The sequence below is a fragment of the Ochotona princeps genome, chromosome 26, assembly GCF_030435755.1.
Source record: "Ochotona princeps isolate mOchPri1 chromosome 26, mOchPri1.hap1, whole genome shotgun sequence".
NCBI lineage: Eukaryota > Metazoa > Chordata > Mammalia > Lagomorpha > Ochotonidae > Ochotona > Ochotona princeps.
In genome coordinates, this window is record NC_080857.1 from 21,466,986 (window position 1) to 21,610,478 (window position 143,493).

The following is a 143,493-nucleotide window of genomic DNA, read 5'->3' on the forward strand; positions in this document are numbered from 1 at the left end:
TTCGTTTAAGTTGAGCCTCCTATAAATCAAGAGAGATAGGTGAATTGCATTTTCCCCAAATGTCATGATGACAGAGAGGGTGCCTGTGGGCTAGACTGCCAGACCGTGGATGGGAAAACTCATCGCTCTCCTGTCAACAGGCCTCGCTTCTCAGCCTGAGCAGAAAGATGCTCGGTGTGGAAGCCAGAAGGAATGAGCCAGCAGAAACGAGGAGCCTGGGAAGGTGACACTGGTAGCATTGAGTTTCCTTATTCCTAGTTGTCTTGAGTCTCCTGTTCCCTATGGGTTGTCTTTTTCAAAAAGCTCATGAGACTTCCCTGTCAGTTGCAGGGCTTTATGCACGACAAAGGTGAGGTCGGCTTTTACTTAGAACAAATGGACCAATCCGTTGCTTTTGTGTCATCAGATCCCCCTTCCTTCTGAGGCTCCAGTTAGGGGCAGCAGCCCAGTAGGAGGGGCTCTAGAGAAAGAATCTGAACTCTGCTCACTGTAGATGAGGTTGGTTTCTGTTCAGTAGCAGCACAGAGCCTGCCAGCCATGGTGAAAGCAGCCCTGGAGTTTCTTGTTCAATTCAATGATGTGAAAGCCCAAATCCTTTCTCCCAGCCTAATGACTGGACGGCCAACCAGGAATCATATGACTGTGGTTCTTCTTTCCACTCTCCCTCCTTCTCTCTCTTTTCTTTTTCTTTACTTCTTTCCTTCCTTCCTTCCATCTTTTCTTTCTTCCTCTCTCCTCCTCCATTCTTCTCTTTCTCTTTCCTTCCTTTCTGTCAATTAAAAGGCAGAGAAACACAGAAGAGAGACACACTCAGCAATCTTCCATCTGTTGGTTTATTCCCCAAATGCCCTCAACCCCTGGTGCCGGACCAGGCCACAGCCATAAACCAGGAACTCAGTCCAGGTTTCCTGGCACAGAAGTATTTGAGCCACCATCTACTAGCTGGTGACAAGACATGCATTAAAAGGAAGCTGAATAAGAAGCAAAGCCAGTACTTACTACTCCAATATGGGCTGCAGATTTCCCAAGTCATATCTTAACCTCGGTTCCCAAAGCACAGCCCAAGACCCTTTTGTTGATTCCCAAGGGAATGGCACTGATACACTGTTCATTCTGTATGGGGTTGTTGCAGCAGGAGTCGATATGCTTTCATTGTGTTTTCTCAAGTGAGACTTGGACGAACTGTGGTTGGAACTGTAGCTTCCTAATGAATTTTTTGCTTCTGGGTGCAAGAGCTGTGATACTTAGGCAATAACGAGATGGGTGAAGTCCAAAGAGAGCAGTGGAGGCTGAGGATAATGTTAGGTCTATCCTCTGCTTAGGCTTTGTACAATCCTGACAATGAGATTCCTCTCTGTTCAGTTTTCTTTTCTTGACCTTGATCCTTGTTGTACAAGATTTCCCTTGGCTACTGATTGTAAAGAGACTAGTGGATTATGAACATATGGCATTGCAATTACTAGCGGCATAAAGTAAGCAAGACACATGACCTTTACTCCTAGGGAACTTCGACGTAAAGCGGGGGGGAGGGGGGTGAATATAAAGGACCCGTGCTCAGCACTTCACTGAAGAGCCAGAGTATTTCACACTGTTTTTAGGGTAAACTTGGTATTATCCAGATTTTTGCTATAACAGGTTGTGGATGAAAACTTTTCTTGTTTTTCTAGCGAGATGTTAGGGTGATTAAATGGCCTTGTTTAAACACATCTCATATTGTTATCCCATACCTGGCCATGTAAAAGAATTTTACTTTTGAATGCCCATGCTAACTGCTTCATCTTATTCTTTTTTCTTTCTTTAAAAATCATTGATTTTGGGGCCTGGCATGGTGGCCTAGCAGCTAAAGTCCTCACCTTGCGTGTGTCGGGATTCCATATGGGTGCCGGTTCTAATACTGGAAGCTCCACTTCCCATCCAGCTCCTTGCTTGTGGCTAATCCGAAGCCAGGAGCCTGGAACTTCTTCTAGGTCTCCCACGCAGGTGCAGAGTCCCAAGGCTTTGGGCTGGCCTTCTACTACTTTCTCAGGCCATAAGCAGGGAACCGTGAGAAGTGGAGCAGCCGGGCCCTGGCCAGTGGCCTAGTGACTAAAGTCCTCGTTTTGGACCCACTGGGATCCCATATGGGTGCCAGTTCTAATCCAGGCAGCTCCACTTCCCATCTAGCTCCCTGCTTGTGGCCTGGGAAAGCAATCGAGGACACCCAAAGCTTTGGGACCCTGTACCCGCGTGGAATACCTGAAAGAAGTTCCTAGCTTCTGGCTTTGGATTGGTGTAGCATCAGCTGTTGCACTCACTTGGGGAGTGAATCATCGGAGGGAAGATCTTCCTCTCTGTCTCTCCTCCTCTCTGTGTATCTGACTTTGCAATAAAAATAAATCAAAATCTTAAAAAAAAAAGAAGTGGAGCAGCTGGGACATGAAATGATGCCCATACAAGATCCATAGCTAGAGGCTTAGCCTCAAGCCCCAGTCTTTGTTCGTACAAGTAGTCCTAACCAATCAAGTGGCCTTGGTGCTCATCTCAAGCAAAACTGGGATGCTTAGAAGATGATAAGGAATTAACTATTTGTTTGGACCCTTAGTCTTTGTAAAATGGTCACAGTTTCCCAGTACATCCAAGTTCCCATTCTCACCTATTCTATTCTTCTATTCTATTCTATTCTATTCTATTCTATTCTATTCTATTCTATTCTATTCTATTCTATTCTATTCTATTCTATTCTCCTGTCCTATCCTGTCCTATGCTATCCTATGCTATCCTACCCTATACAAGCTCATTTCATTCTGTTCCTTTTCAGAGATACAAAAGCATGAGCTAATTTTAGACACTGCAAGTCACCTGAAATTTACCCCAAAGATCATTTTGCTACTGACCTCTTTCTTGTTGCTCCCTGGAAGATAATCCACAGCTCCCTATGACTCAGACAAATGAAGGGGTTGGAGACTGAAACTAGACAAATGAGCCACACAAAGAGAAGAGGTGGATCTGCAGGGTCACACGCCAGGTCACCATGTGCCTTCCCATTAAAACCTCCAGGTTCTGGTTCCTATTCTTCACTGGCTCCAGACCACAATGACTTTGCAAGAATCCTGTAAGGAGAAACCGTATATCCCCGAATAGCTGCATGCACCAGCGGGAGAGGAAAGAAGAAACTCCGGTGTATTCTCTTAGAACAAGTGCCTTCTGCCCAGAAGTCACAGATTTCCTCTTTCTTCATTGGTACCTGGTACACTGATGACTTTCACTTTGATGATATCCAATTAAAGGGAGAAAAAAGCTGTCTTTCCAGGAGAGGAGGAAGGACATTCTATATTAAGCATTTTTAAGACTCCAGTTCTCTTCCTGTTGTATAAAAGGCAGGAAGAGAGCTTAGGTATTTTGCAGGAAGTTTCTTGTGTTAGCCTCCAGTGGACCCAAGTATTCTCCTTTTCTTCTTGCACTAAGTATTTAGTAACAACTGTATGCAAGAATAGGTCGTCCTTGAAATGTGTTTCTTTTCTACTTTTCCTTTCTATTCTGGTTTGACCAATAGCCATTTATCATTCATACCAACACCTCAGATCTCGGAGGCTTTTGTCCCATGATTTAATGCTAAGGCTCATCACGGGAACACACATAATAGTGTTTTCCTCTCTTTTCTAGAAAGCCACTTTTGATGTAGAAGGGGAGGAGGTTGAGAATAGAGGGAACCACAGGCTCTTGATAGGAGTAGGAGAGGGTAATCCAGCAAGATGGACAGGACGGGGAGGCTAGGGGCCCCAGAATCTGGCTGGCCAACTTGTAAAATCTGGATGGTGTTCAAAGTTTACACCAGGCTTTTATCTGGATATGCTGGATGTTCTCATTGCAGGCTAAGGCGAGGTGAAAGTAACTGGTCCAGGCTGCATGCACCTAACGCCAAGAGGACGTGAGCGTCCTTGAGATACAGGGGATACAGGATTCCTCACCATTTGCTCTGCTTTGGAGGTGGTCTGTGTCCACGAAAACCCACATTGGAATTTAATTCCCAGGCCCAGCACGATGGCTGAGTGGCTAAATTCTTGCTTTGCACGCACCAGGATCTCATATGGGTGCTGGTTTGTGTCCCAGCTGCTCCACTTCCCATCTAGCTCCCTGCCTGTGGCCTGGGAAAGCAGTGGAAGATGGCCCAAGGCCTTGGGACCCTGCACCCACGTGGCAAACTCAGAAGAAGCTCCTGGTTCCTGGCTTCAGATTGGCTCAGCTCCAGCCAATGCGTGGCCACTTTGGGAATGAACTAGCGGATGGAAGATCTTTTTCTCTGTATCTTGTTCTCTCTATAAATCTGCCTTTCCATTTAAAAAATCCTAAAAAGAAAAAAAAATGTAATTCCTAATGTGGTAGTATTGGAATGTGCTGAGGGCGTCAGAGGTGACTGGGTCACAAGGAGTCCACGCTATGCAGGGAGTAATGTTGATCCCATGAGAATAGATTGATTACAAGGAAAGTAAGTTACAGAGCAAGGCCGGAACTTTCCCCCACACTCCTGTGCCAGTGCTCCTGTTCTGTTGCAGCCTCTTCTGCTTATCTACCACACAGAAGCACAGAGTCTAGGAGATGCAGGTCCCTTGCACTTGAACTTCTAGAACAGTGAGGTAAGCAAACCTCGTTCATATGTAAATGAACCAGCCTTAGGTACTTTGCATTTCAGCAGCCAAGACCAAGGACAGCATGCAAGGACACAACTTCCCATACAGTGTGCCAAGAACTTGGACTTCAATATGATAGTCTTGGTTCTTGTCTTAGTAGTTCCACTTGCTAGTTACACGGCTTTGGCCGTCAGTTTGACTCCACTGAGTCTCAGATTCGTCATCAGTTACGTGAAGGTTAAAATAATAACTATCACATTAGATAACATTTATAAACCCAGTCAGGATAGCAAAACACAACTTTGGCAAATAATAGTGAACGGAACTTTCCCATTGCAGGATAAGATTATTCTAGAGAGAGAAAAATGTGAAATTGTGTGGCAGCGCTGAAGGTGTGGATTAGAAGGGAGAGACTGAGGTTGCACAAAGAAGTGACAGGAGGAGATGGGGTGGTGGTGGTGGTTTCCAGTGAGGTCCTTGTCCTGGGTCCCAAGATGTTGGAAATGATAAAATATCCACCTGTCTCTTGGGACACGTAGAAACACTGAAGTTCATTTATAAACAACATAACTAGATAAAAAATGCAGAAAGTGTCTCTGGACACAGGGTGGGGGGTTAGCTGACTGCAGGCTGCCTGCCTCTGCTTAGGGGCCCAGTAATTCCATACCCTCTTGCTTGGTGTGTGGTCCACAGGCCAGCTGCGTAGCCTTATCTGGAACCTTGTTAGAATCTTGGGCCTTGCTCCAGATCCCCTGAATCCCAGTTTAACAAGACCCCTAGGTGATTGATGAGTGTTTGAAAGCTCAGGGGAATGTGTGAGCTGCTGGGATTGTTGAACTCCATGTGTTGCAGACACAGAAAGGGGCCATCCGCTTGGGTATCCCATAATAATCAGCCTGAAGTGGGAGTAGCTCAAAGGGAAGATTTGTTTATTTGTGACAAAAGGAGACAGTGAGGAAGGAAGGTGGAATTTCCTAAAGAAAGTGCTTCCCTTTACCAGGGCATTTACAACATAGGCTGGAGAGGGTGGGGGTGATGTGTCCAGAATGTAGAAATTGGGGAGTGAGGGTTTTTTCCTGCTGAAACAACAGGCATCTGCATGGGTTGTTGTTCAGCACTCTGATTGTGGCTGGTTTCTTGCAACTTTCTTTGGATTATTGGTGGATTCTCCTCCTCTGAGTGCAACATTTCAAAATAAACCTTCCTGGGATACCATCTGAAACACAAACTCAACAGTGTCAGATTCTCCACCACACTTCCCGTGCCCCCTCTTTTGCCTAAATCCTATACTCTTGGTTTTATACCAGGACCAAATCCCAGTAGGATATGTTAAGAACCTGTTTACGTTCTAATTTTCTGAAAGATATAATTATTATTTCCCTTGAAAGAGAGAGATGGGGAAGGGGACAACAGATACAGTGTGTTGCGGGGTGCACAAGATCTCATGCAGCAGTCATGTTCAGGGCCTACCTGTCCTGTCTGCGGGAAGCCAAGAGTCGGAGTACCAGAGTAATGGAAGCATCCAGCGAAGAGAGGGAACCCCTCCCTATTATGAGCCTTTATGGGGACTTGCCAGGGGCGTGATTACATAACAAAGCAATACTGCCTCCTCTCAGGTTCTAGGTGATGATAGGTGACTATCACAGATGGGCAGAAAGGCTTATGTGGGTGAGGAAAGGCATGGCTTCCAAGCTCATAACCCTGAACTAGCTGCCTAAGACCCACAAGAGATCTTCCATCAGCTGGTTCACTCCCAAAATGGTTGCACTGGCCAGAGTTGAGCCAATCTGAAGCCAAGAGCCAAGAGCTTCTTCTGGGTCTCCCACATGGGTGCAGGGGTCCAAGCTCTTGAGCCATCCTCCTCTGCTTTCTCAGGCACGTTAGCAGGGAGCCAGATTGGAAGTAGAGTAGCCGGCGAACAAGCTATTGCCCATTTGGGAGGCTGGCATTGCAGGAAGTAGCTCTACCTGCTTCCCCAATCTAGTGGGGGACAGTGAACCCTATAATTTTAGTTTTTAAAGTAGCTCCATTCTTCACTGGGTGTTTCTTTTTAAGACAGATTTATTGTATTTTTTATTGGAAAGTCAGATATACTGAGAGAAGAAGAGAGAGAAGAAGACCTTCCGTCCAATGATTCACTCCCCAAGTGAAGGCTGGTGTTGTGTCCATCTGAAGCCATGAGCCAGGAACTTCCTACAGGTCTCCCACGTGGGTGCAGTGTCCCAGTGCATTGGGCCGTCTTCGACTGCTTTCCCAGGCCACAAGCAGGGAGCTGGATGGGAAGTGGAGCAGTCGGGATTAGAACTGGTGCCCATATGGGATCCCGGTGCATTCAAGGTGAGGACTTTAGCCACTAGGCCATGGCACCGTGAGCCCTCAGCTTTTGTTTAAGTAGTTGTTATGCATAAACCACATCACCAACAACTTTGACATTTCAAAATGCCTGCCCTTGAACACACCACACACATTCTTTTTTTCCAAAAGCTTATAAAAAATGCATTTTATTGGAAAATTACACATGGATTTAAGAAAAGTTTGGCATCAAAATAATCTTTTACTTCTAATTTCCCCTAACTTTTGGGAGTGTGTGTGTGTGTGTATTGTGTGTGTGTGAGTGTGGGTGCATCTGTGGGTATAGCACCAGTAATAGCACGAATTTTGATCAGCAAATTCCTCTACTAGTGGCTTTTCTAGATAACTCCTAATGCATACTTTGTATTAATAATGTTATTAAAATTTTCCCTATTGTCACTTGTCAGGGAATGAGGAAATCAATTCAAGCAAACTCCAGCATCCTGCAGGGAGACTTCAGATCTGTTTGTATGAACCTGGGAGGACTGAAGGCCAGGGGAGAGAAGGCTTCCTCCGTGTCCATGTCCTTCTCTGGATACATTGCTGCTCTCTGCCTAAGTTCCTCACCTACAAAGCAAGCAAATGATGCCCAAACAGGGTCTTCTTAGCTCCTTTTGCTTCTCCGGTTTCTCTGAGTTCTAAAGAGATTCTGTGCATTGGACTACTGTGGTGACATAACAGGCTAATCCTCCATCTAAGACTATGATATCCCAAATAGGTTCTGGGTTCATGTTCTAGTTACACTACTTCCAATATAGCTCCCTACATACGGCCTGGGAAAGCACAGGAGGATGGCTCAAGTCCCTGGGCCGCTGCACCCACAAGAGAGACCCAAAAGAAACTGCTGGCTGCTGACTTTGTATTGGCTCAGGTCCAGCCATTGTGGCCATCTGGAGAGTGAATCAGCAGATGCAAGATGTCTCTCTCTATCTCTCTCTGTGTGTAATCCTGCCTTTCAAATAAAAGTAAATAAATTTTAAAGAAAGAAGCTTGTGCAAACCTGGACAAGCGTAGGATTAGACCCAAGCTGGGACAGTGAAGCTAAGTGGCTCAAAAGGTATCTGTGGTTTCAAGGAGTAGACTCAAGTGTGGAAGGGGAACAATTCAGCCCTTCTACAAGCTCAAAGTCAGCCCCAATGGACCTGACTTCACTCAGTTACCTCATGCTCGAAGGTTACAGTTTGACCCACACCAGATGAGGTGTCGGCACTTTGCTTACATGGAATTATGTACTAAAAAGGCCATTGGCATGCCTTTTAAAATCTCTGTTTCCTTTAAGATAGCTCCATCCAGTCTTTCATGTACCTGTAATTATGCCTGATAGTTAGATAATCCACCCCCACTGCCATTCTCCCATCTTCTCACAAAACTGAAAGAAGGGGCCCCGGCGGCGTAGCCTAGCGGCTAAAGTCCTCGCCTTGAACGCCCTGGGATCCCATATGGGCGCCGGTTCTAATCCCGGCAGCTCCACGTCCCATCCAGCTCCCTGCTTGTGGCCTGGGAAAGCAGACGAGGACGGCCCAATGCACTGGGACCCTGCACCTGCATGGGAGACCCGGAAGAGGTTCCTGGTTCCTGGCATTGGATCGGCGTGCACCAGCCCGTTGCGGTTCATTTGGGGAGTGAATCATCGGACGGAAGATCTTCCTCTCTGTCTCTCCTCCTCTCTGTATATCTGACTTTGTAATAAAAAAATAATAAAAAAAATCTTTCAAAACTGAAAGAAGAACCTTTTCCCACTTTTGACCCAAGTCAAAATCCTTATGCGCATTAATCCACATGAACAGGTGCATAGGACAGGGAGGACCAATTCTGTCTTTGGGTAGCTAGGACAGCTTACTATGTGATTTTAGGTTATTAGAACTGTGAGAGGCCATATAATCTTTCAGTGATTCTCAAGTATCAGTGTATGAACCAGGATCAGAATTTTAGCTCCTGAAAAAATAGGTTTTCAGATTTCGCCATCTGTGTTTTTTTTTTTTAATGCTTGCTGGGTGATTCTAATACTCTGAACGTATTTCTGACAAGTTCTGAGTCCTGCAGCTAAAGATGGCAAATCCAGCTGCAGGAGTCTTTGGTTACACATTGTACACATACCTGCATTTCTTTGCGTCTTCTCTCCCTTCCCCTCACTTCCCTTCCTCTTTTCATTTCCTTTTTTTCCTCCCATCCACTTTTCTTTTTCCTTTCATCCTATCTCTTCTCTCCCCCTTTCCTTTTCTTGTATTTATTCTAACTGAAAGAGAGACAAACAAAGATGAAGGCAGGCTGTGGGGTGAAATTTCTCACCTGCTGGTTCACTCCCTGAATGGCCACAACGGCCAGGCCTGGGCCAAGTTGAAGCCCAGGGGTCTGGAACTCAGTCTGCATCTTCTGTGTGAGTGGCAGGGGTGTGAGTATCTGAGCCTTTACTTGCTGCCTGCTAACATGTGCATTGGTGGGAAGCTGGATCAGAAGTGGAGACAGGACTTTCCTAGGGCCCGTTATCTGGGATGGGGGTGTCTGAAGCAGCGACAGTGTGGTACGCTGTTGTAGCACGCCACCTGTGCTCAGAGTGGCATCTTAACAGTCGTGCCAGATGCCTGTCCCCTTCTCTGCATTCCTAAGCTCACATGTGTCAAAGAAAGAAACCCTTGAAACTCAACCAAAAGTAACCCAAAAGTTAGAATCCACAAGGCTCGAGTCCAGGCGGAGATGTAGATCTCCTAGGCACTGTCAGAACTGCTGTGCCAAATGCCTGCTTAGCCGCTTTGCCTATTTTTCAAAAAAAAGATTATTTGGAAAGCAGCACAACAGAGAGAGACGGAGACAGAGAGAGAGAGAGATCTTCTGTCCACTATTTCACTTCCTAAATGGCCACAACAGCCAGGTGTGTGCTAGGCTGAAACTAGAAGTCAGAAGCAGCTTCATCCTGCTCTTCCACATGTCAGAAGCCCCCAAACCTAGGCCATCTTTGGCTGTCTTCTAGGAGCATTAGCGGGGAGCTGGATTGCAAGTGGAGCAGTTGGAAATTGATCTGGCACTGATATGGGATCCTACTGTGCCGTGATGCTGGGCCCTGTCTGTTTTAAAAATTTGTTATTGAAGCTGGTAGCATGTTTAAGCCTGTGGCTGCACAGCTCCTGATGCAGCTCCTACTGATGTACCTGGGAAGCAGATAAGCCAAGTGCTTGGGCCCATGGGTACTCATGTGGAAGATAAGCTTGGAGTTCTTGGCTCATGGCTTTGGCCTGCACCACGCCTGGACGTTACAGCCATTTGGGGAGCGAAGCAGCAGATGAAAGGACTATCTCTCTGCCTCTCTCTACTCTCTGTATCATTTTGCCTTTCAAATAAATCTTTCTTTTTAAAACTGAGATGTCATTTCATTATGAAGTTATAATCATTCTTTACATAGTCTAGAGGCAAGTCCCTTATTAGATACATAACTGAAAAAAACTTTTTCCATTATCTGAGTTGTCATTTCTTGAAGATGTCCTTTGAAACACACATATTTTAATGAAGTCCATTTAGCTATTGTTTTCCTCTGTCGCTTGTACTTTTGCTGTCATATCTTTAAAAGTTCACCCAATCCATCACCATTAAGATTTACATCTATGTTTTTATCTAAATATTTTATAATTTCAGCTTTTACATTTTGATCTTTACCCATTTTGAATAAATTCTTGTATATGGTGTGAGGAAGGGGGTCTCCCTTCATTCTTTGACACATGACTATCCAGTTGTAGAAATCAGTTCACAGGGCCCAGTGCGATAGCATAGGGGTGGAATCCTTGCTTAGCATGTGCCACCATCCCATATGGGTGATGATTCGGGTCCTGGCTGCTCTACTTCCCATCCAGCTCCCTGCTTGTGGCCTGGGAAAGCAGTAGAGGACGGCCCAAAGCCCTGGGACCCTGCACCTGCATGGGAAACCTGGAAGAAACTCCTGGCTTCTAGCTTTGGATCAGCTCAGCTCAGCTGTTGCAGCTATTTGGGGAGTGAACCGGCAGATGAAAGATATTTTTCTCTGTCTCTCCTTCTCTCTGTAAATCTGCCTTTCCAATAAAAATAATTCTTTAAACAGTATAAAAATTCAAATTAATTTTATTTGATGGATAGACACACATTTTCTCTCTTTCTCTCTCTCTCTCTCTCTCTCTCTCTCTCTCTCTCTCACACACACACACACACACACAAAGGGAGGAAGAAGAATCTTCCCCAAATGCCCACAACTGGAGAGGGATCAAAACTAGGAGATGAGCGCTTAGTCTGGCTCTGCCATGTAGATGGTAGGGACCCAAGAACGCGAGCCATCACCTGCTGCTTCCCAAGTTGTGCACTGGTGGGAAGCTGCAAGTGGGAGTTGAGTGAGGACTAAGGCAGGGAGTATGGGGCATGAGCTTCTCAAGCAGCATCTGAACTAGTATACCAAATTCCAGCTTCGTATCACAAATCTTGATGAACTTCTGATTATACTCAGGGAAAACACATGCAACCGTTCATTTGCATTCTCTATAAGGGAATCAGATGGAATGTAGGCTGCAGGATCTTATGTGATTTTTAAAATTCTTAGCCCTACAGAGTTGTAAAGGTGCCATCTGGGCAAAAAGACGCAGGAAAAAAGCAACACTTACTCCTGATGACTGCCTCAGATATTTTCACACCACATACAGGAAAAGGAGTGGCAGGGCATCCCGTGGACCCTTGTCGGAAGTTCACTCATTTCTCATCACTCCTGCTCCACTCTGTTGGCATCCCTTAATCAGGAAAATCCTTCTGGACCTTCCAGGATTGGTATAGATGCTCCTTTGTGTGTGTGTGTATGTGTGTGTGTGTGTGTGTGTGTGAGACTAGAAGGTAATGAAGGCATTTCCTTGTTTCTTATTTCTTAGGAAATACATCTGATTTTACAGTATATGTATTTATCTATAACTATACACACAGACCTTAGAGATGATGCTTTTATGTTTTGGTTCAGTGGAAGGAGTATCAAATTTATTCCTAGGAACTGACCTCAGTTCTAGTGCTGGCTTTGCTACCTTTAAGTTATGTGACTTTGAATAAGTTATTTAGCCTTTTTTTTTTTTTTTTTTGCTTCATCTCTTATCTGTAAGACAAGAGGGTTGAACCATTGGGCTTTAAGATTCCTTCCAGCTCCAGGGTCCTTTAAAACTTTATAAAGAAAACTTATAAAGAATTTTAAAACTTGAAGACTGAGGCAAGTTTAGGTTTTAATGCAGGATCCCTAGACAGCCTCCTATTCTGCGTGAGTATTAATAGCCTAGAATGGGACTTTTCATGCCTCCCCTGCCTCCCCTGTCCTGGGCTAGTGGGAAGAGAGTGGGTGGATTTTGGGAATAAGGGAGTGGAGCACCTCAACCAAAGCAGCTGCAGGAGGATAATGAGACCTCCCAATAAGTCTCATCTTCCTAGCCCTGGGGCATAGGATGTGGACACCAAGAACCTGGAAGGAGACTGGGCAATGCCCGTTCTAGTTCCTGATACAAGCTTTTCCTCGTTGGCCTCTGGGTAGATTCTCCAGGAGAAAATTGTGCTGATCTTGGGATGTAAGTAGAGGACACTTAGACCGACAACCATTAGAATTATGGCAGGTGGTTTCTGGAGAGGGTACGGGGTAAGGAATGAGGCTTCCTGCACCTCCTGACCAACTCCCCTCATTCCCATCAAGCACTCCCCTATTGATTAGAGTAACCTAAGAGTCTGCTGGAAGTTCTCCTCCATCTAAAGGGCTGTGTGTGTGAGTGGAAGGTGAACGTACAAGTGTGAGTGGCTACGTTACAAATGAGAAAACTGGGGCCACAGAGGGTGAGGGAAGTGGATGTCCATTATGGCCCTAAGTGGGGAGAGAGCTGTTTCTTAATGTTTTCAATACCTTCTTAAGGGAAATAATATTGTCTCCATGAATAGACAAGGAAAATCAGGGTCAGGAATATTAAGCAACTGTCCTACAGAGATAAACCTAATAGAAAGATGGTGCTCAAACAAAGCTGCATGTATCCACTCCAAAGGTCACGTGCTTTGAAGTTGGCCTGGGTCAGCAGAGGCCCTTGACTTGGCTGGTCAATAGAAGCTCTTCAGCACAGCCAAAAACTCGTGTTATCTTGAACTTTATGCCTGTGAATTTGATTCAGTGAGCCTAAGGCATAGCCTGAGAGTTGTACTTTCAAGAAGCAATTGCAGGTGGCTCTGAAGTTTGGAACATACCAGGCAGGCTTGTCTGTGGCTTCCTTTCTGACTCGCCTTCCTCCCAAAGTAGGGATCTAGTTAAATTCTGTACTTACCTCCAGTCATTTTTGCTGCTGAATCTATTATTCAATGGTGCTAGGCATCTGACTGCAAAGATGAACAGACCACAGTGCCTGCCTTTAGAAATATCCATGCACTGAGAGACATGAGATCAAATACCCAACATGATGTAGCAAATGCTAGGCAGAGGTAGGCTTGCGTTGCTTCAAGTGTGCAAACTAAGGAAGGCCTGCTACTAGCTGACTCTAGGTCAAGACGCAAAGGAGTTAACAAGGCAAAGAGACAGTTGGAGATGAGGAGTGGCTGATTAGACAGACGGAGGAGCATGGACAGGCCCAGATGGCTCAGGGAAGCACCCAGAGTTGTGTGCCAGAGGGCCAATGGGGAACCTGGAAGTCAATGGGAGGAAGTGCAGGGCTGGCCTGTGTGGACTTTGCCTCTGGTCCGACAGGTGCTGAAGTACTACTAAAAACTGGTAAGCCAGGAAGTGACAGGATCAGAGTTTGCCTTAGCATGATCACCCTGATAGAAATGAGAGCATGAACTGTAGGCAGAAGCTGGCAAAAGAGGAACAAATTAATTGCAGAATTAAGAATTTATGTATATCGAAGAGCACCATAAACAGAATATGAAAGCAAAGCACTTGAAAAGCATATTTGCAGCATTTCTTGACAAAAATAATATTCTTCATAAAATTACAAATTGATAATTAAGCATACCAATATCAAAGAAATAGAAAATTCACAAAGAAAGAATACAAATGGTCAATAAGCATACGAAAATGTTATTCACTTCTATCAAAGAAAGTTAAAATAACAAGCTGAAATATCATGGAGATACTATAATTTTTGCCTGTGAAATTGTAAGAATTTGTTAAGTGACTACTACCGAGAGTTAAGACACAGGGGACAGTCCCAAGGTTGCAAATACAGAGTGTTTGGGTACAAACTTTCCAGAGGAAGGGCAGATGGTAATGTGTATCAAAAATTCTTAAAAATAGTCTAGCAATTTCCTTCTTGGATTCTATCCTAAGGAAATAGGCATGTGTGTAAAATTCAGTTACAAGAATGCCAGTTGCAACATTATTTATACTCCGCATTGGGACTAAGTGACATAATCACTATTTGAGGATTGATGACAAAATGAGGGCCTGTCCATAGAATGAAATGTTTTTGGAAAAGTTTGACAGAAAGTGTTCATGACCTATGAAGTGACATGAGCAAAACATGTGCCTAATGTGCTACCATTAAAAGAACATACTATGTATATATATATAAATGAATGAAACTACATCCTGGCATTTAGGGCAGAGAAATGATTACCTTTTGACCAGATAGATTTTTGTATTTTTGGATTTTGTTTCTATGCACATATAACATGTTGTAAAATATAAATACACTTTGAAAAGTTATTCAAGAGCATATATAATATGGCTGGGTTTATTTTTAGAATAACAACAAATGTGCATGTATATTTTTGTGCTCATACCAAAATGAACTAAAAGATGTATCTGAATAGATAAAAATACTTGCCTCAGGTGGCAGGATTATGGTGGAATTTTGTACTTTTTTTTCTCTTAGTCTCCGCCCCCCGCCCCTAGAAGTTCTACAATACACACATGACAGTTTCACAATAACTCAACAGATGTACATGTTTCCTCCCAGTTCATTACAAAAGTCCAGGCTGAAGGTGACAGGGCAGGCCAGACCCGTGAACAGTGTTCTGTCTCTACAGAAGTGCTCTCTGCAAACAAAGTGTGGAATGAGATCCCAGGCCCAGTGTTTGGGAGGGGCAGGGAGAGGCAAGTGTGAGGTTTGGGGAGGTGAATGCATTTGAATTTACTTAGTGGCTCGCTGAAGTTTCTGTTGGACAAATGCACAGGAAATTCAGCCCTCTCACTCCCAATACCACCCACTACCCCAGGCAGTTCTTTTCTTTGGGTTTGTTTAAGCTCAGGTCACAGTGAATGGAATCCCAATAAGCATGTCTCTCTAAATCACTAAGCAAGCAGACGGCCTCTACTCTTGTCCCATGAGGTTCTGAGAGGCTGTTCTCATCTAGCTGTGTTTTTTTTCCGGCTCTTCTTGGGATGGCAACAGTTTCATTTCTAACTGTCCAGCCCTGTTCCAACACTCACTGGAACAAGACCTCTCTCCAGCCTCCCTTGGGAAAGTCAGCCTGTGCCCTTGCTGATGCTTGAGGACAAAGGAAGAATCTGCCCATTGGAATGGATGCTTTAAGCCACTCTAAGCTCATCTCCACTCTTCCAATCCAAATAAACTTTCTAGGCAGGAGGCTTGGTGATGGGACAGTTACATCTCCTTGATGATGCTAGACCTCAGAGAAGTTTGGGGTTGGGAGCCTGTGAAGCCATTTGAAGGAAGAGAGCAGAGAGAATGTGGAAATTGAAATAATGTATCCCCTGCAACTGCAGGTCTCTGGCTGCTGCTAGTGGAGCCTGCTGGGGGAGGTTGTGCACATGCAACCTGTGCTGCTGGCTCCTGGGTCCCTCAGCAGCAACTGAACCCTGCAGCCCTGGAGCTCTGCTGAAGAACCGTCTGTAATTCACTTCCACTTGCTGAGGTTTCCTTGCAGTTTCTACTTGTAACTGGGATGAGGAATGCTAGGTGGGCTGTTAGCATGTTTCCTGCCCCCATGAGCCCAGAGACTGAGCAATGCACAGTACTGGGTCTCCGCATTTTTCCCCTGGCCTGTCACTGCTCTGACCAATGGATTCCAGTCTGTTGTCTTTTTTCCTACCTTGGGTGAATACTGAGGAAGCCTGAGTGCTGCTATTGGTATGGAGAACACTGCCCAACCTCGTCCATACTGTGCACAGTAGTCACTGCCCCACAGAACAGGTATGGAGAGGCAATTAAATATGATGTAGCTGTCCGGGCTCTAAAGTTAGAGACCTAGTTCAAATCCCAGCCGCGCCATTTCAAGGGCACACATCCTCTTGGTAGCTCATCTTTGTTCTCTTGTCCATCAAAAGGGCAGAATATCCCACAGAGCAACTGCATGAAAGAAATGAGATTGTACATGTAAAGGTCTGAAGATAGTGCATTTAATAAATCCTAACTATGAACATTATTGCATCTGTATATAGTTTAGTTTTGTACAATATTGTCTCTTTCACTAATCACACGAAAAATACATGAAAGTGCTTTGAAAAATCTTAAGCATCATATAAATCAAAGGTGTCATTGGTAATAATCTCATGTTAGTATTTCTCAACTTTTCCATTTCCTTGAAGACTGGGACTCACATCCTATGTCCCACAGCAAATTGCACAATCACGGGCAAACAAAAAGCCCTCAGTAAATGTTGCTTGTTTAACTGAAGCAATATGGCATAGCATAAAGAGCATAGATTTCAGGAGACTAGGCTGGGATAACATTAGTTTAAGGCAGGACAGCCAGTCTGCAGTCACAATTTATTCAACAAATATTTGTTGAACGCTTTCTACATGCATGATAATGAGTCCAGATAACTTCATTTAAAAGAGGCTGTGCAGGTTTCCACAAAACCAAGCCTCTGGGCAGTCTCCATGATCCCAGCCTGCTCTTGAAAGCACAAAGGCTGCAGTCAACACTGGACGAGGGGCCAGATGCTTTGGGGGGACGCCCCATCCTGCCTGGCTATACGTAGTTCTAATTGAGACTTGGAGGAGGGACTGAAAGTGAGTTGTGGGCTGCCTCCAACAGACCAGACAGGGACTACTGTGTGTGGTTTTATTTCTATTTACACCTAGTTAGTCCACAGCTCAATCCTCTTGCCTAAACAATGCACTTCTCCCAGCAGCACACCCCTTCCTTCATCTTCATGGTTCACCCTGCTCCAACCCTTGGCCCACTTCACCCTGCCCATCTGCTGTCAGCTGCCTGTTGGCAGGGCGTCATGGGAATGGTATGTATGGTCACCAGAGGGCACCGAGAGTGGGCTTGGTGGCATGTGACTCCTGGCAGTCTTGGATCCCCGAGACGGGGAGAAGAACGCATGAGCCAAGACAACAAGGGAGGGAGGGTGGCAGGGGCTGAAGTGACTAGGGGCGTGGGGGAATTCCAGTGCACAAATTCTTGGACTTTATGTTGGCTTAGCCAGCACTTCTGGTTTTGTCCCAACCCTGACTACTTCAGTTGCCTTGAGATGCTCTGGTCTGTCAGGAAGCTGTAGAAGCGTCCAGGCCATGGGCTCTGTGCCTGCTGCCTTTGGAACGATGCACCTGCCAGGCTCCTCCTCTGTCAGATGTATTGGCCAAGGTCAGAGCCTCAGTGGGCATTCCCAGCCTGTGAGGTTCCTCTCTAGCTGTCCCGGCAGAAGTTGGGCCCCTGTTGGTCACTGGCTGAACTACTAGAGAAAAGGGTGTCTCCATTTCCTGGGGCACCCCACCAGATCCCACATGTGCTTTTCTTCACACTGAGTGTCGACGAAGAGTCGGGTGAGAAGTGAGCTGGAAGAAGTGAGGACAGGAGGAGCTCTCCACAAATGGTGCCTGGATGTCCCTGGTCACACGTGGGCACAGCTCTGGAGAAGGCTCCTGGTTACATGGCTTCTTTCTCTCTCTGGGAGCACCTGCTGAGCTTCATCTCCGTCAGCTGGATATACCGAATCACATTGGTGTCTGTGAGGAGAGAAACATAGCTTAGGGAACAGCTAGTAAGGAACTATTGCCTTTGCAGAGGATGATTCAAGCTGGACCTGCAGATCACAAACTGGCCAGCCTCCCTCAGTCGAGGGCCCTTCTGCCAACCTGCTGTGGGGCTGAGAGGCATCAGCTCTGGCCTTCTTCCTACCTGCCCTTAGCCAATGTGGACGGGCCACAGTGACCCAGGGGACAGACAAGAGGGAGGGGAGGAGAGAATTACTCCCTTATTTCCATGTAGCAGTAAGCCCAGTGGTTTCTGAGTCAGCAGTCAGTTGAGACCACACTTGGAGTTGAACCTCAGGCAGGTTACCCACTTCTCTGAACCTAATTTTTCACCTGCAAGAAGTAACCTCCAGGGATTGGTGGTCTGGTGGTAGAATTCTTGCTGCTCACAAGAAACAACCACCACTTTCCAAGGCCTATTCTGAATCAGGGTTTGAACCTTTATCTCATGTACTACTCACTGTAATCCTGCAGGGGAGGCGGATCACCCTTGCTTTGGAAAAGAGTTGACTGGGACTCGGAGAGATGAAATTAGTTGCCCAAGGAATCACACAACCAATGATGTGTCTGACCCAAACCTGCTTCTCCTAGAGACAAGAATGCATTCCTCAAACAATTGCTATGAGGCCCAAAACAGGTAGGTCTGAAAATGCTTAACACAATAGTTCATATTCGTTAGTTGGAGGTATTATTTTTTATTATGAAAAGTTGAAAATGACTTTGCTTACTTTAGTCTTTATAAGCAGGGTCAGAAAACCCTCTGTCTGCAAAATGGGCCAATTCCATTGCTGAAATTAGGGAGCAGCTAAATTAGAATTTAGCATGGTGATCAAGATGCCAGTTAATACAGTGGCATCCCTTATCGGAGCATCTGGATTCGATTCCTGGCTCTGGCTCCTGAATCCAGTTTCCCGCCAATGTAGACCCTGGAGTCGGGGGCAGCAGTAATGATTCAAGCAGTTGAGTTTCTGCCATCCACACAGGAGATCCAGACTGAGTTCCCAATTCCTGGCTGAGGCCTGAATGATACCTGATCTTGGCTATTTTTGGGCATTCAGGGATGAACCTGCAGATAGAAGATTCTCTCCTTTTCAAATTAAATAAAAAAACATATTTGTATATTCTGTTTCACTAACCAGTTGTGAGCTTCATAGGTAGAGACTGTCTTCCCATATTTATCCTTGGTGTCAGACAGTGATCTTGGAATATGGTGCAAATTCAACATGCATTTATTAAATGAGACAGCTGGAAAGACAACACATCTGTCCCTTCTTTGAAAAGAACAGCTACCCAAGCTCTCTGGTGCCCAGATCCAGGTGATGGCAAGGACTGTGTGCTTGCCTCATTCTAGGACCTGGCACACCCTAATTTGACCCTGTGTTTGTCTCCACCCAGCCCAGCCAGCCACAAAAGGTGTCTGCCTCATGACGGTGCTCCAACAGCTCCAGAGGGAGGTGGCAGGAAGCAAAGGGCCTTTGCTGCCTTACCTGTTGGCTGTCTGGTCCTCGCTTCTCTCAGGTAGTAGAGTGCTTTGTCATAATCTCCAAGGTGGTAGAACGCCACACCAGACCGGTACAGGGCCTTGAAGTTCTCGCCTTCCTTCTTCAGGACCTTGAGGCAATACTCCTTGACTCGCTCATAGTTTACCAGTTCAGCCTGGAGCAGGCAGGCTATGGGAGAAGGGAGGAAAAAGCAAATGCCAACCACACAAAAGCAACAGGCTCTGAACATCTCACCGGAGAAGGCTGAGTGATGTCAGGCTCCCACTGGCGTTTCTGCCATGGGGTTTTCATCTAATAACTCTAGGCTCCAGGACTAGTTGATGTGACCTTGAGCCAGTTATTAACCTTGTGCTGTGGGTTATTTCCCCCCCAACAAAAATTATGCCAAAGTTTTAAGCCCCCAGGTCCTGAGAATACGAACTGACTTGAAGGAAGGGTCTCAACGATGATTTTTTCCCAGAGTCCTCAACACCCACCAATGCCTTGGTCTTGCCATTCCCAGCCTATAGAACTGTGAGCCCAGGCTTTTAAGCCACCCAGCTTGTGGCACATGGTTAAAGCAACCCTGGGTATCAGCTACCAGAGGCAAAATAACAATGCCACTTGATTATTTATTGAGTGTTTACCTTCTATTGATGCTTATCCTGTGTATTACTTAAAGGAATTCCCAGAACACTTTGATGGAGGTACTGTTATTCTTCCCATCTCACACACGAGGGAGCTGACACCCACAGAGTTTTCAAAATTTCTCACAGTCATGCAACATGAAAAAGGTAAGGATAAAACGGAAACCAAAATTGTCCAGCTCTGAATCCAGATACTTCCTTATGAAGTTGCTGGGGGAATTATACAACCATGGCCATAAAGTACATAACAGAGAGCTTGGCACACAGACAGCACAAAGCTAGTTCACATTCTTATCATTCCTTTCAGTCCTGTCCCAGTGGTACCTGCCTTGGGCCACTGGCAACCTCCTTTTCATGCATCTCTGGCTTCTGGTGGGGGAGTGGGCCGCTTGCACAGGCATGCCTCTACACAGACACTGCATCTGGAGCAAGAGGACGTGGAGGCACAGGGTGCCCATGGCGTGGACCTCTCCCCAGTCCATGAATAGCCATCCTTGAGTGAGCCATCTCCCTCCCTCCCTCTCTCCCCCTCTCTTTGTTTCAGCAGCTCTGAGCCACAGGTGAAGGGCCACAGTTGACAATGGCCTTGGAGGGTTGTTGAACCATTAGAAAGTGACCGGAATTGTGTGCCATGGGCACCTTACACGATCCCAACCCTGCCAAACGACCTGTTTTCCATTCAGTCACTCAACTATTTGCTTTTAAAAGTATTTACTTTTGGGGGCTGGCATCATGGTGTAGTATGCTAAACCTCAACCTGTAGTACCAGCATTCTATATAGGCACTGGTTTGAGTCCTGGCAGCTCCACTTCTGATCTAGCCCTGCAAATGGCCTGGGAAAGTTAGAGGAGGGATCAGGTCCTTGATCCCCTGTACCCATGTAGGAGACTGGGAAGAAGCGCTTAGCTCCTGGTTTCAGACCTGTTCAGTTCTGGCCATTGTGGCCGTTAGGGAGTGAACTAGTGAATGAAAGCTGTATCTCTCTCATCATCCATCTACTAGTTCATCTCCTAGATACCCACAAGCCAAAGCCCGGAGCCAGGACTCCAGCCACCAGGAGCCAGGACTCCAGCCACCTCTTGTGTGGATAGTAAGAACTCAAGCATTTGAGCCATTATTTGTAGACATCCAGTGTTTGTATTCACAGGAAGCTAGAACCAGGCATAGAGCTGGGACTGGAATTCAGGCATTCTGATGTGGGAGGTAGTCACCCCAGCTGCACCAAACACATTCTCTAGTCACCAACATGTTTAGTTGTTGACAGGGGCTGTGAGGTATGCAATACTCTTTAGGGGGGATTATTATTATCTTCTAAAAGATACCATGTCTACTTTTTATTAAGATTTATTTATTTTTATTGGAAAGTCAAATTTACAGAGAGAAGGAGAGACAGAAAAATCTTCCATCTGCTGATTCACTCCCCAAGTAGTCACAATGCCCAAAGCTGAACTGATCAGAAGCCAGGAGCCAAGAGCTTCTTTCGGGTCTCCATGCGGGTGCAGGGTTCCAAGGGTTTGGGCTGTCCTCTACTCCTTTCGCAGGCTACAAGTAGAGGGATGGAAAGGAAGTGCAGCCCAGGAGATGAACCGGTGCCCATATGGGATCCCGGCACATGCAAGGTGAGAACTTTAGCCACTAGGCTACTGTGCTGGGCCCTGCCTACTTTTTCAAAGTTGATCAAAACAGAGACTTCGGTAAAACTGCTGCTTCTCACAAAGACAGTGCTGAGTAGGGAGAAAGCTGACACTCCTTCTAGCCCCGAATTTTCTTACCAATGAAGAGTTCCCTTGGGATAAAGTCACTACTTTTTAAAATTTAACAAAAAATTAAATTTGAGAGGCACAGGGGTAGAGAGAGAGAGAAAGAGAGAATGTTCCTATTTGCTGGTTCACTCTCCAAATGTCTGCAACGGCCCAGACTGATGCTCACGAGCTAGGAACTCAGTTCAGGTTTCCCATATGGGTAGCAGGAACTGCTGTTTCCTATAGTCAACATTGGCAGGAGCTGGTGCTAGGAGTCAAACCCAACCCCTCAGATGGGGGATGTGGGCATTTTAATCATAGGCTAAATACCTGCCCTCAAACTGATTTGAATTTAAGAGGTCTACGTTCAGTTCTCATCTCTTTAATAACTTCATAAGCAGCACACCTGCCAAGCTGCTTTAAGGGAGACCAGGCCTTTCCTTGTGTACATCGGGCAAGAATCTCATCTTTCTGCAAGCCGAGGAGGAGGTAAACATAGACTCTCAAGCTTACAGGTATGAGAAGCAGGAAGTGAAAGAGAATCAGCCCAGAGCTAGAAACTGACCTGTCAGGTTTCACCAGCTGTAGAGCAGAAGGCAAACCAGTCGACAGAAGCCATGGGCTGTCTGCTCAGGACCACAGTTGGACTGTGCACCGGGGGTCCTTCCCATGAACTGATGCCCCAAGCATCAGCTTCCCACTTCTCCCTCAGCTGTGGAGTCTCAGGCCCTTGCCCACCTGCCCACCCCAGGCTGTTGGAGCCGGTGCCTTTTCAGTTTTGTGTACGTGGTTGCTGGACATTCTGGCTGCTGCCTGTGTGGGACTCTGCTCTGATGTCTGCTCCCAGAGTGAAAAGATTTCCTGTTTGTGGCCTCCACATGCCCTAGATGACATCCTTCCTAAACAGGCAGCCCCTCTTCCCCACCCTATTCCGCACCCTCCACCTCCCAACAGACATCTCTGTTGGCTGACCCTGGCCGGCCAGGAAATGGATCTTTCCCAAGCAGCTTTTGAATGCTTCTAGTAGGGGAAGAGGAGGCAAAGAGGCTTGGAGATGGGGAAGCCTTGCTTCCTACCACCTTACCACTGCGGCCCCCTAGAGGGTAGAAGGAGCTTTAGTATTCATCAACTTCTAATTCCCTGCACCTCCCAGAAGGCCAGAGCTCCTACCTGTAGGGTGCTGCAACCAGGCTGCTTCCACCTGCTGACACCACAGGCAGGGTACAGGGAGGCTGGGAAATGGGCTGCCATTCCAAGCAAGGCTGGCTCCAAGAGGTGGAATCCAGATAAGAAGTTGGGTGCCAGGGCTCTGGGAGTGGCAGGAGTGAGTGGAGGCTGCTCTCACCTACAGGTGTGCTTTAGACACCTCTCTGCTGTGGACGGGAAGCTATTAGGATATACAGTAAGCCCAGGACAGAAGTAAAATGGAATGTTTGCAGGTGCATTCTAGAGCTGCAGAAGTTAAGAAGAGAATGAGGGGCAAGCACTTGACCTATCTGTTAAAATATCCACATCCTGTATTGAAGTGTGTGGGTTCGAATCCCAAGTCTGACCCCAGTTCCTGCTTCTTCCTACACTGTGACGGCAGCAATGATGGCTCAGGTGGTTGGGTCACTGCCATCCACACAGAGACCTGTACTGAGCTCCAAGCTTTGGCTTTGGCTTGGTGCCTCCCAGCTGTTACAGACATCTGAGGGAAGGAACCAGTGGATGGAAGCTCTGCCTTTCTCTCTGCATGCCAAAATAAATAAATAAAAATAATTTTTAAAGGGGGGCATTGTCTAGCTGCCTCCCTAAGGCTGCATTTCTGTCCCTGTGGTCGTTCACCAGGGCCTGGTGCCACGTGGCCCCTTGGAACAAGTGTCATGGCTCTGCAGTGTTCCCTTCTTACAGTTACTGATCCACTACCCAGAGACAGAGCTGGCACTAAGCATTTCACATCCTCTGTCTTTTCATCTTCACAACAAGACTAGGAAACAAGTTCTATTTTTATGCTTCTTTCATGGATGATGAAACTGAATTGCGATGAAACTGAATTGCAAAGAAACTAAGCAACTTGATGAAGGTCACTCAAGTAGAACATGGTGGAATTAGGCTATGACTCCCCTTCTTTAATATTTACTTATTTATCTGGAAGTTCAGAAGGACAGAGAGATGGAAAGAAAGAGATCTCTCAGCTGCTGGTTCACTTTCCACATGCCTGCCATGTCAGGGCTGGGCTAGGCTGAAGCCAGTAGCCTAGAACCCAATCCAGGGCCCCAAGTGAGTGGCAGGAACTCAAGTACTTGAGCCACCACTGCTGCCTCCCAGGGTGTGCATTCACAGGAAGGTGAAGTTGGAAGCAGAGAAGGGCACGGACGCAAGGGGAGACAGGAGGAGAGCTCAGATCTCGCCTGAGCTATCACAGGGAGCCTCCTCTGAGAAGGGGGTACTTAGCTGAGATCTGAAGACCACGTGTTTCTTGGCCTGAACACCCACACTCTGGGCTGGACAGGTTTCACTGTGGGAGGATGTTCTGGCAATGCAGATGTTCTCACCTCCCTAGATGCCAGTGCAGTCAGCCAAAGCCCTTCTGGACATTGCCAAGTGTCTGCTGGGGGAAGAGCTGAGATCAGCCCTGTCTGAGAGCCCCTGTTCCAGTGAATCAGAGAAAAAGCTTTCTAGGCAGATCTGAGAGACAAAGGGTGAGCGGGCAGGCATGGCTTATCAGGGGAACCCTGAGCCATGCTGGAGCAAAGGGAGCTGGAGGGGAATGGTGAAAGAAGGAGAAAGCTGGAGAGGCAAGAAACCAGGGCACACAGTGCCTTCTGGTCTGAGACAAGGATGGACTGGCAGGGAGGGGGCGGCAATGACAAGTGGCTCCGAATGGAGCTGATATTCAGGAGCGAAGTGGCATCCAGCAGGTGGAACTGACCAGGCTTAGAGGACCTCGAAATCTTTCCCTCTGCTTGGCACAGTCCTGAGGTCACAGCCCTTTCTTTGTCCATTACCAAAACTGAGTTCCCTTTCTGGGCCTCCATTTTGCATCAGGGAAATAAAAGGACCTTGCAGCCCACCAAATAATCACCATTACGTCAGCTCTGACAGTTCCGGATACAAACGCTAGTCACTTAACAGGAAGGCAGCATAGTGGAGCCAGCGTTTGGCACAGTGGTGGAGATGTCCCTTCGGAATGTCTACAACCCATGATCAGAGTGCCCAGGTTGGAGTCACAGCTCAATTCTGGCTTCCTGCTAATGTGCATCCTTGTCAGGCATCACTGAAGGCTCAAGGAGCTGGGAACCTGTTACCCTATTAATCTGTTGTGGATGACATCAGAATGGGAAGAGGGGGATTTTTGGTGCGGGCGGATATAGCTTACATGGGGTTGTGGTCTTCCCATGATAAGGCACAGGAATAGACTCTTCCCTGAAGTCAACAGGCTTTCCCACCCATCAGCCATCCTCAGCAGGAGCTATAGAGTCAGGAAGGCAGGCAATGGATGGGCTGGAGAGGGGGTTTGGCCCAGACTCTGAACCTACATAGTTCTGAATCCTGCGGGCCAGTAGCTACCAAAATCTGTGAATGTCCAAATTCATCCCATAAAAGGGCAGAGTATTTACATATAACCTACACCCACCTTCCTGTGCATTTTAAAACCAGGAGGTGGAGTGGGGGGAGCAAGCATTTTTTTCTGCCAAAGGCCATTTGGATATTTACAGCATCATGTGCAGGCCATACAAAATTATCAACTTAAAAATTAGCTTGCTGGACCTGGCGCGATAGCCTAGTAGCTAAAAGTCCTACACTTGCATGTGCTAGGATCCCACTTGGGTGCCGGTTCATGTCCCAGCAGCTCCACTTACCTTCCAGCTCCCTGCTTGTGGCCTGGGAAAGCAATTGAGGATGGCTCAAAGCCTTGGGACCCTGCATCTGTGTGGGAGACCCAGAAGAAGCTCCTGGTTCTTGGCTTCGGATTGGCTTTGTTGCAGCCACTTGGGGAGTGAATCAGTGAACAGATCTTTCTGTCTAAGTGGCATTGGTGGTATAGTGGTGAGCATAGCTGCCTTCCAGATCTTTGTCTCCTTCTCTCTGTAAATCTACCTTTCCAATAATAATAAATAAAAAATTTTAATTAGCCTGCTGTAGATTTATTGAAAATTGATTTATTGAGTCTCACTTGTGGTTGCCTTGGCAGCGACATACCAAATGATTTCACTGGCTTTATACGGCCTGGAGACTGGACATTCCCTATGCTTGGCTTTAAATCATCTCTAGATGATTAATAAATACAAGTAGTAGTTTACAATACAAGTTTAGGGAAATAATGACAAATAACAATATCTCTCTGTATTCAGTGCAGAGACCGCCATCTCAGGTCTAATTATGTTTCCTTTAAAAAATTAAAAATTTTTTTGTTTTAATATTGTTTACTTAATTGAGAAGAATTCATCCCCACCTGGGCCTCTGATTAGGGTGGGGAGGGTTAGGTGTGGATGGAGGAAGGTGGGTGAAACAAACGTTTCATTTTATTTTTCTCCTGTGGCCTAACTACATCTTTCACACGCAGCTGGTTGAATCCCTGGATGCGGAATCCATGTATATGGTGAGACAACTGCCGTGGAGTCAAAGGAACAGTCTCATGACGGGAGAGACGCATCCTCAGTGAACTCCTAATGGTGAGGCTGGGACCCCAGATAACTGTCTCTAGAAACCTTTGCAAGAAAACTCACAAATCTTCATATGTGGGGGCATCTGAAATGTCCGAATAAACACTGCAGTGAAGAATTAAAATAAACTCCCTCCCTGCATGGGAGGGAGTCCTGGAAGAGAGGCAGTATTCCTTCGGCAGTATACAGTGATGGCCATAGTGGCCAGTGCAATTTCTACAAGAAAGGCAAGTGTTAAGGGTAAGAACTGGGGCTGTCAATCTCCACTCACCTCTCCCACGTGGAGAGTCCTCCAGCACTGCGTATCTCGGGTGGCTGCACTGTGACCTTGTGAAAAGAGCAGTTAGACTTTCCTAGCTCCACAAAGGGGTCAGAAAAAAGACTCAGCAACTTCAAGGGCTCCTAGCACATTCACACGCACTGAGAAGATCCTAGACATGAAGTTTCCCAAAGCAACCACGCTGAAACCTCAGGCCAAGGCCCGTCTGGCTCTCCCAGCCCTGGCACCTGCTTTGTTTTTATTTTTACTGGTGCACGCAGGGCATAGTGACTGCCTGGGCAAAATGCCACTGCTGGCATGAGAGGAATGGAAACCGGGTGAGAGGGAGAACGAGTTGATGTAGTCATTGCCTTCTTCTTGTGGCTGACTCACGCCGTTTGCCGTGGTCAGCTAAACAGAAGGAGAGCAGAAGCTAGACAGGAAGCAAGGAAAGGCTCATCGAGGGCTGGCACTGAGAGGGAATCCTCCTGACGAGGCTGCTTTGCCCTTCTGAATTGGAATGTGTCCTTGGGTCTTTTCCCCAAGATTTATGTATTTCACATGAAAGACAGGTTTTACGGAGAGAAGCAGAGACGTAGAGGGAAAGTCTTCCATCTGCTGGTTCGCTCCTCAAATGTCTTCAATGAACAGAACTGAGATGATCCAAAACTGGGAATCAGGAGCTTTCTCCAGGTCTCCCACTTGGGTTCAGGGTCCCAAGGTTCTGTGCCACCCTCTGCTGCTTTCCTAAGCCATTAGTAGGAGGTTGGATTGGAAGTGGAGCAGCTGGGACACAAACTGACACCCACATAGGATGCCAGCAATTGTAGGCAGAGAATTGATTAGTTTGCTACAGCACTGTGCCAGCCCCTGCTCTCAAATTTATTTCAAGGAGCGATGGCCTAAGAGTAAAGGAACATCACAATTGGAAAGAGGGATAGTGACCAGTATGGATCATAGCCAAACCAACTGAGCAAAACCTGTGCCCGCCTGCCACTGTCCTGGCTGAAGACCAATGCTGTGCCTGGAGATACAACCCTGAGTTGGAACCCAAGCTCTCCTACTTTTTAGTACAAGCCCTATGGCATGTTACTTTATCTGCCTGGGTCTTGTTCTTCTGGAGCTGAATGAGGTAATAGGAAGTGGCCAGCCAGTTCAGGTGTTCCCGAGTTAGGCGACGAAACAAAAGGTCCCCAGTGTGGATTTGCATGCCGCTGCCTGAAAACACTTCACTTTTCAGTATTGAAAATAGTAAAAATGAAGGGCATTATGGTTGCTACTGCCTATTCCCAGAAAAAGTCAGTGTTTTCTGGCACCAGAACCTGGCAAAGGAGATTGCCACAGATGGGTGTTTTCTCTAACATCACCCATGGGAGCTTACTGAACACAGAGATTCTTGGACCCAGTTCCATGATGGATGCCCAAGAGCTGGGGTGGAGTCCTGCAGTAAGTTTCTGGTGGGTTCCATTGAGAAGGCACCTTATGGACTAGTGGTGGAGGTATGCATTTAAGAATCCCTCGGTTGGTTAGACCATGAGAGCCTGGGATAGCCTTAGGAGCTCCCAGGAACACCTACAACAGCAGCCAAGTGTCAGCAGGCCCCATTCCAGGGCCAGAGAGGGTGTGGACAAGCAATTGTCCTCAATCAACTTGAGCCACTTGGGATATTTCTTTTCTTACTGATCTCAGATTTCTTACTGCACAACAGGTGTCCAGTCCACGGAGATGGGAAAAGGCCAGTGGGAAGAGGAGGTTGTTACAGGAAGAGCTCAGGAGATTCTGTGGGTCATTTACATCCATCCTCCCTGAGAGTCAGGGCAAGCAACCTTAGGAAGCACAAGTGAACTGTGACTTAATGTTCTCAGCATTAATCTTGAAACCACCTAGATGGTAGACTCTAGAATTTTGCCATTTTTTCAGATGGGCAGAGGCCCAAGGAAACGGGGTCATTTGTTCAAGGTCACAAAGCTACTAGGTGTCAGAACTAGGATTTTGAGTCTAGGCCATCGGGCAACTGAGACTATTCTAACCACTGCACATCCTAAGATGCTCACATGCCTCTAGTGATATTTTATTGTTTAGATCTGGAGAAGAGAGAGGGATGGAAGTGGGGAGAGAGGGAGTTGTCACTGTCCAAATATCTGTACCAGCCAGGGCTGGGCCAGGCGGAACATGAGAGCCTTGAACTCAACCCAGGTCTCCCAAGTGGGTGGCAGGGACCCAGTTACTGAGCCATCATGACTGCTTCCCAGGGTGCACATAGCAGGAAGCTGGAATCAGGAGCCAGAGCTAAGACTTGAACCTAGGCAATCCAAAGTGAGACCTGAGTACCTTCACTGCCAGGCCACATGCCTGGTCCATATTTCTAATGATGTTTTAACCCTGTTCTTGTATAAGACACAACTGAAGTACAAGTTCTACTTCTTGTGTAGCTTAAATGTGAGATCTTAATGTTGTCAAACTGTACTCACTTTCTTTGTAAACATTTTTTATCTGGAAGTTTCCTATATAACTCTCTGGAACTTTCCATCCAACTTGTTCATTTGTTTTGCAGAGAGAAAAAAAAAACAAGTAAACAAAATCTAGTGCAGTTTCCACTGCTACTGCTACTCTTTTTAAAGTTTTAAAACCACTCACTCATTCATGTCACCAAGATTTATAGTCACCCCTCTAGGGTTGATATGACACATTGTTGGTTTCTTCTGGAAATAACCTCTGCTTTAGCTGGTATTTGCTAAACTACCTCCCAGTTTTTTAGTTGAAATTTTAATTGAAGTGATTGTAGATTCTCAAGCAGTTTTTAAAATAAGGGCTTAGTTATTTTACTTGAAGGACAGAGTTAGAGAGAGAGAGATTCCATCTGCTCGTTCACTCCCCAAATGGCAATAATAGCCAGAACTGGGCTTGTCTGAAGCTGGAGGCGGGCGCTTCCTCTGTGTCTCCCATGTGAATGCAGGAGCCCAAGGCCCTGGGCCCTTCTTACACTGCTTTCCCAGCAGAGAGCTGGATTGGAAGTAGAGCAGCCAGGACTTGAATTGGCGTCCATATGGGATGCCAACACTGCAGGCAGAGGATTAGTGTACTATGCCATTGTGCTGCCTCTCTCATGCAGTTTTAACAAATAATGCAAAGAGATTCCCTGGACCCTTGTAAGACTATAGTACAACCAATTGACCGAGATCTTGACACTGAAACAACCCAGAAAGCTTATTCCACAAGCTCCTTTAGATTCCCCTAGCTCGCTTGCACTCCTGTGTATTTATAGACCATGCTATCACGTATCAAGTTGCAGAGTAGTTCCATAACCATAAGAATCCTTCCTGCTGCTTTTTGTAACTATATTCGCCTCTTTCCTGTGCCTCCATTTCCTCTTTCACCACAGAAGGCTGCTAATATGTTCTCCACTTCCCAAATTCTGTTATCTCAAAAATAGTCTGTCCATGGCATCATATAGTAGAAATATGTTTCTTGGAGCTTTAAGAAAAAAGACTCATCTTAATTCCCTTGAGATGTATTCAAGTTGTTACACACATCATAGCTCATTCCTCTTTACTACTGAGTGGCATTCCATGGTATCCATGTACATAGTTTGTTTCACCATTTATTTATGGAAGGGCATTTAGACTACTTCCAGTTTTGTGCTAATGCGGTTAAAGGGGACAGGACTATTCTCTACAGCTTTAATTTCTCTAGGATAAAGGCCCAAGAGTGCAATTCCTGAGTCCCAGGGGCAAACAACAACCAAGCACAACATTGTCTTTCATTAATTTTGTAAGTATCCTTTATTAAGAGAAGGTCAATTCCCCGTATTTGTAGCTTGTTAAGAAATGATTGCTTTTAATCATCTGAATGCTATACATCCTTGTCTACCTGTATTGCTTACACAGAATGCATGGAGGAGTCTCTTTCTAATGAAGTCAGAGCTACAGGGACAACCATCAAGTGAAACCTTTCACTTTATGAAGATTAAGCTGTTTCTCATAGGCACATTCCCAAGTCGGAGGTGCCTCTCACAGCCGTTACGAATGAAGTGCACTTTTCCGCCTCCCAGACCTGCATCTCTAGGTTATCCTCAAATCCTCACCTGTCAGATCAGCTATGCTCAACAAAGGAGCAATAACTAGCTTATGTGTGTGGTATTTTGTAACTTACCTTATCTTCACAAGGACTCTGGGAAAGATGGTATTAATATTTCTGCTTCTAGAAGCTGACTTGCCAGGCCCACTTAACTTGTAAAGAAAGAGCTAGTCCTATTGAACCTGAAGTATGATGTTGGCTGCATTCCAGCAGAGCTGGTGGTAAAGTGTGGAAACTTGGGCCTCCTGATCTCTCAGTCTTTGCCAGGTCTAAGGGTGGCAGGATGGCTGGTGCAAGGAGCTAGTTACTCTACAGGTGCCTGTGCTTTTATTGTACATCTGTTCGTGTCAGCACAGGAGTTTGGCACCTGTCATCCGGAGTTCTCCTGTAACTGCCTCAGGAGTCATTTGAATTTATCTAGTGAGCTAAATTTTGTCTAATTCCATTCATATTAACTGCTGACTTTCACGTTTCCAGTCTTGCACACGCTTGGACTAGATTCAAGCAAACATGGTCAAGGGGTCCTTTTGGTTTTTTGGTTTTAGTAGCACTGTCTTTGGACATGTTTACTTTTCAAACTTCCCAAGCTTCTCGTTATTTTCCTAGCTTCTGAATTCTTTCATGTGCATGTTTCCAGATTTGGGGCTTCTACCAGAGCTGTTGTTTCCCACTCACCATTACTGTGTGGACTCTAGAAGGATAATCTTGGTAAACTCACTTAGATTCACTCATCATAAGGAGTAAGTGGGAAGCATTAAGAAATGTTGATATCCTCTAGGACCTCACACTTGTATTCACCCTCTGTTGGCAACTAAGTCTCTGTATCCAAGGTTTCCTCAGCCATGGATTCTACCAACCATAGACTGGAAGCATTTGTTTAAATTGTGCCTGTTCTGAGTATGGTATAGGCTTTGACTCTAGCTATCAGTCCCTAAACAATATGGTACAACAACCATGTACATGGAATTTACATTGTGTTAGTATTGTAAGCAATCGAGAGATGATTCACAGTATAAGGGGCGTATGTGTAGGTTCTATGTAAATACTGCGGCATTTTATGTAAGAGACGAGAGCATCTGTGGACTTTGGCATCTTCCATGGACACTGAGGGATGACAGAGCTGAGGTGGAAAGCCAGTCTAAAATCCTAAAACCTAAAGGCTTACACCGACAGTCCTCAAAAGAATGCTGGGATCTATCCATGAGATTTGTAATGCCAAAGCCTGCGGTTGAATCGGCTCTTTTATGCCCATCACATGCCACTGTTCATGGGAAAATGCACCAATCCAATGCTATGGTGCACACCTTCATGGCATCGCCTCCTTAACCTCCAGCTTTCATTCTTGACTTGTCATGTTAGACACAGAGGAAGAAGGCAGTAGTGAGAAGTGAGTGGGAAAGGACTCTGGAGTTTGCTAGCATCTTCGTTAACACTCTTTCCATAGTTTGGAAGTGGGACTTGGAGGGACCAATCTGGCTATTTGGAATGTGATGATGAGTGTAACTCCATTCAGGAAAAAAAGCCACTGCCTGATACTATCTTTTCCTTGTCACTTCTGGCTAGGTACACATTGTTGCCCACAGAAAGGAACCCTGAGTCTCCCAGGGATGCAGGGGTAGAGGGACCTGAGCCCCGCAGGGCTGGAGGAACTCATGAGCCAGAGTTCTAACCTGCTCCATTCTGGACTTACAAGAAGGTCTCCTCCATTTCAGTCACCTCTTGACATATCCCTCTGCAATCCCAGGGACATCTCCCCGGATCCTATTACATTTCATATCATCCTTCCATTGCATCATCAGATCATCAGATATGTCTGAGGATGAGTTAGTAACAGACATGTGGAGCACTTCCCTGGCCTGTGTGTGGGAGCACTGTGTGTCACAGCAAGGTATTAGAAGTAACCTAAATATCCAACAGTAGGAGATTGGTAAACAAATGTGATATTGATGCAGAGAAAGGTATACAATCGTAATCACCACATTGTACAAAAGGACCCAATAATACCCATAATGGTCTTTAGTGTAATTTTATAAGTTATTTTCATCTAGTTGAAAGAAGAGAAAGAGGGAGAGAGTGTGTGTTTTCATTTGCTGGTTCATTCCCCAAGTACTAGCAACAGTCAAGGCTGGGCCAAGCCAAAGCTGAGAGCCTAGAACTGGGTCTCCCGTGTGGATGGCGGGGCCTAGGCACTTGGGCTACCATCCACTGTCTTCCAAATTACACTGTCAGGAAGCAGGAATGGAACAGGAAGGACTTGGACTTGAACCAGTGCTCTGATATGCAGGCATTACAAGCAGTAGCCTAACTGGTCACAATAATGTTTCAATGGAAAATATTGTCAGAAAGAATGAAGGCTGCAGAAGTTAGTGTACTATCACTTGAATGTTGTGCAAAATGTGTGTGTGTGTGTGTGTGTGTGTGTTTGCGCGTGCGCGCGTGCCAGAGTGAAGCATTTGGAATAGCTGGTGTTATGGGTTGTATATGGTTCAAATATGGATGCAATAGTTGTATATTGGAAGCTTGGTCCTCAGTATGGCAATAGATGTTTGGAGGAGGGGGACCTATAAGAGTTGAACCTATTGAGAGAACATTGGGTGTGCTGTCCTCAGAAGGGATTAAGGTAGTTCTCTACCTATTAATAGGGGCACTGTCTTGGGGAGGGAGATTGGGGTTGTGAAAAGACCAGGGCAGTTTAGTGGTGGAGCACCTGCTAGGGAGGTGGCTGCGGGAGGTCCATGGTACGTCTCCTGGTGCTCTCACTCCCAGGATCCAGCCAGAGGTTTTCTTCCCGTGTTAAGAAGCAATTGCAGTGAACTGGCAATGGCGTGATGCACAAGGTGACAGAGTAGGTACCAGGCAGCCAGACTCACAGCTTCTCCTCCTATGAAGTCTCCTCCCCGCCAGTCAGCTTGTGTCTTTGTTCAGCTCTCCAGGGATCCCCAGGAATCACCGTGTGAGTCTTCTTTTCCTGTCTACTCTTCAACCCCTGCAGATCTGCCGTCTGACTCTGAGCTCGTCCGAGCAGTGGGGGAGTCTGTCCGATGTTCCTTTCTCTTATAGTTCAGTTCAAAGAAAGGATCAGGGGAATTGTGGAGCAGAGTAGAACAAGCAGCTGAAATAGGTGACATCTGAGCCTTATTTGCTGGCACAGCCAAAGGCTGGAGAAGGTGACTGGCTGGAACTCAGCATTCTCTAAGTGTTTCTGCACTAATCTGACTCCTGAGCAGCTGGAAGGGGACAGGGGTCCTGACCCAAGGATCCCTGGTCCTTACAGAGCCCGAGTGCCCTGCAGGGGAAGCCTCCTGGGCTACCTGTTCACTTAGCCTCCCTTGGCCTTTAGAATGTGCTAGGTAGGACATACCCACTCCAAAGGCTGTGGGTTGATCCCTTGTTCACCTCCCCTGATCTGTGGCCGCTCAAGGGGAATAAAACGCCTCTGAATCTTCTTTCGTCCTCCTCTGTTTGCTCCTCAGGTTCCTCCAACAGCTTCTTTGTGACCTTTCCCCTTCCTTCCTATCCTTCCTTCTGCCTATGCCTACATTGGACTATCAGTTGGATTTGCACCTCACCATCTTTCAGTGAGCACCTGCTTCATGCCAGGCACTGTGCTGGGCTTGGGTGCACAGATCATTTGGTCTAGTCCCCATCCCACTTCTGTGTGGTACCTGTCATTTCTCCCACCCTGTCACCAACAGAGAGGCTCCCCACCGAGGTTCATGGAGGAGTGTAAGAGGAAGTCAGGACTCAAACCAAACTCACGCACACTGAGCACAGATCTCTATGTTTTGCCATCCTGCTCCCTGGGTTTTCTGGGGTTGTCTTGTCTTTCGTGTTCGCCCTCATCCCAGCATCCTGTGTGGCACACAGTGGGGCAATGCAGCTCTTCCCGTGTAAGTAGCAGAGAAGAGGCTGTTCCAGTTCTCAAGGGTCCTGTGAGCCTCATGACATAAGGGTGCATGCCATTTGGGAGTGGAGTTCAGTACCAACTCAGCATGATTGATATACCCAGAATCATCTATTCAAGTACTTAGAGCTGGCCCAGACATCCCAAACCAGGCCTTGGGCCAAGGGCAGCAACTTCCAGAGATGCTGTAACTTGGTCAGCAGCTGTTCCTTGAACCTCTTGCCTTTGTCGGTCTATTTCTGAAAAGCCTATTTTCCCCCTTACCCCTTTGCCATCAATGCTTCCTGGCCTAATGGAGCCAGAATTGCCAGGTTCTCATGGTGGATGACTACTTTGCCAGAATCACTCGATTTTGAAACAATGGGCAAGATACAGCAACAACAGGAAAGCTTTCATAGCATCCATCCAATCTCAGGGTCCAGAGAAGATACTCATATTGGCTTCAACCCTTACAAATATTTCTTTACAATTTATTTATTTATTTATATTGGAAAAGCAGATGTACAGAGAGAAGGAGAGACAAAGAGAAAGATCTTCTATCTGCTAGTTCACTCCCCAAGTGGCCACAATAGCCGAGCTAAGCAAATCCAAAGCTAGAGCTTCTGGTCTCCCTCATGGGTGCAGGGTCCCAAGGCTTTTTGGGTCATCCTCTACCGCTTTCCCAGGCTGCAAGCAGGGAGCTGGATGGGAAGTGCAGCAGCTGGGATATGAACCGCAGTGATATGAACCGTGGGTGCATATGTGGTAAGGATTTAGTCACTAGGCTATTGTGCCAGGGTCCCCCTACAAACATTTCTCTCTCTCATGTTGGACTCCAGTATCCCAGGAGGCTATGAGCTTTGATTTTCCCCTTTCACTTGCAAAAGTCTTAATACTTAGTTGCCAGTACCTACAAGGGTACTTCAAACATTTTGTGAAAAATGGAATTGGAACGTGTGTCTAGAGTGGGTGTCTGCCATAGTTAAGTGCTCCTTGGGTTCTAATTCTTTTTTTTTTTTTTTACTTTTTTTTATTAATTATTATGCATTATGTGACAGTTTCATAGGCTCTGGGAATCCCCCCACCCCTCCCCACGCCCCTCCCCCCTGGTGGATTCCTCCACCTTGGTGCAGTATTACAGTTCAAATTCAATCAAGATTCTTTCCTTGCAAACATATACCAAACATAGAGTCCAGCTACTTATTGTCCAGATGGGTTGAACAGTTTCTTGGGGAGACCATTTCTGGTCCAAAGTTAGAGCTGGTAGAATATCATCCCAGTCAATTAAGAGTCCCAATATAACATTAACAGCAATTTGCAACATTATGGAATTGACATGGTTTTGCATAACCAGTATGTTAAAAAAAAAAAACAAGAAACAAGTTCTTACTTGGGTTCTAATTCTAGCTCCTGTTCCAACTCTTGCTTCCTACTCATGTGCACCCTGAGAGGCAACAGGTGATGGCCTAAGTGACTGGCTCCTTGCCATGCATTAGGGAGCTCTGCACTGAGTTTTCAGCTCCTGGCTTTGGCTTCACCCAACCCCAGCCATAGTGGGTATCTGAGAAGTGCGTTAATAGATGCGGTTCTGGAGGGAACTACAGATCTCTGTCTCTCTGCCTTCAAACAGATCACATAAATATCTTGAAATGTTAAATAATGTTAAAATTATTCTTTAAAAAAAACAGATATGTGTTTTGGTACCAAAAAAAAAAAGTACAATTCATCCATAGAGGTCTCCACAAAGTTCATGGAAAATGCACATCATTGAAAAACTAAGCAGGATGCAAAATGTTTTCACCAAAATCGACTAAGTTTTGAAATCCATTTTCTATGAGCTTTTGGAAGTACCCTCGTACCACTGAGCTGGAGTAAAAGAGGGCTTGTCTCCTGTTTCCTTGTTTCAGTCTGGCTGTTCCCAGAGAGAGGTGTGAAGGCACAGAGCAGGGCTGCAGCTCCACACTTCTGAAAGCAGGTTTGCAGGACATCTGAGTTAGTGTGCCATGTTTACATTTGGGAAAACTGAGGCTCAGAGTCTTGCTCCAGATCCCAGGGCAAGTTAGCACCAGAACCTGGACTCATGTTCTGGTCCCCACGACCCCTAAGCCGTGGCTGAAGAGAGTGGGTTCAAGATTTCCTAGACCCAGAGCCACAAGAATTCCAGACACTGTGCACTCTACTGTCCAAGTCCTCAACATGAGGAACACGTGGCTGAAGTCTAGCTCCATTTTCTAGGACAAGTTGTGACCCACTCTCTCCCTTGCCTCATCACAGAGTCACACAGTTGCTAAGTGTGACAGCATCCACAGGTCCTTCCCGAGGAGGGGCTCACAAAGCCAGGATCTAGCTCTGTATGGACACTGTGTAGGTGACACAGTCTGAAATCCTAGAAACTAAAAATACCCACTGCACTCTTTAAGGAATACTGAAGGAGTGGCGCCACGGCTCAACAGTCTAGTATTCCTCCTTCAAGCACCAGCATCCCATACAGGAGCCAGTTCATATCCTGACTGCTCCATTTCCCATCCAGCTCCCTGCTTGTAGCCTGGGAAAGCAGTAGAGGATAGTCAAAGCTTTGGGACCCTGCACCCACGTGGGAGACCTGGAATAAGCTCCCGGCTTTGGATTCACTCAGGTATGGCTGTTGTGATTATTTGGAGAGTAAACCAGTGGATGGAGGATCTTTCTCCCTCTACTTCTCTCTGTAAATCTGCCTTTCAAATAAAATAAAATTAAAAAAAAGTTTGACGGAATTCTGGACTCTGCTCCAAAGAGTTATAACGTTAAAGCCTGGGAAAGTCACGAAACGGGGACAGTTGTCTCATGAAACACCAAGAGAAAAAGTGTGGTTTGGTGTCACTTCGCTTGACATCTTGGGTCTCACTATTTGGTAACAACAGAGAAGGCAGAGGGCATACCCAGCATGACATGAAAAAGTGTGCTTTTACTAGGAGGTCAAATTTTCTCCAGGAAAATAAAAAGAAAGCAAAATGTATCCGTAATTCCTTCACACAGATAACCAATGCCATCATTTTGTTCTCAAGAACAGAAGAAATCTACAGTTAAAAAGTCCAAGGTTGCAGAAAGATGTGCTCCCTTTCCCCAATTCCTTGCCCAACCTTTTTCTTTTTCCTTCCCAAAGGTAATCATTAACTGGTTTACTGGTATGATTTCAGATAAGCTTGAACTAGAATGTAGGTTTATTCTGTTTTCAAACTTCACACACAGGGAGTCATGTTAAACACCATTCCACAGTCTGCTTTCTGTGACAATGCGTTTTGAACACTGGTCTTCATGGGCACTCATGGAGCCCCTCCACTTGGCACAATGGCAGCAAAGTGTTGAGAAGATTCTAGGGGAGTGGTCTTTTTTTCAACTGCTGGAAAGCATCCCAGAGATCTCGGGATCTGGCGATTCGTTTTTATGAATCAAAAAATCATGGCCCAAAAGGTAAAATTCCCTGACCCCAGGCATTCATGGAGTCGGAGGCAGGACTTGCACCCTTCACATTAAACCATACTTCCGCTCTGTTTACAGAAGGGGATGAGAGCCAGGGCAGCTGTAGCCTGCAGAGAGCACTTGCTGTGTTCTGCTCGTCAGTGCTCAAATGAATGCCAGGCCTCCCACATTTCCACTTAGATTTCTCAGGATCCCGTGGCTGGAATGTACAATTTCTGGAGCATGGGAGGGCGGAGAAGAGGAAGAGGAATGGGTGGGATTTTTGTAGTCTCTACATTAGAAGTTACAGCTCATTCCTCTCTGTCTACATGTTGTATTGCCTTCCTAGTGACATGGGAGGACCCAGGGCAACTATGTCCTCATCACAGAACACAGGACATTTCTCCTTAATCATCCTCGATGGCCACAGAACGGGAATCCCAATCACACAGGGCGCAAGCACAGTTCAAAGGGAAAGACTGGAGGCCACCGCGCATCCTGGTTATGGTGTGCTGTTTCAAAGACTGAGATAGGCATAGATGGTTGGAAATTTCAAAGGGTTGGCACCAATACAGGCTAAGCCTCTGCCTGCAGTGCTGACATCTGTATGAGTGCCAGTCTGAATATCAGCTGTTCCTCTTCTGATCCAGCTCCCTGCTTATATGCCAGGGAAAGCAACAGAAGATGGTCCAGGTGCATGAGCTCCTGGCACCTAGCTTCAGGCAGGTGCGACTGTTGTAGCCACTCAGGAGGGAACCAGCAGATGGAAAATCTCCCTCCCTCTCTCTCTGCTTCTTCCCCTCTCTGTGTAACTCTGCCTTTCTGGCAAAAAAAAAAATAATAATATATAATAATATATAATATATATATATATGAGAAATAGATAGATAGATATAGAGAAATATATATATTTCAAAGAAGTAAATTCGAATACCTAATGAAGAAACACCCTGAGATGGAGACTGTGGGGAGTGAATGGCTAACACTGTAGGCTTTGGAATGACACACCTGGAGGATGAGAAGTCTACTGCCTGAGCATGGGCCACTGCATGACTGAACCAATCCAAGGCTGAGAGTTTTTATGTTAATTAACTTACTATATTTAATTGAGAAGCAGAAACAGATAGTCTTTCCACTGGTTCACTTCCTGAATGCCTCTAACAGCTGAAGCTGGACCGAGTCCAAGCCAAGACCCAAGAACTCAGTGAGGCTCCTATGCAGGTAACTGTGACTCAGTGATTTGAGCCATCACCTGCAGCCTCCCAGGCACACCTCAGCAGGATGCTGGAATCGGTAGTGGAGTCAGGACACAAAGTCATGCACCCCAATGCGGTATGTGGACATTTCAGGCTGTATCTTCACTGCTACACCAACATCTTCTAAATCCCCTGTCCCAGGCTCAGTTTCTTTTATAACATTGTAAATATCAGACAATGGGTCTTCAAAAACTTCATGGAAGATACATATTATGAAGAAACTCTGCATGGATTTTTTTTTTGCTACCAACATAAATGTATCTTTTTAATTCCATTTTTCATGATGTTTTTGAAGTGTCCTGTACATCTAAATCCATTGAAGGTAGCAACTTGAGTCCATGATGGAATTTATTGGCTACATAACATGAGACAAATGACAGGATAAATATTTTCCCTCACTTCCAGTGCATCTGTGGAACATTGTGGGCACGTGCCAGGAACAGGGTTCATCATTGTTGTTATCATTGTTAGAGCTGCCTGTTCACTCTAGGTGATGGTATCTTATCGCGGGCATGCCAAGCGCATGCTGATGACAAGCTGGTAATACTGACAAGGGCATTCACGTATCTGTGTAAGACTTGTGACCATATGCAAATCTGTCATCATAATTCTGATTTCCCGTAACTATTGAGCTAACCACTTAACACTGCCCCACACTTTTTGCTTGCTTCACAAGTTCCTCCATGGGAATCGTATCTGTGATACGGAGTGTTCTTTTTACAGACCTTTAGGCAGAGAAGGGAAGCAGAAGAAGGGGTCACTTGAACCAGCCCAACCTGGGATTCTCCAGCTCAGGTCAACTTTTCTCAGCACTATTTATCCTGCTTCCTTTCTCAGAAAAACTTGGGAGCTGTTGGTTGGGTGTTTTATTGGATACAGTCTTCAAGGGTCGATGAGAGACTGTGTATGTATATGCAAGAGAGATAATGAATTTTACAATTGCTTATGACTAGTTTCAGGGCCATGTGAGTAACATCAGGAAGGCTAAGCTGCCTTCACCCTCAGTTGCAGTATGTTTTTCCTTGTTTATAACTAGTACCATTGTTCATGCTAGAGCTTGCGATTGCCGCTCTGGGATTAGGAATAGGTCATACAAGCCATTGAGGTGAAAATGGAAAACTGTGCTCCAAACAGGGATATCCCCATAAGGAATCAGGAAATCTCTAATTGTTTAATTGAAACACTCAGTTTTCATCCTAGACACCTGCAGCAAGCACATTCTAGTTGTGAAAAATAAAAAACAACAACAACATCAACAACAACAAAAAACCTGGAAGAAGACATCTCCTTTTTGTAGGTCATTTGACCTGTAGCCTTCTTGTCAGGCTACTGAGTCTCCTTGTCTTGGAAAGGGTACTCTCCTGTATTTTAGCTGTAGGGACTCCGATTTCAAGATGCCCTAAAGAGTTTTGGCTAAAATCTACCCAAATCATTTCACTTGGAGGTGGCTAAGGAGCTCTAGAGTCCACTGTAGAAACTGACCAAAGTGTAAGTTCAGAAATGTTCACCTAAGTACCTTCCTTGAAAGCATTCTACAAGTTTCAGTTCTCAGATAACTCCTTGGAAGATGGTCTTAGAAGTCACATTTATGGTGTCCTTAAGATTTAATGGACCAGGTGCTACCCAGAAGTACCCCACATCACCAATATGCTGGTGTAACTCTTAGGCAGATGGCAGGATCTTAGCTGAGTAGCATAGCACAAGGTCCCACTGTGCTCTTTCTCTGACCAGTCCTACCCCAGAAACACATCGTCCAGCTCCTTCTCTTTAGCTCCTGACCTCTTTCACCACTCATGTTTCTGCACTTGTAATTCATCCATCCTTACGCTTTGACCTCTTGTTCCATACCACCTGTTGTTGAGCAGCCTTTGTTTTCAGACCACAGATAGAGTCTGTGTCTAATTAGATCTATGCCTTCAGTGATCTTCTGATATGCAAGTGAGGCCTGGCTTCAAGCGCAGGCCACTGGTGCAGCAGCATAGGACTCTTGGTTCAGAAGGGTGCTGTCCTTGGCTTACTGTTCTGCTATTGCCTTCTCGAAATTATTAACAATTTTATCTTTGAACTTATGTGTTTTCTAAGTGAAGTCTGATGGGACAATGGAGCATCAGCAGAGGAGATAAGATGAAACACCTTGGTGGATTCATTCACATACAGCATTCATGATGCTGTAAGAGCACAGAACTCGAGTAGACCCTCAGTGGATCAGAGTTCACCAAGAAGCTACTTGAGTACCATGTGAAGATGCTGTGCTTCTAAGTAAACAGACACACTGGTAGTCAGAGAGGCCATGCTCTCCATTTGAATAAAAAAAAAACACAATTGCATTTTAAGAAACTCAAATGGCTTAAAGAATCCTAGCTTGTCCTCTCTTAGGCTAGTTCTCTGGATAACCAACAACTTAGGGTGAAAGTGATGACAGAAGGCAAGAACAGGGTAAACCTTTACTTTTCCCTCCCTTTGCTCAACATAAGGCCTGGCAGACAGTACACATATAAAGTGCGGCCAGAAAGAAGTGAAATCAGAACAGTGGAGTTGGTTTTGTGTAGCATTTCCTCTGCCCTAGGAGGAAAAAGCTATTTACATATGTATAAACTATATAATGTAAATTCCATCATTTTAATCATTCCACATACAAGATAAATGTTCTTATATTTTCATCTGAAGCTGGCAGTGTGCAATATAAAGATGAATCATAAAAACCATGCCCAAATTGAAAAATTTTAACCATCTTTACTTGCAATGATTTGAAACAGAAAAAAAATTATCTCTTAGGACCTTAAATGACACATTTTCCTTGAAGTTTGAGTAAGGAGTAATAAGTAACATTTTAATTTCACATTAGGCCCTGCAAATCACATAGCTAACCCTGATCTCATGGCCTTTACACACGCCTGTGAGCACTGATAAGGCTGGTTTCAGAGGGCACAGCCCAGGTCTCTTCCCAATGTGACTTTTTCCCAACTTGATCATGCCCCTGTACACAGGTGGAAACTGAGATCAGGGAATCTTACTTTGTTCTTATAACAAACAAAAAATCCCAACTTGCTCTAAATTATAAAAAGAAAAACGGAGGTTAATGTAGCAGTAGAATCTTATCCAAGGTCGTGAGGTATATCATGGAGGCACAGGCTTCTAGCCCTCAGATCCAATACCCAGGGTCTGCTGGCATCCATCCCCGTGGCTGGTGTTGGCGCCTCAAATATCATGTGAAAATACAAAGTCATTGAGTGTTGCATCCTTTGATCTCATTGCAGCTGGGGCCACCACCAACCCATAGGAACAGATGTAGACTGCAAGGCTCTGTCCTTCAGTGGATTCTGCACAGAACATTCCAAGGTCCCAGTGGAGTCCTAATGTCTCATTCAAGGTCAACAAGAGTCAATCAACATGCCAATATATTCCTCCTCTTTTGGCCTTAGTAGGCATCAGACTCCTGTATCTCTCCAGGAAGGTCCCAATACCATTTCTAATAACCACAACAGAGCTTCTTGAAATTCTGTAGGAGAATTTCTTTCCTTGAGTTTCTTGGAAAACAAGCTATGTAAAATCATGTCCGGGCACCTTGCACAAATGGTCAGACTTCTCCCAAACAAAAGGATACCCGAGGCAGAACGTACTACAGCCTGCAGCATTTTGCAAACTGCCTGTCTGCATTTCACATGGTTTCCTCAAGCCATTCAAAGGGAGTTTCACACTCACATCTCCTAGCACATTTTAAGGGCTTCTTCGCTGTTCTTTAGGAAGCTTCTGCTGAGCTTGGGTTTTCTGCAGAAGCCGCACAACAGCCTCTTGTTTGGAACAGAGATACCCTGTTCTCCAGGGACTTCTTGGCTAATCCATGTTCTTTCTAAACCCCAAGCCTTCTCCTTAGGCATGTTTCCAGGTAGGAGGCCAGATCCTTGAGAAATTATCTCCCAGTCCTGCCCATCAGCCTGCTCACCTAGCTCTGTGTCAGCTACCTTTGTGCCAGAATGAACTCCAACTGCTGGCCTCCTTCCCACAGTCAGGAGCAAAAGGGACCTCCTGGGCCCTGCTGCCGTGTTCTGGAGCTAACAACCGTGAACACATGATTCCTTCCTTCCTATATAAGACTATGGTAAACACATTTTAAACATTTTACATTGCCATTTAAAATAATCCTCACAAAAATATTTTAAGAAAATGCAAAAGTACTTCTGGAATCACAGGAAGTGGAATTAACAGCAAGATGCACAATTGTGTAGAGAGAGAGGAACCCTAGTTTGTAAACAGTTTGCATTATTTACAGGAAAAAAAATGCAGGAAGAAAATACACCATAATGGATTTTCTTTAGGCAGTGGGTTATGGGTAATTTTACATTTTCCTTTCTAACTTTTCTAGCATGTTTTCTTAAAAACAAAACAAAATGGTCCAGATACCTATTGCTTTTAAAGTCCATCAAGAAAGGTTTTTTTTTTTTCTTCCAAGCTACCAGAAACCAACTTTTCCCACTGCCCAAGGAAACCAGCATCAGCTTTCTATGTCGCCCCCCAAAGCGATTGCCAGGTTGAACTCCGCCCCTCCGCTGCTGACTCTTCTATTTGCACACAGGATACAGATTTCAGGTCTGCTAAGTTTGCTCAGCTCGTAATCATGTTTTTCTTTCTTACATGAATCATGGCAATATTTGGAAGCATGTAGCCTATCAGAGCCTTGACTCAACTACATTTCTTTCTCTGGTTACCAGGGCTGAGAGCTCCCAAAGGCATTTTTAACCCAAGACTGCACTCAGGGGAAAGAGACCCAGAGGATGCCGACCTGGCACACCAAGGTTGGATGATTTGCCCTTGGAGGATGGCTGGCTCTGGAACCTTGAATTTTTCTCTGCAAGGCAGATGATCATATTTCTTTTACATACATTGTATAGATCCAAAAGACAATGTATCTAGCCTGCTTAACTGCACACACAATAAAGCACTCATAAAGGTTGGGCGCTGGAGAAAATAGCACGGGTGGAAAATCCACTGCTCCAACTTTTCATTCTCTTAGCACCGAAGTTTTCTCAAGTGTACGCAGGGAAGGCATGGAAGTGGAGGAGCTGTGCGGTCCTCAGCCCCGCCCTGACTGGCCAGCCCAAGGACACATCTTTGGTTTCACCATGGAAATGTAACCACTGCTTGGGTGGAGGTCAGGCAGCGCTAGCCACTGGCTGGCAGCCAAACATGGGGTGTGGGATAGCCCTAGAATGCTCATGGCTGGTACTGAATGTAAGACGGAGATCACCACAGTAGCACTCCAGCATGCCTCCCCCCCCACCCAGGCCTGCTGTGCCCTTTAACTGTTCACTGGGCTGCCGCCAGGATGCCAGACTTATGGGAAACACAGGGAATCTTGCCATATCTGTAATGGATTGAAAAATTGTCTTTGCTGTACTGCTTTATTTGCTGCCATTATCGCTAGTGCTGCCATCAGCACCACTATTTCTCCGATTGACAAGGTGCCTCCCTTTGCCTGGGTTTCGCCTGAGTACACAGGATGCTCTGATACTGGGCATGGCTTTACGGGAGAGCAGAGGTAGCTTGGCACTGGAAACCTCGAAGGGAAGAACAGGATAGAACGATCAGAATTTATTTACATCCTGCCAGGGCCTAGGGGCCAGATACCTTCAGTTCCACCCTCCATCCTACCCTGCTTTAACAGTCCCTGGCAAGTTCAGGCTACTTCAAGGGTTAAGCACCAGTAGAATGGCTTGTATTTGTCAAGAAGCTCACCTATGCCAAAACCCCACCCGGTGGGCAAGAGGAGAGGACTCTTCAAACACAAGGAGATTGTCTCCACCTATTTTTTTTCTTTTCTTTTTAAAAAAGATTAAATTTTCCGGTGTTCAAGTTAAATAAAAAATGTGGGCCTGACATCGGCATTCATTCCCAAAGCGAACTATGGAATGTACACCTCCACAGCCTAACAACAGGGTGCCCTGCTCCCTAAGCCCTCGCCTCTGCCCTAGGGTCAGGGGCAATCCATGGCAGGCAGAAAGCCAGGAACAAGGAAAAGCTCAAGCTCTCCATCCCTGGCCGCAGCTAACTGCCCCCCTGAGCCCGCGGGCTTCACCTGGCAACTGGGAGCCTCGGCAGAGCTGCGAGAGAAGTGACATTTTGGAATCCATTTTGCTCAAGATGCTGAAGTCATTGTGGCAAACTCCCCTTTGCTACTGGGATTCAAGACTCCACAGGGATGTGGGTCGCTGGGGGCCAGCTGGGGACCAACCAAGGTATCACTGTCACTTAGAGCAGGCAGGTGCACTGGCTATCCTGAGGACTTGCCCGCAGGCCAGCGATGGGCTAGGACTGGGTACTGGGGCCCAACCTCCACTCTGTTTCTGCGTCTCGGGGCAGGTTCCCTAACAGAGGGACCAGCAGCTGTTGTGGCCAGACCAGCTGGGTCCCTTCTCTGTCCAGTCATTTATAAACGAGATTTACCTGCATGCAGAGGAAAGGGGGCGCGAGGTGACTACGGCCTTCGGAAGGCATAATCCAGAAAATCACACTCCCTCCCATCACCCCCAAAGCGCTGCCCTTCCCGGCTCTCTTTCCCCTGAGCGGTGCGGTCTCAGCAGGCGAGTCTGCCCGGCGGGGCGCGCCGCAGCGGATCCCGGCGCTGGGCGGGCGGGACGCAGGCGGGGAAGGCGGGCGGCTCGGTGCGACGCGACGCGGCTCACCTGCTAGGCTGTTGTAGCAGTCGACCTCGATGGCCTCCACCGTCTTGCTCTGCTCCTCTGACAGGCGGCAGGACTTGGGGATCCCGGCCGGAGATGCCGTGCGCGAGTCCCGCTCTCGTTCCCCGGGGGGCGGCAGCAGCCCTTTCAGCTCCAGCAATGCCCGGTGGTATTTGCCGATGGCTTCGCGGAATTTCTTGTCCTTGTAGCACTGCGCCCCTTGGCTCTTGAACTCGTGCGCGCGCCGGATGAGCTCGGCCGGCTCGGCCGCCGCCCCAGACTGGCCCCGCGCTGGGGCCCCTCCGCCGCAGCCCCCCGGGGCGCACAGCGGCGGCGGGGGCCTCTGCCCGTCTCCGGCCACGGGCGGACTCGGGTTCCCCTTAGCCCCGGCCGCCGAGCCCTTCCTCTCCATTCGGCCGCCGCCCGAGCGCTCAGCGCGCGCCGCGATCCACCCGCCGCTGCCGCCGCGCCCTTCTGGCTTTAAAAGCGGTGGGCGCGGACTCTGCGCCTCCCAGGCTCGGCCGCAGCCGTGACACCCCGCGGCAGCCGGTGGCCCCGCACTCCCATTCTCCTCGCCAGCTGCCGGAGGCTGCTCTCGGCTCCTCCCGCGGCTCCGAGCGCCCGCCCGGGCTCTCCTCCCTCCCCCACTCGCGCGCCGCCCGCCCTCCTCCCCGCCCTCCTTCTTGCCCGCAACCTGCCCGCCGCGGCAGCCCGGCCCTAGCGCGCCCAGGGACTCTCGGTGTAGGGGGACCGCGGGCCCGGTTGGGGTAGCGGCCACTGTCGCTGACCCGGAAGAAGCTTGGCCTGCCCAGGGAGGGGAGGATGAATGACAAAGACGGCCCCGCTCTTTCCCATTCAATCCTGTTCCAGACGAGCCGGGTCGGAAGAAGCCTGATGGGGGAAGGGAGTCCGTGTGTGAGGGCGGGAGCGGTAGTGAGGCCGGCTCAGGAATCACCCTTGATGAATTCTGGAAAACTCACCAGCGTGGGGCGGCGGGCATGAGGGGCGTGGACATAGGCCACGGCTCCCGGTTTTTGCAACAAAGAAGTGCTATTTTGAAGGGAGCAGGGCTTCCCTTCTGTGGATGCGGGCGGTCGTGAGGTGTGTGTTGGAGGAAGCACCATCCAGAACGGGATGCACCTTTCCCCATGGGGCATAGTGTTCTGGGCATCGTACTTGCCCAAGTGTGTGTGTGTGTGAGTAGCTGTGCACAGTGTATCATAGACATAGGAGAAGGAAAACACCTGTTCCTTTCTGTCATTAGGCTGGCCGTGCATGAGGTCCTGGTATCCCTTTACAGACTAGTTCCGTGCCCTTCACTGGCAGATTCCATTCCTTCATTCATCCTTGAGTTAACCCTGAGTGGCAGCTGTTCACTGGGGATTTGCTGAAGCCAAGAGATAGGATGGGCAAGTCACACCTGCACCCCCAAGAAACTCATAGAGTCGCCGCAGCAGGTTAAGATTGAAGAGGAACAGAAAGAAACTGTGGAGCCCTTCGGGGAGGAGAGGAGAGGGAGGTGGGTGCTGGTTGAACCCAGCATGATGGAAAAAGCCGTGTCTGGAGGCTTTGAAGGAAGGGTGACATTTGGTTGGGAGGAAATAACAAATGAACTGAAATCAGGCAGAGGTCCTGATGTTTGTGATGTCAGGTGTGTTTAGGTCTTAGATGTTGGCTTTTGTAGCCCCAATAGAAGGCATGGAAAATGACAGGGTGGCATCACACAGGCTGTGAGTTGAAGTTGGGGTTTGATTTGAGAAGCAACTAGGAAGATTGGCATTTCTTGTGCTCCCACCACGGCTTTTTTGATGCTAAGAAACAAAAATGTTCTAAAGCAGCAGTTGTCCAAGTGTGGTTTCCAGACCTGCAACATCAGCGCATTGCCTGAGAAACTGCTCAAAATGCAGATTCTCAAGTCCTGCCTGGACCATGATAGTAGAAACTCTGGGGATTGGTTCCAGCCACCTGCACTTTCACAGATATCTCATTTGGTACACACGTGCTTCTCACAATCCTCGATACTCAAAGGGTGGGACTTGGACTGGTAGTATCAGCATCATTTGGGCCTGGGGGACCTGTGGGGCCTGCCCAAACTTACACACAAGCTTCATTTTAACAGAGGACCAGGTGATTTATATGCCTCCTGGCAGGGGAGTGGGATGGAGTTGGAAAGTACGGAAAAGTACAAATAAGGAAAGTCTCAATCCTTTATTGACACCCAGGTGCGTTCTTTGTTAGTGTTTCCATGTAATTCCTACCAGTTTTTTTTTTAAAGGGTTTGTTTTATTTATTTGAAAGAGAAGGTTACAAAGAGAGAAACACACAAAAAGAGAAATCTTCCATCCCTTGTTTCACTCCTTAAATGGCCACAACAACTAGGGCCAGACCCAAGCCTGTGGGATGCCATGGTCAAGGTGCCAGCTTTACCTGCTGCACCACAGTGGCACCCCCTTGATAAGCTGTTACTTTCTATATTACATCTGCATGTACAGAATGTTCTAATGTAAGTGCTGGGGGACACTATTTGTATATCCAATTTGCTTCCTGTTCTCGCCACTCTGCATTACATCTGATTAAACATTCCCTTAAAGCATTTTTACAGCTGTTTGTATTGAATTACATGCTTATACCATAGTGTGTATAGCTATTTTTTTCTACCATCAGGTAGATTTTATTATTATTACTGAGGGAAAAAAATAATTATACCACTTTTGTATAGTGCCTACTTTGTGCCAAGCACTGAATTCTTTTAAAAATGAATTTGAGAGACAATGAGGGCTTCCCTTTGTTGATTCACTCCCCAGAGGCTCCAGATCACCTGGATAACTCAATCCAGGTCTCCCACGTGAGGGGTAAGAACCCAGCTGGGCCATCACCAAGGTCTCCAGGTTCTGCACAGAGAGGAAGCTCAACAGCTTCCTGACAAGCTGGAAACCGCACCCAGACACTCTGATGTGGGACACGGGCACCTTAACTGCAGGGCTGCACTCCCACCCCAGATCTGCGAGTTAAATTCAAGTAATCTTGGAGCTGGCAAGGTGGCTCTAACCCTCTGCCTGTGGCACCAGCATCCCATGTTGGTGCCAATTTGAGTCCCAGATGCTCCACTTCTGATCTAGCTAGTGACTCGGGAAGGAAGTGGAGGATGGCTAAGGCCTTGGATTTCTGCATCCATGAGGAAGATCTGGAAGAAGCTCCTGGCTGCCTGCTTCAGACTGGCCCTGCTGCGGCTGTTGCTGCCATTTGGGGAATGAACCAGAGGATGGCAGATGTTTCTCCCTCTCTCTGTAAATCTGGTGTGAAATAAAGCAAATCTCTCTCTCTTTTTAAAGACTTATTATTATTGTTGTTATTAAATTGGAAAGTCAGTTTCAGAGAGAGAGAGACTGAAAGATCTTCCATCTGCTGATCATTCCCAAAGTGGCTGCAATGGCTGAGCTGTCAATCTGAAGCCAGGAGCCAACAGACTTATGGGTTTCTTATGTGGGCATAGGGTCCCAAGACTTTGGGCTGTTCTTAACTGCTTTTCCAGGCCACAAGCAGGGAGCTGGAAGGGAAGTGGAGCAGCTGGGATACAAAGCAGTGGCACTATGGGATCCTAGAGCATGCAAGGCAAGGACTTCAGCTATGAGACTAACATGCTTGGGCTCGAAATAAAACAAATCTTTTAAGAAATCCAAGCTATCTTCAGAATTTTCCTTTATATTCTTCTTATACTTGGTTTATTATTACTATCATTATTTTATTTCATATAATGACACAGTTTCATAGACTGGAATTCCCCCAACTCCTCCAAAAAGCCCTCCCCCCATACTGAATTCCTCCATATTGTTGTGGTAGTACAGTTCATATCCAGTCATGATTCCTTCATTGTGGGCATGGACCATGCAGAAAGTCCGGCATCTTACTGTCCAGTTATTCCTTACATAAAATTATTGTATCAATTTTTAAGAAAGTCTTAAGTTGTGTTGTCAGCTTGGTTCACAGAAAGAATGTACTAGCTTGTGGTCCCACCAAAGCATCCTGGCTCCATAGCATCTTGACCTACATCAAGCGTGAACCTTAAAAAATATTTTTTGGGGCCCGGCGGCGTGGCCTAGCAGCTAAAGTCTTTGCCTTGAACACACCAGGATCCCATATGGGCACCGGTTCTGGTCCTGACAGCTCCACTTCCCACCAGCTCCCTGCTTGTGGCCTGGGAAAGCAGTCGAGGACGGCCCAGTGCTTTGGGATCCTGCACCCATGTGGGAGACCTGGAGGAGGTTCCTGGCTCCTGGCTTTGGATCCGCACAGCACCAGCCATTGCAGTCACTTGGGGAGTGAATCATCGGATGGAAGATCTTCCTCTCGGTCTCTGCTCCTGTATGTATATCTGACTTTGTAATAAAAATAAATAAATAAATCTAAAAAAAAAGATTTTTTGGGCCTGGCACCATGGCCTAGCGGCTAAAAGTCCTTGCCTTGAATGCACCAGGATCTCATATGGTGCCAGGTCTAATCCCGGCTGCTCCACTTCCCATCCAGCTCCCTGCTTGTGGCCTGGGAAAGCAGTCGAGGATGACCCAATGCATTGGGACCCTGCACCCATGTGGGAGACCTGAAAGAAGTTCCTGGCTCCTGGCTTCAGATTGGCATAGGACTGGCTGTTGTGGTCACTTGGGGAGTGAGTCATCAGAGGGAAGATCTTCCTCTCTATCTCTCCTCCTCTCTGTATATCTGACTTTGTAACAAAATAGATAAATATTTAAGAATATATATATAAATCTGAAAACATATTTTTCTGATTTGGTAGATATCGAAGTAACTGGGATTTCTTTCATCATAAGGGTAAATATTTCTCATGTGTGTCGTTGCTGTGGATGGAGGCTGAGGAGCTCTGTGTTGGACACAATTTCAATGTGTTAAAGTACAATTATGTTTTAAGTACCCACCTTAACTAAGGGCTTTAACATTTCCGGTCTCTTCTGAGCTTCGTGTTGGCAGCACAGAGAATATAGGGATTCTGTGGTCATGTGGGCGTGTACAGTGTCTTCTGACAACTGAGGCATCATGCTCACGCAGTGGCTAAGACCGGAGGACTCAGGCGTGGACTGGAATTCTATCTCTGCTACTTTCTTTCTTTTTTTTTTTTAAAGATTTATTCATTTTTATTACAGCCAGATATACACAGAGGAGGAGAGACAGAGAGGAAGATCTTCCGTCCGATGATTCACTCCCCAAGTGAGCCACAATGGCCGGTGTGCGCCGATCCGAAGCCGGGAACCTGGAACCTCTTCCGGGTCTCCCATCCGGGTGCAGGGTCCCAATGCTTTGGGCCGTCCTCAACTGCTTTCCCAGGCCACAAGCAGGGAGCTGGATGGGAAGTGGAGCTGCTGGGATTAGAACCGGCACCCATATGGGATCCCGGGGCTTTCAAGGCTAGGACTTTAGCCGCTAGGCCACGCCGCCGGGCCCTATCTCTGCTACTTTCTAGGCAAGTTATTCAACCTCCGAAAACCTCAACTTTCCCCATTCATGAAATGAGGACAGTTGTTACTTCATAGAGTTGTTGTAAAAGCACAGTGTAACTGCTCAACAGATGGCAGCTTTAATTATTAGTCATTCAATTCTGTCATTATTGGATCCCATGATAATGTTGTGGCAGAATTCCAGAGCATTCACAAGTTCATGCCAGTCCCTGGTTCCCTTTGAAACACTGTGTCAGGTGGATGGAAGGGAAGTGCATAATGCCACTCAGGTAGCAAAGTTTCAGGGGCTGCTTTTGGCCAGAGAGGATTTAGCTGCCATCAGACTTTGAATCGGGTCCTTGTAGTCATGACCACTTTAAAGTGAGAAATATTAATGTGCCAAATTGCTTTTTGCTTTTTCTACTGTGTCCTTCAATTTTGGGATTGAGGGCAAGGTTGCAAGAAACAATGTAGCCCACTTGGCACTATGCCATGGATGAGCAAAACTCAACCCAAAAGCGTAGCACTAGCTCGGATGGAGGCAAGCAGGGAATAGTATAGGTGGAGAGGTCGAGGGAGGAGACTACTCTGTTGCCCATCTGTGGTGCTCGGCAGAGCTGTGTGTAATGTCTGGAATGGGGCTTGCTTGTTTGTAGTGCACTTATGTCTGTCGAAGCTACTCTTTCGTAAATGTGTCTGGTTTTTCCTCCCTTCAGATGGAATTAAATAGGTGCCAACAAATATTCTTTCATTAACTATTGGCCATATGCACAGTGCTATTTTGGAAAGTGAGTGACAAAAGATTTGAGTCAATTTAGAAACCAGAGACATGGGCCTGGCAGTGTGGCCTAGTAGCTAAACTCCTTGCCTTGAACACACCAGGATCCCATATGGGTGCTGGTTCTAATCCCGGCAGCTCCTCTTCCCATCCAGCTCCCTGTTTGTGGCCTGGGAAAGCAGTCGAGGACGGTCCAGTGCTTTAGGATCCTGCACCCGTATGGGAGACCCGGAGGAAGTTCCTGGTTCCTGGCTCCGGATCAGCACAGCACCGGCTGTTGCAGTCACTTGGAGAGTGGATCAATGGACGGAAGATCTTCCTGTCTGTCTCTGCTCCTTTATGTATATCTGACTTTGTAATAAAAATAAATAAATCTTTAAAAAAAAAAAAGAAACCAGAGACTCAATGCATGTCAAATGTTAGTGTGTGGATGTCGGATTCTGTTCATCTAGGTAGGCCCCAAGATTCTGCATTTTTAAAAAAGATTTATTTATTTTTATTGCAAAGGCAGATATATAGAGAGAAGAGACAGAGAGGAAGATCTTCCCTCTGATGATTCACTCCCCAAGTGACCGCAATGGCCGGTCCTATGCCGACCTGAAGCCAGCAGCCAGGAGCTCTTCGAGAGACTCTTCTAGAGGTCTCCCACACAGGTGCAGGGTCCCAAGGCTTTGGGCTGTCCTCGACTGCTTTCCCAGGGCACAAGCAGGGAGCTGGATGGGAAGTGGAGCTGCCGGGACTAGAACCAGTGCCCATATGGCATCTCGACGTGTTCAAGGCGAGGACTTTAGCCACTAGGCCACAGCACCAGGCCCAGATTCTGCATTTCTAAAAGAGCTACGCAGCAATGCTGATACTGCTGGCCTTTTTAAAATTAAATTAAAAAAATTGATTTGGAAGCCTCCATCTTCTTGCTCCTTTCCCAATGCCTTCACACTCAGGGATGGGCCAGACCAAAGCCAGGCGTCTGGGTCTCAATCAGGGGCACTAGGGTGGCAAGAATCCAAGTCCTTGCAGCATCACCTGTTGCTCCCCACCCCTCAGAGTGTTCATTAGCAAGAAACTGGGTTGGGTGCAGAGGAGCTGTGTCTTGAACCTGCACTCCCATAACCGAAGTAGGTGTCCTGAGTGGTGACTTCACCCCTGAGCCAGGCGTCCACCTTTCCACTCCCTCACGGCCAACATTTTGAGGATCAAGTGTTAGAGGAAAGGGAAGTAGCACTTCTCCCCTTCTCTCCTAGTTTTTACTTTTGCTCAGTAATGAGGGGATTTGCTCAGTAAATGAGTCACGTTCCCAGAGATTCGTTGCTCCACATTTAACAAAAGCGGAGTGATGCTTCTCCATTCAACTTTCTCCACAGCTTCCATGTTGCAGAAACAGGAAGCTGTATCAGGGTCTTTTGTTGGCATCTGGCCATCTGTTTGCTTTTCCTTGCATGCATAACCAAACACACTTCTATTTGTGGTGTGTGTGTGTGTGTGTGTGTGTGTGTGTCATGGGGTGGAGCTTGAGAGAGAGACAGGGCTCCTACTTACTGGCTCATTCCCCAGATGCCTAGGCTGGGTTAAGGCTGAAACCAGGTGCTGCAAACAAAAAGCCAGATCTTCCAAGTAGGTGGTAGGGACCCGTCTCTGCCTTTTAGGAGATGTATTAACAGGAAGCTGGAATCAGGAGTTGGAACTACACAAGGATCCCAGTGTTCCAGCAGTGTCTTCACTGCTATACCAACCACTGGCTCCCTAATTTTGTTTTAAAAACAGCCCTGCACAAAGAAGTCAGGCATTTATGCAGGTGACTGTAGTATTTTGGTTTCCCATCTGCCAGTGGCCCTTGGCTGTATTGCTGAATGTCACAGGGAAGAAAGATGACTGAGTTGTGTAGCAGGTTTCGGGTCTTCACGGTCCTTTGGCCCAATATCATCAAATACTTTCCCTTCATTCCTAAAACACAAGCCGCAAGCATACACCCTTGTCACATGGATGCACATATTATGAGAGGGATAACTCTTCACTGCTGAGATACGTTGGAAAGTTTCTTTTTTTTTCTTTTTTTTTATTAAATTTATTCATTAATTACATTGTGTTGTAATTACATAGAATCTGGGATTCTCCCCCCCACCCTCCCCCCATGGTGGGTTCCTCCACCCCGCTGCATAACCATAGTTCAAGTTTAGTTGAAATTCCCTCCCTGCAAGTATTTGCCAAGCATAGAGTCCAACATCCCATAGTCCAGACAAGTCGTTGGAAAGTTTCTTAGAGAAAACATGTGTGGCGCTGTTTTGAAGGAAAGAGCTTCACAAGGCAGACAGCTGCAAGCACCGCGGTCCTCCTGGCTCTCAGGGCCTCGTCCTCTGTACCTGCTTTGATGTTGATTTGCTTTCTGCTTCTTGGAGTCTCTGTCCCCTTCACTGCCCATCATCTTAGAAGACTGAAAAACTCTTCTTCTACACACTCACACTTGGGTCTTACACACTTCCCAGATGGATGGCTTCTTCTTCCTTGTCTCTCTCTGTAGCTGTTTCTTGAGCACATGTAAGACATGTCTTTGAACCAATCTAAGATATTCAGGGTTTGGCCACCTGCCAAGAAAAGCCAAGCTATTTGGGGGATGTTTTACCATTTGCATTGAGCTTCACAATTTACCTGAGAAAATGACAGCCTTTTCCATCATCAGATTTTAATCCATATTTAATGTTCAAGTATCCCGTTTTTGGAAAAGTGGGAGATGTTAAACTACCTCATTTATAGGTGTAGCTAACAAAAGCTTTTTATTTTTATTTATCCCACTTTCTGCTCCCTCCACACCTCCCCTAACAACAAGCTTCTCTATGATTCCACAGACTACTTCAGTCTAGCCTTCGAAAAATAAGGCTCAACTGATCCCTACTCTCTCCTGTCACTCACCCCAACCTCCAACTCCCCATCTTTCTTGTTAGCCATGGGGTTAATCTCTTGAGCCTGCTGACATTTCTTCCTGGGCACACTATTCCTTGCTCTGTTCCTTGTGACCTGGTACAGCTGTTGGTCATGGACTGGCCAGCCCCCTTTCCACTTGCTAGCACCTATTTCAAGCTTAAGCCAATTGCATTTCTCCAGCATCCCACACCATAGTTGATGCATTCAGGCAGAGGCACACAAAGTAGAGATAATCATAATTTCCTCTGAGAATTATGTGTCTGTTTCCCAGGCATTAGGAGAGAAGAGTTTTGTTTTGTTTTAAGATTTAGTTTTTTTTTTTTTTTTTTTTTTTTTAAGGCAGAGATACACAGAGAGAAAGAGACACAGAGAGAAAGCTCTTCCATCTGATGCTTCACTCCCCAAATGGCTGAACTTGCCAGAGCTGAGCTGACCTGAAGCCAAGAGCCAAGAGCTTCTTCTGGGTCTCATACATGAGTATGGGATCCTCCACTGAAGTGGCACTGCTGGAACTTGAATTGGCACCCATATAAGATACTGGCGCTGCAGGTGGAAGCTTGGCTTGCTATGCCAGGGTGCTGCCTCCTGCCCTGGTTCAGTTTTTATTTAAATACTTTGAATATGTTTTTCTACTTCCTTTTTGCCTGCACTTTCTGCTGAGAACTCTGTTTATAATCTTACAAAAACTCCCTTTTATATGGTTCATTGTTTTTCTTTTGCTACTGTCTTTGACTTCAGACATCTGACTGTAATGTATTTTGGTGTGGATCTTTTAAAGTTTATCCTAGTTGTAAGAATTTGAGATTCTTAATTTTTGAAGAATCTCTGCCTCTCCACTAGAAAGGCAGAAAGAGGATGGACAGACAGCAAGAGCTTCCGTCTACTGATCCTCTCACATCTCTAGAACTGGCAAGACAGGCCAGACCAAAGCCAGGAGTCCAGAATCCCATCTGGGTCTTCGTTGATGGCAGTGACAATCATCCAAGTCATCAAGGCGGTGCTTCCCGGGGTGCAGATCAGCAGGAAGCTGGAATCAGAAGCAGGGTTAGGATTCAAACCCACCCAGCCCTGTGTGACATGTGGGTGTCCCGAATGGTATGCCAATCACTGTGCCAAATGCCCACGTTTTGAATTTTTTTGACTTTTAAAAAATCATTACTTATTTTTACTGGGAAGACAGAGGTACAGAGACAAGGAGGCAAAGATTTTCCATCTGCTGGTTCACTCCCTAAGTGGCCACAACAGCCAGAGCTGAGCTGATCCAAAGCCAAGAGCCAGGAGTTTCTTCTGGGTCTCCCATGTAGGTGCAGGGTCCCAAGGCTTTGGGCCATCCCCAACTGCTTTCCCAGGCCACAAGCAGGGAGTTGGATGGGAAGTGGAGCAGCCGGGATATGAACCAGTGCCCATAAGGAATCTCAGCGCATACATGGTAAGGATTTAGCCACTAGGTTATTGCTGGCCTCTTGACTATTTTTGAAAGACTTACTTAGCTTTTATTTGAGAGGCAGATTTAGAGAAACAAAGACAGTGCATGCGGTCTTCCATCAGCTTATTCACTCCCCATATGGCTGCAACAGCCAGAACTGCACAGGTCTGAAGCCAGGTACCAGGATGGTCTCCCACATGAGTACAGTGGAGCAAGGACTAGAGCTGTCCTCCATTGCTTTCCCAGGTCCTTAGTGGGGAGCTGTATTGGAAGTGGAATAGCTGGGACTTGAACCAGTGCTGATATGAAATCCCGGTGCGGAAGGTAAAGGTATAACCTATTACACCATGACGCTGGCCCCTGCCTATTTTTTCCACTCGTGTTTGTGAAGTCTTTGCACTTCATTTTTTCCAGCAAGCTTCTGGTCACTTTTCTTCTCTGAGTTCCATAAGGTGTATATTACTCACTTGATAATGTCCTATAAGTCACCTAGGCTCCCTTTATTTTTTAATTCATTCTTTTCTTTTTTTGCTTCTCTGTTTTTTTAACGTCACATAACCTGTCTGCAAATTTGTAGATTTTTAATTCTAGAGATGAAATGTGCCGCTATACCCCTCTAAAGTTTTTTTCAGTTAAATTATATCTTTAAGCTCCAGAATGTCTGCTTGATTCTTTTTAAAAATTATTTGGAACTCTGTTGATATTGTCACCCTGTTCTTGTCTCATCTTCCTGATTGCTTAGTTGTCTCTCTATTCTCTTTGCTCACTGAGCATCGTTAGGATAATTATTTTAAATTCTAGTCATGCGGCTCTTAGATTGCATTTGTTTAAGACTGATGGCTACAGTTTTATTTTGATACTTTGTTTTGGCCCCTTTTTCATCATTCTTTGCCTGTTTTGTCATATTTAGCTGGATTTGGGCCCATATCTTTCCCAATTGTCAGCTTCATGCAGGGAGGACCTTTCTAATAGTCCAGGGCCTCCAAGCCTTTTCTGATCTCTTGTGCCTCCTCGTGTCTTCCTTTGGAACTGCAGATTCAATTTGCCATTTTCGTCCACTCTTCAGAGGTTTCTTGATTTTACCCTAGTCCTATCATCTCTCAAACTCAGGTGAAACAGAAACTATGAAACCAACGCTTGGTGACTGAATGGGACACTTGAGGTCCAGGGGCTTCAATCAGGAGCTTGGATCTTTTTCTGGGTGGCAGGAACCTTGTGCTGGAGCCCTCACCTGCTGTTGCCCAGGGCACACATTGGTAGAAAGCTAGAATGGCAAGCGGATTCAGTACTGGATCCAGGGCAACCCCATCAGGGATGCAGGTGTGCCAAGCAGCATCTTAACCACTGTCAAATGCCCACCCCAGCAGTCTTTACATCAACCTTACCAGGAGGAGGGAGCAACAGGAAGTCTGCAGATAGGAATACAAAAGAGTACAGTTCTTGAAATTTCTAAATTTGAATATGCTCATAGACATACCCCATGGCCCAGACACCCCATTTCCTACAGGCATGCATGCTGAGATACACCAAGGCACAGATTCAAGAGTGTTTGTGCCACAATTATCCAAAATATCCTAAAATCAGAAACATTTTTCCAGGTTATCAATGGTAGCAAAAAAAAAAAAAAAACCAACCAAATTGGGGAATATCAATCTAATCAAACACTATTCAGCATTGAAAATGAGCACATTACTGCTGTAAGCATTTCAGTCAAGTTCAAGCAAAGTCGAAGCATGGCAAAACTCCAAATATGAAAAAAGACATCTGTATATTCTCAGTTGCATAAATCATCCCCCTTCCTAAAGGCAGACTTCACCTATGGTGTTCAGGAACTCATGGTTGTATGGAGCAAATATGAAGGAAAACAGGGACACCATTATGGCTTAAGTCAGGGCATTGCTGCCTTCCAGGAGGCGAGGGGGAGCTGGGACAGTTATACTGTACCTCTCTAACTGCCTGTGTGCTGGTTACATGGTGTTCATTTTGCAATTGTTAACTAAGATGTACATGAAAGGCTTGTCTCCTTCCTCTGTGTGTGTGCATGTATCCTTTTGCTTAAAAACAGTAAGGCAATAAGGTAAGAAGCCAGCTTTACCTTGCTTGGAGGCGATTAAGCTCAGAGGCTAAGGGCATGAGTCAGCCGTTGAATTCTCACGTGACTCCACTGATGATCAGTTACCTGCCCTTGGGAATTTTGGCCTTGCTAAGATGCAGTCACCTGTTTGTAAAAATGGGACTAGTAGTAACATCCTTCTCTTGGGATTGTCATGAGAATTAAAATGAAATGATGTTTATGCTTTGTATCCCAGGCCTAATATTTGGCTCAGTACATGGCAGCCACACCTAATAGGGTTTTTTTCTCCTGACTTATATAATTTGTTGGGTCACTTAGTCCATTCCTGCAAGTGTAACAAAATGCCCTGGCTTTGGCAGCTTATAAATAAGAATGTATTTCTGGAGACTGGGGGTTGCAAGATCAAGGGGGTTGCAGGTCCAGTGTGTGGAAAAGTCTTGCTTGCAAGATGGCCTCTGGTGGCTGCAACCGTACATGGCAAAAGCTGTAGGGACAGAAAGGGACAGATAGCTCTCTACAGCTTCTTGTTTTAGCTAATTTTTTTTGATCAGAGAGACAGATGAAGGGAGATCTTCCACATGCCAGTTCTCTCCCCAAATGGCTGCATCAGCAAGGACCTGGAAGAACCACAGGCCTAGAGCTCCTAAGGGCAGGGACGCTCCTGGGACCTTCCAAGAATGGCCTTTGCTGACCAGATTTCTAGCAACATTTTGGTTCTGACCAGTTAGTAATCTCTTAGAAGATTCAGGCTTTCTTTGTAACCCTCTTAGGAGACTCCACCAGAAATACCCGTAATGCTCGTATTAATACAAACTGGCCTTCTCTTCCAAGCGTTTCTAGCTTCTACCTACTACTCAGTACCAAAGCCATTTCCACATTTTTAGATGTTTATCGTAGCCGTGCCACACGTTTTGGTATGAATTTTTGTCTTATTTGCTCCTGATGCTATAGTAAAATGCTACAGATTGGGTAATTTAGAATGAAAATTGTTTAAGTCTGTACTGTCTGGCACAATCTGAAGATTCAGTGCAGTACCCACCCAAATGCCAGTTATTTATAGAGATGTAAAAAAGAAAACCCACTCCTAAAAACTTGTATGGAACCATCAAAGACCCCAAATAGCTAAAGAAACCTCGAGAAAAGAGACAGAAGCTAAAGGAATCACAATATCGTAATACAAAACTATAGTAACCAAGACAGCACGGCGCTTGTCATAAAGACAGACACATAGGGGCATGCATTTGGTGTATGGTCATCCCTTGGGACACATACATTTCATATCAGTGTTTTGGGGATTATGTTGTCTGATTTCTTAATTCCAGATTCCAGCTAATGTACACCCTGGGAGATGGGAATAAACTGTGTGAGTAGTTTGGTCCCTGTTAGCCACACAGGAAACCTGGATTGAGTTCTGAGCTCCTAGCTTAAGCTGGCCCAGCCCTGGCTCTTGCAGGCATTTATGGAGAAACTAGAAGATGGAAGTATCGCTTTCTTTTCTTTTTTTTTTTTTTAAAGATTTATTATTATTGGAAAGCCGGATATACAGAGAGGAGGAGAGACAGAGAGGAAGATCTTCCATCCGATGTTTCACTCCCCAAGTGAGCCGCAACGGGCCGGTACGCGCCGATCCGATGCCAGGAACCAGGAACCTCTTCCAGGTCTCCCACACGGGTGCAGGGTCCCAAGGCTTTGGGCCGTCCTCAACTGCTTTCTCAGGCCACAAGCAGGGAGCTGGATGGGAAGTGGAGCTGCTGGGATTAGAACCGGCGCCCATATGGGATCCCCACACATTCAAGGCGAGGGCTTTAGCCGCTAGACCACGCGCCAGGCCTAGATTCATTGGTCTTTTTATTTGATAGGCAGAGATAGAGGGATAGAAAGCGATACTTCCATGGGGCCCGGCGGCTAAAGTCCTCGCCTTGAAAGCCCCGGGATCCCATATGGACGCCGGTTCTAATCCCGGCAGCTCCACTTCCCATCCAGCTCCTGCTTGTGGCCTGGGAAAGCAGTGGAGGACGGCCCAAAGCCTTGGGACCCTGCACCTGCATGGGAGACCCGGAAGAGAATCTGGGCTCCTGGCTTTGGATTGGCACAGCACTGGCCGTTGTGGTCACTTGGGGAGTGAATCATCAGACGAAAGATCTTCCTCTCTGTCTCTCCTCCTCTCTGTATATATATATGCCTTTCCAGTAAAAATAAATAAATCTTAGAAAGACAATGAATCAATTAATGCTTTTGAAAAACATATGAAATAGAGAACCCAGAAATAAATCTATATACTCACAGCCGATTGATTTTCCATGAAGTGTGCCACAATATGTATTGAAAAAAGTTTGGTCTTTTTAATCATTGGTCTTGTGGAAGCTGAAAAGAGATCTGCACAAGGAAACTAGATCCCTGTTTCTATATACAAAAATCAACTCAACGAGGATACAGGAATAACTTACAGTTACATCCAAACTGTGAAATTACTGGAGGAAAAAGAACAGGAAACTCTTCAGGACATGTTCTGAGCAAAGGTTTTGGGGATATGACCCCAAAAACTCAAGGAACAAAAAGAAAAATTAGACAAATGTGATTACCTTAAATGAAAAAAAAAAAGCTTCCACACGGGCTAAGAAGCCATCAAGAGTGAAGAAACGACCTCCAGAATGGGAGAAAAGATATGTAACCTTTTGGTCTGATATTAAATTATTACCCAGAATCTTAAAGCACTAAAACAGCTCAGTAGCAGAAAGCAGGTAGCCTGATTTCAACATGGACAAATTACCTGAATAGACATGTCTCCAATGAAGGTGCTCATCACAAATCACCTAGGAAATGCAAATCAAAACCAGAGATCTTGTGACCATCACTTGGCAAGACAAAAGCAAAACAAAACCAAAGCCAAAATCAGGATCAGAGAATAAAACCAACCACAAAAATAAATAAAACAAAATGTCCAAAAGTTGGTAAGGATACCTTCATTCCTGTATTCATTGCAACATTATTTGTAACAACGAAGATATGGAATCACCTTAGGTGTCTGGCAACACATGAATGGAAAATATATGCATGATTCAGGAATGAAGAAAATGTGGTACATGTACACAATGAAATATTATTCAGCCATAAAAGGAGTAAAATACTGTCATTTGCCATGATGCTAGACCTGGAAGACAGGTTACGTGAAATAAGTCAGGCACAGAAAGACAAACTCTGAATGTTCTCATTTATATGTGGAAGCCAAAGAGTGGCCTCACAGAAATAGAGTAGAAAAGTGATAGATACAACAGCCTGGAAACAGCGTGAAGCTGGGAGCCAGAAGCTTCTTTCAGGTTTTCCACATGGGTACAGGGTCCCCAAGACTTGGGCCATCCTCCACTGCCATCCTAGGCTATAAGCAGGGAGCTGGATCAGAAATGGACCACCCAGGACATGAACCTGAACTCATATGTGATGCTGGCACTACCTGGTGAAAGATTAGCTTGATGTACCATCACCACGCTGACCATGACATAAACAGTTTTAATCTAATTATGCAAGAATCTCTTTGGTTGAGTCCAAGGCATTCTCTAGGAATTCCAGGGTACAACCAAACAGAGAATCATTGCCTGAAGCTGAGCTTCTCTTTGAGTACATGAGTTTCAAAGTCCACTCAAAAGAGCAGGTGCTTAACAAACTTTACTTCTGGATAGATGAATCATGTGAAAAAAAAAAAAAAAACTGACTGACAGTTAGGAAGCCTGAGTTTTGTGTTTTAATTCTGCTACTAGCTGGCTGTGCACATCACTTCGCCTTCCCGGGCACTAATGTTTTGTCTCTAAAATGAGAACAATGGGCCTGATGACATGTAAAGTTTTTTCCTGTTCCAAATTGCCCTGGCTAGTGCTAATTACCTCTATTTTCACATAATAAGATCATAATAGGATCCTTAAAATGTTTGTAAGATTTTTTTTGTTGTTGTTTGCAAGATAAATAAAATGGAATGAGTGTCACCCTTCTTGAGCCAATTAATTTTCACTGACAACTCTATATTTATCTACACATTTCTAGGTGTTGGGCATTGGACAAAAATAAGATCATCTTTTACTCTCACGGAATTTAAAGTCTTCTGAAGAGAACACAGGGCTAACCCTTCCCCCCTCCTCCACACACACACACACACACATGCACACACACACACAGGGCAGGATGCTCACAGATTTGGGCAGGGAGAAGGAGGCAGTGCTTGGAAGAGGCAGGCATCAAAGACCGCTGAGAACTCATAAAAGGAGTAAATTGAGCAATATTCAATCAGTGCTCATTGAAATTTTCCTATGTTTTAGGGACTACTCTTGATGTTAGGAAAGAGCATTGAAGAAAACAAAGTTTTGGGCATGAAAAGGAGACAGAATCAGATTGGAGGCTGTGTAGTGTATGTGTGCATGGGGCGGGGGAGGGGGAAGCTACATCCCAGGTCAAGGGGAAGATCCTGTGGTCAGCAGCCAAGTCTTCCAGAAACTGAAAACAGGCCCCCTTGCTGGAACAGTGAGAAGATGGTGTAACCTGACTGAGGAGATGGACAGATGCCTGACACAGGATATCTTACAGGTCATGGAAAGGCATTAGGGAGAGTTGAACAGGCATGGTCTATAGAAAGCACCCAGCGTGGATTTGAATCGAAACCAGTTCACACCAGGTTCTCCAGCTTTGTTGGTGGCTCGTGGCTTGAGCTCCTATTTATGCCTCTGTAGCTGCAATCTTGAAATCTAGAAAAATGTCAGGACTTCTGCAATGTCTGGAGCAATGTTTCCCCAGAGGGCTGTAGTGATAATCATCCTGTGGCAGAACTATGGCTGCGAGGGGCATGTGTATATTTCTGGGATGGAAGAAGGGGCTATTGCCCTTCTGTATCTTTAATGTTAAAAAAAAAAATCCACAACTCATTAAAGAAGAGGCCCATCAAAGGACTGGATTAAGAGAGGCCTGAAGAAACACTGGTATGCATATTTGGGCAAGTATTCATTATTTCATAAAGGATGCTTATTGGAAGCTTACTGCCACAGGAATTGGCCCAAAGAGAAACAGACGATTTGACTCTTTCAACAGGATGTGATTGGTGCTAGGAAAGAGATGTGCCCCGGATGGTACGGGAGCATATAAGATAGCAGCTTAGCTCCCAGGAGGGGGAGGGTGTGGAAAGGACTCCAGCTTTGTAATGGAGACATAATACATAGGAAAATGGAGGCCACGTCACGAAGGGCATCATAAACCACACTGAGGCGTTCCAACTGCTTCCTGTAGACGGGATAAACCACTCCACGATTTTAAGCAACAGGGTGACGCATTATTGCTTCAATATTGAATAATAACAGCTAGCAGTTGTTGGCTTGATTGTTTTTGCTGTGTGTCAGGCCACTAGTTTGGCAACTGAGAACTATCACGTACAATGACTCAATCCTTTCTGGACTCTTTAAAGAACTATTATTAGCACCATTTTGGCAACAAGGAAGCCACAGCATAGATAATGCAGGAACTTTTCCCAAGAAATGTTCCTACTTAACAGCTAGTCAGTGGGTGAACGGAATCTAAAAGCAGGCTGTTGGTGTCCTAGAAAAGCATCTCATTACTGTGCTATCTGATTATTTTGCCACTGCAGGTGTGGTTCCTTGGGCTGCAAGTATTAGCATTGCCTGGGAGCTTGTCAAAGGCTCATCCCAGACCTGAATCAGAATTCTAATTTTAACAAGATTCCCCAGGTGATTTGCATGCATATTAATGACTGAGAAGCACTGGCTAGCCCACATGATTGATCTGTGCCAGCTAATGAACAGCACACCAATCACCCAATTTAGAGAGGAACAGTGCCTCGGATCCAGTCAGCTGGCAAGTGCCAAAACGCAAACAGCATCCTCACCCCTGCTGCAGGCTCATTTTTCACATTTTTGTAGAAGGAAAGAATACAGTTGTTTTTGCTTTTTGTTTTTTAAAACTACCACATTGGGATGGGTGCTGTGGTGCAGTGGGCTAAGCCATCATTCAGATGGTCTGTGTCCCATATGGAGTGCAGACTGGAGTCTTGGCTACTCCATTTCTTATCTATCCTCCTGCTAACACACCTGGGAAAGCAGTGGAACATGGCCTGTGTTCCTGCCACCCATGTGGGTGACCAGGATGGGAATCTAGACTCCTGGCGCCAGCCTGCACCAGCTACTATAGGAGGGAGCCTGTGAATGTACAATCTCTGTATGTCTTAGTCTCAATCTCTCTCTCTCTCTCTCTCTCCCTCCCTCCCTCTCATTTCTTGTTGTCACTCTGCCTTTCGAATCAGTAAGTAAATACATCTTTAAAACAACCCACGTTACGTAGGACATCACTGTGTTGACTGCTACAGGATGTTTGCAAGTAAAAGGCGACCTAACAGCTGCCAGTTAGAAATCTTTGGCTTACATCTTAAAAACCAAGGAGAAGGGGAAGCTTCTGTTCTCCTGACTCATTTGTAGCTACTGTTTGTAGTCACGGGGGTGATGGATATTTGAGGAAATGATTAGGGAACATTTCTAGGACTAGGGGCTGAGGAAGGCTTCCACCTGTTTCATTTAGAGTTTTGGAAACTGCCTATACAAGATGACACAACCTCCTAGATCTTATCTGGAACATGATGGTGGTGGAAGACTCCAAGTCAGGGTTTGAGTGGGGTGGTGGGGCTGTAACATTTCAGCACAACGAGTTAAACCACAGCCTGCAACACCAGGATCCCCCATATGGGTGCCAGGTCATGTCCTAGTTGCTCCATTTGCAATCCAGTTCCCTGCTAATGTGCATGGGAAGGCACTGCAAGACGGTCCAAATGTTTGGACCCCTACCACACATGTGGAAGACCTGGATGGAGTTTCTGGCTCCTGACTTCAGCCAGCCCTAGTCATTGCAACCCATTGAAGAGTAAGCTAGTAGGTGAAGTCTCAATCTCTCACTTCTCTGTCTCTCTAGCTCTGCCTTTCAAATACATATTAATCTTTACAACGGGAAATCTGGGGGCTGGGGGGGGTTGCTATGAGGACTCAGGCCCCCTTGGATCAGCAATGCTTTCTGCATTTCCAGTCCAGGTGTCTCCATTCAGACACATCTTTTTTTTTTTTTTTTTAAAGATTTATTTATTTATTTTTATTGGAAAGGCAGATGTACAGAGAGGAGGAGAGACAGAGAAGATCCTCCATCCAATGTTTCACTCTCCAAGTGAGCCACAACAGCCGGTGCTGCGCCGATCCGAAGCCAGGAACCAGGAACTTCTTCCGGGTCTCCCACGCGGGTGCAGGGTCCCAAGGCTTTGGGCCGTCTTCAACTGCTTTCCCAGGCCACAAGCAGGAAGCTGGATGGGAAGTGGAGCTCCCGGGATTAGAACCGGAGCCCATATGGGATCCCGGCACGTTCAAGGTGAGGACCTTAACCATTACGCTATCGCACCAGGCCCCAGACGCATCTTTAATGGGGTCTCACCTGAGACACATCCCAGGCACCTCCATCAAAACCTTGCTATTAGGGATCTTGGCTGAGGTAATTTTCTCTACTTTGAATCAGCACTTTCTTTTCTGAACCCTTCCCTCTGTTCTGACTCATGGGGCCATAAAAATACAGGAACCAGGGACCAGCGCTGTAGCCTAGCGGCTAAGGTCCCCGCTTGCATGCGCTGGGATCCTATAACAGCGCCAGTTCTAATCCCGACAGCCCTGCTTCCCATCCAGCTTCCTGCTTGTGGCCTGGGAAAGCAGTAAAAGCCTAAAGCCTTGGGACTCTGCACTGGCATGGGAGACCTGGAAGAGGCTCCTGGCTCCTGGCTCCTGGCTTCAGATTGGTGCAGCTCTAGCTGTTGTGGTCGCTTGGGGAGTGAATCATCAGACGGAGGATCTTCCTCTGTATCTCCTCCTCTCTGTATATCTGATTTTCCAATATAAATAATTAAATCTTTCAAAAAAATATAGGAACCTCTCTCTCTGGGCCAACTATGAGATCATTTCTGCCACTGCCACCTACGCTTCTTTTTGACCCTTGCCTGGTACCATTACATGAGGAAATAAACACCACAACTCTTTTGCCTGTTGCTGGGATGGTCCTGTAAAATTAACAAGAAGTTTGATTACAACCTTCAGTTTGGCTTGTCTGAACTGTGACCACCTCAACACCTGTCAGCTTGGCACACATCTGCTCGTTTTCTCTGGAAGGAAGAGCAGGGCCATCCTACTCTCTTTGATTACGGCTGTGGGCTCTCAAAATGACAGGTGTTTTTTCAATTATTACATTATGCATATTATACTTTTTTCTTCTCATTCTAGTAAAATTAAAAATTTTCAACAAAAAATAATGGATAATCTAGAAGCACACGAGACTTACATTTGGTACTTTACAGAAACCTCTAAACCCAGATATTTTTGCATGGCACACAGAATAAAGTGACTATTTTGGGCAGATGGAGCACAATTATGAGTTAGCTAAATGTAGATTTGGGATACTAAGCAATGACCCACTTCATAGGTTTAAATTACACAGATGAGGCTCTTTGCCCATGGTCATTTAATTATTTTCTTGGAAGACATTACACCTTTTAGTTCAGGAAGCCTAATGAATTTTACAATTACTTCTTCCTGATCATTGTCCATCTGGATTGCTAAAGAACTCATAGCCAGAAGCATGACTGATGTATAAGAGATGCAGGACCACGTCTTAGGTTAACCTGTAAACTACTTTTCCATCTCCTCAACAGCTGGCTGGTGTGTCTGCACTTGTGGGCCTGGAGGAGGGCTGCACAGTTCTCCGACCTCTCCAAGGTCTGTGTCTTTATTACTCTGTTGGTCCTTGCCTATGGTCTCTCTCATGACGGGTCCTGACTTTAGTTCACCCATATTGCATCTGGATTGTTAGGAACTAATGTTTAACATGCATTGAATTTACCCTCCACGCTGACGTCTGAGTTTTCATTCTAACACAGTCTTCTGCTGACTAATTAATGCCTTCTGAATCCAGTCAAAATTCTCAGCCAAATGAGATGCATAACAAAATGAGGCCAAACATTCGCTCCCGCTGGCCAGCACCACCACATTATATGTTCCGAATACATGAGAAAACACATGTGCTCATATACTGTTTCTCTCTGAACAAAATCCTTCCAAATGGTGATTCTATTAACACCTCCTAAGTCAGCTCAAGCAAAGTGACCATTCTTTTCCTCTACCAGGAAAGTCAGACAAGTTTAGATTTCAGTCATTATGTTTTATTTACACCTATTTTAAATTTCGCTTGCTGTGTTCAATATATTAAAGGCAAAATAGCAAAACTGAAGAATAGGTATTCCTCAGATATGGGCTTCACTTTTTTAATACTTATTTTTTTTATTGGAAAGGCAGATTTACAGAAGGGAGAGACATAAAGAAATATCTTTCACCCATGATTCAAACTCCAAATGGCTGCAAGGGCTGGTGCTGAGCTGATCTGAAACCAGGAGGCAAGAGCCTCTTCCAGGTCTCCCACATGGGTGCATGGTCCCAAGGCTTTAAGCCATCCTCGACTGCTTTCCCAGGCTACAGGCAGGGAGCTGGATGGGAATTGGAGCAGCTGGGACACAAACTGGTGCCCATTTGGGATGCTGACACTGGCATTCAGAGGATTAGCCAGTTGGCCATCATGTCGGGCTTCCCCACCTCCATCTTTTTTTAATGTCTTCTTTACTTGGAAGACAGTTTTAAACACACACAGAAAAAGAGAGAAAGAGAGAGAGAATCTCCATTCCTCTCATTCACTCCTCAAATGGCCCCAATGGTTGAAGCTTAGCCAGTCTGAAGCCAGGAGCCAGTTGCTTCTTCTGACCCAAGCAGGAGCCCATCTTCCTCTGCCTTCCCAGGTATGTTGGCAGGGAGGTAGACCAGTAGTGGCCAGGGGGGTGGGTAACATGGGGCTGTAAGGGATTGGTGGCTAGGGCCATGGGCAGGCCACAGGGGATAGTTAGATGCAGCAGTAGGTGGGGGCTAGGGTAAGGGGTCACAGAGGATTGGTGGATAGGTCCATCCGGTATGGCACCATGAGGTTACAGTGGATTGGTGGGAACATGGTTATGAAGGTATAGCAGATTGGTTCAGAGGGTTGCAAGGAAACATGGCGCGGAGTTCAAAATGGTGGGGGTCTTATGAATCTTCAGGACTGATGTTTGAGTCACTCCTCATAAGGAGAAAGTCATGTAACAGGGGCTTATGATAGAGTCAGCCATCCATCCAATTGCCTGGACAATTAGGTGTTTGAAAAAAAACTCATGGAGGCTTAGGAAAAGTTGTGCAGCAACAGGGAAAGGATGAAGAGAATGGGGCTGTTAGCTAAAAGCATTATTAACTATTTCCAGCCATCTCTTTATTCACATATTCCCTTTTAAATAAAATCACACTAATCACCAATTATCAGCATTTGCAGAATGACACAGTTTTCTCTAATTTTTGCTCATTCTAATCTTGCTTCCATGAGTAAAACTTTCCAGGCATGTACCCTTGTGAGGGACTTATTGGGCTGTAGTCCTACAATAAGTTAGAGAGCATTTGGATTTCTGTGTCCTATCCTAGGGAGCATGTTAAATCCTATCCTTTCCTCTTAGTCAAGCTTTTTTTAAAATGTATTTTTACTGGAATGACATATCTACAGAGAGATGGAGATACAGAGAGAAAGCTCTTTCGGCCACTGGTTCACTCCTCAAGTGGCTGCAACATCCGGAGCTGCGCTGTTCTGAAGCCAGGAGCCAAAAGCTTCCTCTGGGTCTCTCATTTGACTGCAGGGTGCTAAAACTTTGGGTCATCGTCTACTGCTTTCCCAGGCCACAGCCAGGGAGCTGGACCAGAAGTGGAACTGCCAGGACACGAACCAGTGCCCATATGGGATCCATGGCGTGCAAGGTGGAGATTTAGCTCCTAGGCCATCGTGCCAGGCCTTCAGTCAAGCTTTTCAAGAGCAAAGTCTATAGACAGCCAGTGCCACCCCTTTTTCCTTCCAAACAACTTCTCCCTTGGTTTCTTACTATTACCTACCACTCAACAGAAGTCACTCTTCTTTTTAAAGATTTGTTTTACTTAAATATTAGAGAGAGAGACAGAGAGAGAGAGAGATAGCTTCCATTTGCCAGTTCACTCCTCAAATGGCCACTGTGGCCAGAGCTGAGCTGGGCTTCAGCCAGGAACTTCTTCCAGGTTTTCCAGGCAGGTGCAGGGGCCCAAGGGCTTTGGCCACCTTGTGCTATTTCCCAGACCATCAGCAGGGAGCTGGATCGGAAGTGGAGCAGCCAGGACTTGAAACGATGCCCATATGGGCTGCTGATGCTGCAGGTGGAGGATTAGTGTGCTATACCATCATGTTGGCCCTCAAAAGCTACTCTTGTAGTTGCTTCCTGTGAATAGCAGGAGTTGTCAACTGGGCCCAGTTATGCTTGGAGTTACTACTGGTTTCTTTTGTTCAGAAGCCAAGATGCTAGCCAAACATCCCTCAGTGCATTGAGCAGCTCCCTCACCCCTCCAGCAGAGAATTATCTGGCCCAAAAAATCAATAATGCAATGTCTAGCAAAACTAGGTTTACTAGATGTCCTGCAAACACTTAATGAACAATATAGGTTAAGAAAATAAACCCTATTGTCCCCCCACTTTCACCTGGTCATTTGTTATTCCTACTTTGAATGATGGCCTCTAGTTTTATAAACCAATAACCTGGGAAATATCTTTAATTCCTCTCTTACTCATCATGCTCATCTGTTTTTCACTGTTGATTCTTTTATCTAATATCTGTAATGATTTACGTCCCCTCCCAACCACTCTGTATTAATGTAGGCCTCACTTAATTTGTAACAACCTCCTGAATGTAGTTTCAACTTTCAGACTTACAACCACTTTCAATTCACTCTCTTGAAATAACGTTTCTAAGATAGAAGTTTGATCTCATTATTCTATTGGCTGCAGGACGATTGAGTTCCCAGGTCTGGTTTATTACGCATTTCTTCATCTACAAATCCATAATCTTTCCTAATCTCCTTCTCTCTTTATAAAAATACTGGGAAATAGGGCCCAGCGGAGTAGCCTAGTGGTGAAAGTCCTTGCTTTGCACACATCGAGATCCCATATGGGCACCAGTTCTAATCCTGGCAGCTCCACCTCCCACCCAGCTCCCTGCTTGTGGCCTGGGAAAGCAGTTGAGGACGGCCCAAAGCCTTGGGACCCTGCACCCGTGCAAGAGACCCGAGGGAGGCTCCTGACTCCTGGTTTCTGGTTGGCGCAGCTCCGGCCTTTACAGTCACTTGGGGAGTGAATCATCGGACAGAAGATCTTCCTTTTTGTCTCTCCTCCTCTCTGTGTATCTTGACTTTGCAACAACAACAACAACAACAATAATAACAACAAAATACTGGGAAACAAAACCAGCAAAAGAGAACAAACACCTTGGTGTTTCACACTTTCATTGCGTGTGGTATTTCCCCTCTTTTGGAACCGTCTCCCAACTCGTCTCCCCTCAAACTGGGTCTTCTGAAACATTTCTTCCTGAAAAAAACTTCCACAACCCTGTTTTGTGCATATACATACTTTCGTTGGGACACTTATGTCAATCCTCTCAGGCAAAGTTCCCGGCTCAAAAACAGACGTGCACAAAGCCATATATCTCCCTAAGACAGGAAAAATTCTGAATTCCTTATTTTCAATTAACTTTATGGGCGTCTCCCTCCCTCACTTGCCCCTGAGTTGTTTTTAAGTTGGGACAGCCTCTGGTAGTCGTAGAAATTCTATACCACATAGTCGTTTCTTAACTTGGTACCTACTCCCGATCACCTGGAAAGCAGACACTGTTAACTCTCCTTAACGTTGTTAATATTCACATCAGAAGCATTCCTGTCTTTGATGGCTTTTTGGTTTCAGAGGCATGGAATGCTTTAATTGGTTAGGCTTTAAGTGAGCTTGATCATATCAACGGCCATGATTCCCAAGCTCTCCCTGCCTAAGTGCTCTTCCATTGTCTGCTTTTGGCCAAAACCCAGCCGCAGAGGGGCTTTCACATTCCCTCTCCCAACTCTACAGCATTAGAAGATGCTTTGTGACAAACACAGGAGGACAGGTGTCACTTTCGAATCCTTCGCTTTAAGTCTTTCCTTTTCCTCCTCCAGCCCGGCCCCGAACCCTTTACCTCATCCACCTTGTTCGGGGTTTCTACGCCATCTGCCGGCCACGCTTCTTCACGCCCGCTCAGTCAAACGCCAGTGCCGTCTTCTCAAATTTAGGTCCTTCCTCCCCATCCGTACAATTCCGTCGCCGCGTCGTGACGCGTGCTCTGCGCCGGAAGAGTAGCCTGAAGGCGCTGGATAACCATGGCGGCGGTGGATATCCGAGGTAATTGATGTTTTTTGGTGGCTGTCCGTAACGCCCAGAGGCAAAGACGCTCAAGCCCTTCTGAGCGGTTTCTGTGGACACCACAGCCGTCGTCGGGCAAGAGTTGCCGACTGTTTTGGGGTTCCCGGGGGCGATGTCCGAGGAGCTTTGGGCTCCGGACGTGCAGCTTGACTGTCCACGGAGCTCGCAGCCTTGGGCGGAGGGGAGATTCAGTGCAACAGCCCACGGATCCCCGTGCGTGACCCCACGCCCCTGGGATCTTTTGGAATCCACTCCAACACCCGATCCTGAGCAGGCGTTGTTATCTGTTGTTTTTCGCACCCGTTCTATGGAGAGATTAAAATATGTACTGAACCCATCAGGGAATAAATAAATAGTGATTCCCTCGGTGGCTGCGTGATTGTCTTGGTTTGTACATCCTTGATTTCTACCCCCACCCATTAAAAATGAATCTCTTCTATCCAGTTTTGTGGATAGAAGGATTTACCCCCTAATTTCTCCGTTCCCCCCTTATTATGACGGTAGTTTGTAGGACGTTAGTAATTGTTACTAGTTTAACATTCTGTTTAAGTGTAGCATGACCCTGTGTGATCTTAGAGAAGTTACTGGACTTCATATTTCAGGTTCTTAATCTGTGAAATCGTACCACACTGCCAAACCCTTTGAGCTGCTGTGTGATAATGTACCGGGTATATAATCAGTGCTTCAAGTTATAAACAGTAGCACCTCCACTTGTATTGATTTTACATTATGGTTGCCTTTTCGTCTTTGAATGGTTTACTAGATGAGTAACTTGTCTGATTGATGTAACTGCTAGTCCAGAAACTTGTGAGCATGAAAATAGTTGGTGATGAAAACTGTAGGGAGGTATTGAACAATCGCTTGGAACAGATGACATTTAATTCCTTCCAATTTGGGGAGTCTGGTTCCATGCTTATAGTCAGAATACTCAAACAAATTTTCATATTATTTCCCAAAATGAATTATTGTTCTCTGGCTTTACGACTGGTTGATAGGGAAATTGTTATTGCCCTCTGAAAGATGCTTCTGGATTCCTCGTTTTTTTGTCTTTTTTAAAGTATGTATTTATTTTTATTGTAAAGATAGATATACAGAGAGAAAGAGAGACAGGAAGATCTTCCATCTCATGACTCACTTCCTGAGTAGCCTGAATGGCTGAAGCTGAGCTGATTGATTCAAAGCCTCCCCTGGGTGTCCCACGCGGGTGCAGGGTCCCAAGACTTTGGGCCATCCTCAACTGCTTTCCCAGGCCACAAGCAGGGAGCTAGATGGGAAGTGGAGCTGCCAGGATTAGAACTGGTGCCCATACGGGATCCTGGTGCATGCAAGGCGAGAACTTTAGCTGCTAGGCTATCGCGCCAGGCCCTGGACTCCTTGTTTTTGTTCTGCCAGCTCCTCGTTGCTTCATTCCTGTTTAGGTGATTAGGTGATTTGCCATAATTGTTGAGAGATAATGTCAATAATTATTAAAGAGATATTTGTTTCTGTAGAGTATCATTCTTTCAATGTTGAGATGATCTGTTATATTGTAACCGTATCATCAATAGCAGCTGATGATATGATCAATATCATCAATGGCAGATGCAGGCATACAAGGGTGATTAAAAGTTCATGGAGAGGGCCCAGTGGCGTGGCCTAGTGGCTAAGGTCCTCGCCTTGAATGCGCTGGGATCCCATATGGTTGCCAGTTCTAATCCCGGCAGCACCACTAACTCTCTATCTCTCCTCTTCTCTGTATATCTGACTTTGTAATTAAAATAAAATAAAATAAAAAAAGCTGGTGTCTTATCTTCACAGCAATAAGTTTTTTTTAAAAAAAAAGAACCAAGTTCTCCATTTAAAAAAAAAAAGTTCATGGAGAATGGAACTCAAAGGTGTTCATTCCAGTGTATGAAAATTTTGAAAATCGTGCAAATGAGAAGCTTTCAGAAACTCATGAAAACGTGTACTATGAAACACTGCATAGATTTCAGGATATTTTACACCAGAATTAACTTAATTTTTAGTTCCGCTTTCTGTGAACTTTAGAATCCTGATAGTTTCTACAGAATGCTTTTATATATCCATCTCTAAGGAAATTAGAGAAGGATACACAGGTATGTTTTACTCTAGATAAAAGTGTATCAATAATTGGGTGAAAGTATTTTTCTTTCAAGACTTATTTATTTGAAAAGCAGCTTCACAGAGAGGGAGAAACGAAGAGAAATCTTCCAACTGCTGGCTTACTGTCCAGATGGCTGCAGTGGAGAGAGTTGGGCCTTCCATGTGGCTGCAGGGGCCCAAGCACTTGGGTCACCATCCTCTGCTTTCCCAGGCACATCAACAGGGAACTGGATCGGAAGTGGAGTAGCTGGAATTCAAACTGGTGCCCACATAGCGTGCTGACTTCACAGGTGGTGGTTTTACCTGTTAATGCCATGACACTGGCACAAGGTTATAGTTGAGAGTAATTGTCTCTAGTTACTTTTTTTTTTTTTTGTAGGAAAACATTATTCTCTGATGTGCTGCATGTGGGTTCTAGGAAAAGTTTATGGACAAATGTATCTTGTCCTCCTGTTGCATTTTCTGTGAACTTTTGATAGTTCCTTCATAGTTTTGTCTATGGGATCATCCATTAATGATGCTCCATTCTAGCAGTCAGTATTATTTACTTGGTCATTAACATACTTTATGTATCTGGCTTAGGCCTGGCCCAGTCCTGGTCATTGTGGTCATTTGGAGAGTGACCCACCAGATGGATTTCTCTTCTCTCTCTCTCTCTCTCCCTAACCTTCTCTGTCTCTTGTTTCCTACCACATTGCCTTTCAAATAAACTTTAAAAATAACGCTTTGTTTTCCATGTTTTCTAGTTTGAGATTTAATTCTCTAATATGTTAAACTGTCTAAAACTAAACTGAGGTTTAGGTTTTCACCAGGCTCGTCTGTAGTAAAGGCTTCTGTGTCTCTAAACACGAGTTTCCAAGATGGTGTCTGTGTTTGCTGTGGCGTACATGCTGTCTGAAAATTTTGAGTTAGCTACCAGCATGTGAAAACTCTTGACTTCCAGTTTGTCAAAAAAAAAAAAAAAAAAAAATCATCTTTTAAAAGATTGCAAATCTCAAGCTGCTTTCCCTAATCACAGAGCCAGACACATCTTTCATCCCTTGGTTCACTTTCTCAATGCCTGTAACAACTGGGACCAGGCCAGACTGAAGCCCAGAGCTTCGAACTCCCTCCAGGTTTCCTATTTTGGTGTCCAGGGCCCAGTTCTTGAGCCATCACCTACTGACATGCCAGGGTACCCAGGCACAATATGGTGTGGAATGTGGGCGTCCCAAGAAGTATCTAAACCACTGTGCAATGTGCCTGCTCCCACTCGAATTATTTTCTAAATCTGTTATAAACTTTAGGTTTTCGTACCTCTGTGTATGCATGCTGTGCTCCTTTCTCTGTGGTGTCTCTCTTTAACATGCATTCCTAAAACTTCACTCCTTGCTCCTTGGAAAATCACTTAGAGTCCCCAAAGCAGTGTGGTCTGCGTTTGTGCTCTCAACACATTGATCCTGACCTTCTGTGTAACAGTTCTGTGGTAGTGTCGTTTCTTTCCTGGCATGTTTCTCTGGTCAGCAGTGGGAGCAGGTAGGATCAGTGTTGTCTTTAGATCCGTAGTACTCACTACATCAGATGCATAGTACATGGTGGGTTGTAACTTTCCTCTTTGCTGACTACTTCTGCTTTTCTTCCTTTCCTATAGATAACCTGCTGGGAATCTCTTGGGTCGACAGCTCTTGGATCCCCATTTTGAACAGTGGTAGCGTCCTGGATTACTTTTCAGAAAGAAGTAACCCTTTCTATGACAGGACATGTAATAACGAAGTGGTCAAAATGCAGAGACTAACATTGGAACACTTGAAGTAAGTAATCTTAAGCAGGTGACGTCGTAACTGAGATTTAGATGTTGATGTGATGAGTCATTTTAGCAGTGCAGCTGTCATTCTCAGCCAGCCAACCACAATTATTGTGTCTTTTAAATTTGATTTTTCATGTCATAGTTTGGTTCTAGAAGATTGTTCTTTGTGTGGCAAATAAAATAAAATTTTAAGTAAACACATGTAAAATAGCATTCTTCATACTTAGGATGCTAAATAATTAAGAATCTATTAAATATTATTCTCTGATAACCATATATAACTGCTAAATATGGGGGTAGGGAGGGGTTTCATGAAATTAAATTTTGGTAGTATTGATTTATTTTTAAGGTTTTTTTTGTTTTTGTTTTTGTTTTAATTTGAAAGGCAGAATGACAGGTGGAGGAACAAAAAGATTTTCCATTCACTGAGGCACTGCCCAAATGGTGTCTTAAATGGCTTTTATTAGGAGGCTGAGACAGCTATCAAGACAACTTATTTCCTTTAAATAGTTCATCAGGTCAGAATATTTTGGAAAGCCAAGATAACATTTTTTTTTTATGTTTCCTGATAGGGCAGAATTTTGTAGTTGAATCTTAATTGTTTTGTTTTTACTATTTGTATGTGCTTATAGGTCTTGCTGGTCAGGAAGCGTTGTAGTACTTCAAATGTCTTTTTTTGTACTTTTGTACAAAGTACAAAATACCCAGATTAAAGTTGATGGTAAATTTTTGTAGACGGATGATTAAAAATGAAGCCTCCTTTTTCTGTATATCATTTGCCTGGGAATACAGCCAGTTTTATTCAGTAGACACGTTTTAACACCAAACATGCACAGTTTGAATTTTATTCACAGTGTTGTATTTTTTGTTTACAGTAATCTGAATGGCTTGTAGGCATCCATAGACCTAGCTGTCTGTGTTCTGTTTCAGTCAGATGGTTGGCATTGAGTACATTCTTCTGCATGCCCAGGAGCCCATTCTTTTCATCGTTAGGAAGCAGCAGCGACAGTCCCCATCTCAAGGTAAAGTCTGTGAGCTTCCAGCATTATTATTGTTTTTTTTTGGTCAACTATCATATTTGTTTACTTCAACACCCATATGTTTTTATTTTGAGGACAAAGTTCTGTTTTGTTCATAACTTTGCTTGGAGGATTTTTGTTGAGTCAACTTACAGTTGTAATCACGGCTAAGAGTTGTTAACAGCCATTAAGTAAAGGTACTCATCAAATGGAGTCTTTAGGAATTCCCGTGCAAGTTTCCTACACTTTTTCTCTTGTGAAAAAGTTTACTGAGTTGATTCTCTTACGAAATACTTGGCAGATGCAGTTGTATTAGATTAAAATCATTTTTTTTTAGTTTCATTTTTTTTTTTTCTTTTTACTTGAATTAATATCACTTTTTGAAACAATGAACCTTGAGTCTTACTTCAGTTATGCTACCAAGTAACACTGTGAAGAGTATAGAATCCAGATTTGGTTTTGTGTTATACACTTGTTCTAGAGACAAGTAGAACTTGAAGGACTTACCTTAGAATCATGTCAAGACCATGGATAAGATCATACTGAAGAGAAAATTCAAGGTAGAGAAACCAAATAATGTCCCAGCTGCATCACCCTCGACAAGGTGTTTGGGAGCAGCTCTTTCCCTGGCATTAGTTTCAGAGAATGACTTGCTAAAGAAACTGTAGTTCCCAAACCCGAATTTAGTTTCATAATGGAAGATTTAGACTCTTTTCCTGGAGAAAAAGAGAGCCCTAATAACAAAGGCAAGAGCAAGGACAGGATTTCCATGGTCAAAGGGTTCAGAGCATATTAGCTGTATAAAAGTCCCCTCAGGGGGCAGGAGTTGACATAGCTTTCCTGTGAAGGGCCGGGGATGAAAGATTGTAGGCTCTATGAAACTCAAGTCTGTGTAACAGCTACTCAGTTGTTCCCCAAACAGCCTTAAGTAATGTGGAGTGAGTTTTGCCAGTACAGCTTTTTTTTTTGTGAGAATCTGTTTAGCAGTTTGTGTCCATATCTAGATTCCTAAGCAGTTTTGTTTTCTTCCCTAGTGTTCCCACTAGCCGATTACTACATCATTGCTGGAGTGATCTATCAGGCACCAGACTTGGGATCGGTCATAAACTCCAGAGTGGTAAGGGTTTTCACCTTCTTAAGCACTCAAGAAAGCTTATTTGAGCTACCTTGCTTCCAAGAACCAGATAGGAGTTCTCCACGGAAACTCTCCTGTCCGGTACCTGAGCATCTGAAGATATTGGTACCTGCAGGGATTGGCTGTGTTCTCTGCAAATGTAGTATCTTGCAAGCTGGGCGACGTAATGAGAAATTGAGTGTTTGCTCTCTTTCAACAGCTCACTGCAGTGCACGGTATCCAGTCGGCTTTTGATGAAGCTCTTTCGTACTGTCGATACCATCCTTCCAAAGGGTATTGGTGGCATTTCAAAGATCATGAAGAGCAAGGTAGGTACAACATCCTGTCCTCATAAAACACTTTTGAATCTCTGAGAATGGAGCTGTAGCCTTGAGGAAAAATGGCTATTTACGTTTCCTAGGAGTGCTGTAATTTTTTATTGGATAATGATATTGCATCTTCGGATAATGTAACTAGATGTGGTAATGATAGCTCCCACATAAAAACTGATGAACGTTTAATCTGTCAGGAAACTGATAATCTTTCTTGAGTTTTTCAAGATTTTAAAATCTTTGGAACATAAAGAGGAGAAACAAGGATGAAGAATGAGCAGTGATGATATTCTCTACCTAATTTTCTTTGACACATTTTTCTAAGTAGGGGAAAGGAAAAATAGTTCTCAGAGTCATGTTTCCATCTGACTAGTCTGTTTTCTGCCACTTCTGTGTTATGACTGTCATGGTGCTGGATCCCCTAGTTAAGAAGCCTGCTAATATGCTGTTTTCTTTATTGTATTTTACTAACAGAAATACCTGCAGAAATGTTATTTATATGTGTGCATATATATATTTATATGTTAAATATGATTTAGAAACGTGATACCTACAGATATATGGATATGTTTATGCCTACACACATCGCATATATGTTGTATGAATGATATCAGTGTTATGGTCATATATCACGTGTGATATATACAAATATGTATTTATATGCATGCACAGATATATCTTATGTTTGTGTATAAATATTTATGTATCACATATGTTACATATATGATATCAGTGTTATCTGTGGTCCGCATTTCCTTATCTGAGAAATAGCAGCTCAAGATAAACTTGTGAAAGAAGGTAGACTTTATGTAGTTTTCAGACCTGTGCAGTATGCTTTACAGTTACATTTATTCTTAATGGCAGGCCCAAGCAGCACCATCTGATGTAGCAAGTTTGTTTTAGTTGAATAAAATCGACCCCAACAGCTGTTTCCGTACCCCAGTGAAATGGATTAACACTTGCCTGGACCTCTTAATTCTGAGTCAGTCTGAAAACCCTGCCCTGCCAGGGAAGACACCACATGGGAATAATTTCAGAGTTTCTGTTTTAGTTTCTTTTATTTCTCTCTTGTGGTCCTCTATGTTAAATACATACATGTATGTTATTCTTTTTTTTTTCCTGGTGAGTTACAGTCTTTTTTTTTTTTTAAGATTTATTTATTTATTTATTTATTTTATTACAAAGTTAGATATACAGAGAGGAGGAGAGACAGAGAGAAAATCTTCCATCCATTGATTCACTCCCCAAGTGACCGCAACGGCTGGTGCTGTGCCGATCTGAAGCCGGGGACCTCTTCCAGGTCTCCCACACGGGTGCAGGGTCCCAAAGGCTTGGACCGTCCTCGACTGCCTTTCCAGGCCACAAGCAGGGAGCTGGATGGGAAGCAGGGCTGCCGGGATTAGAACCGGCGACCACATGGGGTCCCGGTGGGTTAAAGGTGAGGACTTATAGCCACTAGGCCACGGCGCTGGGCCCAAGTTACAGTCTTAATAATTGAGTGTGGTCACTTGAGTTTATCAAGCTTGCATTTTCCATTTGTTTCTAATTGGTTTTAGGGTAGAAAAAAGCATTTAATTCACTTGAAATACACAAAATGTAATTTCAAGTCAATAATCAGGATTGTGATATAGTTAATTCTGAGAAACCTTAGTGTTATCTGTCTATGCTTATGCAGTAAAAGTGCAGTATCTTTAAGAGACACATATATCACCTTTTTAGATTAATTTCATGTGAGTAGAGTTAGAATACTTTATGTTGGTGTTAACTTATTTGGGAAATTTGTCTTTGACATAACAGCTGTTAGAAATAATGTAGTTTGCATATGTTGATGGTGGTAAAATGTCAGACATGAAACCAGGCAATGTTTTCATTTGAATTTAATGTTTTAATAGAGAAAGTCAAACCTAAAGCCAAAAGAAAAGAAGAGCCAAGTTCTATTTTTCAGAGACAACGTGTGGACGCTTTACTCTTAGACCTTAGACAAAAATTTCCACCTAAGTTTGTGCAGGTAATGAAAGTGTGATTCATTTTGATTTGACACTTTTTTTCCTGACATATTTGTTTTTAATTAAGGGCTGTTTTAAGGGTCTCTGAATTAAAGAAACGACGTGAAAGATGTAATGGAGGAAACTGATAATGGAAATGGAATTCACACTTTTCTTGTGAAGTGTTTGTATCCTCTTACAGAGCAGAGGGCCTTGCTAGATGTTCAGGGATTTTTATCAGCTGTTCTGGTTTTAGGTTTGCATCTTTTCCAAAATGAAGGGTACTTGGAAAATCGGAAATTTCCTTTTTCTGGACATGAATAATGGTTTTTGAAGTAATTTGTAATGTAATTTGTGTAGAATGTTGTATTAATAAGAGTTATGCTGTGATAAGTTTTTTTAATCTTTCCTTTTGTCTAATTTTTGTTTTCCTTCTTCCATTTTCCTCCGCTTTTTAAAAATTACAGCACAAGTCTGGAGAAAAGCCTGTTCCAGGTATGGTTTATGTGATACAGAACTACTGAGATAAGGCTCAATGTTACTTTTGTCACTGTGCCACGTGAGGTTAGCTGGATTCTCTCCATACAGTTACTGCTAACCTTCAAGAGTCACTGAATTGCCAACAGGCAGTGTTTTATGATAGTGATACCGAATTCTGAATGATGAATATGAGTGGAAAGTGGGTATCAAGTAGATTGTTTTTAGTTCAGATCTTAGTGTGAAAAGATCTATTTCTTGTGGAAAACAGGTATTGAACAATCCATAAAAGTGGGATAGGATAATTATATCTTGTGTATATATATAATGTGTCATTTAAAGACCATGTTTCCTGCCCCCCTCTGATATCAGGAAGTTTTTTTCCTGGTAGCAGATTGCTTGGTTTGTAACTGAATAATTAGTTACCATGCATCTGACTTCAGACAGCTGAAGTCAGAACTCAAGATAAGCAGTTACAAATTATTTTAAAAGAGTGAACTATTCCTATAGATCTTTGACTAAATTTATCACATCTTTCTACTCTCCCTCCAAAAAAAAAAAAAAAAACCAAAAAAACCCAACCTGCTTTTGATGTCCAGTGGACCAGTCCAAGAAGGAGGCAGAACCTGCGCCCGAAACTGTGAAAGCTGAGGAGAAGGAGCCCAGCAGGAACGCCCAGCAGGCAGCGAGCATGAAAGGCCCCCCGGAGAAGCGGGTGAGGCTGCAGTGAGGTGGGACGCCCTGAGAAGCAAGTGAGGCTGCAGTGAGGTGGGATGCCCCGAGAAGCGGGTGAGGCCACAGTGAGGTGGGGCGCTGAGGGGACAGGGATCCCTGTGTGAGAGCTGCTGACTGGCCGGCTCGAGCTTTGGACATGACTCCTGCTAACTCTCTCATTTGGATGCAGTGACCTTGTTCTTTAAGGAAGGCTGTAGGCCCAACTTGCTTGCTGTGTGAATATATATTTTTTTCTCCTTAGAAAGAAATAAAGGTATTTGTTTATAACACTTCATCATGGTATTTTCCCCTTATTACTTTGAGGTTTTTCAATATACTTTGCAGACACAGTGGATTGATACGTAGAGTATTAACTAATCACATTTGCCTTTCTTATAAGTTGGATATCCTTTGGTGTTAAAAGTAATTTGACAGTTTGGAAGATGTGGGAAAGCCTTATTGACTATCACTGTACTAGTGTTGTGGATTTTCTTTTAGGCCTATTTTTCAATGCGTGAATACTTTTTAAACCTTAGTTTTGAATTGTTTTGTTCGTAAAATGTTACTTGAATTATTGCATCTGTTGTAAATATTTCCCCATGTTTACACAGTTTTTATAGACTGTCTTAGTGATTGAATACTTCCTGTGATTATATCTGTTTTCTCACACTTTTCCTGTTTGATATTTGAGTTTTTTCCTAAGTTATTTAAGATGAGGTTATAGTCAACTTTTGTGTCTAGTACTTCTTCAATATTTGGTGTTGATTTTTTTTAAAGTTTAATTTTTAAGAGTTACAGAGACGGCCTGGTGTGGTGGCCTAGCAGCTAAAGTCCTCACCTTGAATGCTCTGGGATCCCATATGGGCGTTGGTTCTAATCCTAACAGTTCCACTTCCCATCCAGCTCCCTGCTTGTGGCCTGGGAAAGCAGTCGAGGATGGCCCAAAGCCTTGGGACCCAGTACCCATGTGGGAGACCTGGGAGAAGTTCCTGGCTGCTGGCTTCAGATCGGCACAGCACTGGCTGTTGCGGCCACTTAGGGAGTGAATCAATGGATGGAAGATCTTTCTCTCTGTCTCTCCTCCTCTCTGTATATCCGACTTTGTGATAAAAAAAAATAATAATAAATATTAAAAAACAAGTTACAGAGAGACAGGGATCTTCCATTTCCTGATTCGCTCTCCAAAAGGCACCACAACCAGAGCTGGGCTGATGCAAAGCTGGGAGCTGGGAGCTTGTTCAAGGTCTCCAACATGGGTGCAGGGTCCCAAGGTTCTGGACCTTCCTCTGCTGCTTTGCCATGTCATCAGTAGTGAACTGGATCGGAAGTGGAACACTGAGACTTGAACTGATGTCCAATGGATGTTGGTGCTGCAGGTGGAGGCCTAGTTTGTTACACCACTGTACTGGTTCCTGATTTATTTTTTTAAATATTTATTTTTTATTTGAAAGGCAGAGTTGCAGAGAGCTCTGCTGGTTCACTCCCCAAATGGCTCCAACAGCTGGAGCTGAGTCAGTCTTAAAGCCAAGAACCCAGCCCTATGTGTTGATTTTTTAATTAGAATTTGAGTTTCAGAGGTAGAATCTGTGTGTTTGTTTTGTTCTTAGTCCATGGGCCAGGTTACTTGCTATCCATTTGCCTCATTTTTGATGGTGGTAATTTGATGGTGATCACTTCATTAAGGTAGTGTGTGTCAGGTTGCTACATTGTAAAGTTTTGTTTTGTAAGTTAAAGACATTCTGGAAGGGCCCAGCACAGTGGCCTAGTGGCTGGGATTCTCATCTTGAACACGCTGGGATCCCATATGGGCGCCAGTTCTCATCCCGGCAGCTCCACTTACCATCCAGCTCCCTGCTCATGGCCTGGGAAGGAAGTCGAGGATGGCCCGAGGCCTTGGGACCCTGCACCTGCGTGGAAGACCTAGAGGAAGTTCCTGGCACCTGGCTTTGGATCAGCAAAGCACCAGCCGTTGCGGTCACTTGGGAAGTGAATCATCGGATGGAGGATCTTCCTCTCTCTCCTCTCTGTATGTCTGCCTTTCCAATAAAAATAAAATAAATCTTTTAAAAAAAAGATATTCTGGGGAATATAATTGGTTATTCCTCCAACTTTTACCTACTAGTTTTCCATTGAAAGATCTTGCCTCTGTTATTTTTACTGTGATAACCCTCAAATAGTTTTCTAATTCTATTTTTTTTGTAAGAATAACTTACTTATTTGCAGGACTTTCACAGCAAAAGGTAGAGGCTGAGATCTTGCACCTGCTGGCTCACTCCCAGATGGCCTGATGACCAGGGGATGGCCATGCCAAAACCAGGAGCCAGAAGCTTCGTTTGGTCTCCCACATGGAGAGACCAAATGTAGGAACTCAAACACTAGGACCATCCTCTGCTGCTTTCTGAGGCCATCGGAGGGGGACTGGGATCAGGAGGAACAGCTGGGCCATGAATTGCCCACATGGGTGCCAGCATCACAGGCCGAGGCTTTACCCACTATGCCATGGTACTAACCTCTCCATATTCTTCATATGTTTGTTTTTTGGCTTTGATAGTACAAGAAAAGAGCTTTCACTTTTTTCTACTTATTTATATCAAAGTGTGCACCTAGATTCTGTTATTCAATGGAGTGCATTTCTATATTATTATTTATACTGATCCTCACGTTGTCAAAAATTGGCCCAGCGGGAGCTCCTTTAACCTGATTACTGTGTCTTCGCTAAAATCCCATCCTGCTCTGAATGTTCCTTCTGCTCTGGCATAGTAAGATGTTCCAGATTTGTCATAGCCTCTGAGACAGCCGTTTCAGAGGATCTGCGTTGATTCTAGTGGAGAATGGCATTTAGAAACTACGAAGAGCAGTCCAGGTGTGCTCACGGCTGCTGGGTTCGTGTTTCCTCTAGGTCCCAGGAAGTAGACTCCTGCTGACCTGTGTGTAAGTGAATGCGTTATCTGTCTGTACGTGTCTTTATTTACAGGCTGCATCGGTCATTCACGCTGATACCTCTAACTTGAGCTCACTCTCTTTTGCGTTGGAAACTCTTTTCTGAGTTTGCATAGTTTATCTTTTTATCTAAAATACCAAAGTAGATTTAGAGTTGTTGAACTATACCTGTGTAAAAAAGAATTTCTTGTAACGATTTTATCAATTTTTCTTAGAGAGGTAGATTTACGGAGAGGAGAGACAGAAAGAAAGATCTTCCATCTGCTGGTTGAAACCGCAAGTGGCCACAACTGCCAGAGTGGACTGATGTGAAGCCAGAAGCCAGTGCCCATATGGGATCCCGGCACCTATAAGGCAAGGACTTTAGCCACTAGGCTATCACACTGGGCCCCCAGTTATACTTTTATATATATTATTATTTCATCATAATTTACCTGAAAAGGAGATTTGATGGGAAAATAGTTATAAGAATGGCAAATATATATATATATTTATGTAGAGTTGTGTTGCATTTCTTGAGGTTTGTGTTCTGTATTGTCTAACTACCTGCTAAATAGATGTAAATATGTTTAATTTATCATATTAAATAGGTGATCTTTGTAACTACTTCATTTCTTCTTTTACCAATTTGGTTTCTGAAGCTTTGGCCAATATAAAATAGTAAATTTCAATTATTTTGGGATAGAAGCCATTTCCTCCCAATTCAGAGTAATTATTTCCCCTGGAACATATTGCATCTCTCGTCAAGAAGGAGCGGTCAGAGTATGTGTTCCTGAGACTAAACCATCTGTTACAGGTTAGATTTCCTAGCTGAGGTCAGTTTGGAGTCTCAAGCTAGAAGTGCTAGATATCTCTTGGATATCTCAGGAGAGCTGTGGGCTCTTTGGTTCATAAGAAAAATCAGGGTTACTTGTGAGAAACTAGATACTCAGAACCATTCCTATCTACCTGAAATTTCCCATTTTAATCCTCATGTTTTTCTTTCTGAGTTAATGTTTCTAACCCTCCCACTAGAGTGTTGGCGAAGTATGTGTGTGTAACTCACAGTGTGATTCTACAGTCACTACAATCACTGTGGTTTTTAATAAGGGTAGTCCAATAAAACAAAGGAAAAAATTTAAGCCCACCCTTGTAAGCTCTCTCTCTTTGATCTGGGAATATAGGTCTTTGACCTCATTGTGTAAATTCTCCAGTTATTCCATTCCTCAGGCCCTGTGGTACTTGCAGTCATCATCACAGCAGTCACTTGGTTCCCCCGCAACACTTACATAAATAGTGAGCTTCATCACAATCAACTCTGAATGGTAATTGTGATGCTACTACATGCCCATCCCCTATTGGATGTGTCTGAATATACCTTAGCGGATCCCAGATGTACATTCTGGGTTTTTTGTTTTGTTTTGTTTTGGGATCATCCCAGGTATCAAGTTATCCTGTACTGTCAAGATCCAGTTAAGAAAAGAGAAGAGAAGTTACCGTAGGAACTATTTGAAAAGGTATTAAAAGATTGAAAAGATTGAAGGTGGACACTGAAATATATACATGGGGTGGGATTTCCTAGTACGAGAATGAGGTTATTATAACCTAGATGTTTTTGTTATGACTTTCTTAGATCTGGAATGTGAAGGATAGGTGGTGCAGATAAGTTAGGAACTTGGGAAAGCAGTGTGTTTTTTTTTTTCTTTTAATTATTTATTATTTAACTTCATTAATTACATTGTATTATGTGACACAGTTACATAGATACTTGGGTTCTCCCCACCCCTCCCCACACCCTCCCACCATGGTGGATTCCTCCACCTTGTGGGAAAGCAGTGTTATGGAACTGATAGCTGGACCTCCTGATAATGCTAGGATGGTACAGGTATGTTAGGGACTTAGATGAAGGCCCTCCAAAAACTGCATCTTTGATCTTGGAGAAAGGGTACTATATACTTGAGACTATATGTGGCATGACCTGATACTCATAGACTTTGTAATAGAACATCTGAGAAAGAGACATTGTCAGGCAGGTGTCAGTTGCCTGGGGGACTGGAGAATTGTCTGGTCTATCTAGTTCTTAGAGTTTTGAGGAGGAAGATGTGTCCTGTCGGTACTTATACGTTTGAGGAGGCTTGGTGACTCTGGCTCTGTATTAGAATAAGCCAAATGTTACCACCAAAGCAAAGAGTCATTGCTGGGATATTCAGAAATAGCAAGCAGATAAGAATTAACCAGTCCTTTTTGTCTTTTAGCCTCCTCTGATGCCCTCCTAGGCAAAATTTTAAGAATTATTAATTAATTTAGCAGAGAAAGAGAGATTCTCATCCTTTGATTTGCTGCCTGCATGCCTATAAGAGCCAGGATTGCAGCGGGTTGAGGTTGGGAGCAAGGACCTCACTTAAGGTCTCCCGCATGGGTAGGAGGAACCCAATTATTTTAGCCATTTTTGCTGCTTCCCAAGGTTTGTCTTATCAGAAAGCCAGAATCAGGAGGAGGAAACTTCCATTGAACTCAGGAACTCTGATGTGTGTATTTTATAAATCAGGCTAAATACCTTCTATTAGATAAGACATTTTAGGAAGTCAGTTCTTGGTGGAGAAATATAATGAATTAGAGTGCTATCCCAGATTAACAGATAAAGTATGACCTGTTAAAAAAGTAATTGACAATCCATGTAAGACCCATCAGCATTATGATGGGTGATAGTGACACTTAACCGTGTGACTCCTTTGGGTAGTTTCTTCTGTGTTGGGCTTTATGTACTTGTGGTGCACCAAGTTGATTGCGTGACATTGCATATATGATCTGTACCGCAAGTATGAGAAATACTCAAAAGTTGACAATGGGTAAGCACAAACATAATGAGAGAATTTTGAGGAGTTTGAAATAGCTACTTGAAACAAAAGACTTTTAAAAAATTTTTTTCATTTTTGGTATTTGAGGTATAATAATAAAATATGTTCAATAAAAAAAAATTTTCATGATGCAGTTTTTTAGACTGAGGGATTTCCCCTTCTACCCTCCTGCTCCCACCACCGCATGGTTTTCTCCTGTATTATAACAATAGTCTAATCCTTCAAAATGCAAGTTATCCTTCTGCTATTTAAGTGTATCCTGACATTGTAGGAATAGACAGACAATGGTGTTAAGTCCAGCACTCTGTCAAGCTATATGTAACAGTTTCATTGGGATTCCATGTTTCATTCAGAAGTAGAGATGCATGCTGCGATGTATCTCCACTTCACAGTGTACTTGCCTCCATTATACAGTTCCTTTAGATAAATATTTGCAGAGAAAGTCCCAGTGATGTGACGCCAGGGCGCATAATTATTTAAAGTGCAATGAAATCAGACAGACTCATGAAGACAAGTACCACATATTCTGTCTCCTATTTGGCGGTGGTAGGGGGAGAACCTCAATCTTAATACAGAATGTTGAGTATTTGATTACTGCAGCCAGGAAGGGTGGAAGAGGTAGAGGAATTTGGATATTTAAAAAAATTATGAATAACTTAGAGGAGCATTTTGTGGGAGGAGCTCTCCCAATATGTTTTATGGGAACTGTATAGTACCTAACTTACAACAGAAAAGAGGTTAACCTAAGATGTTTATGAATAAAAAAGGGAAGGGACAAACTACATCAACAAAGGAACAAAAAGTATGCTGCTCACTTACATTCTGAAAATATGGATACCTGCATGTTTTGGGTATGAGAAATTTCGGTCAGATACCAGAGTGTCTACCAGTGGAAAATTTATTGCAATTTTAGAGGTCAATGCTAGAGATACATAGTGAATGCCCATGTTTTCACCATCCACTTTAGTTATCCACCTAATTTCAAAGTTTTTATTCAATTAACACACTTCTGTCATATACAAATGAGCATATATGTTGTATTATACATATAGTATGTATATTGGACAGAATCCATGCCTTTTACTGTTTTCAAGTATGATCCTACGATTCATGTTAGCATCACTTTCTTCTTCATCTTTTCTGCCCTTCCACCCCAATCCTTTCCTAGCTCCTCTTGATTTTCACCATCAGCACAGCTGCACTGCTGTTCCACCTCTGCCTGGACACAGATCCATAAAGGTCAGCCTGGGACCCCAAGCAGCTCACAGGGAGGAGCCAGACGAGCACTTCCTCCCACCAGGCACTCTTTAGCTCTGGACACCTGGCTCCGTAATGGCAGTGCCAGGGACCCCGAGGCCCATCAGGATCACTCTTGTGCTGCTATGGTTTGAGGTATCTCTGTTCATTCCTGACCTCTCCCAGGCCAGGTCCTCCCAGCAGTTCAGCTCTGTGGAAGTGGTGATCCCCTTGAGGGTGACCAGCAAGGGCAGAGGTGCAGGGTCCCCAGGATGGCTGTCCTACAGCCTGCGGTTTGGGGGCCAGAGACATGTTGTCCACATGAGGGTCAAGAGGCTCCTGATTTCCACACACCTCCCTGTGTTCACCTACTCAGAGCAGCATGCCCTCCAGGAGGACCACCCCTTTGTCCCTGAGGACTGTTTCTATCATGGTTTTGTGGAGGGGGATCCTGAGTCCCTGGTTGCTCTCAGCACGTGTTATGGAGGTTTTCGAGGAATGCTACAGATAAACAACCTCATGTATGAAATTGAACCGATTGAGTACTCCACCACCTTTGAACACCTGGTGTCTCAGCTGGACAATGATGACACACAATCCCCACACATGAGATGTGGCTTGACAGAAGAGTTGATAGCACAGCAACTGGCATTGCAAGCGTCATATAACTTCACTGTGGAACCACGTTCTCGACTGAATTGGTGGACACACTGGCGCTATATTGAGCTGGCAGTGGTTGTGGACCACGGACGATATGTTTACTCTCAAAGCAATGAGTCACGAGTTCAGTATGATGTATTTCATGTTATTAATGCAGTGGATGAATACTTTAAGCACATGGAGGTTGATGTCACTCTAATGGGGATGGAAATCTGGAATACGAGAAACCAAATAGACACAGCAGGTAACTTAGAAACTCTTCTTCGGTACTTTTGCTTATGGAAATCTACACACCTTAATGTGCGTGTTCACAATGATGTTAAACATTCAGAAATGAAGGACCTAATAGAGATGATGGGATTGCCAATGCTGGATCTATATGCCAAACAGTATCTAATTGTGGAGTCGATACATTTCAAAACAGAAATTTAGATCTTTTTGCAGAGACTTTGACTCATGAGCTGGGTCATAATCTAGGTATGTTGCATGATAGTGGACCATGTACATGTGGTGAAACAATGTGTATAATGAATGCCAACAAAGAAGCTTCTCGGCTATTCAGCAACTGCAGTTATTCCCAATATATGGATACTGTGACCACTACCGGCACCTGCATCCTCTCTCCCTCGAGTCCAGAACAGGTTTAAGGTTGCAAATATGTGGGAATCGATGGTGGAAGAAGGGGAGCAGTGTGACTGGATCCTTACAGGAGTGCACAAAAGGTCCGTGCTGCACATCAACCTGTTCTCTGAAGCCTGGGGCTGCTTGTGGTCATGGAGCTTGTTGCAAAAAATGCAAACTGCTGCCTTCTGGGACCGTATGTAGGGAGAAGACCAGTGAGTGTGATCTTCCAGAGTGGTGCAATGGGACGTCACCTGAGTGTCCAGATGACGTGTATCTGCAGGACGGCATCGAGTGTGGCACAAATTCCTACTGCTATCAAAAGGCTTGTAATAACCATGATATTCAGTGTAAAGAGATTTTTGGCACAGAGGCATCGAGTGCATCTGCCAGTTGTTACAATGACATGAACACCCAAGGAAATCGCTTTGGCCACTGTGGGATTCAAGACACCACATATGTAAAATGTACGGCTCCTGATGTCATGTGTGGGCGGGTCCAATGTCAAAATGTCGTTACACTTCCCACATTGAAAGACCACTCTACAGTGCATCACTCTCACTTCAACACCACCACCTGCTGGGGCACAGATTACCATTTAGGGATGTCCGTACCTGACATAGGTGAAGTGAAGGATGGCACGGTGTGTGATAGAGGCAAGATGTGCCTCAAGCAGAAGTGTGTTGCTAGGCTTCAACCATCGGTAGGCTGTCAGAGGCAGCACTGCAACATGAGTGGCGTTTGTAATAATAAACAGCACTGTCACTGTCACCCAGGATGGGCACCTCCCAACTGTACTGTGGAAGGCCCTGGAGGCAGTGTAGATAGTGGTCCACCCCCAAAAGAAGTACCAGTGGCGACTCCGCCTCCGCTTCCAGTTCATGCAGTGTGAAAACGGGGAAACACGATTTTCACATCTGCATTCATCTTTATTCCTTTGATTCTTGTGTGATTTTTCCCCTTGTGTTATACAAGAGAGACAAAAAGGAAATGGAAAAAAATTCAGATGTGGCAAAGGCAGCAAAATAAGAACAGAGGAGAAGAAAGAAAGAGGGAGCAGAACCAATACTCAAAGTTCCTTCAAAAGGATCTAATTTTTGCTTTTGTAAGAAAAAAGGACATGTCTCAGCATTTGGACAAGAACTCTATGGTAATTCATGTTCTAGTATTACATCTTACAGCATGCAATTCCTACCTTTCCTGCTTCTTAGTATTTCAAGCACATTAAATATAATTTTCCTCAGAGTTGTCTCCTGCTTCTTGAGCATAGGTAATAAAGGGACACACATTAGAACCACCACTCTGCATTTGGAACCTCTTCTTGTGTCTTTATTTGTAATCTGCACGACCCCATTCTGTTTGACACTTTGAGCTGTGTACAAGATGGAGGAAGCATCCTGAAGTGATCCGTAAGAGGAGAGTTTGTCCTTTGTCCCTGGGGTTTTTGGTTTTTTCTTGGCTGAGGTTATTACTCTGTTAGCCCAGATATGTTTTGATCCCACTGTTGTGTTGACTGGTTGAATCCATTGCATTCTTGCTGAGAGTTCTTGTTGCAGTCAACCATCAATGTCTTCTGTGACTCAGATTTGATCAGCTGGGTGTTCCTACATTGAATGAATTCCTGAAGCTGAAGTGCCAGCAGGTCAGCATGCCCTTCTCCGAGATCTCAGTCCTGTTCTGAAGGACTTTCAGCAACCACCTGTGCTTGAATCAACAAGGTCTGGTAGCTTGGTTCTACTGGCCCTAGAGTTGTTTGGGATTTCCTGCAGTTACCCTCCTTGTTGTGGCAACCTGTGGTCACCCAAGTACACTCTGAGTTGCTGTTTACAGTGAAGGTTATGTTAGACCTCATGCTATGAAAAAGAGGGGAGGAACACAGAATAAAGATAGAAATTGAACTGAATTGCTGTCTTGGCCAGTCAGGCAGTGAAATGTTTGAACGGGATTGTCTGAGTTGGATCAAGATGGTCTGATCGTCCCTCTTGGTCATTTAATGAATGTGGCAGACCTGGGAAGGGCTTGCACCTGTGTGCAACAGAAGCCACAAAAGATCTGAAATCTGGGAAGTCTCTGCTGACGATAGGCTCTGCCACCAGTCGGCAGGACCTTCGCAGAGTCAGTTGCTGGTGGCTTATTCCACAGTGCGATACGTGCAGAGCCCTGAGTCGCTTTTCCAATAATGTTTTATCAATGACTGTTAGATGATTCTGGTGGCCCCTCTTCTGGTGTGGGAAGCATTCAGAGAGGGAAGTTAGCAGGATGCATCAAGGTCTCCATGCTGTGCTGAGTTGTGGACATGAGAGTATACTTAGTATCTGTGTCTTTTGCTATCTACTCTCATTTTCTTAACTGTGACCATGAGTATTCTTTAGGCCTTGGAAGCTTACCGGTGTGTCACAAAGCAGGTCATTATCTCCTGCCAGAGCTTCTAGTCCCCTTGGTATTTGCAGAATAACCCTCAGGACTGTGGTTGCTGATTCTACCAACTTTCACTTAAGTTTGCGCTAGGGACCACGGAGGAGTTCCTCAGCAAACACCTGGGTTCTGCAAGTGTATCTTGGTGTTCCTATCTTATAATAGCAGCCCTGCTTGCTGTCATTGAGGAGTGTCCCTCACCCTGTCAATGCTAGGACTCCTCCTTTAGTATCTGTTGTAAACACGTGATGAGTTCAACATCGTCTGGTGAAATGTTTGCATATGAAGAATGCAGCATGACTGTGACTTTACCCCTGAAGCAAAATATAACCCTTTTGTCCAGGGACCTCCAAATCTGCATAACCCAGAATTATATGGGAAAGGAAGCACCCACCACCTCAAGTGATCTTTGAGAGTTGTAAATGATTCCCTTCCAATTTGTAGCCCTTTGTTTGAAAAACTTTATTAGTCTCTGCGTTACTGCATGCAGTTCATCATTGGACCAAGTCCTTTGACATCAGTTGCACCTTCAGTGCGTGTTTCCAATGTGTTATTGGGCTGGTAATCTCATGCATCGTTTCATCTGATCTGTAATCCTCCACACCACAATTTTTAGTTCACTTCCACAATTCCTTTGGCATCCAGCTGATCCAAACTGTCTTCTGGTACTAAATGAGACCACTGGATCAACTAGTCCAATGCGTTTTCGTACTGCTGGCACCTAGTAAGGCTCAGTGTTAGGGCAGAAGGAAGAGGGATAAGTTAAACTCACATACATGGGTTGTTCTTATACATGCTGAAAGCAGAATGGCAGCAGGTTTTTGGAGAGGGAGAAATTTGGCTCACTTGTCATATGAAATCTTGATTGTAATTTGTAAATTTCAAGCACAGTGTATGCTGAATTCACCTTGGGCTACCGCCTCATGATTCCCAATCATTTTTCATAATGAAAATCTCTTTAAATAAATGTATTATATTTATATGCACATATATTATGCATACATATGCAAGCACACACATGCAAATATATATTTAGATTATAGTTAAAAATCAAAAGCAATACACTTTGCTTTTTCAGCTGTGACCCCAATGCAATGGTCGTTTTACCTCACTTTCTTCTTTCTCTTTCCAACAATTTCATGATTCCCTAAGCTTACCTACCTCCCCTTTGATTTTCACTTTCAGCACTACCAACCTGATGTTCCACCTCTGAAAAGACACAGATGTATAAAGCTCACTGAGACTCCAAGAGGCGCAGAGAGAGGAGTTAGACCAGCATTCCTCATAGCACACCCTCTTTTGCTCTGGAGTGACTCCAGAACAACTGCTCCATCTTAGAGTCGGTGGGAATGCCATGCATGCTAGGGTCGCTCTTCTGTTGCTCTGGCTTGGGGTATTACTGTCGAGTCCTGACCTCTCCCAGCAGTTCAGCTCTGTGGAAGTGGTGATCCCCTTGAGGGTGACCAGCAAGAGCAGAGGTGCAGGGTCCCCAGGATGGCTGTCCTACAGCCTGCGGTTTGGGGGCCAGAGACATGTTGTCCACATGAGGGTCAAGAGGCTCCTGATTTCCACACACCTCCCTGTGTTCACCTACTCAGAGCAGCATGCCCTCCAGGAGGACCACCCCTTTGTCCCTGAGGACTGTTTCTATCATGGTTTTGTGGAGGGGGATCCTGAGTCCCTGGTTGCTCTCAGCACGTGTTATGGAGGTTTTCGAGGAATGCTACAGATAAACAACCTCATGTATGAAATTGAACCGATTGAGTACTCCACCACCTTTGAACACCTGGTGTCTCAGCTGGACAGTGATGACACACAATCCCCACACATGAGATGTGGCTTGACAGAAGAGTTGATAGCACGGCAACTGGCATTGCAAGCGTCATATAACTTCACTGTGGAACCACGTTCTCGACTGAATTGGTGGACACACTGGCGCTATATTGAGCTGGCAGTGGTTGTGGACCATGAGCGATATGTTTACTCTCAAAGCAATGAGTCACGAGTTCAGTATGATGTATTTCATGTTATTAATGCAGTGGATGAATACTTTAAGCACATGGAGGTTGATGTCACTCTGATGGGGATGGAAATCTGGACTGCAAGAAACCTAATAGACACCACTGGTGACTTAGAGCCAGTCCTACAGAGGTTTTCTTTTTGGAAATTTCTGGGTTTTGATAATCGTGTTCACAACGATGTTGCACATCTTTTCAGAAAAGAATTACATGGGATCCAACTTGGTGTTGCCTATGTTAGTGGAGTATGTCAGCGTCCTTTAAACAGTGGAGTTGATACTTTTGATGATGATAATTTAGTCAGTTTTGCACAGACTTTGACCCATGAGCTGGGTCATAATCTAGGTATGTTGCATGATAGTGGACCATGTACATGTGGAGATCGGTTTTGCATAATGTATCCCAGCAAACAGGACTCTCGTCGTTTCAGCAACTGCAGTTATTCCGAATATATGGAAACTGTGATCAGTACTGGCACCTGCATTCTCTCTCCTGCAAGACCACAGCACATCACAAGGTTGCGGTTCTGTGGGAATGGAGCAGTAGAAGAGGGGGAGGAGTGTGACTGTGGATCTCTTCAGGAATGTGCACGAGATGATTGTTGTATGACAACCTGTTCTCTGAAGCCTGGGGCTGCTTGTGGTCATGGAGCTTGTTGCAAAAAGTGCAAACTGCTGCCTTCTGGGACCGTATGTAGGGAGAAGACCAATGAGTGTGATCTTCCAGAGTGGTGCAATGGGACGTCACCTGAGTGTCCAGATGACGTGTATCTGCAGGACGGCATCGAGTGTGGCACAAATTCCTACTGCTATCAAAAGGCTTGTAATAACCATGATATTCAGTGTAAAGAGATTTTTGGCACAGAGGCATCGAGTGCATCTGCCAGTTGTTACAATGACATGAACACCCAAGGAAATCGCTTTGGCCACTGTGGGATTCAAGACACCACATATGTAAAATGTACGGCTCCTGATGTCATGTGTGGGCGGGTCCAATGTCAAAATGTCGTTACACTTCCCGCGTTGAAAGACCACTCTACAGTGCATCAATCTCACTTCAACAACACCACCTGCTGGGGCACAGATTATCATTTAGGGATGTCCGTACCTGACATAGGTGAAGTGAAGGATGGCACGGTGTGTGATAGAGGCAAGATGTGCCTCAACAAGAGGTGTGTTCATAGGCTTCAACCGTCATTACGCTGTCAGAGACAGCACTGCAACAGGAGAGGCATCTGCAATAATAAACAGCACTGTCATTGTCACCCAGGATGGGCACCTCCCAACTGTACTGTGGAAGGCCTTGGAGGTAGTATAGATAGTGGTCCACCACCACCTCTACCAACTGGGGCAACATTGCCACCTCCTGAGGAAGACACATCACCTCCTGTCGATTACCCTTCCCCACCTCCAGAAAGCCCTCCAGCACCTGATGCTAACCCAACCTCACCTGTGGAGAGCCCAGCAGTGACAGATAATCATGACATGCCAAGAACGATTTTCACTTCTGCTTTAATCTTCATTCCTTTTGCCGTGTTTTGTTTGTTATGCTGGCTTCTGTTATGTAACGCCAATGAAAACAAAGATGAAATGCAGGATAATGAAGATGAAAATGAAGAAGAAGAAGAAAGTGAAGTGTGAGAGGAAGAATATTATAATTTCATTTCAAAGATTCGAATTTTTTTAGAATATCAGCAATCTCGGTGATCTTTCCTATCATGTTCACGAATATTCAACATTACAACATTGAATTCTCTCCTTCTGTACTTCATTTTTTTTTGTTAGTATTGTTTGCATAGTTGAGTTGTATGGTGCCCATGTAGGTCTCTGATGAGGTTTGAAAGGACCAGGTATGAAAAAGGTGTGGGGGGCACAGGTTTCAATTCTTTTTATTTTCCCTCCAATGCCCACAGGAAAGGAGGGTGAGATGTCCACTCCTTGATGTCAAAGTGCATCAGCACCTGGGATTGGGGATGACCTTTGGTGCTGCCTTAGAGACCCCGATGTGGGGAAGAGTGTTCCAGGGCGTTACCTGAGAGGTTTCTGTCAGCCTGAGACATTGGCTTTATTCTCCAGGGTTGAGAAAACCTTTCCAAGGCCTATGGTTTCAAAGTTCTTCTTAGTGGGTCCACAGACCCAGGAACGTGCTGCAAAGATTGGCCAGGAGAATTGTCCAACCTACTTTGCCTTTGATTCTCTGACAAGCTAGTTGACATTCCTGGTGGCCTAGATGAGCGGCTGTCATGTCTCTTGTGTACATCTGGACGTGTGGTTCACACAGGCCCAGTCCTGACACATGCACTTCAAGGTCAGACTGCACATCCTATGATTTTTCCTGAGTCCAAGCTCTGGGTTCAGTTGTCCAGTGAGGGAGTTCCCCAAGAAACCGCACTTAGAGGGATCTCCGACTTGACTCTTCTGTGTGCCAGCCAGTACAGGGTCAGGTAGAGTCTGTCATCTGCACCAAGCAACCTACACACCAGTGGATGCAGCTTGCTCAGTTCTGCCTCAACCCATCCCTCACACAGACCAATGGGTGCTGCAGCCCAGCCCAGCCAGCCCACCACAGATCCAGTCCTCATGCATACCAGCAGATGCTGTGGTCTAGTTGGGGTGACCCCTAATAACTCCTCCAGACCTGCTGCATCCCTGACTTCTGCACATGGCAGCCTCTACTGCAGCCTAGTGTGGCCCAGCACACATCCCATGCCGTTTTCGTGCACGGCCACGGGTGCTGCAACTTAGCTCAGCCTGGCCCACCCACAGTCAACCCTCAGCTATGCCAATAGGTGCTACACCTTGGTCATTCTGGCCCTCCCTCAGCTCTGGTTCTTGTGTTCCAGGGCAGCAGGTACATCCTAGCAGGGAGTGTTCACCGTTCCCCTGCCAGGCATGTTCCTAGCCCCAGACTGTGCAGCTGCCAGTGGATGCTACAGTCAAGCCTGACGTGACTCACACCATTCCCAGCACTCGTCAGTCAGTGCTGCACTCTAGGTTGGCTGGCCCACACCCATTCTGGCTCTTGTGCATGCCAGCCAGTGCAGCTGCCAGCCAAGCCTGGCCTGCCCCGAGACCAGCCCACTTCCAGTCCCAGCTCTCAGGCTCATGGGTGGAAGCAGCCTCCCAACAAGAAGTCCCCACAGTTCCTCTACCGGGCCTGGGCTCAGCTGCAGCTCTTGCACATGCCAGCAGGTGCTGTGGCCTAGTCTGAGCTGATCCACCCACAGTCTCACCATTTGCCAGCAGGTGCTATAGCCTGGCTCAGTCTGGCCCACACCCAGTTCCAGCTCTTGCCAGTGTGAGTGGCAGCTTAGTCCAGCTTGGCCCACTCCCAGCCTCAGCCCTCAGATGAACTGGTGGATGTTGCAGCCCATTCTGGTTCATTGCCATCAGGTGCTGAGGTCTGTCCCAGCCTGACCTGTCCCCAGCCCCAGCCCACACAAACTCTGTCCAATACGGAAACCTTGCCTGGTCCAGCCTGCCCCTAGTCCCAGCTCCTGTGCTCCCCAGAGAGAGCTTTGGACTAGTAAGGCCATTCCCCAAGTTCTCCTATCAGTCTTATTTCTCAATCTTTAATTTTAATTGTTGAAGATGTTTACATAGTCAATCAAGGTTGGAAGAGCTGAGGGTTAGGGAAGAGTGACTGTGGTCATTGTTTCCAAGATTCCTATTTCTTCTTCCTGTTTTCAGGGGAAGAGGGGAGGCAAGGGGAGAAGCCGTACTCAGCCTCCCAACCACTCCAGTATGCAGGGATGGGGGATGGCCACTCAATATCAACCCTGGGTCCCTGCTGCGGCACATGCTGCAAGGGTTCTGCCCTAGTGATTTCAATAGTTCTGAACTGCTGTTGATCTCACCCATCCAAGGATCAGGAGACCCCACCCCCAAATGTCCATTGGCTGACATAGTTGACCTTAGAGTCTCCATTCACCCAAATATTTGCTGTCATGTTTTCTTGGGGTAGTTGTTCAATTGGTCTTGTTCTCCTTCTACTACTATGGTTCCGGATGTCCTCTGCAGGCCCCAAAGGGCTGCCATTTCCTCCATGTGCATCTGGACCAACCATGCACCCCGATCTTTCTCTTTCACTGAGGCAACCCAGTTCTCACACATGCACTCCACAGTCAGACCACCAGTCCTGCATGTGAGCTGCCAGGGCTCTGCATGCCCCCACCTGTGCCATCCTAGACCCTTGTAGGGCCACAAACCAAGTCCCCACAAGCATGCTACCAGGAAACCAGTGAGCTTCCCCTGGCACTATCAGTGCCTTGTGCCACCCAACCCAGGCCCCACTGAAAGCCCATGCCCAGGGCTCCTGGACCTGGCACCCACCACACAGGCAGGTCAAAGGACCCAGGCCAGGTGAAGCAGTCACCCTCACCCCCTGGACATCGTGTCCACCCTGCATTCCCTGGGGCTCACGAACCCAGCACCCATTGCATCTACTAGCTCAAAGATCTAGCCTTGGCAACCTGGGCTCCACCAAAACCCCTGTTCCCAGGGCTCACAGACACAGAACCCACCACATAGATGGGCCCAAGGACCCACACCAGATGACTCAGTCCCCATGCTACAAGTCTTGCTCCCAGCCCCAGATCTCCCATGTAGTAGCAGGACTGCAGCCCTGCTTGGCACGGTCTGCCCTCAGTCCTGACCTTTGCATGCGCTGGCAGCAGCATGTGCTGCAGCCTGCCTCATCCTGCTTTCTTCAAGTCCCAGTGCCCACAAGTGTCAAGTGGGTTCCTGTCAGCTGAGTTCCATGATCCAGCCTGGCTTAGCCTATCATGCCACAGCTGTCTGCATAAACCAGCAGGTACTGCATTCCCACAGAGGTGAGTCTACAATTCCCCTACAGAATCTGCCCCCAGTTTCGTTTTCTCACATTCTGCTGGGTGCTGTGTTCCAGCCTGATGTGGCCCATCCCTGCTCCAACACTCACAGGCCGGTACTGCGGCCTAACCCAGCCAGTCACAATGCCGTCCAGCCCCAGTCACTGCAAGCATCAGTGGCCAGCAAGTGATGCTCTAAGCACAGCTCAGGTCTTCCATATGAGCGTGTGCCTTGGTCTGACTCAGACATGTCCTCTGGCTTCCTGTTTCTCAAGCACTCTGTCTCGGCTCCCTCGCCTATCTGTGTGTGAATGCAGTGGCGTGGTGTGGGAGAGACCCCAGAAATCAGTTCTTTGCTATCAAACATGTCCTCAGCTGCTCTCACTCCAATACATCCCCAGACACCCTTTTCTGAGCAATCTACAGTGCCCTCCAGCATTGGGGTTGGGAGGCATGTCCCAGCTCTAAATTCACATCAGTGTGTGTTATGTGTGTTTCCAGATTTGTTTTACAATTTATTTCAAATATTAAGTATTTATTGAAACACTGGTAGGAATGTTAGTGGGTTGCAAAATATCTTTGGTCTGAATCACATGTAGAGTTTAGAAAAATGGATTTATAATGCACACAAATTAATTATAGTCCTGTGAACACTTTGATGATCTTCTGTTTGAGTTAACCTTCCTATTGCAATTATCTTTAGAAAGCAGAAATAAGGTGGATAGATCTGGGCAGCTATCAGGTCAGAAAATGCCAAAATCATCTACATTGATTAAGCAAGATATGCAGATTAGCAGTCAGTACAAGAACCAGGTCATGTGATGAAATGGCTGGTATCTCCATGATGTGGCTGGAGGTACGTGGTCTCTATGCCCAGTCCCCAAGTGTGTGTCCCACTTCCTTTGCCACATCAGGATATGCCTCTCTTCCCATGACTATGGTGGCCTTCTGCATGAGAGAATTTATGATAAAATAAATATTGTTTTAATTCCAGGATGTCTTTCTTGAGCCCTTTAAGTGAGGAATTTAGTTGGCTAAATAGAACAGAGCAGTCCCTTAAAGATGTCTATATATTTGAAAGGCAGGTGGAGCTAGCCACATGCAGAAAGGAACAAAAATTGGTTTGCTCTCTAACACACACACACACAAACACAGAGAGACATGCACACACACACACACACGGAGAGATAACACACACACAGATAAATGCTGAAGGTGTTGGCTGCAAGCAGGCTTGGGAAATATGTGCACATGGTGTATGAAAGAGTTACTGCATTTTCTAAGTTTCAGTAACACTTGGTAATAAATTCCAGGTTTCCGTTATTCTCACTTGGCAGTTACCTGCCACATACTATCTTCTATCCCTTGAAAAGTCTCTTTCTAAAATGTTTAAACTGATACATTGCATTTTCCTGTTTCAACTGTGATGTCAACTCAAGATCACAACTGTGGTCAAGGCTCACTGTCTTCTTTGTCTTTCTCACGCTTCCAATCCTCCCCAACCCTTACCTACTTCCTGTTTTTATCTTCACTAACAGCCCGGCCGTGCTGCTGTTCCACCTCTGCCTGGACACAGATCCATAAAGGTCAGCCTGGGACCCCAAGCGGCTCACAGGGAGGAGCCAGACGAGCACTTCCTCCCACCAGGCACTCTTTAGCTCTGGACACCTGGCTCCGTAATGGCAGTGCCAGGGACCCCGAGGCCCATCAGGATCACTCTTGTGCTGCTATGGTTTGAGGTATCTCTGTTCATTCCTGACCTCTCCCAGGCCAGGTCCTCCCAGCAGTTCAGCTCTGTGGAAGTGGTGATCCCCTTGAGGGTGACCAGCAAGAGCAGAGGTGCAGGGTCCCCAGGATGGCTGTCCTACAGCCTGCGGTTTGGGGGCCAGAGACATGTTGTCCACATGAGGGTCAAGAGGCTCCTGATTTCCACACACCTCCCTGTGTTCACCTACTCAGAGCAGCATGCCCTCCAGGAGGACCACCCCTTTGTCCCTGAGGACTGTTTCTATCATGGTTTTGTGGAGGGGGATCCTGAGTCCCTGGTTGCTCTCAGCACGTGTTATGGAGGTTTTCGAGGAATGCTACAGATAAACAACCTCATGTATGAAATTGAACCGATTGAGTACTCCACCACCTTTGAACACCTGGTGTCTCAGCTGGACAGTGATGACACACAATCCCCACACATGAGATGTGGCTTGACAGAAGAGTTGATAGCACAGCAACTGGCATTGCAAGCGTCATATAACTTCACTGTGGAACCACGTTCTCGACTGAATTGGTGGACACACTGGCGCTATATTGAGCTGGCAGTGGTTGTGGACCACGGACGATATGTTTACTCTCAAAGCAATGAGTCACGAGTTCAGTATGATGTATTTCATGTTATTAATGCAGTGGATGAATACTTTAAGCACATGGAGGTTGATGTCACTCTAATGGGGATGGAAATCTGGACTGCAAGAAACCTAATAGACACCACTGGTGACTTAGAGCCAGTCCTAGAGAGATTTTCTTCTTGGAAATCTCCAAATTTTGATAGACGCATTATACACGATGTTGCACATCTTTTCAGAAAAGAATTACATGGGATCCAACTTGGTGTTGCCTATGTTGGAGGAATATGTTACGTTCCTCTTAACTGTGGAATTGATATTTTTGAAGGTAATAGCTTAACCCTTTTTGCGCATACTTTGACCCATGAGCTGGGTCATAATCTAGGTATGTTGCACGATAGTGGACCATGTACATGTGGAGATCGGTTTTGCATAATGTATCCCAGCAGACAGAACTCTCGTCGTTTCAGCAACTGCAGTTATTCCGAATATATGGAAACTGTGATCAGTACTGGCACCTGCATTCTCTCTCCTGCAAGACCACAGCACATCACAAGGTTGCGGTTCTGTGGGAATGGAGCAGTAGAAGAGGGGGAGGAGTGTGACTGTGGATCTCTTCAGGAATGTGCACGAGATCATTGTTGTATGACAACCTGTTCTCTGAAGCCTGGGGCTGCTTGTGGTCATGGAGCTTGTTGCAAAAAATGCAAACTGCTGCCTTCTGGGACTGTATGTAGGGAGAAGACCAATGAGTGTGATCTTCCAGAGTGGTGCAATGGGACGTCACCTGAGTGTCCAGATGACGTGTATCTGCAGGACGGCATCGAGTGTGGCACAAATTCCTACTGCTATCAAAAGGCTTGTAATAACCATGATATTCAGTGTAAAGAGATTTTTGGCACAGAGGCATCGAGTGCATCTGCCAGTTGTTACAATGACATGAACACCCAAGGAAATCGCTTTGGCCACTGTGAGATTTATGCCACAAGATATTTACCATGTTTGTCTTATGATGTCATGTGTGGGCGAGTCCAATGTCAAAATGTCGTTACACTTCCCGCGTTGAAAGATCACTACACAGTGCATCAATCTCACTTCAACAACACCACCTGCTGGGGCACAGATTACCATTTAGGGATGTCCGTACCTGACATAGGTGAAGTGAAGGATGGCACGGTGTGTGATAAAGATAAAATATGCCTCAATAAGAGGTGTGTTAGTAGGATACGATTATCGGTAGACTGTCAGAGGCAGCACTGCAACAGGAGAGGCGTGTGCAATAATAAACAGCACTGTCACTGTCACCCAGGATGGGCACCTCCCAACTGTACTGTGAAAGGCCTTGGAGGTAGTATAGATAGTGGTCCACCACCACCTCTACCACCTGGGGCAACAATACCACCTCTTGAGGAAAACACAACACCCTCTGTGGAGAACCCACCACCACCTGATGCTAATCCAACTTCAGGTGCCGAGAGCCCAGAGAATCCTCACATGGCAAGAATCATTTTCACATATGTGTTAATCTTCATTGTTTTGATTCTTTTTTATTTGTTTTGCTGTCTTATGTTATGTAAGGCAAAACAAAAAAATAAAGATGAAATGCCGGAGAAGGAAGATGAAAATGAACAACAAGCAGATGAGAGTGAAGTGTGAGAGGCCGAGTAACATTCAAAGCTTCCTATTAAAGAAGCTAATCTTTTCTAATAGGAAATCAGTGCATGTCTCATCATTTAGGCAAAAAACAGTGGTAATTCTTGTCATATTATCAGGTTAACAAAACTAAAATATTCTCTGCTTTTGTATTTTCTTTATCACTATTGTTTGCATAGTTGAGTTGTATGGTGCCCATGTAGGTCTCTGATGAGGTTTGAAAGGACCAGGTGTGAAAAAGGTGTGGGGGGCACAGGTTTCAATTCTTTTTATTTTCCCTCCAATGCCCACAGGAAAGGAGGGTGAGATGTCCACTCCTTGATGTCAAAGTGCATCAGCACCTGGGATTGGGGATGACCTTTGGTGCTGCCTTAGAGACCCCGATGTGGGGAAGAGTGTTCCAGGGCGTTACCTGAGAGGTTTCTGTCAGCCTGAGACATTGGCTTTATTCTCCAGGGTTGAGAAAACCTTTCCAAGGCCTATGGTTTCAAAGTTCTTCTTAGTGGGTCCACAGACCCAGGAACGTGCTGCAAAGATTGGCCAGGAGAATTGTCCAACCTACTTTGCCTTTGATTCTCTGACAAGCTAGTTGACATTCCTGGTGGCCTAGATGAGCGGCTGTCATGTCTCTTGTGTACATCTGGACGTGTGGTTCACACAGGCCCAGTCCTGACACATGCACTTCAAGGTCAGACTGCACATCCTATGATTTTTCCTGAGTCCAAGCTCTGGGTTCAGTTGTCCAGTGAGGGAGTTCCCCAAGAAACCGCACTTAGAGGGATCTCCGACTTGACTCTTCTGTGTGCCAGCCAGTACAGGGTCAGGTAGAGTCTGTCATCTGCACCAAGCAACCTACACACCAGTGGATGCAGCTTGCTCAGTTCTGCCTCAACCCATCCCTCACACAGACCAATGGGTGCTGCAGCCCAGCCCAGCCAGCCCACCACAGATCCAGTCCTCATGCATACCAGCAGATGCTGTGGTCTAGTTGGGGTGACCCCTAATAACTCCTCCAGACCTGCTGCATCCCTGACTTCTGCACATGGCAGCCTCTACTGCAGCCTAGTGTGGCCCAGCACACATCCCATGCCGTTTTCGTGCACGGCCACGGGTGCTGCAACTTAGCTCAGCCTGGCCCACCCACAGTCAACCCTCAGGTATGCCAATAGGTGCTACACCTTGGTCATTCTGGCCCTCCCTCAGCTCTGGTTCTTGTGTTCCAGGGCAGCAGGTACATCCTAGCAGGGAGTGTTCACCGTTCCCCTGCCAGGCATGTTCCTAGCCCCAGACTGTGCAGCTGCCAGTGGATGCTACAGTCAAGCCTGACGTGACTCACACCATTCCCAGCACTTGTCAGTCAGTGCTGCACTCTAGGTTGGCTGGCCCACACCCATTCTGGCTCTTGTGCATGCCAGCCAGTGCAGCTGCCAGCCAAGCCTGGCCTGCCCCGAGACCAGCCCACTTCCAGTCCCAGCTCTCAGGCTCATGGGTGGAGCAGCCTCCCAACAAGAAGTCCCCACAGTTCCTCTACCGGGCCTGGGCTCAGCTGCAGCTCTTGCACATGCCAGCAGGTGCTGTGGCCTAGTCTGAGCTGATCCACCCACAGTCTCACCATTTGCCAGCAGGTGCTATAGCCTGGCTCAGTCTGGCCCACACCCAGTTCCAGCTCTTGCCAGTGTGAGTGGCAGCTTAGTCCAGCTTGGCCCACTCCCAGCCTCAGCCCTCAGATGAACTGGTGGATGTTGCAGCCCATTCTGGTTCATTGCCATCAGGTGCTGAGGTCTGTCCCAGCCTGACCTGTCCCCAGCCCCAGCCCACACAAACTCTGTCCAATACGGAAACCTTGCCTGGTCCAGCCTGCCCCTAGTCCCAGCTCCTGTGCTCCCCAGAGAGAGCTTTGGACTAGTAAGGCCATTCCCCAAGTTCTCCTATCAGTCTTATTTCTCAATCTTTAATTTTAATTGTTGAAGATGTTTACATAGTCAATCAAGGTTGGAAGAGCTGAGGGTTAGGGAAGAGTGACTGTGGTCATTGTTTCCAAGATTCCTATTTCTTCTTCCTGTTTTCAGGGGAAGAGGGGAGGCAAGGGGAGAAGCCGTACTCAGCCTCCCAACCACTCCAGTATGCAGGGATGGGGGATGGCCACTCAATATCAACCCTGGGTCCCTGCTGTGGCACATGCTGCAAGGGTTCTGCCCTAGTGATTTCAATAGTTCTGAACTGCTGTTGATCTCACCCATCCAAGGATCAGGAGACCCCACCCCCAAATGTCCATTGGCTGACATAGTTGACCTTAGAGTCTCCATTCACCCAAATATTTGCTGTCATGTTTTCTTTTGGTAGTTGTTCAATTGGTCTTGTTCTCCTTCTACTACTATGGTTCCGGATGTCCTCTGCAGGCCCCAAAGGGCTGCCATTTCCTCCATGTGCATCTGGACCAACCATGCACCCCGATCTTTCTCTTTCACTGAGGCAACCCAGTTCTCACACATGCACTCCACAGTCAGACCACCAGTCCTGCATGTGAGCTGCCAGGGCTCTGCATGCCCCCACCTGTGCCATCCTAGACCCTTGTAGGGCCACAAACCAAGTCCCCACAAGCATGCTACCAGGAAACCAGTGAGCTTCCCCTGGCACTATCAGTGCCTTGTGCCACCCAACCCAGGCCCCACTGAAAGCCCATGCCCAGGGCTCCTGGACCTGGCACCCACCACACAGGCAGGTCAAAGGACCCAGGCCAGGTGAAGCAGTCACCCTCACCCCCTGGACATCGTGTCCACCCTGCATTCCCTGGGGCTCACGAACCCAGCACCCATTGCATCTACTAGCTCAAAGATCTAGCCTTGGCAACCTGGGCTCCACCAAAACCCCTGTCCCCAGGGCTCACAGACACAGAACCCACCACATAGATGGGCCCAAGGACCCACACCAGATGACTCAGTCCCCATGCTACAAGTCTTGCTCCCAGCCCCAGATCTCCCATGTAGTAGCAGGACTGCAGCCCTGCTTGGCACGGTCTGCCCTCAGTCCTGACCTTTGCATGCGCTGGCAGCAGCATGTGCTGCAGCCTGCCTCATCCTGCTTTCTTCAAGTCCCAGTGCCCACAAGTGTCAAGTGGGTTCCTGTCAGCTGAGTTCCATGATCCAGCCTGGCTTAGCCTATCATGCCACAGCTGTCTGCATAAACCAGCAGGTACTGCATTCCCACAGAGGTGAGTCTACAATTCCCCTACAGAATCTGCCCCCAGTTTCGTTTTCTCACATTCTGCTGGGTGCTGTGTTCCAGCCTGATGTGGCCCATCCCTGCTCCAACACTCACAGGCCGGTACTGCGGCCTAACCCAGCCAGTCGCAATGCCGTCCGGCCCCAGTCACTGCAAGCATCAGTGGCCAGCAAGTGATGCTCTAAGCACAGCTCAGGTCTTCCATATGAGCGTGTGCCTTGGTCTGACTCAGACATGTCCTCTGGCTTGCTGTTTCTCAAGCACTCTGTCTCGGCTCCCTCGCCTATCTGTGTGTGAATGCAGTGGCGTGGTGTGGGAGAGACCCCAGAAATCAGTTCTTTGCTATCAAACATGTCCTCAGCTGCTCTCACTCCAATACATCCCCAGACACCCTTTTCTGAGCAATCTACAGTGCCCTCCAGCATTGGGGTTGGGAGGCATGTCCCAGCTCTAAATTCACATCAGTGTGTGTTATGTGTGTTTCCAGATTTGTTTTACAATTTATTTCAAATATTAAGTATTTATTGAAACACTGGTAGGAATGTTAGTGGGTTGCAAAATATCTTTGGTCTGAATCACATGTAGAGTTTAGAAAAATGGATTTATAATGCACACAAATTAATTATAGTCCTGTGAACACTTTGATGATCTTCTGTTTGAGTTAACCTTCCTATTGCAATTATCTTTAGAAAGCAGAAATAAGGTGGATAGATCTGGGCAGCTATCAGGTCAGAAAATGCCAAAATCATCTACATTGATTAAGCAAGATATGCAGATTAGCAGTCAGTACAAGAACCAGGTCATGTGATGAAATGGCTGGTATCTCCATGATGTGGCTGGAGGTACGTGGTCTCTATGCCCAGTCCCCAAGTGTGTGTCCCACTTCCTTTGCCACATCAGGATATGCCTCTCTTCCCATGACTATGGTGGCCTTCTGCATGAGAGAATTTATGATAAAATAAATATTGTTTTAATTCCAGGATGTCTTTCTTGAGCCCTTTAAGTGAGGAATTTAGTTGGCTAAATAGAACAGAGCAGTCCCTTAAAGATGTCTATATATTTGAAAGGCAGGTGGAGCTAGCCACATGCAGAAAGGAACAAAAATTGGTTTGCTCTCTAACACACACACACACAAACACAGACATGCACACACACACACACGGAGAGATAACACACACACACGGAGAGATAACACACACACAGATAAATGCTGAAGGTGTTGGCTGCAAGCAGGCTTGGGAAATATGTGCACATGGTGTATGAAAGAGTTACTGCATTTTCTAAGTTTCAGTAACACTTGGTAATAAATTCCAGGTTTCCGTTATTCTCACTTGGCAGTTACCTGCCACATACTATCTTCTATCCCTTGAAAAGTCTCTTTCTAAAATGTTTAAACTGATACATTGCATTTTCCTGTTTCAACTGTGATGTCAACTCAAGATCACAACTGTGGTCAAGGCTCACTGTCTTCTTTGTCTTTCTCACGCTTCCAATCCTCCCCAACCCTTACCTACTTCCTGTTTTTATCTTCACTAACAGCCCGGCCGTGCTGCTGTTCCACCTCTGCCTGGACACAGATCCATAAAGGTCAGCCTGGGACCCCAAGCGGCTCACAGGGAGGAGCCAGACGAGCACTTCCTCCCACCAGGCACTCTTTAGCTCTGGACACCTGGCTCCGTAATGGCAGTGCCAGGGACCCCGAGGCCCATCAGGATCACTCTTGTGCTGCTATGGTTTGAGGTATCTCTGTTCATTCCTGACCTCTCCCAGGCCAGGTCCTCCCAGCAGTTCAGCTCTGTGGAAGTGGTGATCCCCTTGAGGGTGACCAGCAAGAGCAGAGGTGCAGGGTCCCCAGGATGGCTGTCCTACAGCCTGCGGTTTGGGGGCCAGAGACATGTTGTCCACATGAGGGTCAAGAGGCTCCTGATTTCCACACACCTCCCTGTGTTCACCTACTCAGAGCAGCATGCCCTCCAGGAGGACCACCCCTTTGTCCCTGAGGACTGTTTCTATCATGGTTTTGTGGAGGGGGATCCTGAGTCCCTGGTTGCTCTCAGCACGTGTTATGGAGGTTTTCGAGGAATGCTACAGATAAACAACCTCATGTATGAAATTGAACCGATTGAGTACTCCACCACCTTTGAACACCTGGTGTCTCAGATCAGCTGGACAGTGATGACACACAATCCCCACACATGAGATGTGGCTTGACAGAAGAGTTGATAGCACAGCAACTGGCATTGCAAGCGTCATATAACTTCACTGTGGAACCACGTTCTCGACTGAATTGGTGGACACACTGGCGCTATATTGAGCTGGCAGTGGTTGTGGACCACGGACGATATGTTTACTCTCAAAGCAATGAGTCACGAGTTCAGTATGATGTATTTCATGTTATTAATGCAGTGGATGAATACTTTAAGCACATGGAGGTTGATGTCACTCTAATGGGGATGGAAATCTGGAATACGAGAAACCAAATAGACACAGCAGGTAACTTAGAAACTCTTCTTCGGTACTTTTGCTTATGGAAATCTACACACCTTAATGTGCGTGTTCACAATGATGTTACACATTCAGAAATGAAGGACCTAATAGAGATGATGGGATTGCCAATGCTGGATCTATATGCCAAACAGTATCTAATTGTGGAGTCGATACATTTCAAAACAGAAATTTAGATCTTTTTGCAGAGACTTTGACTCATGAGCTGGGTCATAATCTAGGTATGTTGCATGATAGTGGACCATGTACATGTGGTGAAACAATGTGTATAATGAATGCCAACAAAGAAGCTTCTCGGCTATTCAGCAACTGCAGTTATTCCCAATATATGGATACTGTGACCACTACCGGCACCTGCATCCTCTCTCCCTCGAGTCCAGAACAGGTTTAAGGTTGCAAATATGTGGGAATCGATGGTGGAAGAAGGGGAGCAGTGTGACTGGATCCTTACAGGAGTGCACAAAAGGTCCGTGCTGCACATCAACCTGTTCTCTGAAGCCTGGGGCTGCTTGTGGTCATGGAGCTTGTTGCAAAAAATGCAAACTGCTGCCTTCTGGGACCGTATGTAGGGAGAAGACCAGTGAGTGTGATCTTCCAGAGTGGTGCAATGGGACGTCACCTGAGTGTCCAGATGACGTGTATCTGCAGGACGGCATCGAGTGTGGCACAAATTCCTACTGCTATCAAAAGGCTTGTAATAACCATGATATTCAGTGTAAAGAGATTTTTGGCACAGAGGCATCGAGTGCATCTGCCAGTTGTTACAATGACATGAACACCCAAGGAAATCGCTTTGGCCACTGTGGGATTTATGCCACAAGATATTTACCATGTTTGTCTTATGATGTCATGTGTGGGCGGGTCCAATGTCAAAATGTCGTTACACTTCCCGCGTTGAAAGACCACTCTACAGTGCATCACTCTCACTTCAACACCACCACCTGCTGGGGCACAGATTACCATTTAGGGATGTCCGTACCTGACATAGGTGAAGTGAAGGATGGCACGGTGTGTGATAGAGGCAAGATGTGCCTCAAGCAGAAGTGTGTTGCTAGGCTTCAAGCATCGGTAGACTGTCAGAGACAGCACTGCAACATGAGTGGCGTTTGTAATAATAAACAGCACTGTCACCCAGGATGGGCACCTCCCAACTGTACTGTGGAAGGCCCTGGAGGTAGTGTGGATAGTGGTCCACCACCACCTCTACCATTTGAGGAGCAACCCCCTGTGGTGGAGTCAAACTACAAGAAATTCATTCTTTTCTATCTGTGCTACTACTTATTGGTTTTATTCTTCTATGTTTGTGTTGCTTGTTTTTGCTGTATGAAAAAGATACAAGGAAAGAGAGAAAAGATGAGGCAAAAGAGGGGCAGGAGGAAAAACAGGAAGCAGAAGAAGAGACATAAGAGGAAGAGGAAGAAGAAGAAGAGGAAGAGGAAGAAGACTTAAAGTGCTATTTCACAACACTATCTCTTGTATCACAGTTCTAAGGTATGTCTGTCTAGAGGACCTAATCAGATGAAACTGTTGAGTTTCATTAGCCTGTGGTCACTGCCTCTTTTCTAGTATTAGATGGTGTACAGGGTCCGGGTTTGCCACAGGTCTGATAATGATTCTTTCTGGCAGTGCTCAACCCCAAGGGGGCTGGAGAGAGGATGAGAGGGCCACAACTGAGTACAGAGAATGTGCAAGAAACACAATTGGAGGGTCATGCTTAAAATCCATGGAGTACTCCTTCCGCAGAATGGTATGAAATGCTCCACGATTGGGCATTTCATTGGATTAAATGAAGAGTTACCTGAGTACTGTGTGCTGCTCCTTGCTAGAACTCAGCCATTCTTTGCACTTGGCTCTACAGGCACTTCTGCTGCTTCTGTTGGGCTGAGGTAAGGACATTTCTTCTTTCTGTTTTCTTTTGGTGTCTCTCTCTCTTTTTTCCCACTTAAAAAACCGTTTATGATACAGTTCCAAAGGCTCAGGGATTTCCCCTCCCCCATCCTCATTCTACCTCTCCCTTCACTGATATTCCCTCTATTATTGCAATAGTGTAGTCCTTCAAAAACAGTCACAAGTCCATCATTTTGCTGTTTAAGTGTAATGTGACATTGTAGGTATAGACAATGATAGAAAATCTGGCATCCTAATTGTCAGGATATATTTAACAGTTTCATTGGGAGTTGGTTTTTTTTATGCAGGAGTGGAGATGCAATTGATCTTTTCGCAGTTTAGAAACCATGACAATTGTTGTTGTTGAGTCCTTCTTGGATCCTGAATATTAGTCCTCTATCCACTGTGTAGTTTGCAAATATTATTTTCCCATTCTGTTGGCTGCCTCTTCACTCTGTTGATGGTTTGCTTTGCAGTTCAGAAGCTTCTTAGCTTGCTGTTAGCCCTTTGTTTTTACTTTAATTGCCTGTGCTTCTGGGTTCTTTTCCAAAGAATCTTTGCCTATGCCTATATCTTGCAGTAGTCCCCTCTATTTCCCTCTAGGAATTTGATGATATCTTGATCCATTCTTAGTTTGTTGTATAATTTGTAAGATAGGTACCTTGTTCAGTACTTTGTACATAGATCCAATTTTCCCAGCATCACTCATTGAAGAAACTATCCTTTGTTCCTAGATTAATTTAGTTTACTTGTCATGACCTTTATGTCTGTGTGGTGATGCTCACACATTTCAAGGATGGCCTGATTCCAATCTTTACAAATTGGCTTTGAATGGCCTTCCTATTTGGCTTTGAAATTTCTTTCCTGTTGTACCTGTCCAGAGGTTCTTGACAACCTCTCATGCTCATGGGTGGCCTTGTTTCTGAAACCTTCAGACAGCCTGGCCTATGGTAGATTGCCCAGCTGGGTGGGTTTGATAACCTGATCTCAAAGTTGAGCATAGATTTTGGGTCCCCTGGAGGAAACCTGGGGTCTGTGTTATCTTGGGTTGGGCTGTAACCTGTATCTATCAATGTGGAGCCGTACACTATATCCATGGTCAGTCTGGAATTAGCCTAAGCTGGATCTGATATATGTGTCCATGACATGGGTCTGATCTGATATATGGGTCCCATGTGGACATGGGATTTGAGTCGGTCATGCCTAGCTTGGTCTTGAGCCAATGGAAATCAGCTAGCGTTCTGGATTCGTGTGTATACCCCATAGCTTGAGGTAAGGGGAAGTTCCAGATCCTTAGTATGTACAGGAACCTGTTGCCAGAATTTACTAGTGTAGTGCTAGATGAAGGTTTCACAGGAGGTAGAGGCTGTGGGATTTTGCCTGGAGCTTACTCCTGGAAGTATTGGATCAATCTCTAGAGCCAAAAGAAATGGCCTTGTTGCCAGATTGATGTACACTAGTTTCATTCTAGATAAGCTTGGAAGTGCCCCATGAGCATGGGCTAGAGTTCTGGGTGTGAAGAGGCCAATCCAGAGGGGAATCCTGGAGCCTGAATTCCACGGTGTTGCTGAATGTTCTGGGGTTCCTGAATACAGACCTGAATGTCAGGGATGCTAGAGAAGACCTGGAACCTGTTTCTGCCAAAGTGTCAGGGTTTAAGGACTGCCCTGGATGTGAGTAAGTCTGGAGCTTTTACCTGTGAAGACTAGCCTGGAAACAGATCTGCAGGTGCAAACTTACAATGCAGAAGGACTGAAAGTTGATTCTGCTGGGTCTGGCCTGGTGGTGAATTAGGCCTGAAGTTTGCATCCTGCGGGGACCTTCAGGGTTGTAGTGGGGCGGGATAATATTGTTGTGCCCAGTGGAAAGTGTGACATTCACTTCACTCTCCTTCCTCCATATGGAGACATCTGGAATGCTTATAATGAAGTTGGGGAGGGGTGATGTGGTAGTATGAAATTGTCATCCCCACCTTTCTACATTGTGTATTTTGTAATTTATTTACTGTATCCAAATGTTATAATTGTTTCTTTAACTCTTCTCGTGTTTCAAATGGACCATGAGATTATAAGCATTAGGCAATTCTATTCTACCATCTTGATGAATTATTTTTTATATTGGATGTTTGAATCTTCCTTTAGTCTTGAAGACAAAACCAACTTCCCAAATATGGGCACTATGGCCAGGAGTCTTCTTTTCAGTTATTAAAAATTCAAAAACTAATTCTAATTTTCCAAGTTTTATTATTCAGTTAAAAATTCACATTGAATTTGTTGTCTTTTCATGACTTTTTCTTAACTTTTTTGTACTCATTTGGGAATTTTAGGTTAAGGTTGTAACTGTGAATTTCTGTGCTTTTGCTGTCTTTAAGGACTTTATTTTGTTCTTTATTTTTGTCTTACCAGAATTTAGTATGCGATTCGATCACAATTTTCTTTTTGCTGCTTATAATATAACCTTAGGTTTTAACCTGTATTTAGCAGGCATAATAGGAAGAAATATATATACTCTAACTAGTCTGCAATGAGAAGTTCTCTTTACTTATTTTTAAAAACGTTACTGTTTTTTGGGCCTGGCAAAATGACTCAATGTTTAAATCTGCACCTTGCAAGTACCAGTGTCACATACGGGCACTGGTTCATGTTCCAGCTGCTCCACTTCCCATCAAGCTCCCTTCTCATGGCATGAGAAAGCAATAGACGATGACACAAAACCTTGGGATCCTACATCCCTGTGGGAGACCTGGAAGAAGCTCCTGGGTCTGGATGAGCTCAGCTCTGGCAGTTACAGCCATTTGGGGAATAATCAGCAGATGGAAGACCTTTCTGTCTCGCCTCCCTGTAAATCTGATCTACCTTTCCAATAAAAATTTAATAAGTCTTTTTAAAAAAGTTGGTTTTTTTTTAAAGTCAGAGTGATCATTCCTTCCCACATTCAGATCTTCCAGTTTATTATTTGCTTTGTCTGACCCAAGAACTCTGTTGTTCAGGAATTTTTCTCCTTGTGTAGAGTTTCTTTGGTTATTGCTGCTACTGCGTTACTATCAAACATTTCCCCGAGTTAGTGTGACTTTCTATTTTTCCCATTTATTGAGATTTTTTTCTTTCATTGTTACTCGTGTCTGATTATAGGAGAATATTTCATCCGCTGAATTAAGCTGAAAACAAATCTACTCCTATCTATCCTTCCTAAGACAGAGAGAGATATCCTCCAGTTGTGCCTTGTTGGATGAAACAGTTGATGGGAAGGAACCTCCCCCAGAAAATTGCGTCAGGAAACAAGCAGGAATAGTAGCATCTTTTCCTGAGAGAAAACAGAAGGGAACTGTGACTGAAACTCTGGTTGATAATTATCTCATGGAGTTCTGGATTTACTAGTTTAATTAGAAACTAGTAAGTTTTACTAGATTTCTTTTTATGTGCAATTATTTTTACTTTTGATGTTTTTTACGTAGTCAATTAGGGTGTAAAGAGTCAATGCTACAGGAAAGTGGGTGAGAACACCATTTCCACAATCTCTTTTTTCCTTCCTGTATTTGGGGAAGGCGGGGAGATAGGTTGAGAAGCCACACCCAGCCTCCTAACTGCCTCCTTATCCTGGGATGGAGGAAAGCTACCCAACGCCATCCCAGGGTACCCAACATGTGGCATTCTCTGAGGATCCTGCTCAAGTTGTTTTGATATTTCAAAAGTTCTGATTTACTGCCAATTTCACCACTCCAAGCACGATGAAATCTTTCCAGAATCCACTGGTTGACATAGTCCAGTTTAGAGTCTCCGTTTGCCCAGATAATCACTGCCAACACTTGGCTGGGGTAGTTGATCAATTTGTTCTGTCCTCTGTCCTCTGTTATGGTACCAGGTGTCCTCTGTAAGCTCCAATGTACTGCCATATCCTCCATGTGCACTTGGATATGCTGACCACTGCTCCATCTGAACCACTGAGGAAGCTCAGCTTTGACACATGTAACCTGGAATTCTCTCCATGGTTGAGATTCTGGAGTTTAACTTGACAGAATTAGCCCCCATGCCGGCATCTGCCAGCTGATGTTGTGGCAAAGCCCAACCCACCAACACCCACTCTGATTTATGCATGCACCGTTAGAAACAGTCAACCCAACCTAACTTTCCCCTGATTCTGCTTGCATGAGGTCAGCAGGTTTAGTAGCCCTGCCTGGCCTGATCTGTCCCCATCCCAGCTCTCACGCTTATCAGTGGGAGTGGTGGTCCAGCAGGGGAGCCCCATGCAGCCTCCCTATTGGTTTTACCCCCTCCACTCCAGGTCTCACTTGTGCTAGTTGGGCACTGCAATCCAGTCAGGCCTGGCCCACCTCACATCGGCATCTGCCAGTGGGTGTTGTAGTCTGCCCAGGCCCTGCCCATCCCCAATTCCAGCTCATGCTGGTGGGGGGGGGGGGTACAGCTTACCCCAGCACAGCCAGCCCATAGTCCTGACACTCAGGTGAACTGGCTTGTGTTGCACCCCAACATGACCTGACCATTCTGGTGCTCAGACTCACCAGCAGGTGATATGAACTGACCCAGCCTGGTCCAACACTGACCTGAGCCAAATGTATGCTGGTGGGTACCATTACCAGGCCTGATCTGCTCTGCTCCCTATCGTGGTTCTTACACTTACCTGCATGGATTATGTCCCAACAGGGGGGTTTCACAAACTCCTCCATCAGAACTTCTCCCAATGCCAGATCTTGCGCATACTAATGGGTCCATTGGCCAGCCTTACTTAGTCTGCCTTCAGTCCTAACAGGATCAGTGGCCTTTCCTGACCAGCCTTCACCCTTTCCAGTTTTTACAGTTGGTGTTACAGCCCAGCCAAACCTGGCCCTCACCAAGACATAGCTTGCACATGGCTCAGCAGGAGCAGAGACCTAGCACAGGCTGTCCAATACCCACCATGGTTCTCATGAGCACCAGTAGATGTTGGAGTCTAGCCCAGTCTGGTGCACCTCAGACCCTGCCCACACTTGTGCCAAGGGACATTGCAGCCATCTTCAACCCCCACTCCAGCCTTCACACTCACCAATGGGAACCACAACCCAGTCAGAGCGTCTCCTTGCTCCCCAACTGGGCCTGTTTCCAGGCACAGATCTTGTGTGTGCCAGTGGTTGCTCTGACCAAGCTTGGCATAGTCCCACCTGACCTGTCTTGGACTTCGCCTTTGGATGCTGTAGCCGGGCTTGACCTGGCCTGCCCCCAGTTCTACTTCTCGCTGATGGGTGCTGGAACCTGGCCCTGCTCAGTCTGTTCCTAACCCTGGCTCATGCCAACCGGTAGGTGTATGAGCCTAGCCCAGCATGACATGCAGTCCAGCCTGATTTCTGCACTTGCCAGTGAGCTAAGGTTTGCTTGTCCCTGTCCAGTCTGCCCCCTTCCAAAACCAACCCACACACTTGCCAGCAGATGAAGCTACAGTGCCTAGCCTGCCTGACCCCCAGGCCTGGACCATGTGCTCACCAGCCACAGCTATGACCCACTAGTGAGTTGCCTGAGTTGCTCCGTTCAGCCCACTCCCAGATCCAGATCTCACACATGCCAGTGGGTGCTAGGCCCTTGCAGGCATAGCCTGCTCCTCCATCTTGGCCTTTGTATTTCCATGGGGATTGCTCACATATCCCCCACAGAATCTGCTCTGGAACTGGTTCTTTCCTCCTCTCTGTCTATATCTGACTTTTCAATAAAAACTTTTAAAAAGAAAAGAATGAAAATAAAACTTGTCAAGTGGGCATTTGTCCAAACAGTAAGAATGCCACTTGGGATACCCACACCCATATTAGAGTTCTTGGTTTGAGTCTAGTCTCTGCTTCCAATTCCAGATTCCTGGTAATGCCCACTCTTAGAGGTGGCAGATAATGGTTGAAGTACCTGGATCCAAGCCACCAACATAGGAGTGAATTCTGTGGAGTTTCAGCTTGGCCCAGCCCCACTGTTGTAGGCATTTGGGGAGTGAACCAATGGGTGGGGGAAGTTTCCTTCTGCGCTTCAAATAAAATGAAGTCAATTAATAGTTTATCTTTTTTAAAAAACCCTGTATATAAAACAGAAACCAGTGAAGGTTGAAATTTCTAATTTAAAAGTTTAATCTGGTGATTATAAGTGTTTCTAGCTTATAGGGAAAAAAGTTTAGTAGTAAAATTGATTTTCCCCTTACTGCGGAAAGCTATTATCATTCAATCCAAGCATGAAAAGTCATTAGTCAATCTAGACCAGTGTAATAGCATAAGAAAAATGATGAAGTAAAGATGAATCTATATGGCAGGGCAACACAACTTGAACAGGCTAATCATTTTAATTATATTGAATTCAGAAGTGAAACTGTGTAGACATGGTGTAGCCAGAAGAAAATATTCTTGATAGTAAGTTGCTTTATCTGTATGCATAAGAGATCCTTGCTGGTGAGCATATAAATCTAAAGTCACCTGAGAGGCAAAAAGGATGTGGGCTAATGCTTTCTTTCATTCTAAGTGGTCCCAATTTCAAAGTTTTGATCATTACTAATAGTGATACAAACTATCTAGACAGAAAGAGATATAGAAACTACTGACTTGGGTTTTTTTTCTGGATGGTAAATCATTCGTCAGGTTTCGATCTGGACATAAGTTGGTATCCAGAGTAGGTTACTGGAAAATGTGAGATTTCTTGACTGTTGTTTTCCTTTTAAAAGATATAGGTAACTTGAGAATAGGTAAGGGTTAGCATGACTGGCTGTTCGTATTAGTCAGAAGCAGAGATGCATACTGCATAGCACCTTTACTTCCCAATAATGCTAGTCTCCCTTGTACATTTTATATCTCAAATACATATATGCACATATAAATTTGATTACATATATGCACATACAAAATTTTCAAATAATTGAAAAGCAGAGCTAGAAAGAGAGGTAGAAAGAAGGATAAATCTTTCATCCACTAGATGGAATAACTTTGCTTGTTGGTCGCCTTATACCAGAGAGAATATATTATATTTGTCTTTTTGGGACTGGCTAATGTAACTAGTATAATGGTTTCCAGCTGGGATCATTTTGTGGCAAACAGCAAGATTTTGTTGCTCTTTATGGCTGAGTAGTATTCAGTGGAGTAGAAGCACCACAATTTCTGTATCCTTTTCTCTGACAAGAGCATCTAGGTTGATTTCTTGTCTTCGCTGTTGTGACTTGTGCTGTTATAAATATATGCAAGTATCTCTCTTGAACTCAGATGTCATTTTCTTTGGATAAATTCCCAGGAGTGAAATGGCTGGGTCATGTGATGCATCCATTTTCAGCTATCTGCATACTCTCCCTACTGACTTTCAAATGGTTGTGCTAGTTTACATTCCCACCAACAGTGGATCAGGGCACCTTTCTCCCCATATCCTTGCCAACAACCGTTGCTTGCTCATTTCTGTATGTAGGCTGCATGGATGGAACATGGGGCTTCTAAACCTGGGAAGAGCTTGACTCCATTATTAGCCTTAGGAATCATGATCTAGTTCCAAGGTCTCATAGCAACAGGAGTGTCAGCTTTCTCTGCTCATCTTTGCTGGATCAGAAATAGATCAACTGAGACATGGGCTAGCCTCAATATGGGATACCAGTATTACAGGTGAAGTCTTAATCCACTACACCACAATGACATGCCCTCTTCATTTTACTGGTTTCATGGGTATTTTCACCAAAGATTTAGATAATTTTCTAAGTACCTATGTTTCAACCTCAACTATTATTATGATTTGGGTGATATGGGTTTTATATATACCTCCTAATTCCCCACCTCATTTTTGAAAGCAAATGAAACCAATGTCTTGACTTGTCAATGAATCTTTTTTCATACCACTCTTTCTCTTTACCAAGTTCCCTCCTAATGCTGGCAGCATCCCCCACTCTTCTTTTTATTTTACTTTCAGCATGGCAACATTGATGGTCCATTTCTGCCAGGACAATGTTCTGTAGCAGTCAGCTCTACAACGTGTGCAGTCCAGAGAGAGGAGCAGCACTAGTAGTGGCATCAAACTCTCACCTCTTCTGTTAAACAGATGTTTCAAATGGTGGTAGTGGAGGCTGGAGCATTCACAAGAATCACTTTTCTGTTGCTCTGGCTTGGAATATCTCTGCCCTTTTCTGGCCTCTTCAAGGCTGAGCCTTCTCAACATCAAACGTCTCCAGAAGTGGTGATCCCCTTGAGGGTGACCAGCAAGGGCAGAGATGCAGGGTCCCCAGGATGGCTGTCCTACAGCCTGCGGTTTGGGGGCCAGAGACACGTTGTCCACATGAGGGTCAAGAGGCTCCTGATTTCCACACACCTCCCTGTGTTCACCTACTCAGAGCAGCATGCCCTCCAGGAGGACCACCCCTTTGTCCCTGAGGACTGTTTCTATCATGGTTTTGTGGAGGGGGAACGTGAGTCCCTGGTTGCTCTCAGCACGTGTTATGGAGGTTTTCGAGGAATGCTAAAGGTAAATGACCTCATGTACGAAATTGAACCTATGAGGCATTCTACCACATTTGAACACCTGGTGTCTCAGATCAGCAGTGATGAGACACATTCCCAATACATTAAATGTGGATTAAAAGAAGAGGACATACCACATCAACACTTGGAATTTGAAAAGGCTGAAAACCCACCTCTAAAACAAAATCCTGCTGATGACTGGTGGACTCACACATTGTTTCTGGAGCTGTTTGTGGTGGCAGATCTTGATTTCTTCACCTACTCCCAAAGCAATTTCTCCAAGGTGCAAGAGGATATAGTTCTTGTTGTCAACATAGTAGATTTCATGTATCAAAAATTGAGTGTCTGTGTGATATTGATTGGGATTGAAGTCTGGAATCAAGGAAATGCTTTCCTGATGAGAAACATGAGACAAATCCTGGAAGATTTCTCTCAGTGGAAGCAAATTAGGCTTTCCCAGTTACAGCATGATGCTGCACATATTTTCATCAAAAATTCACTTATGCCCATACTTGGGCTAGCCTATGTTGCAGGAATATGCCGTCCTCCCCGTGATTGTGGAGTTTGTAATTTCCAAGGTGACACCTGGTCTTGTTTTGCTAACACTGTGGCCCATGAGCTAGGTCATATTTTGGGTATGCAGCATGACGAGGAATTCTGCTTTTGTGGGGAACCTGGTTGCATCATGAGTACGCTCAAAGTTCCAGCAGATAGATTCACAAATTGCAGTTACGCTGATTTTCTGAATACCAGTTCACAACAGGGGTCTTGTCTGCATGATATTCCAAGACCAGAAAAAGTCTTTTTGCTGAAGCGCTGTGGGAATGGCATCGTTGAAAGAGAAGAGGAATGTGACTGCGGATCTATAAAACAGTGTGAGCAAGATCCCTGTTGTCTGTTGGACTGTAAACTGAAGCCTGGGGCTGCGTGTGCTTTTGGGCTTTGTTGTAAAGACTGCAAGTTCATGCCACCAGGGGAAGTGTGCAGACAAAAGGTCAATGAATGTGACCTCCCGGAATGGTGCAATGGGACATCACATCAGTGTCCAGAAGACAGATATGTGCAGAATGGGATTCCCTGTAGTGACAATGGCTACTGCTATGAAAAAAGATGTAATAACCATGACCAACAGTGCAGGGAGATTTTTGGTAAAGGTTCAAAGAGTGCATCTCAAAACTGCTATAAGAAAATCAACACTGAAGGAAACCGTTTTGGACACTGTGGTAAAAATGGCACAGTATACCTAAAATGTAATCCTTCTGATATCTTTTGTGGGAGAGTTCAGTGTGAAAACGTGGAAAGCATTCCTAATCTGCAAGATAAATCTGCTGTACAGCTCACTCACATCGATGGTGTCACCTGCTGGAGTTTCGAACATTATTTAGGGATGGGCACACCTGACATCGGTGAAGTGAAAGATGGCACTGTCTGTGGAACTGGTAAGATCTGCATTCACAAGAAGTGTGTCAATATCTCTGTCATGTCACAAATCTGCCTTCCTGAGACTTGCAATAATAAAGGAATCTGCAATAACAAACATCACTGTCACTGTGGGTATGGGTGGTCCCCTCCCCACTGCCTGCACAGAGGTTATGGAGGTAGTGTTGACAGTGGCCCAGCAACCTCACAAAGAACTGCTTTATTGTTGCCATTTGGGATCATTTCTCTGTCTGTTTTGATTGTTTTTCTGATTGCTGGGCTTTGTATGTATTTTTTGAAACCTTTTGGTCTCAAGACAGCTGCCTCATCAGGCTGAGGAACTGTTTCTGCTTTAATATTTCACACGCTATTTTTAATCTTTTGGTAGTAAAAATGTTATCCTGTGCTCCAAACAGTATATTTCTGACAGTTTTACAGATATGCAAAGTTATTTCTTTCCATTAGTATCAGAAACATTGTAAGTACAGATAATTCTTAACATGTTCCTACGTATGGTTTATTAAGCAGAAAATAAACTCAATCCTATTGAAGAACCCAATTTAGTCCTTCCAGTATTTTTTTAAATAAATTGTTGTAAATTTATTTGAAATGGGGAGAGGGAGATTAAGGGGGAGAGACAGGATGAGAGGCAGAAAGGAAGGGAGGATAGGGAGAGGGAGAGAGAGAGAGAGAGAGAGAGAGATTGAAATCAAGAGAGCCAAGAACCCAGAACCCCAGAACTTCATCTGGGTCTCCAACATGAGTGGCAGTGACCCAACCATTTGAGCTATTGTCTACTACCTTCCAGAGTGTGTCTTAACAGAAGGTCAGGTGGGACTTCAGCCCAGGCTTTTGATATGGAATTCAGTTATCCTAAAGGACCATAGCACCAAACATCCATCCCCCTTTTTGTGTTTCTTGGGCATATATATGACTCAAAGGAAAGGCAGGAGACAGACTTCAGAGTGTCTGGGGATGAGTCTTGCATCTCTTTTGCCATTTAATAATTCTGGAAAATTAAGTTACGCTTTGATGTTTTGTTTCAAAATTTGGAAAGGAAGAGGATAATACTGATGGCTCCACCCAACATCTGTCAACGCAGAGGATAAAGTGCACTATTGTTCATTATAAACTGGTGGTAATTTGTTTAATAAGATTACCTGACTTGTTTTTTGTGTGTGTGCTTCCTAACCAAGTTTATTCATTCTAACTCTGCCTTAATCTGGAAGCTTGAACATTTTTTTTTCTGTGTGTGTTACCTGTTTTGAATAGCAAAGAGATAGTGCTAAAGCCTCAATACTTATAGCAGCACTTAATACACAGAAGAAATTGAAAAGAAGTGATGGAATTGAATGGAGTACTAAATTAGAAAAAAAGTACAAATAATACTTTTTTATCTTGGATACATGATTCTGTTCCTCTTTTTAGAACTCTTGTAGTTCTTGCCCTTCAAGTGATCTTTTTGATATCATTTTATATTACATTTTGCCAGCTTTGCATTCTTTAGCTGCTTTCTGTTTAAAATGGATTTGACTTTGTCATTCTTTACTACCTTGTTTATGCAGTTCACACTCGGCAAACCCTACTTACCAATCCACTCCACTCCCTTGCCTAAAAAATACCTATTCTTCTCTCAAATTATGGGAAAAGTCACATTTTAAGAAAAGTACGTCTTCATTTTCTAACTTCAAAATTATTACTTATGTTAGCATAAAGAAAACAGGCCTCCCATAGGCAGAGCTCTAACAGATCACTGCATTTCCTTCCCTCTGTCAAACCTGTCTGCATCATTCCTTCTCCTCTATTCTTTACATCAGTTTTTTGCTAAGACATAATTTAAATTCACTTTACATTCACAGGCTTAATTCACCACTAATTGTAACATTCAAGCTATTAGCAAGACCAAAGTTCGACAGGAGTATAACCAAGAGCTAAAAATGACAAATATATCGAAAAATGTCCATTGCATCCCACAGATATTTTTGCACTGCATATTTGAACTGTCATTTGTCAAGGAAAAAACTTAATATTTGGTTTTTTGAAAGAAGTTTATTTTACTGAGTATAATACTTTCCAGTTGGATTCATTTAGTGGCTAAATAGGATTTCATTCCTTTTTCCACTTTTTAAGAATTATTTTATTATGTAGTTCCAGAGGCTCAGGGATTTCCCATACTCCCTCCCCAAACTCCACTGTCACCACTGATTCCCCCTATATTATTGCAATAGTATATTTCTTCATAAACAGTCATAAGTCCATCATTCTGCTATTTAAGTGTATCCTGACATTGCAGGCATGGATAATGGAAGAGAGTCCAGCACCCTATTGTCAAAATATATTTAACAATTTCATTGGGAATCCATTTTTGACTTGAGAGTAGACATCTAGATATGATAGTCTATATTACATAGTTGCTGTACATATCCTTTAATGAAAATCCATAAAACAAGATCAAAAACAGGAAGAAAATAGAAATCAAAACACCATGAAGTTAAATAACATGCTATGAAATCATTAATGTGTCACTGAGAAATAAAGAAAATCAATAACCTTCTTCAAGAAAATGATGCTACTGTACAACATATGAGTCATTATTTCATTCTCTTTCATGGATGTATAGTATTTTAAAGTGTGTACTATCTATACATTTGAATCCTCATTCTTTGTGTTAAACTTCTGATTAAAAAGAGAGATGAAAAAATGCTACTGAAACATTAGAAAAAATACAGGAGCAGGATAGAGGGAGAGTGGGCAGGAGGAAAGCAGAGTGAGAAGCATCACTAAGATGCAAAATTTTGTCATGACACAAGTAAAATTCGCCAGTGTAAGAAAAAAAACAAATTTTAACACAGAATAATAAAAACACATATACACCACATTTGTAAAAGGAAAATGTCTAATTTATTAATTAAAAACAGTCAGATAAGGTAAAACTCAGTATCATGTATGGAGGACATAACGGATAGTATATCTTTTTTATTTTATTTCTTTTTATTATTATCATATTATGATATAGTTCAATAGGCTCTGTGATTTCCCTTATTTCTCTCCAATTCTCTTCCCCCTCACTGAGTTCCCTTATATCATTACTATAGCATAGTTCTTCATACACAGTCATATGTCCATTATTGTGGGCATGGAAAATGGCACAGAATTCAGGATCCTGTTGTCAAGATACAGTAAACAGTTTCATTGTAAGTCCATCTTTGGTCTGGAAGTAGAGATGCATACTGCATTGTATCCTTACATATGGATATGATAGTCTCCATTACACAGTTACTATACATTCCCCTAAATGAAAAGCCACAAAACAAAATAAACAGCAGGAAGAAAAAAGAAATTAACAAAACCACAAAGTTAAATAACATGCTACTGAATGACTAATGTGTCGCTGAAGAAAGGTAACAAAAAATCAAGAATCTTCTGGAATGGACTATGTCAACCAGTGGATTCTGCAGCAATTTCTACGTGCTTGGAATAGCAATATTGGCAGCAATTCATAACTGTTGAACTATCAAAGCCACTTGAGCAAGGCCCTCGGAGCATGCTCCACATCAAGGACCTGGGATGGGTGGGAGACTGGGTGGGGCTTCTTCCTTTATCTCCCCCTTTTACCCCAGATACAGAAAAAAAATGTGTGTGGAAATAATAGTTTTACCCACTTTTTTTGTAGCCCTTGAACCTTTTTATCCTAATTAACTATGTAAAGATTGTCAAAAATAGGGAGAATCAAGATGGTGGAATAGGGTAAGGACACGTTTATGCGGACGGAAAAACATTTAATCAGGATGAGGCAGAGAGGACAAATTTTAGGAAACAGGAAGGGACAGAACAACAGCAGAGGGGTACCTGGAGACTAACCGACACAGGAAAGCAGTGGACACAACGGTGTGGTGTTGCAGAGACTGATAACTCCAGCACGGTGATCTGAACTCCACCAGCAACCAGGTAGGAAGGGACTTTCACTGGGAGCTCGGGTGGTGAACCCAGACAAAGAACTGCCGTTCTGCTGGTCCATTTGATTTGACCAGGTGCAGAGACAGAGCAGCAGATCTCAGACGGTCAGTGCGAGAGAACGGTGCATTTCACAGCCCAGTCAGCCCCTTAGAGCTGAATTGGGCGCCATTTTGCGTAAGCAGGAAAGGGCAAGGGAAGGGACGGAGCATGTGCTGAGCTGGGAGTGAGCTCATTTCTGTCTCAGTGAACTGCAACGATGTGGCATTCTACGGGTTCCACCCAGGGCAGGTCTGGATAGCCCTTGGATCTGACGGCCAGCAGATCAAGAACTGTAGTGGTTGTATATTAGGCGCCATTTTGGGCACTGTGGCAATAACTTTGGGACTGCAGGGGACCAGTCAAAATAGGCCCGTGTGGCACCCAAACCTAAAGTCCAACAGGTTCCGACAAGATCAGCGCCACCAACAACCTAATTATATAGGACACCTGGTGTCTCTCTAATCCTGAGACCTGCTCCAACCCGAAGTGGGAGAAAGGTAGCAGAGACAACAGTGCAGCCTCAGCACGGTATCACAGAAGGCAGAGAGCGGTGAGCCAAGAGCTGGGGCTGTGGAGACCATGGTGGAAATCTGATATAAGAACCCAGACCTGGAACTTGCTGGAGGTTGTGGCACAAGTGGCTGCAAGCAAAGAGTTGTGTACCAACCGCAATAAGTAAAATCGCATTGTAGCCCTGTGGGAGACACCGCTTAGAAACCTGCCCCAAGGAGAAGACTCTGCTAACCAGAAGTGCAATGACCAAGAGCAAAAGAAGAGACAAAAGCACAATGAATATTACTGAAGACTCACCTGCAAAGGAGCAAAATCCTATGCCAATCTGAGTTAACTGAGGAAGACATCGAGAAAATGGGGCACACAGAATCCATAAGACTCATTTTAAAGCTTCTGATCAACAATGAGAAGCTCATGCAAGAGTTCAAAGAATTTAAGGAAGCAATAAAGCAAATCAAGGCTGGTATATCAGAAATTAAGAACACAGCAGAGCAAATTAAGAGTACAGTGGAGAGTCTTCAAAATAGAATGAAGCAAGCAGAAGAAAGAATCTCAGGATTGGAAGATATTTCCTGTCATCAGGGGGAAGCAAACAAAAAGCTGGAAGCAGAGCTGGATCAGGCCAAAAAAAAGTATTCAAGAATTGAAAGACACTATTAAGAGGCCAAATCTAAGAGTTATGGGAGTCCCAGAAAGTGCAGAAAGAGAAGCTGAGTTTGCAAATGTATTTAATGAAATAATAAAGGAAAATTTCCCTAATCTGGAGAAAGAATTGGGAAACAAGTTCCAGGAGGCACACAGAACTCCCAACAGGCTTGATCAAAAGCGATCTTCACGACATGTGATAATCAAGCCCTCTTCAATCGAACATAAGGAAAAGATCCTTAAATGTGCACATGAAAAAAATCAATTGACATATAAAGAAATATCAATTAAGCTCACAGGAGACCTTTCACAGGAAACTCTACAGGCAAGAAGAGAATGGAGTGACATATTCCAGATTCTAAAAGAAAAAAAATTGTCGGCCCAGGATAACATATCCAGCAAAGCTTTCTTTTGTCTTTCAAAATGAAATAAAATTCTTCCACAGTAAAGAAAAGCTAAAAGAATTTGCCTCTTCCAAACCTGCCCTACAAATGATACTTCAAGATGTTCTCTTGACAGAGAAGAGGAATAGCACCTACCAAAACCGAACGCGAATGGGAAGAACATCCCAGTAAAATGACAACAGAAGACTAAACCAATGAACAACCCATTCCTAAAATGACAGGACCAAAGTAACACCCATGTTTATTAAACTCTGAATGTAAATGGCTTAAGCTCAATCAAACGTACACTGGATTAAAAAACAAAACCCATCTATTTGTTGTCTAGAAGAGACACATTTCACCAACAAAAATCAGCAGAAACTATACCACATGGGTTTTGATTTTTTCTGTTAGTTTCATCTCTTCAAAACACTTTCTTCTGATTAAATCATTCAATGACTCGTAGATCATGCAGTGGCATCATTTTCTTCAAGAAGGTTCTTGATTTTCATTTCTTCAGCTACACATTAGTCATTTAATAGCATGTTATTTAACTTCTTGATGTTGTTAATTTCTTTTTTCTCCCGGATCTTGATTTTGTTTTGTGGCTCTTCATTTAAGGGGATGTATAGTAGCTGTGTAATGGAGACTGTCATATCTAGTAACATGTCATTTCATTTCAGGCATTGTAAATTTCTATTTTTCTTTTATTGTTGATTTAGTATCATGACTTTTCATTTAAGGGGATGTACAGTAGTTGTGTAATGGAGACTGTCATATCTAGTAACATGTCATTTAACTTCATGGCATTGTAAATTTCTTCTTTTCTTTCTATTGTTGATTTTGAATCATGACTTCATTTAAGGAGATGTACAGTAACTGCGAAATAGAGACTAACATTCAGATGTGAGGATGTAGTGTGGTATGCATTTCTACTTCCAGACAAAGATGGACTTACAATGAAACTGTTTACTATATCTTGACAATAGGATTCTGGACTCTCTGCCATTGTCTAGGCCTGCAATGATGGACATATGACTGAGTATGAAGAACTATATGTTAGTAATGATATAGAAGAACTGGGGGAGAGGGAACTGGGGAGGGGATAAGGGAATATGAAACTGTATTATAAAATAATAACAATAATAATAAAATGTATTTAAAAAAGATTGTCAAAAATAAATTTTAAAATGAAAAAATAAAAGCAGGAAAAAAAGAACCTTCTTGAAGAAAATGATGCTACTGTATGATCAATGAATCACTGAAGAATTTAATCAGAAGTGTTTTGAAGAAATGAAACTAACACAAAAAGACCAAAATCCATGAGATACAGTTTCTGTTGATCTTTGTTGGTGAAAGGTGACTCTTGTAGGCAACAATTAGATGGGCTTTGTTTCTTAATCGCGTCTACTAGTCTATGACATTTGGCTGATGAGTTTAAGCTATTTCTGTTCATGGTTAATATGAATGGGTGGTAATTTGGTCCTGGCATTTTAGCAATGGGTTGTTCATTGTTTTGGTCTTCTGTTGCTATTTTGCTGGGATGTTCTTCACATTTGCCTTTGGTTTTGATGGGTGTTACTCCTTTTCTCTTTCAAGAAAGCATTTTTAAGTTCATGGGCAGATTTGGAATAGGCATATTCTTTTAACTTTTCTTTACTTTGGAAGAATTTTATTTCATTTTCAAAGATAAAGGAAAGTTTTACTGGGTATGTGATCATGGGCCGACAACATTTTTCTTTTAGAATCTGGAATATGTCGCTCCACTCTCTTCTGGCCGGTAGAGTTTCCTGTGAGAGGTCTCCTGTGAATTTAACTGGCATTCCTTTATATGCCAAGATGACAGAATAGGTAAGAACACATTTAAACAGAAGGAGAAACATTAGCCAATGTGAAGCAGAGAGGGCACATTACAGGAAAAAGGAGAGGACAGAACCAGCATAAGGGTACCTGGAGAGTGACAGACACAGGAAAGCAACAGAACAATGATGTGGTGTTGCAGTGACTGATAACCAGGGTGCATTCAGCAAGACATGATCTAAAATTGGAGCAGCTGGGACAAGAACCTGCATCCATAAGGGATGCTGTACTTGGTGGTGGAGGATTAGCTAATTAAACGATTACACCAGTACCCCACTCAGACATCTTGGAAACAGAGATAACACATTCAATGCAGACATTTGCTGAGACCACTCTACATTGTTATTCTCATTCAGCCACATTTTTTTACAGCACAATCTCTATGGGATTCATTCAAACTGATGTGATAGATTATTCATCTTTTTGGAGATGAGAGAAAAATCTTCCACTGTTGGTTCACTCTCCAAGTGACCTCAGTGGCTGGAACTGAGGTGATCCAAAGCCAGGAGTGAGGAACTTGTTCCAGGCTCCCACATAGCTGCACAATTCCATCCAATACTGCTTTCCCTGGCCACAAACAGGAAGTTAGATGGGAAATGCAGCATCAGGACACAAAGCAGCACCAATATGGGATGTGTACAAAGGTGCGGATTTAGACCATGAACCTTCAGTCAGGGTCCTATCTGTTCATATTAAAGTTGGATGTTTATTCTCTACATCACGAAAGTACCTTAAAAAGACTGCAACTGAAAAACATTGATCTTACTGATAACACTGGCTTAACAAGAGGGGAAAAACATGTTGTGTGGCTTAATTTTCAACTTGTAACATTTGTTTACTCTTACTTTCCATCTATCACTACCCAATCATTCCAGTTCTATAAGCACAAACTCTCCTCAAGAATTCGTATAAGAAAAAAAACTTGTCACCAATTTCACCAGTATGTACAGGTCCTTCTCAAAATCATTTGACTCAATGTTTCCCAATTTCCCCACATTTGGGCCTCTTTCCTAACACCTCTGGCCTCAAGGTCCCTACTTCACTGTTCATAAAGTCCCCCTGATGTGTGCCCCATGATTGTTATGTAATAGTGACAATTCTCCTTCACCACTCAGGCTGTGGCCTCACTCTGCTCTGCTCTGCTCACAACAGTCCTGCTGGGAAAGGTGATGCTTTAGGGATAGTCTTGTCCACCTGCCACGTGACTGTGTTGGATTTGGTCACTGGCTGCCTCACTCATGGGGCCTGCCCGCACTCAGGCCCCCATAAAAGGTGCTCTCTGGTTACCTGTATTCTGGGCATTCCTGTTCCCTGCCAGCTGCTCCCACACACCCCCAGGATGGCGCTTTGCTGCTTCTGAAATTGTGATCCCGAGGAAGGTGACCCAAAGGACAAACACATTTGAGAAACCAGACCAACTCTCCTACAGCATGCGCTTCTGGGGAAGAAGACATGTGCTCCACATGAAGCTCAAGAGGAACTTGGTGCCCAGAAATTTTCCTATTGTTACTAACGATGACCAGGGTGCCATGCAGGAAGACTACCCATTTGTCCCCCGAGACTGTTACTACTACAGCTACCTGGAAGAGGTTCCTGGGTCCATGGCCACACTGGACACCTGCCATGGAGGTCTGCGTGGCATGCTGCAGGTAGATGATGTCACCTATGAAATCAAACCGCTGGAAGCTTCTTCAACATTTGAGCATCTGGTTTCCCTGCTTGTGTCAGAAGAAAGAGAAGAAGAGGATAAACACTGTAAGATTAAATCAGAGGACATCAGTCAAGCCTTTGAAGAGGAGCTTCCTGCTGGAACTCCTAGAGCAGGTCCTGCTTATCTGTGGCAGATACATTATAAGATCTTACGACTGCACTATACTGTTTCTGAATCTTTGGTTTCTCAGGACGAAAATAATTCCCGAATAATAGAGAATGTAGTTTTCATGAATAATATTGTACATTCCATCTATAGGCCAGCCTCACTGAATTGTGCCATACGTGTTTTATGCATATGGCATGAAGATTCAGTGGACTTATATAATAGACGCTCTGCGCAAAATGCTGTAACAGATTTTGGCCTTTGGAAATTGTATAGTTTGTTTAATGATGCTCCACATTCGACTTCATTACTTTACACAGGACACCGCATTGCAGGCACTAATTATTATGCAAGCCAAAATGGAATATGCAATGCTAACTGGGGAGCTGCATTTGTGTTTGTAGCACGCTACCACATATTTGTGGCTGCGACTATTTCAGCACATGCATTAGGTCACAACATTGGAATGGAGCATGATGGACAGGAGTGCCGCTGTTTCCGAAGAACTAGTTGTGTCATGTGTCAAAAGCCTGGTCTTCAGGATACAATGAGTAACTGCTCCTATCAGCATGTGTATAGACGTGTTATTTTCTGGGATCCTTGCTTGAGTGAACCAAATGTCCCGTATGCTAATTTTCCATATATAGCACCTCGTTGTGGAGACAAGGTAAAAAATGTAAGGGAAGAATGTGACTGTGGCACCCTTAAGGACTGTGCCTCAAATAAGTGTTGTGAAAGTAACTGTGCCCTCAAAATTGGCACTGACTGTGACCATACTCCTTGCTGCAATAAGGACTGCAAATTTTCTTCTCCTGGAGTGATTTGCAGAGACATCCATGGTATTTGTGATCTGCCAGAATATTGTGATGGGAGATCAGAAGAATGTCCACGTGACTTTTACATCCAGGATGGAACCCCATGTTCACCTGTAGCTGTCTGTATCAGAGGAAACTGCAGTGACCGCAATATGCAGTGCCAGGCCCTTTTTGGATACCAAATAGGTGATGCCCCACAAGCATGCTATGACAAACTGAATATCATAGGTGATCGATTTGGAAACTGTGGGGTTAAGTTGCAAAGAGGGGGAACCAAACCTTTTAAATGTGAAGAAGATGATGTTTTATGTGGAATGCTGCACTGTGGTGGAGTCAAGCGAATACCTGGTGGAGGGAAACACACTACTTTTAGACGCTTATTAGTTCAAGATGTTAAGCAAGAAGAATGCTTTGGTTACGATGCACACCAAGGGGCAGAATTGCCAGAAATGGGGCTTGTACTTGATGGGGCAACATGTGGTCCTGCTAAATATTGTCTAAACCAGAACTGCACTTTTCACGAGGACTTACATTTTGATTGTGATGTGAAGACATGCAATTTCAAAGGAGTGTGTAACAGCAACAAAAACTGTCATTGCATGCGTGGCTGGAAACCACCAAAATGTGATCAAACAGGTGCAGGTGGTAGTGTAGACAGTGGCCCTACACCTGACAGAGACCCAGGCCTGCAATCCACAATTGTTCTGAATATCCAAATGGAATTGCTCATAGCATTAATTCGTGTGTCATTAATTGCAGCCTGCATGCTCATTGGTGCCCTTACAACAGCAAAACGGCACATAGAGAAAAAAATATTGAAAGATGAATATGAAAGTGATGAGTCTTTGTAAATATCACTGGGCGTCCTCACATGGAGTAATTCTACACTGACAACCCCCATGTCCTCTAGCCATTTGGAGGGATTAACCTTGAAATAAACTCACATCTTAATAAAGACAGTGAACACTGTCACTCGCAACATATTTTATGATGTGGTCATGCTTTTTTACTTTTGCAGGTGAGCCAGAAAATCTTAGATTCAATAAGAGCAACTGGGCTTACTAAAAATTCATGTTTAAGATATTCTAGAAGCACCTGTTGCAACTTCTGTCTGCTTTAGCACAGACTCGGTTAAACACAGTAGACAGAGTCTAACAAAAGCTTTTCAAATAGTCATTCGTTCATTCTCTCTTTTATTGCTACTGCTGAACAACAAGCATAAGCAACATTTGTTTGTGACACAGAATGAGGAAAGTTTTCTTGACATAGGCAGGTTAAATTTCAACATAGGCTCTACCAACATCTCTTTCTGTGCCCCTAAAATCTTACTTTTAAAGTTTGCAGGATCACACTATAGTCGGGAATCAGGGGAGAATGCCTTCACCATAGTTATAAGATGGTCAAAAGAAAGCAAGAAAGGCCTAGAACTTTAGGGATTGCATCTTTGCATACTGAAACCAGCTTCATTATTAGTCATTGCTATTCCTCAGTTGAGTTAAGCCTACAGTATTTCCAGCATCAGTTTTCCCATTTATCTTTATTGTAAAATGATCATACAAAGGAGCCATTGATTGCCAATCGATTGTTTCATAGGGCCTCTGTACATTGATGTTATAAGATCTCACGTTTAAAATCTCAGGAATTACCAAAACATTGCTTGGCCATACTCACGGAAGGAATTAGCTAACTTCGGTTCATGTCTAAACACAAAAATTTATCTGATGTCGGCAGAAATACATTCACTCGGAAAAAAGTAAACTAGAACAGGGTATGATAAGCAGTAAGGATGACAATCCTCCTGTTTCAATAGCTTGGTTTTGGTCCATCTGAAAACAGCCAATGTACACGAGGTGGGAGAAGGAAGCAGAAGCTGAGAATCAACAGGTGTGCCACCTACGACTCGGGGTTGTAGAGCTCTGTTGGCCAGCACTTCTAGTGCAAGTGGCTCATCTAGTGGGGAAACCAGGACGTTCATGGCCTGACAGACCCGAGTCCCTGTTCACTGAGCCTTCCAAAAGGCTTGTTTGCTGCTTCTGTATCTGATGGCAAAATTGGTTAAGTCAAGGCTGGTTGATCGCTTAATAAACAGGGCTATTTATTTGCCATAGAAAGGCTATTACTGAAATGAGAACATGCTCTTCGAGCAATCCTGACAATCTCTTAGTGCGAGGTCATATGCACAGAGCAGAAGGGGGGGACACCGGAGTGGAGCAGGTGGACAGGAGGAGGCTTGAATCCCAACCCTGGAGACTCCTGGTTCCTTACCAAGGACTATCAGTACGGGCACCAAGGACTACATTCCAACTCCAAGGAAACCACAGGGGATTGGAGTAACTTAGGAGGCTGAGAACTCTGAGGTCATCCACCCCCATTTGGATCTACCACTTGGGATGGAATAAGCCCAAATCCTTCCTCGCAGGATCCAAGGTTTTTGGAACAACAGCCAGGAGCCCTGAGCGGTCCGCAGAAACAGAAGAACAGTAAACTTCCTTCGGACTAGGGACAGCAGCTTTCTCTGGTTCTTACTTAGTTCCAACTTTGCAACCCCACCCTCTCTTGCAATGACCATCAGGGTCGCTCCGGACGCCCCCTTAAAAACAACAGCAGCAAAAAATTAGAATAGACAGAGAACAACAAGGAAAGCTTAGAACCAGACAGGAAACAGTCAGCGTGGACTCACACATACCTAACTAGGTAGGACACAAAAATTAGTTACTCCTCACTAAGGTATTGAAGATTTCTCTGCACACTCCTCCTAAAACTGTTCTGCACCTCAACTGTTGACGTATGCCTTGTTAGGGTTATAAGCCAGTTTAAAGTATCCTAAAATCTGCCAAGTTCAGCAAAGTTATGCCTCAACACTATAAACTGCTAAATACTAAAATGAAAATAGACACGAGACAGCTGAATAGTAACCTATAGCCATTTTAAGGTGCATAGAAGCTGGTGTATATAAATTAAAATTGAAATGTCAATGAAGTAGTCACAGGATGTGGTTAAGAACTTGCGGTTTTTAACATATTGGTTACTCAATACCATGTCAAATAATTCCATAATGTTGTAAATTGTTGTTGATGTTATGTTGTGGCTTTTAATTGATCGGGATGATATTCTGCCAGCTCTGCCTTCAGACCAGAGATGGTCTCCCCAAGAAACCATTGAATTTATCTGGACAATAAGATGCTGGACTCTATGCTTGGTATATGTTTGCAATGAAAGAATCTTAACTGAATTTGAACTGTAATACTGCAACAAGTTGGAGGAATCCACCATGGGGGGAGGGCACGGGGAAGGACTGGAGGGATCCCAGAGCCTATGAAACTGTGTCACAGAATGCAATGTAATTCATAAAAAAAATGAACAACAACAAAAAAGAGAACATGCTGGTTGATGGGGACAGACATTTTGTGTCTGGTGTTTTTTTTTTTTTTTTTTTTTTTTTTTGTAAGCTGCTTGCCAAAGCATTGGTAACTGTGGGCCAATAGCCTTTCTTTCCTTCCTTCCTCTCTTCAGACACTATTTATGAGATTCCAAGATGGCTGAATCAGGAATAGACTTGTGGATTCCTACCAGTGAATGCTGGTGGAGGAGAAGCAGAGGAAGAGCATTCCCAAGGGACAGTCTAAGTGAAACCTGCAAGGGAGACACTACGGATAGTGGAGAGACACAGTAGAGAAGCGTGCGAACACAGCAATTACCAGAGGCCAGCAAATGCCACCGGCAACTCCCCCAACCCAGAGCTGGAGAAGACTGTGGTTTGCTGAGTGCACTGGGGGGCAGGCTGTTGTGGCTTGGGTCACTGATGAGATTTTTTTTCCACCTAGAATCTTGCAGACAACAGACTTTGGGCTGGACTGGTGCTAGAGCTGGGGTGGGTTGCTGCCAGAACATCATAGAAGAGGATCACAGGCCTTTTCTCCATGCCCAGACCCAGGTGCACAGACCAGGGAGGAGTCAGTGCCATTTCAAAGTAAGGGTAGTGCACAGCAGCTTTTCACATGCATGGTACCAATATGTTTTAAAAGAAGAACCCATCTGTGCTGCCCACAACACCTTGACACAGTAGCCACAGAACCTTAATACACATGCTGTTTTACATGACATTGTACATGTGCTTGAACATAGCAGATTCTGCTCCAGATCGTTAGAAGTCAATTCACTTGCCTCTGCACTCCAAAGCATCCTACCTGCACTCTTCTTCCTCTGTGGGCAATGAGATTATCCCACCCACCACAGCAGTATGCCAGAGCTGCGCGCACACACACACACACACACACACATACATACACGGCACCTGAAATGCGGCTGGTTGTGAACTGATAGCTTAGTTCTCTTCTATATCCGACTCCAGTTTTGGTGGAGGACCTTGACCTCAGCCCTGATTAGGTTCAGAACGCATATTAGATATGCATGTGCATATGCAAAATATTTGCTGGGGAACTGTCTGGCAGTTAGGCTTAATGAGTGTTTATAATCCCCTTCTTTGAACAACGTATACACTTCCAGGCTTTGGTGGCCACGTTTCCTCACCTACACCCAGGTGGGCTGCTGGCTGTCTTCCCCAGCTCACTTTAGCTGCAGTGAGGGATCTTGACTCCACCTCAGTGTCAGCATGAGCAAGCTCCAGGTATTGGTCGCTGTGTGTGACTTCTCACTACTGCCCAGGCTACCCACTCTTGCTTTGTGGTGAGTCTGGCTTTGGGAGACCTCAAACCTCAGCAACTCTGTGAACCTAGCTCAGAAGGGCTTCAACTGATGTCTTTCATAGTGTATAACTAACGTTTTCAGACTGAAGCCGCCTTCTCCATCAGACCTCATCACTGGTGAGTGTCTTTATCACAGTCTGACACAGCCTGAGCTCACCTAATTTGAACTCAGGTGGTGCAGATCTCTTCACCTCTAGGTTTTAGCTTGGATGAACATCCAACTCAGCCCCAGAGAGGCCCAAGCTAACTCTGACTATAGCAGATGTGGATGGTCTAAAATTGCCTAGGCTGTTCAGCCCCTCTGCCCAACATGGCTTGGCTTGAGTGAGCTATGCAGACTCCAGTCCTGACACAGGGAGCCCACCCCCGCTTTGGTGGATAGAAATAGTTGCTCATAGAAGCACAGGCTTCAGGGTTCCACTTCTCCAGCTCAGCCTGAGCCAGAGCAGCGCCCCAGTCTAAGCCCTACCACAGAGCAAGCCTGCTTTAGTGGGCACAGGTGGCAGAAAACACGTGCTTCAGATATCAGCCACCACCACTGTAACATAGTATGTGTGTGTGTGTATGTATGTATATGTATATATGTGTATATATATTAAGTTTAGAAGTAATGATTCACATAGAATGAAAAGAAAATGATGGAGAGAGACATACTATGCAAATGGAAACCGAATACCAACAGGAATAGCCAGACTGATACCAGACAAAACTTTCATGCAGACAAAATCTGAAAAGTGAGAAAAGATGATTGATCTATCAATCTACCTGGTGATCTATGCATGTATTGATCAAAGAATCAAGTCAACACAAGAAAGTGATTATCATAAATACATATATATTGGATGCTGGAGCACCAGGATTTTTTAATTTTTTAAATTATATATATATATTTTTTTAAATTTTATTTTAAATTCATTAATTACATTGTATTATGTGACACAGTTTCATAGGTACTGGGATTCTCCCCACCCCTCCCCAAACCCTCCCACCATGGTGGATTCCTCCACCTTGTTGCATAACCACAGTTCAAGTTCAGTTGAGATTCCCCCATTGCAAGCATATACCAAACATAGAGTCCAGCATCTTATTGTCTAGTCAAGTTCAACGGCTTCTTAGGTATACCCTCTCTGGTCTGAAGACAGAGCCAGCAGAGTATCATCCCGATCAATTAAAAGCTCCAACATACCATCAGCAAAAATTTACATCATTATGGAATTAATTGACATAGTAATGAGTAACCAATATGGTAAAAGTAAATGCGATTTCTTATCCACCTTCTGTGACCACCTCATTGACATTTCAATTTTGGTTTATACACAACATATAACATTCATAACATAACTTGTTATACATAACATCATATCAAATTAAGGCAAACATGTGGTATTTAACCTTTTGGGATTGGCTCATTTCCCTTAGCATTATGGTTTCCAGTTTGGCCCATTTGGCCACAAAGAACTGCATTTTGTTTTTTTTAATAGCTGAGTAGTATTCCATGGAGTAGATGAACCATAGCTTTCTTATCCAATCCTCTGTTGATGGGCATTTTGGCTGCTTCCATGTTTTTGCAATTACTGATTGTGCTGCTATGAACATAGGAGTGCATGTTGGTTTCTCATAAAACAAGTGTTCTGGATATATTCCTAGGAGTGCTATTGCTGGGTCATACGGTATGTTGTATTTGAGTTGTTTGAATGTTCTCCATACTGATTTCCATAGAGGCTGTACCAGCCTGCAGCCCCACCAGCAGTGGAGTAGGGTTCCCTTTTCCCCGCAACCTCGCCAACAAGTGTTGTTGGTGCTTTTATTCATGTGGGCCAGTCTTACTGGCGTTAGGTGGTACCTCATTGATGTTTTAATTTGGATTTCCCTTATTGCCAGGGAACTTGAGCATTTTTTCATATGTTTATTTGCCATTTGGGTTTGTTCCTTTGTGAAGTGTTTGCCCATTTCCCGTGCCCATTTCTTAATCCAAATGGGAAATGAAGAAGTCAAGCTTTCACTATATGCAGATGACATGATTCTTTATATGGAAGAGCCAAAAGGCTCAACACAGAGACTACTAGAACTTATACGAGAGTTCGGTAGAGTGGCAGGGTACAAAATTAATGAACAAAAATCAACAGCCATAGTGTATGCTAACAGCCCCAAGTTGGAAAAAGATCTAACCAGCAAGATACCATTCAAAGTAACAAAGGAAAGCATGAAGTATCTGGGAATTAACCTAACCAAAAATGTTGGAGACCTATTTGAGGAAAACTACAAACTACTTAAAAAAGAAATTGAACAAGATCTAGAAAGATGGAGTAACATCCCATGCTCCTGGATAGGTAAAATCAATATCATTAAAATGTCTATACTGCCAAAGGCAATATATACATTCAACGCAATCCCAATCAAATTGCCCAAAACATTCTTCACAGATCTGGAAACAATGATTCAAAGGTTCATCTGGAAACACAAAAAACCACGAATAGCTAGAACCATTCTCAAGAACAGGAAGTTAGCAGGGGGAATCACAGTCCCAGACCTCTGGACATACTATAGGGCAGTGGTTATCAAAACAGCCTGGTACTGGCAAAAAAATAGAGAAGAAGATCAATGGAGCAGAATAGAAACACCAGATGGGAACCCACACAAATACAGCCAAATAATCTTTGACAAAAAGACAAACGACAACCCAGGCAAATGGGAAGGTCTGTTCAATAAATGCTGTTGGGACAACTGGTTGATAGCCTGCAGAAACAAAAAGATAGACCCACATCTCTCACCATATACTAAGATCAAATCCAAATGGATAAAAGATTTAAACCTACATCCAGAAACCTTCAAACTTTTGGAAGAAAATGTTGGAAACACACTGGAACACTTAGGGGTAGGCCCTCACTTCCTAAAAAAGACTCCAAATGCAGTAGAAATCAAGACCAAAATAAACAAGTGGGACCTCATCAAACTAAGAAGCTTCTGTACAGCTAGAGAAACAATCAACAAAGTAAAAAGGCAACCCACAGAATGGGAGAAGATCTTCGCACACGACTTAGGTGATAGAGGGCTGATCTCCAGAATATACAAAGAGCTACAAAACAACCAAAATGTCAAAACAAACAAACCACTTAAATTATATTTTGATTATTTTTACATAGTTGATTAGGGAGCAAAAGGTCAAGGGCTAAAGGAAGGCAGGTAAGACCATTATTTCCACATTCTCTTTTTCTCCTTCCTATATCTGAGGGAAGAGGATGAGATAACGGGAGAAGCCACACCTAGTCTCCCAGCCATCCCAGGGTCCCCAGTGTGGGGTATATTCAGAGGGTCCTGCTCAAGTTGTTTTGATAATTCAGCAGTTCTGAATTGCTGTTGATCTCACCATTCCAAGCATGATGAAATCTCTCCAAAACCCAATGGCTGACATAGTACACCTTAGAGTCTCCGTTTGCCCAGATATTCACTGCCAACATTTGCCTGGGATAGTTGATCAATTTGTTCTGTCCTCCATTCTCTGTTATGGTACCACGTGTCCTCTGAAGTCTCCAATGTACCGCCATAACCTCAATGAAAGCACTGGTTTTTATAAAACAAGCATTATTAGAGCAAAAGTGAGAGATGAGCTCCAATACAATGATATCCAGGGGCTTCAACACCCCATTTAATCATTGCATTCATCATTCAAACAAAATGCCAACAAAGAAACCTTGGGCACAGCAATAACAAAACAAAATTATACACCAATGAACATCTCAACACATTGCTGGCAAGTTGAATCCAGCAACATATCAAAAAGATCATTCACCTTGATCAAAATGGCAGTTAGGACTGGGTGGCTGCCTTACTGATAGGAGTGGCATCTCGCAAGGCCAACTTCTTTTTCAGTCTTCAGACACCCTCACTGTTTCTGATGCCCTTTTCCTTTCGCTGCCATGCAGGCAGGGGCTTCAGTTGCTGGACCTCTCTGGACTACAGGTCTGTTTCCTGTGAGTGTTCTGCCCCAAAGCATGGCATGGCCCTGCTCTGCAACTTAATTATCTTTCCTCTGTCTTTCCTCTGTCTTTCCTCTGTCTTTTCTCTAAATGTGTGGTGAATTTGAGGGGCAGATGTGTCCTGGTATTATTTCTATTTATTTTTGTTGTTGTTGCTTTGAAAAGCAATGTGTTTCTATTTCTTGCTCTGATTGCATTACTTTTTCAGAAGTAGAAGGCGGATTTTTTTTTTTTTTCAAATGAAAAGGCCATAGGGGTCATGCCTCATGGCCTGGTGGGGATGGGAAGATGCAGAACCAGACTGCCCCAGTCCCTGAACCCGCCAGGTTACACAGCACCCTCCTAGTGATGTGAGGGGATGCTGCTACAGATTGCCCAGAGTAGGGATCTGGAGACATCTTGGAATGGGGACCACTGAGGGCATGTTTGACAAATGTGGAAACCTTGAGGAACCAGGCCACTCTACACTCCCAAATAACTAAGGGAGCTGAGATGGGATTGGTCAAAAGAGGAATCTGGGGGCATGTCTGGGTCAGGAAAGACATCCACCCATACAGGAGTACTGGGCTATGCTAAGTAGCATCACCTACTGCCCACTGGCACACACAAATGCTGGTGCTGGGGGACAAACCTGGCAGGACTAGGCCACCATAACCATCACCAAGTGCCAGGGCAGAGGGCAGGATGCATCTGGCCAGGCCAGCAACACCTAAGCATGTGAGAGAACTAGGACTAGCGGCAGTATTATGGGGTGCAGCCAGTGATAGCCAGCACCCACTAACAGTGGGCAAACAAAATGTGGCTGTGTCCCCCACCCTCTGTCCTGAAGGTGGGTCCTAACAGCAATGAAATGTCAATTCTATCTTCAGCCACTCTCCCCCCCAACCTAGGTATTTGCTCCTGCCCACCTGTGACCCACCTATCATCTGAGAGAGGACAGTATTACATTGTTGTGTAACCACTCCCTTCACAAGCCCCTTTAAAAGACCCATGAAGCAGGGGCTTGTCCTCTTTCTGTTCATGTGCTCCCATTGCTCTGGCACCTTGACTCTTGGCTGACCCTGGACAGGTAACCCCCTGAGCATGGTCCCTGTGTACTGCTTAGATGGGACACTGAATATAGCAATGTTATTTCTGGTTGGTGTACCATCAGGAGTTCCAGGAGAGGTGAGGCCTAGCAGTGGTATAATGTGGGCAGAGAAGCCAGGGAAAGGTGGATGCTTGCAGCTTTGTAAGTGTGTCCAGGTTATTTGTTGCATGTCTCTTAGGATAGTTTATATTGTTGGGGAAGCTGGGACATAGGGTTCAGCACAACAGATGGACTTAAGGGCAATGACCATTTGTTCCTCTTTGGATTAAGTTTAGTTGGATTATGATTGGTTGGATTGCCATATAGAATTGTGATTTGCTATTTCTATTGTGCTCTATTATCACTAAGCTTGATTAATAAAGACTCCTTAATAATGAACCTTAAACATGTCTGGTGTGATCTCGCTTGCATCCCCCAAAGGCAGCTTCTGTAGAGGATTTGAGGGCCTGTCCCTGTGACACTGCAGCACCAACAGTCTGCACAAGATCTGGGGTTGTTGGCATGTAGAAGGACATTGTGACTTTAGGTCAATGAGCATAGGATTACAATTGATAGGATAATATTTGTATGAGAACAACTGAATAGATACTTTTTGTATAACTAAATGGATATCATTTGTATGAGAACAACTGAGTTGATAGCATATGAATGAGAACACTTGGTGGAATATACAAAAGAGTTCCAAACAAGGATATGGAAACAATTGATGGGTCCTGTAGATAAGCTCAAAACCTCCTCCCTTCTCCTATGTGACCCTCAGTCTATAAAAATCTGATGCCACTAATAAACTTCAGCTATTGGCCATCAGTCAGTAGTCCACGTGTATTGTTACAATCGTCTCCTTGCACCAAGTACATCACTGCAGGACACCTAACAGTGGCAGGTTGAGTCAGGCAAGAAGCTGAAATTCACCAACACTCACTTGAGCTGGGAGCAGTCAGGGCCAGGCTTCAGCACCCACCAGCAGGCATGAGAACTGAGTGCAGGGGTGGGACGGGTCAGGCTGAACACATGCAAAGGTCACCATATCAGGCTGGACTGCAGCATTTGCTGGTACATGTGAGATGTGGGACTGGGAGCAGGCCTGGAAGCAGAACTTTGGGGACTCTCCAGCTATCCTGAAGCTTCTGTTAATGAGCATGAGAGCGGAATGGGAGAGGACTAGGTCAGGCAAGAGTACAGCACCAGTGTCCATGCAAGTGTTCCTGGTCTGACAGCATGCCAGCTGGCAGCACCTACTGGCATGTGAGGCAGCTGGTCAACAGAGTGCAGGCTTTACAGTGCTGAGCTAGGCTGCAGTACTGGTTGGTTGACATGAGACATGGTGCTGGGGGTAGGAAACGCTGAGCTAACAAGTGACGACACCTGCTAACAAGTGCTAACAAGTGCTGCATTAGGGATGGGTCACAACAGGCTGTGTTGTAGCACCCACCAGCATGAGCAAGACCTAATGTTGGAAGAGGGCCTTGTGGAAGACCTTGGAGTAGCCCCTGCTAAGCAGTTGCTCCCACTGGTGAATGTGAGAGATGGAGTGAGGGGTAGCTGGGCTGTGCAGGATTGCAGCACCCTGTGGTGCACACAGGAGCCAAAGTGGGTGCTGCAAAGAACAGTCAGACCACAATGCCTACTGGTTCATGAGAGAGCCGTGTCTGGGGTCAGGCCAAGCTGGACTAGGCAGTTGCACCCACTGGCGATTGCCAGGACTGGAGGAGGACTACAGCACTCAGAGGCATACACAAGATCTGGGGCAGGAGTGGGCTTGGAAGGGAAACCCTGGGCACCCTCTGCTAGGCTACATCTCCCACTGGTGAGCACAAAAGCCAGGGCTGGGAGCAAGCCAGGTTGGACAAGGTGCAGCACCCACTGGCATCAATATGAGCCAGGTCTGGAGGCTAGCTATGCCAAGCTATGCCCCAGTATCCATGGGTGGATGCAAGATCCTGATGGGATGTGGGCCAGGCTGGGTTAGGCCACAGTACCTGCTGGCATGTGCAAAAACCAGGGCTGAGATGGACCTGGTGGGGGTTATTAGCGGTCATCCCAAACAGGCCAAAGCACCTGTCAGTGTGGATGAGGACAGCCTTGTTCCAGGTTGGGTTTGGCTGGGCTGCAGCAAATAAAGCTTTGCGTGAGAGATGAGAATGGGGCAGAACTGACCAGAGAGCTGCATCCACTGGTGTGTGCATTGGCTGGTGTGGGTGGAAGACCGAACCTGACACTGCAGCAGCTGGTGCTCACAACAGTCAAGTATGAGGACTCACTAGGAGAGGTCTGGTGGAAGACTCCGGCCTTAGGGAAAAAAAATCACAAGATGTATGATCAAACCTTGGAGTACAAGTATCAGTACTCGGTCTCTTCAGTTGCTGGTGCTTGCCCATTGGAGAACAATGCCCAGATGCACACCAAGAATGTGACTCCCAGCTCATCTAAGTCAACAGAGGACACTGAATATCTCATCAAAAGACAGGAAGCAGAAAAGGTTGTATAGTTCTCCAGCTCTTGCAGGAATGTTTAGATCTGTGCATACAATGAAGTAGACCTTATTAGACAATACATCTTAGAAAGATTGTCTCAACCCTGTTGCAATGAAACCACAGCATCTCAAAATTATCAAGACCACTCAAGCAGCACCCTTGAAACATTATTCCCCACATCAGGGTCTCTAAGGTGACATCAAAGGACCAACTTCATCCCCATACATAGACTGCAATAATATGCGGGAGAATGGTGCAAGGAAAAAATGGGGCAGGAAGAAGCAGAAAGGTGGGGAAGGGAGAGTCACTATACCTACAAATCTGCGTCATGGAAAATAATAACAATAAAAATGCTGAGTGAACAATTGATTAATTAATCACTTAATCTCTTTTTTATACACCATTACAAAAAAGGCTCACCAGGAAACAAGTTCCTAGAGCAATCCCATATCTAATACCCCTCCACTGAAAATAAAATCCCAGGAATAAATTTAGCCAAGAATGTGAAAGACCTTTATAATAAAAAATAAAAAGGATTCTCCAAAGCAAACTGCATAGAACACACAAAATTCCCACATTCATGGCCGAAAGAATTAATATTTATAAAGTATCTATTGGCAGATCTAACACTATTTCTGCCAAATGTCAATGAAATTCTTTATAGACTATAAAGAAACAA

General features: G+C 44.9%; 7 protein-coding genes and 1 pseudogene across 8 annotated transcripts; 7 read left to right on the forward strand and 1 right to left on the reverse strand.

Annotated features, from left to right (window-relative positions):
• Nucleotides 1-17,685: 17,685 nt before the first annotated feature.
• On the reverse strand, nt 17,686-46,866 carry TTC9 (tetratricopeptide repeat domain 9). Its single transcript, XM_004584434.2, has 3 exons — nt 45,972-46,866; nt 19,347-19,529; nt 17,686-17,832 (listed from the first exon to the last, which is right to left on the reverse strand). The coding sequence occupies exons 1-3, from the start codon at nt 46,378-46,380 to the stop codon at nt 17,753-17,755; spliced, it is 672 nt and encodes a 223-aa protein (XP_004584491.1). The 5' UTR covers nt 46,381-46,866; the 3' UTR covers nt 17,686-17,752.
• Nucleotides 46,867-71,833: 24,967 nt separating this feature from the next.
• On the forward strand, nt 71,834-81,540 carry MED6 (mediator complex subunit 6). 2 transcript variants are annotated; one of them, XM_004584435.2, is made up of 8 exons: nt 71,834-71,962; nt 75,717-75,876; nt 76,803-76,894; nt 77,926-78,008; nt 78,226-78,334; nt 80,230-80,345; nt 80,790-80,817; nt 81,399-81,540. In XM_004584435.2, exons 1-8 carry the CDS (start codon nt 71,941-71,943, stop codon nt 81,527-81,529), a joined length of 741 nt encoding a protein of 246 aa, XP_004584492.1. In that variant the 5' UTR covers nt 71,834-71,940; the 3' UTR covers nt 81,530-81,540. The 2 variants fall into 2 exon arrangements, with proteins under 2 accessions (XP_004584492.1, XP_012782197.1); XM_012926743.2 differs by lacking the exon at nt 80,230-80,345 and having other exon boundaries at nt 81,399-81,450.
• A 6,909-nt stretch (nt 81,541-88,449) lies between these two features.
• Nucleotides 88,450-90,699, forward strand: LOC101518464 (disintegrin and metalloproteinase domain-containing protein 20). Its single transcript, XM_058655099.1, is given in 4 exon segments — nt 88,450-89,538; nt 89,541-89,850; nt 89,852-89,881; nt 89,883-90,699. Coding segments are annotated over 4 exon segments (2,073 nt in total). The 5' UTR covers nt 88,450-88,622.
• LOC131478004 (disintegrin and metalloproteinase domain-containing protein 20-like) lies at nt 88,479-103,063 on the forward strand. Its single transcript, XM_058655101.1, has 2 exons — nt 88,479-88,529; nt 100,607-103,063. Exon 2 carries the CDS (start codon nt 100,748-100,750, stop codon nt 103,061-103,063), a length of 2,316 nt encoding a protein of 771 aa, XP_058511084.1. The 5' UTR covers nt 88,479-88,529; nt 100,607-100,747.
• LOC131478003 (disintegrin and metalloproteinase domain-containing protein 20-like) lies at nt 93,461-95,880 on the forward strand. The gene has a single exon (XM_058655100.1). It carries the CDS (start codon nt 93,577-93,579, stop codon nt 95,878-95,880), a length of 2,304 nt encoding a protein of 767 aa, XP_058511083.1. The 5' UTR covers nt 93,461-93,576.
• Nucleotides 103,064-109,200: 6,137 nt separating the features above from the next.
• LOC131478005 (disintegrin and metalloproteinase domain-containing protein 20-like) lies at nt 109,201-111,307 on the forward strand (annotated as a pseudogene).
• Nucleotides 111,308-118,156: 6,849 nt separating this feature from the next.
• On the forward strand, nt 118,157-121,093 carry LOC101518700 (disintegrin and metalloproteinase domain-containing protein 21-like). Its single transcript, XM_004584599.4, has 2 exons — nt 118,157-118,274; nt 118,576-121,093. Exon 2 carries the CDS (start codon nt 118,705-118,707, stop codon nt 120,874-120,876), a length of 2,172 nt encoding a protein of 723 aa, XP_004584656.3. The 5' UTR covers nt 118,157-118,274; nt 118,576-118,704; the 3' UTR covers nt 120,877-121,093.
• A 7,971-nt stretch (nt 121,094-129,064) lies between these two features.
• LOC101518939 (disintegrin and metalloproteinase domain-containing protein 20-like) lies at nt 129,065-131,531 on the forward strand. The gene has a single exon (XM_004584600.3). The coding sequence runs from the start codon at nt 129,175-129,177 to the stop codon at nt 131,416-131,418; it is 2,244 nt and encodes a 747-aa protein (XP_004584657.2). The 5' UTR covers nt 129,065-129,174; the 3' UTR covers nt 131,419-131,531.
• The last annotated feature ends 11,962 nt before the right edge of the window (nt 131,532-143,493 follow it).

Excerpts from the sequence above, each read along its gene's own strand:
- LOC131478003 (XM_058655100.1), top strand. The coding sequence starts at position 93,577 with ATGCATGCTAGGGTCGCTCTTCTGTTGCTCTGGCTTGGGGTATTACTG.
- TTC9 (XM_004584434.2), bottom strand. The coding sequence starts at position 46,380 with ATGGAGAGGAAGGGCTCGGCGGCCGGGGCTAAGGGGAACCCGAGTCCG. Across the intron at positions 19,530-45,971 it reads CTGCTACAACAGCCTAGCAG|CCTGCCTGCTCCAGGCTGAA; the intron begins GTGAGCCGCGTC and ends CTTCTCCCATAG. Across the intron at positions 17,833-19,346 it reads GAGGACCAGACAGCCAACAG|ACACCAATGTGATTCGGTAT; the intron begins GTAAGGCAGCAA and ends CTCTCCTCACAG.
- LOC101518939 (XM_004584600.3), top strand. The coding sequence starts at position 129,175 with ATGGGGCCTGCCCGCACTCAGGCCCCCATAAAAGGTGCTCTCTGGTTA.
- MED6 (XM_004584435.2), top strand. The coding sequence starts at position 71,941 with ATGGCGGCGGTGGATATCCGAG. Across the intron at positions 71,963-75,716 it reads GGCGGCGGTGGATATCCGAG|ATAACCTGCTGGGAATCTCT; the intron begins GTAATTGATGTT and ends CCTTTCCTATAG. Across the intron at positions 76,895-77,925 it reads GCGACAGTCCCCATCTCAAG|TGTTCCCACTAGCCGATTAC; the intron begins GTAAAGTCTGTG and ends TTTCTTCCCTAG.
- LOC101518700 (XM_004584599.4), top strand. The coding sequence starts at position 118,705 with ATGTTTCAAATGGTGGTAGTGGAGGCTGGAGCATTCACAAGAATCACT.
- LOC131478004 (XM_058655101.1), top strand. The coding sequence starts at position 100,748 with ATGGCAGTGCCAGGGACCCCGAGGCCCATCAGGATCACTCTTGTGCTG.